We start from the raw sequence: 120652 nt of genomic DNA on the forward strand, positions 1-120652 counted from the left end.
ATATGTTCATCAGAGATTGGGGATTTGATTTTGTATTTTAATTTTATATTAATCGTTTGCTTAGCTTTTTCGGTTTTTATTTTTAAATACTGGGTTTTTGAATGCCATATTGGTTAGCAGCAAATGAAAAATTGAACCTTTGAAGAGGAAAATCGAAAATTCTTATCTGGGTTGTTTCCATTGTTTTTCTAGGAAAATTCTTATCTGGGTTTTTTTTGGGAAAATTCTTACCTTCGAAGAGGTGGGGTGGGATTTGTAAAATTTAAATTTAAAATTAAAATTATAAAATTAAAATAATGCAATAAAATAATAGTTCAATTTGATATATCGGGTGGAGACTAAAATTTTAAAAGATGTCAAATTGCCACATAAGCCTTCAAATTTAAATTTTATGTTTAAAATTTGGCATCTCCTTTGGAGATGATCTAACATGAGTAGTTCCAAGTTCCAACCAAAAAAATTAGGGAGTTTTAACGATACACTTTTAGTACTATTCATTTTTAACGAAAACTTCATGGCTTGCGATGCCATGGCGCTATTCTACGTAGCCATTCTCTACGCCCCGACTGTAATCCTCCGTCTTCCTCCTCCCTTCAAAAACTTCATGATCTGATGGCTCTTATGCGCTGCCATTTCATTCGTCGTCTCTGTCATTGTCTCCGCCCTCCTCCTCCCTGTAAGTCCGCTTTAACTTCCTAGTTTCGATTGACCTAATAAATATCTAATAAAAAATAATTTGACAGCAAAAGGGATACCTGCTATTCCATGTCATGCCACATCAGATTTGACTCATCGGTTGGAAAACATTGCAGCTATCTTTTTTTTACTATTATTGCTGATTTGGACATTTTGACATCTCATTTGGAGATGGTCTTAACTTTTTCCTACGTTTATTTACCTATAAAGAATTGGACAATATAAATTTTTTATTGAGATCCATAATCAAATATCCAAAAATTAAGAATAAACTCGAATAGAATGATAAATTGATCTTATTCTGTTTTCTTACTTGTATATTTTAAGCTATGGGAATTTTATAAGCTAATCCCATTCCGATACTTTCATTTTTCTCATTTATGTTAACTAAACATGCCCTTATTAGTAAAAGTTTTCAAAACCGGAAAAGTCTAGCACTAAGATTATCTCCAACCCTTGAAAATAAAGCTAAAAAATTTAAGCCATAATCCATAAACTGTTTTTCTCCTCTAATGGTTGTTGCTTAAAATTTTAGCCAAAAATTATTAAATAATGATTTTAGCCTAATTAAATTATGATAAATAATTAAAAATCATACAAATACATATGTATTTTTTTAAGTGAAATTTGATTTAAATAATTTTTTTAAATTATTTTAGGCGTGATTTAATTTTGAGCCGTCAAATCTTTTTTTTACCATTAGATTTAATCTCATAGGATCACAGCCTTTGGATTATACGAAAAAAAGTTTTGAAATATGACATTTTGGTAGGTCAAGAATAATTTAAGTCAAGCTTAATTTCCGGAGGGGGAGGGGGAAATCTAGCCTAAAAATATAGTTTTTTTTCCCATGCTTATTTTAGTCCACCAGTTGGAGATGGTTTGGAGGGCTTTAAAAGGGGTGTAGTCAATTTAGATTTAAGAGGATTTTAAAAAACTTTTTTGAAGTAACAGATTTCAAAGTATTTGAATAGATTCTACAATTCTGTATGAATTTTTGCATATTAGTATGAATTTTTATTATAAATTTGTTAGGATTTGTAAACATTACCAAACCAATATAAACATGATAATCAATCATTTGACTTATGCATCTGGCTGTTTGGTGCTAAAGAAAGGTGATTCGCGGGCTGGTGACTCTAGTGTTTCTCCTCTTAATAGTGAGGTGTTCCTTACTCCTTAGTCATAGGTGAGTTAATGACCTTCTTGTTACAGAGTGGCATAATCTCAGAGGTCATTTAAATTTCATCATCATCCGAAGCCATGCTGTTTAGTGGGAGCAATGTGTCAAATACTTGCTTTGGGAACAATGGTGCGAAAGTTGTTGGAGCAAAGGGGACTCATTAAGCAATGGTGTTGGCATTAATAAAGGGGTGCAATGTGATTTAAGATTGATAGACTTGTGTGGACTTTTTTAAAATCATAATCGACTACTCATGGATTTAGATGTATTATTTAGAATCTTCTTAAATCCTAATTTGATTACACAATGAATTCAAAGTCTTTTAAAATCCTAATTGACTATCCCCGAGATTTTAAAATATATTAAAATCACTATATCCCTAAAACTTATATTTTAAACTTTATTCCATGAATTAGAGATGATCTAAAAAAAGCAGAGGCAAAAGCCCATAACCAAACAAGGGACGAATAGGATCAACTAACCAACCAAACCAAGATCAAGACTCTCCCAAAGTTCATTTAATCTACCCAAATGAATAGTACTTGTCACAACCCGGCCCGAGACGGATCACTTTCCGGGCCCGCTCCACCACCATAGCACGATATTGTCTGCTTTGGGCTTACCATTCCCTCACGGTTTTGTTTTTGGGAACTCACGAGCAACTTCCCAGTGGGTCACCCATCATGGGATTGCTCTAGCCCCCTTCTCGCTTAACTTCGGAGTTCCTACGGAACCCGAAGCCAGTGAGCTCCCAAAAGGCCACGTGCTAGGTAGGGATGAGAATATATATTTAAGGATCACTCCCCTGGGCGATGTGGGATGTCATAGTACTTGACTGCAATGAACAGTTTTATAAAATAAAAAATAATAATTTTATTTTTAATTTCAGATAGAATTTTTAACCAATCTTATCACGCTACGTGTCATTTTTCGAAAGTACACTTTTTGTAGAAGATGGTTAGGTATTTATCAATATAAAAAAATCGTTTAATTTTGTTTTGTATTTTTAAACAATTTTTATAATTTTTTATTAAGTTAATTAATATGGACAGTTGAATTTCAAAAATGTTGAAATCCAACAGTCCAAAAGTGAACACGTGACCCACAGTGAGAGTTTGCCATTTTTTTATTAAAGGCTTGAACGCGCGCCCACGCACCAGCCGCAAAAAATGACTCAGCCTTGGCTGACGTCCAATAGACCGATTCCTCACTCATTCCATTATGAGCTGGCCTAGAGACTAGAATGGACTTTAGGCCGGTCTATTTAGAGGGATGGAGTGGGTTTTTAGGTGCCAACCTATTTTTTTAGACTTTGGATCAACCTAAAAGAGAGGGCTGGAGTTGCTCTAAGTTAACAAGAGCCCGCAGGCACCAGAGCAGATATAGAAAGAAAACCTAAGTAGAAAAGTCTGCTTCTTCTATCTACTGTCTACACTGAATACAAATTGTCAAACCGTTTTGCTTAATTTAATAATCCTTCTCCTAAATCCTAATCTAATTCATAATCCTCGCCCTTTAAACCTAAATCCGTCCTCACACACACCAAGGGCCTTTGTCATCTTCCTTCCTCCACGGACCACACCTAAAAACAAAGTTAGAAAAGGAAACGGAAAAAGAAAAGGAAACCATTTATCAAAATCAAACGAGAGAGAAGGAAAAAAAAGGAGTAAACGCAAAGTCACCACCCGCCCCATCTCATCTCATCCCAATTTCAATTTCCTGAGACTGAGGGCACTTTTTGGATTTGGATCCAGGCTCCAACATCATCGGCAACAGATATCTAATCAGATGAGATGGTGAAGTGGAGAATCCTCCTCCCCGAAAACAGGATGACCGTCTATTTCGCCAGATGGTTTTCCGATCTCGATTGGCGCCTGCTTCTCTTACTCATCCCTACCCTCTCTTTCATACTCTTCCTCTCACTCTCCTCTTTCTCTTCTTTTTTCTCTCCCACCAACATCCCTTTTGCTCCCATCCGATCCTTCTTTCGCGGCGGCCGCGCCTTCCAGTTCCTAGTGCCGCCCAACAACTTCAATTCAACTCCAATTGCTTCGCCTACTTCTTCACCAACGGCAACGGGGACCCCAAATCAAAATCGGACAGAGTCGTTGAACAAGAAGAAGGAGGATGATGAATTGGGTCGCTCCAGAATCGCCGTCTGCTTGGTTGGTGGGGCCCGGAAGTTCGAGCTCACGGGGCCGTCCATCCTCGACAAGATTCTCAACAAATATCCCAATTCGGATCTTTTCCTGCACAGTCCTGTTGACCCCAACGCCTTCAAGTTCTCGCTCCTCAAGTCGGCTCCAAGGATCGCCGCCGTCAAAATCTTCCACCCCAAAACGATGCCCGAGACCGAGTTCCAGCACCGAGTCCTAACCGCCCACGACTCGCCCAATGGCATCCAGGTTCCTCTTTCTTTCTGAACTCCTGATTCTGTTTTCATTTTTTGTTATTTTAATTTTTTAAATAAACATTATATTAATTATATTTCAGTTTTACGATATTATGGAATGGTCAGATTGAATTAATTTGGTTCGTTGACCATAAATAATGAAGATAAAGGGAACGTGGCTAATCGTTGTATCGTATCGTCTTGCTCCTTCTGTCAATGGCAAATCCTTGGGAAGAATAACGTGTTTACAACAATTAGTTCTTCCTGCTGCCGTTTTTGTTATATGTTTGCCATTCTCAATTAATTTGGTCTGAGCTACACCCGTTCACCTACTAATTAGTAATTAAATTGTTTTAGGAGAGAGAAAATAAAAATGCATTCGTAAAATACAAGGTAGGAGGACTAGGAGGCAATACAAATACAGCAGGCACGTGCCATGGACCTTTGGCCTCCTTTGTTGAGACGGTTTTTTTGTTATAGGTTACGTTTGCCTATGATTCTTTGATCCTTTTGAGATGGTAAGAAATATGGCCTTATACTGTTAAATAAAATATTAATTTTTTGAAAGACTATATGGCTAAAAGAAGCTCTCTGACTCTCCTTCAGTTAGAGATAGTCTTATTTGAGCCCTTTCAGCCAGCTGAGCTGATCCATCAGTATCCGAATAATAATAATAAATAATAAATCATTTGTAGAGTAATATTCTTGAATTAACTTTTTTATCTTTTTAACAAATGGTTTTATATACATTAATGGGGAGGGATAATGTCTCATAATAGACTAGCAATAATATAGTTCAAACTCACATTTGATGAGAATTCACTCCATGACCTCTCGCTTAGACGTGAACAAGAATATCACTACACCGTAATACTAAGAGTTTAAATTTTGGTGGATAAATAAAAACTTGTCATGTTGTTCTGGTATTGTATGTTGTTGGATAGATCCAACAATATAAAATGTGGAACTCAATGTTAATTTCATAAAATTTAAAATGAATCAAATGTAATATGCAGGGTCTATTGCAATATTTCAACCTGGTGGAAGGCTGCCTAACTATGATCCGAGCTTACCAAAAACAGAACAACTTCACCTACGATTGGATTGTCCGAACCCGCGTTGACGGTTACTGGAACGCCCCCCTCCACCCCAAGTACTTCGTGCCCGGTCAGTACCTGGTCCCACCAGGCTCCAGCTACGGCGGACTCAACGACCGCTTTGGAGTTGGCGACCTCAACACCTCCACTGTCGCCCTCTCGCGCCTCTCCCTCCTTCCCCAGCTCGACGCAGCCGGATTGCACCAACTGAACTCCGAAACCGCCTTCAAGGCCCAACTCACCACCCAAGGGGTACCTTACGTCACTAAACGACTCCCCTTTTGTATTGTAACAGACCGCAAGTACAAGTTCCCGCCACACCGCTTTGGAGTGCCGGTGGCGTCCTTGTCAAGTCCAGGGCTATTGAGCGGGGCCAAGTGCAGGCCTTGCACGCCTGTATGCCAAGGCCCATGCGTGGGCGACGTGATGCAGTCTCTCTACAAAGGTTGGAGCTGGACCCACTGGGCAAACGGCACCCTTGAGCTCTGCGATGCCCATGACGCTTGGGAAAAGGATTGGGAGATCAAATTTGACCGAGTTGCTGGGAAGAAACTGGCTGCCGAGAGAAAGCGAGTTGCAGGCATGACGACAGAGCAATGCATTCATGATTTCAACCAAATGAAGAAGCGAACTGCCAACTGGGACGCACCCCCGGCAGAACAGATTTGTAGCCACTGAACAACAACAAATACAGAGCGACAACGATATGGGAAAGAAATGATTTTGGATTCGTACATTCTCTTGATTTAATCATATAGAACGTCTTTCTATAAAGGAAATTAATCAACACAACGCACAGGCTTTACAGCTCTAACTATACTATAACAACAAGGTATGGATGACAGTCTTCACAATTGTGTATGAATGCCGTGTCCGGACTTCACGAGGACTTGCACCGTGGCCTTCCAAGACTCTCCATATCGCCTTGTCTAAGAGGCCTGGGATGCCATAAAGACGGTGGACCTGTTACAATTAAGGATTGAAAATTGCTTTTTTTCCAGTCCAAACCTGAGAGCATTAGGTCCTCAATCCTGTTTTTCAAATCTTAGGTCTAGCACAACGTATAACTAAAAAACAGGATTGAGGAAAGAAATAATGCAGCAATCTTAAAGTATATATGTTGTCATAAATAATTGGTAATGAATTTTTAATTGAGGGACAAATGGTAATAGATTTTTAATTGAATGACCGTTGCTCCAATTTAATTAAAGTTGATGAACCTTTGCTACTATTTTCTCAACTTATAGACGTTGGACCCGTGAGCCTGTGCCAAGCTTTGGGTACGCCCGAACCAAAACGAGCTACGGCAACCATGGAGGAGAGGACAAATCGTATTTCTTGGCTAAATGCGAGATCAAACTTATTCAAGAAAAGAAAATTGCTTCTTTGCGAACCAGTTGTTACAAACTTAATTTATCATACAAATTTCTTAATCAATACTCTTCACTTTCGCTTCTTTCTCCAAATTACTACCTTGGAGAGTATAACTTTTCATCAACTAGTTGTGATCAATATATTTTGGGTAGTGCTATCTACACATCAATTAACTTCTCACGCTCACATTGTTCATGTCAGTTGATATTTATTCAATTCATTCAATCAACAATAAAGAGGACGTAAAATTATAGAAAAACATCAACATTATTAACATGAATAAAGGGCATGAAGGCATATATATATAATACTTGATCAATGGATTCTTTGGTAGTGATATCTAGCTAGCTAGGGTTTTTATTTTAGACACCAAATTAGTATAACAAGTTCTCAATTAATATAAACAGAAATTGGATTGACATATTATATATATATATATATATATATATATAGTGGTATTGGTACAAGTTTACTACTACTGAATATAGGATTGACCAGTGATATCAAGGTCTCGGTCGCCGGTGTAAGGTGGGGGTGTGTGCTTGGGGGGTTGAGTGGTGGCTTCAGCTGGTCCGTCGGCACTCTGGCTCTCACTGGCCCGTGGTTTTGCTTTTTCTTTTGCAGGCTGATCTGGCTCTCTACCGTACATTCCACCGCCATAGGCTTCATATGTTAACGGCTTCATCCTTGATATTTCACTATGACCACCTCCATCCCCCTCCTTCTTCTGCTTAACCTCCTCCCGTCTCTGCTTCTCCCTTTCCCTTTCCATTTTCTGATGATCCATTGATTCCCTATTTAGTAATAGATAATCTATTCGTAGTCGTACTTTTACTAGCTAGTTATATATATATATATATATATATATATATATATATATATATAATTCCAACCGCCAACGATCAATATACGTATGACACGCGTCTTGTTTTATGGTGAAGTGGCGAAACCCCTAACTGCCTTCTGTCATCCATGCATGAGCAACTACATCCTCATGCATGTACAAGCACACCTCCAAGGTAGTCCATATCCACCTGACTTCGTACTTTACTCGAAATCAATCTCTCTCACTCTCTAACTAATTTTCTGGCGAAAAATTTGTATAACATGATTTACAGTGTCACAGTTATATATAATCCAGTACAAATAATGAAATTATGTGTTATGTGTTAAACTTCTTTACCTATATTTGTGTTATTCGCACAAAACAGTGCCGTATACATATAAATTACTCTTAATTTTGAACCATCACTTCAAAATGATCTAGTGTTGTGGTACCGCACATGCGTTTTATATGTGTTCATTACTTCGACATAACTTAGTATTGTGCTACTACGCATGCATTTTATATATGTTCTTTAACTTGTCCCACTTTATATGTGTTCATTACTTTGACATGACTTAGTGTTGTGCTACTACGCATGTATTTTATAATGAAATATATTGGGCTTGGTGCCGTGGGTTAAGTGGCATGGGTTTTGGGTGCCTTAAGTATAAGGCAAGGCCCAAAAGACCTCGGGGGTGGGCTGCAGGTCACATAGGTGAGGGAGAAGCCCCAGCTGCAGCTGGGTTTCAGTTTGGGCTGAAAGGGGGTGCACGGGACAAGGCCAGTAAGTGCTGGCCTTGTGGGTGATGCACGAGGGAACAAAACCCAGCCCCATGGGCTAGCGTGTGTGGGTTCGAATGGGAGCCCAGCCGCATAGGCTGGCTTCCTGTGCTGCAAGCCGCAAGGAAACAAGGCACCAAAGAGAGCAGGTATACGGGCCTAGATGCATGCAGGACAAGGACCCAGCAAGTAAGGCTTGCCGTGGGTTTAGTCTAGATCCATGAAGGCTGCGAGCCTCCTCAGTGATAGAACTAGGGTTGTAGGCCTATTCTAATCAATCAGGCCGAAGGCCTGGGGTCCAAGTAGGTGCAGCAAAGCCCAGAGGGCTGCTACCGATGTTGTGCTGCAGGGGTGGTGCCATCCAATGTCCAATTTCCCCTTTTTTCAAAAAAAAAAAAAAAAAAAAACCTAAATATGCTTCTAATTTATTTTATATAATTTGACTCACAAATTCCACATAACAATTTAATTGTGCGATGCATGAAACAAATATATATATTGACAAATATATGAACATATACAATATATATATCGGAAGGAAAATGTAAACATAGGGGGGTTCATGCATCATGGGGAATGTTTTCATGCTTCGTGGACGTTTCAAATATCTTCATTTATTTTAAGCGTACCTGATTAACAGAAAACGAATAAGCCTTTGAATGTGGTGGATGATAGCCTCCTCCTACGATGCATCAATTCGTCAACTTCTAGCAAGAGCGTGCTGATAATGTGTTATAGGCCTATTTGATTGAGCGCTCTAGGGTTTAGAGAGAGAAAGGGGTGCGGCAAGATTGAGGGAGAAGAGAGATTGATTTAATTGTGAGGTGTGTTTGATTCACCCCATTGTGCCTTTATTTATAGTAGTAGAAAGAGTAAAAACTTTTCCCTTTAGGATTACAACATTTAATAGGTAATCTAATCCTAATAGGAATATATAATACTTTTTCAGATTCCCTAGGATTTACACAATCACATTTCTATTCTAAATATGACTGCAACATATACTTGTTTTTTCCTCACCTCTACCATTTGATTATTTGTTTTTGCTCATCTTTTGTTCCCCCAAATAATTTTTCAAGAAAAGTTGGACACTCACTGATTAGTTTATAGACTGCACAATGATATTCAATGGTGGTAATGGTATATGTAATTATGTATCATTCTTCTCAATTAATTTGTGCCACTTGATTATTTGTTTTTGTTTATCTTTGATTCCCCCAATAATATAATAGATATAGTTATATACCTTGAAAAGTTGTTCACTAATCATAATAGATTGCAGAATGATAATAGTGGTAGTCCTGCATATATATTTTATGTCCACCGCACATAAATATTAATATATATATATATATATAGATAATATATATAATGTGTAAAAACCCATATCCAGCAACCACTATATTCCAACATAACTCAGTACTACTTTTGATTCTTGATCACGAGTCAAATGAACATTTTAAGTTTTTCATCTTACATACGATTTTATTAAAAACATGATATTTTTAGAGATTAAAATGAAATTTTTTAATAATCAATTATGTATTTTTTACGAAAATCTAGTACTACGAGTTAGTAATAGTATTGGAGTCGAGAGCTTGCGAAACTTGAGAAAGAAAGGAGATGAAGAAGTCAAAGTAACATTGAAGAAGATGCGGCGATTGGAGGCGTCCATCGCCGGGACTGAAACTTTCTCCGACAAAGTTTTAAGGAGTTTGATCAACGCTAGGGTTTCACTGCTCAACACTCTCACCCTAGTCTAAATTAATATTTGCCATGTGTACTTTTAGTTTTTAATTTCTATACAAATTAAGGAATGTTCTTGTTGATGGTTTTCTTCCCATTTATTAAATTTGTCTCCGTTGTCGAATTAATAGAAAAATTGTGTGCAATAGCATAAAGCTTTGGGGTTCGTATTGCAGCCGATGAATATTAACAAGGGACATTTTGAATTAGACGCCTCGTTTTTAAATATTATTGTCTAAACATCTATTCATTTTGCAAATTTGATTAAACATTTTCTTTACAATTTTGGTACTTTAATTTTATTTCATTAGAAGTCTATTCATGTTAGTATTCTTTTTTTCCTCCTATTTTTATGCAATTCTTATTATGATGATTTAAGATTTTTTTTTTATTAAAATATTTATTTTAGTAAATTAAATAGAATGTAACAAAACTTGTTGTTAGGTATGTTTGATTATAATGGTACATTTAGTTACTTGATACATTTGAATTTTTGGTCCATTTGGCTTTTTGGTACATTTGAATTTTTGGTACATTTAGATTTTTGGTATGTTTGTTTTCAAAACATAAGTTTTATTACCTTTTGTTCTAATGATGAGGAATTACTTTAATTAATTAATTTTTTTATAGAAATAGTTGTTAACAATGTAAAAGTTTAAATTACTTTAATTATTTTTTTTTTCTAGAAAGAGTTATTAATCAACGGATAATAACCTTTTTGTTAATTCAAAATTATATGATTTATTGTTATTATTTAGCATTATCTACAATAATAAAGATTTATCCCCGATCAACTAAAAGTTGTTCCAGAGACTTATCTACTGAAAAACAAGATTATCTAGAGCATTATGTATGAAACAAACATATTTTTAAACATTCCAAAAAGATGAATATTCATTTTAATATAGTTTATAATTGGTTACGTTTTTATTCGGGGTTGATACGTTTTCGTTTGACGTTGGTACATTTTCATTTAACATTGGTACATTTCCATTTGGCGTGGGTGTACATTTAGATTTGAAAAGTTTAAACTTTTAGACTTAAATATAGTTGAAATTATTTAAAATATATAGTAGATATTTAAATGTAATTTAATTTCAATTAATTTGAAGTAGTTCAAAGTTTGAGAGTATCTTAATCAAATGTTTCAAAAGTTTAATAAAACACTCAAAAAAACATAAATGTTTAATCCACAAAAGTTTAAAATGAAGCATCTAATTCTAATTTTCTCTATGAATAACAAGTAAATGTATTTGATTAAACTAACTATTACTGACTTTAACTGACAAAACCTCCACGCATATTAATAACAAGTAAATGTATTTGATTAAACGAACTATTACCGACTTTAACTGACAAAACCTCCACGCATATGCATGCATGATGAAAAAGGCAGCCACATACTAGCTAGCTGGCGAGGGTTTGGCATGGGCATCGACGTTGCACAGTTTTATTATCTTAACAATTCATAATTAATGTCGGATTCTTGCATCCGCCATCCGGCATTTCGATCTAATCAACTTTACTGATATCGATAAGATGAATTATTGATAATTAGTAATACCCTCAACTTGTTCTTGTTCTTCTAATTATACGTGCGTTGTATATATTTATGAATGGCATTAGTTTTTCTCCACTGTATTAACTGTAGTATGTAAGTCCAAAACTCCTCTAAAATCCTAAACTCTAATAGGATTAACATCACACCTTGACGGACATTTTAATCAGGTCATCTCCAACTGAAGAGTCAAGAAGGTAAAAAATAACCTGAAAATCGTCTTCAACCGAGGGTTAGGCCAGAGGGCTTGTGGGCTCCACGGAATCTAAAAGGGCCAAAGGGTTGGCTAGAAAATCATAGCAATCATGTCGGTTATAACCGACAAGAATGCTTAAAGCTAGCCGTTGTATTCAATATTTTTTTAATGAATTTAAACCTTTTTTTATCCTATAAATACCTAAGTCATTCCTACACCATTTCTCACATAATTTTCACCATTCCATACAATCTCACTTCATTCTATTTTTTTTCCTATAACTTCTATTTTACAAAATTTGTTTCATATTTTTTTGAAATTCCATTTTTTCAAAATTTGTTTCATATATATTTTTTTAAATTCTATTTTTTTCCTATAACTTCTATTTTACCAAATTTGTTTCATATTTTTTTGAAATTCCATTTTTTTCCTATAACTTATATTTTACAAAATTTGTTTCATATTTTTTTGAAATTTTATTTTTTTTCCTATAACTTCCTAAGCCATTATACAACATTAAATTAAATTAAGTAACATGAAACAACATTAAACAATATGAAAAAACATTAAATAACATTAACGAGCATAAAAATTATGTTTGGTCCTCAGTTGGAGACGGTTTTTTGTGACAAGGCTAAAATGAGCCATATGGCCCTCGGTTGGAGACGGAGGCAAATATGGCCCTGTAATGTTCATTAAAATATTATTTTCTTTGAGGACCAGAGGGTTAAAACGAGTCTTATGACCAGCTCTCTGTTGGAGATGGTCTCACCTAACCCTCAAGTGTACTCAAAACCCGACGGACCCTCTAAAATCTTAAAAGAAATAATAATCTCCTTACCTTTTAAGTAATAGATCCACCTTACAATAAAGTTTGTAGGTTATGCAAAAAAGTTGTCTTTAGTTTTCCTTAAACCTAGCTAAGTCCAACTTGATATTAATTGAATGTAAATTTACCTGTGATACTAATGTCGGTTTGTCCTGCATATATAGGAATATAAGGAAAATTAATGTTGGAATATTTACAAAAAGAATGACAGATGGGGCTAGTTTCTTTCAATCTCAATTCTCAACTGTAACAAGCTGAATTTTACGCAATCTCAATCCTAAAACGTTAGATCGAAACCCTTTGTAATAAAAATAAAAAGCTGGGTTGAGAGTTCGGACCGGCCTTCATTGGCCGCAGGCCAAATGATGACTCATTATCAAAAGCACCGGTGAGCAAAACAATACCAGCACCAACCTAATTTCTGTTGTCATATATATATATATTGACATAATGACCGTAAAAAGATAGATTAAAGTTAGGCTTTCCTAAATCCTAGGATATGGGGATGAGATTCAAATTTCAATACCCAAGACAGAGCCATAGGTACAGGGTTCAGGGGACCATGTCTTCCGGTCTCCTTCTCTCTCTCTCTCTCTCTCTCTCGGTCGTCTCCCTCCCACTTCAAAAGTAAATCACAAAAGTGATTCACATACAGAATACAGCCAAACTTGATTGAGTTGGAATTGCACTAGCTCATACAAAAGCTATATCCTGCATCTTGCGACAGCTCATCCTCCTCTTCCTCCTCCTCCTTTTGTGAAAGGTCCAATCCCTTATTAAAGACATGACTAACTTATAGACAGTACCAGCACTCTTTGCTAGTTAGCTTCAGTACTACTTCATACCTTCACAACGGAAATGATAAACACACATTTATTTTAGCTTCTCACACACCTATGTTTGATCTTGTCTTGTTGTTTTCATTTGATTTATTCAATCAAATAGCTAAAATTGAAGAGGATTGTGAAATAAGTTAAAAAAGATGTGTGAAAATCACATCTCCATAATTATGGCTGTTAATTTTTGGCACCATTATTTCAAAAATTATGATGCACTATTATTTCAAAAATTAAGATCTTTTTGAAAATTTTGCTTTGGAAATTTACCTCCACAGTTCCACTTCCACACGCATGAATATATGACATAACGGTTACTTGCCATATATAATTTTTGTCATTAATTGGACATCATAATTATTTATTTGACCTTTCAATTAGCCTTTTTCTTTCCTGTTAATTTGCACCATAGATGGAAGGGAAAATTACAAAACGCACGCATATCCATGGGGGTATGAATGAAGATAAGAAAATAAAAACGCGGTAAAGATGGAATAAACCCAAAAATACGGGCAACACTGAAATAATCTGAAAAATGAAAAAAGAGACGTTAGCCCTATCCCGCCAGGTTTTCCCCGTTTGAGCAATTAAGGAAGGAAGATAATTAAACAGTCCACGAGACACGCAAAGCAATAAATAGTAAATGCCAAATTACCAAATAAGCCATTCCATATCTATCTAAAACTGCACACTCAAAACCCAAATCAGAAAAATCAGAGAATGTTGGTGGTGCCTTGTAAGTTTTTTTGGTAATTAAGTAAAGCGATTGCGTGTGTGTCACATCCAGTTGAGAGATAGTGAGAGTTGTGATGGGTTGCGCCGCCTCAAAGGTAGAGAACCTTCCGGCGGTGGCATTGTGCCGAGACCGGTGCAAGTATCTGGAGGAAGCTCTCTGCCAGGCCCAAGCCCTGGCCGATTCCCACGTCGCTTACTTAGCCTCTCTCAGGACCCTTGGCCCCGTTCTCCACCGTTTCTTCCATGACATTCCTGCAGGTACTGGACCGCCGCCGGCGCCACCAGAATCAGACTCGCACCTCCAATTCCCTTCCGACTCTGAATCCGAATACAAAGAGGACCACACTGATAAACAGTTGGGAGAAACGCCGACACCAGTTTCTGTGCATGATCAATGTTTCAGGAAAAGGGAGGAGGAGGCCTTCAAAAATTTAGGCGGCAGACTGACTTCCAAACTCCCTCCTCCACCACCGCCTCCGGTCAGCTCCACTTGGGATTTTCTTAATCTCTTTGATGCCTACGAGAGGGAGAGTTACCTAGCACCCCTTTATACTTGCACTACTTTGGTTCCTGAAGAAGCTGCTCATACTTCTGCACTTGCTGCTGCCGCTGCTGACAAAATCAATAACGAGATCAATGTTAAACACAATACTAAAAATATTGACGATGATCAGGAAAGGGAGAGTAGGTCGCCGGAGAAGGGTAAGACGACTCACATGGCGACGTTGACCGCAACTCCTCCGTCTGTCTCTGTCTCTCCCACTGTCCCAGAAGCAGCAGAGGCGATGCGAGAGCTTCATCTTCTGTTTGACAAGGCGTCTGAGTCCGGTAATCAAGTTGTATTGTCGCTGCGGTCTCATCATCTCACAATTTCTCTTGATCAGGGTAATTTATCCATTTTAATTTTCTCAATCAATTTTTAATATTATTCCAGATTGTTAGATAAAGATAAATTTAATACATAATTAATTTGACGAATTGGCGTTGGAGAAGCAGAGTATGGATTTGATGACCAGGAAGGCTTGGTTATGAGTTCACAGAACCTTTCTTACACTCTGAAGACGCTCTTCCTGTGGGAAAAGAAACTTTACCATGAAGTCAAGGTATGTAATATGTATGTGCTGCTTTTCCTTCACTAGCTTTGCTGATTAATCACCTTTTTAAGCATAATCTTGACTATTTAATCATGCTATATATATAATTAGGCTGAGGAAAGATTGCGCGTTACGCACGAGAAGAAGAGTAGAATGCTGAAACATTTGGAACATAGCAAGGGTACTACTACTAGTGCTGCTGAGTCTCCCAAACTCAACTCCCTTCGCAGTGCAGTCCGCGATCTTTTAACAAAAATGAAAATTGCAATTCAGATTGTTGACAGAATATCAATTACCATCAATAAGTTGAGGGACGAGGAGCTATGGCCGCAGATTATCGAATTCATCAACAGGTATCTCTACTCTATACCATCACCATTCAAGAGTGATTGATTCTATGAAATGTTAAAGTGATTAGTGGACTGGTTGATGTGCTTGTAGGTTACTCAACATGTGGAAAGCTATGGTAGAATGTCACAAGAGTCAGTACCAAGCAATGGTGGAAGCCAAGGGTTTAGATGGCGTTGCAATATCCAATTCAAAATTAAGCGGTGCACATAAGGTTGAAACTGCAATTCAACTCAAGTTAGAGCTTCAAAACTGGAATGTGTGCTTCTCCAAATGGATTGTCGCCCAAAAGGGGTATGTAAAAGCATTAAATGGATGGCTTCTGAGATGTCTTCTACACGAACCGAATGTGGGCGATCAAGAATTAACAGCCGACGAGGGTATTGGAGCACCGCCTGTTTTTGTGATGTGTAATGAGTGGTCACAAGCTATGGATAGACTCTCAGAGAAGGAAGTTGTTGAAGCCATCAGGGGATTCTGGACTAGTATACATACGCTCTTAATGGAAGACAACAATAATAATGTAGAAATGGTGCAGCAAAGGATGGTAGCTGAAAACAAAGATATAGCAAGGAAAGTAAAGTTTTTGGAGGAAGAGGAGGGGAAGGAGCAGAAGATATTGCATAAGCTGATGCGTGGTAGAGGAGGGAAAAAGAACGTTGGTTCGAGTAGTTTGCGAGCAGGAGAAGACGAGTCACACGGAGAGAGAGTGCAGCAACAGAGTAGTAGTGATCTAGTGTGGGATCTGAAGCAGACATTGATGGCGATGGAGAAATTCACTGCAAACTCATTGCAAGCATACAATGAGCTTCATGCACACATTGAACTAGAGCAAGTCAGCTGCAGGCAATCTGGAATATCTGGATGATGAATTAATGACAACCTTGGCTTAATTCTTCGGATACCAAATGATTAGTTTGTTGTTTTGTTGCCATGGGTGCTTAAGGTTTTGCTCGTCAAATTAGCAATAAGATCAGACACCTGGAAGTTATATAAATTGGCCTTGTCTTATTATGCAATTATATATGTTGATCACCTGTTACAAGAATTTTGGAGATGCAAATATTGCTTATTATAAGGCAAAACAAATGGGTTTATCCATTACTAATTCCATGCTTCCTCTGACCTAGTGACAACCTTTTGGGAGGGTCATCCCAACTCCGGTGCAAGAAGTCGGACAAATTTACATATACATGCACATAAGGTGTATGAAGCTCAGCTCTTTGTAGTACAAACTTGCACATGCAATAACAACATATCCGACCTACAACAGTTTTCGCAACAATAAATTTGTAAACGGGTGCGTGAGAATTCAGACTTGAGACTTCTTTCAAAAGCGGGCGGTGACGATGGTGATGGAATGCATATTTTAATACTATAGGAGCTGATTTTTGTGTACTTGTTCTTCGCTTTATGCACACACTCTTCATTTACATATATCTTTTGCCTTAATATATATATTTTTGTGAATTAGCCAATCCATAAGACGTCCCTCATTTCCCTCATTTCCCTAATAGGTGAGTCGCAAAACAAAACTTGGGTGATGGTTAGACTTCTTATTTAAATCATTAAAAATAATCTAAATAGATGATCTTTTTTTAACATTTTTTATATTTAACATAAAATATAAAAAATGTTAAAAGGAATTCAAAGGAATTCCAGGATTTCAAAGGAATTCAAGTTCCAGAATTTCAGTCGGTTCAGTCCCCTTATCGACCTTTCCTTCCAGACTTTCAGTAATCCAATTCCATTTGAAATTTTGAACACCCAACATTGTGACGGACGTTCAGTACCCCTTTTTTGGTTTTGCTCTCTCACACTATGTTTAGAAAATTTGTCTCCCTTAAACCCTAATCCATCCTTCCCATCTCCTTTCATTTAGAGAAAGCAAAATCATTCAAAGAAAGCAAAAAGAATGAACTTAGAAGATGATGTTTCTATGGAAGAAGTAGATGATTATGTTATAACTAGAGAGATCATGGAGCTTGACGAAAATTGAAGCTGGTAAGTAGCGCCACCATGCTCATCCGTCGGACAATTCCAGATTTTGTTCATAGTATTTTTTTTTCCAGTAAACTCCCGTTTTTCAATGTCTGATTTGTTCCTCAGGGAATATGAATTGGGATTTTTGCCTTGTTTTACTTTAGAATTTGTGCTCTTTTTTTAAATCCACGTCTACGGTTTAGTGTTTTTTTTTTTTGGAATAATTACTAAAATATTTTTATCCCTAGGATTTTGGTTGCTCAATCCAGATACTTTTTGCTTCTTAATGAGGAGATCCACAACATAAGAAAGTTATAGGGAATAGAGAATGAAATTATTCAAACTGTGATGCAACAATTAAATTTTATTTTACTCTAATTGCAACGGTGATGAACCAAGTGTTTCGAGTGGCTTGTTTTGGCCCAGAGAACGTTTTTTTGGAAGGGTTTTCTTACGAGCCCCAGGAGAGGTTCCAAATGTTATTTGAGGGCCTAGCTTGTAAGAATGCCAAGCAGAAAAGACATCAACCATTAGGCTATCTCTAACCGATGGTTGGCCAGAGGGCTCGTTTTAGCCCTTTGGCCCTCCAAGATTCTCCAAGATATTAATATTTTAATGAACAATACATGGCCATATTTGCCTCCGTCTCCAACCAAGGGCCATAGGACTCGTCTTAGCCCTGTCACGAAAAACCGTCTCCAACCGAGGGCCAAAGGGCCAAACATAATTTATTATTTAAATTTAAAAACTACAACAACTTAAATTCAAATTCAACAACTTAAATTTAAAAACTACAACGATAACTGGCCCAAAAAACCAAAAAAATTAGAACTTAAATTTAATGAATGGTTTAGGTATTTATAGGGGAAAAAAATTAGAATTTTTAAGAATTAAAAAAAAAGGCCCAAAAAACCAAAAAAAAAAAAAAATTTGAATACAACGGCTAGCTGACTAGCCGTTGTATTCAAAATTTTTTTAAGTTATATTCTTGTCGGTTATAACCGACAGGAATGCTATATTTTATGGCCAGCCCTCCAGCCCTCTAGCCCTCTCCGATTCTGTGGGGCCCTCTCAGATTCCACAGACCTCTGGCCTAGCCTTCGGTTGGAGACGGTTTTCGGGCTATTTTCGGTCATCTGGCCCTCTGGACCCTTCGATTAGAGATGGCCTTAATGAAGTGAAAAGATCATCCTGTTCATACCAAGTGCAAATTGACTTTTAAAGACAAACATATTGCAGGACAAAGTAAACTGCTGAAGGAAGTAAAAACATGGGTTCGGGCTTGAGAGATGATTTACTTGAGTAAGCACCTCCATTTTCAATCCTGATCAAACGTGTAGGCTGAAGATTAGAAGACCTCGGGGTTTTTTTGTTCCTTTTTTTTATGGCTTTTAGAAAAAAGTAATATTATTTGTTTATATTCTTTTTTTAAGAGAAATTTATCTCTAATTATATATAGGGTTATTTTAGGAATAATACTGAGTGAGAAAATAACATTTTAATTTTTTAACTTTTTATAATAGATGTAAATATAACGTAGGTGACAAAATAAGATAACTGAATGGGTGCAGTAGCTCTCAAGAAAATTAGAAAAAGGAAAAAAAAAAAGGCAGAGATTGGTCTCTGCTGGATGCGAAGCTATAATTACCATAATACCCTTGATGGTATGGAAAGGACAATTTTTTTTTTTAGAAACATATGGAAAGGAAATTCAACTGTTGGAGGAAACAGGGAGAGAGACAGAGGCTTTGCCAGTGCAGACAGAGAGAGAACACAGGCAGGCAAGCAAGCAAGCAATGCCATTGCCATTGCCAAGGAAAAGAAAGCGGCACTGAGTCAACTTGGCCGAGTTATGGGGTGCTGCGAGTCGTCTTTTATACATGCACGTCAACACCAGCACCACCCCTTGGACACCTTCAGCGCCTTCGCCGCCGCCAACCGCACTCCTCAACCGTCCAACGGTCGAGCCGATGCCGCCGGAGCCGGAGCAGTGCCTGGATTCTCGGAATTCTCGCTGGCCGACTTGAAAGGCGCCACAAATAACTTCAGCTCCAACTTCATCGTCTCCAAGAGCGGTGAGAAAGCCCCCAATGTCGTCTACAAGGGCCGCCTCCAGAACCAAGATAACCGTCGTTGGATTGCCGTCAAGAAATTTTCTAAATTGGCCTGGTCTGACCCCAAGCAATTCGCCGTATATAATCACACACACTCTCTCTCCTTCTTCTCCATTCATTATTTATTATTATCCCTCCATCTGGGAATTGTGATTAGGGTTTTCCATTTCCAATTGAATTGAGAAATTTGAACTTTGGGGAATAGGATGAAGCTTGGGGCGTTGGGAAGCTGAGGCACAAAAGGCTTGCCAATTTGATAGGGTATTGCTGCGACGGCGACGAGAGGCTGCTGGTGGCGGAGTACATGCCTAATGATACCCTTGCCAAACATCTCTTCCACTGTTTGTGCCTCCTATATTCTTCAATGACTTTGTTTCTTATACAATTCTTGGATTTTCATTTCTAGACAACAGGTTTGACACATTGCTTGAAATAAATGCATTTGTTCTGCTCGAGCCTCTAATATTGTAATCTCAAACCACTTCCACAAAGCTGATTCATTATCTACACGTATGCTATTTTCATTTCAAAATGTGACTGCTTTTTTGCTTTTCCCATTCTCATATTCTTGACAAGTGACGTTGGAAATTTATTGCCTATAACTTTTCAAAGTGCTCGAGATATAAATTCCTCTCAAACTTTCTTGACAGGGGAGAATCAGACCATTGAGTGGGCTCTGCGACTAAGAGTTGCTCTGAACATTGCCGAAGCGTTGGATTACTGCAATAGTGAAGGCCACCCGTTGTACCATGACTTAAATGCATATAGGGTTCTCTTTGATGAGGTGTTGTCTCGAATTTCCTTCCCCAAAATTTGAATATTTAGTTTTTCAGTTTTTACAAGCAGTGAGATAATATTAATCACAGATCACTGGCCCTTTTTTGATAAGTACACATATTTCTTCCTGTGTTAAGACTTTTTATCTGAAAACTGCATGGATTTATATGACATCAAAGTGGTCATTTTGTGGATGGTGTTGGCAGAACGGTGATCCTCGGCTTTCGTGTTTTGGATTGATGAAAAACAGCAAGGATGGAAAAAGTTACAGCACCAATCTTGCGTACACACCTCCTGAATATCTAAGAAATGGTAATTGTTTATTTTTTATACACCTTAGGGAGGGATAAACTGAACTCTAACCGAGGCAGTGAGTAAGATTATATGAAGCAGGAGTGATATTGTATAATCTGCTGGGCTTAATGAAGCCTTTGACAAGTTTCTTCCATACGTTGTGTGGATGCTGCAGGAAGGGTCACTCCAGAAACTGTTACATTCAGCTTTGGGACTGTCCTTTTGGATCTGCTCAGTGGAAAACACATCCCTCCCAGTCATGTAAGTATTTACTGTGCCATGCACTTGTTCTGCAGTCAGTCGGTTTGGAATGGACCCATAATCTAATAGTTAAAATGCAGTGCTTCTTCTATTTGAGTTGTGCAGAAGTCCAGATTCAGTATGATCACAGAGGAGTTGTTTGTTAAAATGCCTCTTGCTCATACGTGTTTAGTACTCGGCATTAGGGAACCCCTTGTTTTTAGCGTGTGGTGGTAAAATATAGTTGCATATACACAAAATAAGTTTTGCACACATGAGTTGACTTTCCTTGTAGCGGTTATTTATTTACTAATATTTATTTTTTTAACTGATATTGAATTTGTGATAGTTGAAGTAATAGGTTGAGATTGATCGCAAGACACTGATGTCGAAGAGCAGCTTGTAGCTTGGATCATAATTTTATTCCTCTATTCCTCTGATTTTGTCTGGATAATCTCGTAGTTTCTAGTACATAATTATGTAGGCTGGTTTTGATAAACAGAATCTCCTTAGAATCGATGTTTGTGTTGATGCAGGCTATTGATATGATTCGTGGAAAAAACATTCTTCTCTTAATGGATTCACATCTGGAGGGAAAATTTTCAACTGAAGAAGCAACTGTGGTCTTTGATCTTGCCTCACGATGTTTGCAATATGAACCCAGGGAGCGACCAAATATCAAGGACCTTGTTGTAACAGTTGCTCCATTGCAAAATAAATCTGATGCAAGTCTTCTTGTCTTTTCCCCACGTGAATGCAATGATTTGTTATCTTCTTTAAGTTTGTCTCGTAAATATTACCATCACAGCAATTTTAAATACCTTTACATAATCCCAAACATGCTTAGTCAGCGTTTTTTTTATGACGATGATGATGCTTTGTAGGTCCCTTCTTATGTGATGCTGGGAATTCCTAAGCACGAGGAAGCACCTCCGACTCCACAACATCCTCTTTCAGCCATGGGTGATGCCTGTTCAAGGATGGACCTTACGGCCATCCATCAGATTTTGTTAATGACACACTACAAAGATGATGAAGGAAGCAATGAGGTAATTGAATTGTGCAAAAGTAGGTTTAGATGGTTCTCTGGTTGCCCTTCTGAAAGTTTTTGTCTTTGGCATTAGTTGTCTTTCCAAGAATGGACTCAGCAAATGAAAGATATGTTGGAGGCAAGAAAACATGGGGACTTGGCGTTTCGTGACAAAGATTTTAGATCTGCAATAGACTGCTATTCCCAGGTATTTGTTCTGTAATATACAGAGAATGTGTTGTGCCCAAGGGGAAAGTATCAACAACTTTGAACCTGGTGAGTCTTTCAGGGATTAGGGTAGTTCAATTCTTCTCCCCTAGATAATGAGTGTTGAATTTATCACGATTTCATCGTACAAGGGACAGTGCTGCTGGAAGTTTGTTGATAAATGAAATCTCGATCGTGATGTTGAGAAAAACCATATTCATATGAGAGTCTAAGCAGTTTTTGTAATTGGCACATTGTCTTCTTGAACTGTGCAGAACTTCATACAGTACAGAGGATTTATAAGGGGCTGATGATTCATGTCATGATGTTTAGATTTACAGCCATAATTTTTCTGCAATGTTCCCTTTGTTATGATTCATTAATTTCATAGAACTGATATTACAGTTCAAAGATGTTGGGACTACGGTTTCCCCTACGGTGTGTGCAAGAAGAAGTCTATGTTATCTCCTTTGTGAACAGCCAGATGCTGCCCTCCGAGATGCAATGCAAGCACAATGTGTCTACCCTGACTGGTCCACTGCATTTTACATGCAGGGAGTTGCTCTTGCCAAGCTAGATATGCACAAGGATGCAGCCGACATGCTGAATGAGGCTGCTGGCCTTGAAGAAAAAAGACGTCGCGGAGGGAGATGATGGGAGAGAAGAGGATCCTGAAATGCTCTGTAATTATTTTTTGTTGCATTGAAGTTGCTTCAGCTGTTGTAACTTGTAACAGAAGTATAGGGTTATCGAGTACAATGGGGTAGGAGAAAGTTGTATCAGTCCAGACGTGTGCAATATATAGGTAGAGGGAGATGCTTGTATCTTGTGTATCAAGTACCGCGCCATTCTTTTCCTCTAATTTTTCATTGAATAACTAATTGGTTCTTAATGTGTACTTGTGTATATGAAACTTGTGATACATCATTTTTATGATGTCACGGAGCGATGGTTAATACGTGAATTTGCTCGAGTCTAGTGTCTATCCAGCTATCCAACGTATAGCTCGGCCTTTCCATCAATGAAGAGGCTCATGAATTCTTCACCATCAACAGTTTCCTTCTCTATGAGGAGCTGGGCAAGTTTGTGGAGGATATCGATGTGAGTTGTGATGATCTGTGTGGCCCTCGAATAAGCTGTCTCTACCAATTCCCTAACCTCTCCATCCACAATATCAGCAGTTGCCATGGAGTAGTCCTTTTGGGACGACATCTGCAAATTCAAACATACATTTTCCATCAGTTCTCTTGTATCTCATAGGCATATGATGAAACAGTGAATAAACTACGGTAAGTAATCGTTTATAGTACCATTTGCCCTAAGAAGGGATTGCCACCAGAGGCACCCACCGCAATTTGTCCAATCTTTTTGCTGAATCCAAATCTCTCAACCATCTGCCTTGCCACCCTTGAAACTCGCATGAAGTCGCTTGATGCCCCTGTTGTCACATTCTCCTGACCAAAGCTAACTTCTTCCGCAACCCTGCAACAAAATGGAGACCGGGTTCAGAACATAAGTTCCCACACAATCTTCAATACAGCCCAAATGCAAAACGGAAGAATGAATAGACTGTTTGAAAGCAGTTTAAAACGAAGAGTTTGAATAACTGACCTTCCACCGAGGGCAACAACCATTTGATTCTCCAGGTAGCTTCTACTGTACAGTCCAGACTCAAGTCTCTCTTCACTTGGAGCGAAGAAGGTGAAACCGCCAGCTTGGCCACGAGGGATGATGGATATCTTAGCAACAGGATCATATTCAGGCATCAATGCACCAACAAGAGCATGCCCCGCCTCTGTAAAGAAGTCACGGAATAGATGAATAAACCATGGTTAACATCGGATGATAGCAAAATCACGAGTTAACATCGGATATGAGGGGAGAACTGATCTTGTTCTATGTATATACCATGGTAGGCGACTAATTTCTTCTTGTCTTCAGAGACAACAGCATTTTTCTTCTCTGGTCCAGCAATGATCCGCTCCAGAGCATCGGCGATCTCATCCTTACTTATTTCTTTGAGGTCACGTCTGGCTGCGAGAATGGCAGCCTCGTTCATCAGGTTCTGCAGATCGGCGCCAGTGAAACCGGGTGTTCTCCTCGCAATTTTGTCAAAGTCCACATCCTTAGCAAGCGCCTTCCCTCTAGAGTGCACCTGCCATTCAAAAATGCTTCAGCTGAGACTTGAGAGAATGTGGAATGTACAATTCTAGCATAACACCTTCAACCACACTTAAAACTCGAGCAAACGTGCAAACTAAAACGGTTTACAAGCATGCATAAAATACAATTTACAGAAAATAATTGCTTAAGCATATATGTATATGGATTTCATGCTAATTAAGAATGATAAGCTAGTAGCCTAGTCCTCATACCAGGCATTAGTTACTCACCTGCAGTATTTTAACTCTGCCAGCAACATCGGGCCTGTCGACGGTCACCTGTCGGTCAAACCTTCCGGGCCTCAACAACGCCGAGTCAAGAACATCCGGCCTGTTGGTTGCCGCCAAAACAATCACACCGGAATTACCAGAAAACCCATCCATCTCCGTCAGCAGCTGATTAATAGTCTGCTCCCTCTCATCATTCCCGCCGCCCATCCCCGCGCCTCTCTGCCTCCCCACCGCATCTATCTCATCGATGAACACAATGCACGGCGCTTTCGACTTGGCCTTCTCGAACAAGTCCCGCACTCTCGACGCCCCCACTCCCACAAACAACTCCACGAACTCGGAAGCCGCGCACGAGAAAAACGGGGTCCCAGCCTCTCCGGCCACGGCGCGAGCCAGAAGGGTCTTGCCGGTACCAGGTGGACCCACCAAAAGACATCCTTTTGGGATTTTGGCACCGAGGGCGGTGTACTTGTCTGGGTTCTTCAAGAAATCCACCACCTCCTGCAGCTCCAATTTTGCTTGGTCAGCTCCAGCTACATCGGAGAAAGTCACCCCCGTCTCTGGAACTTCTTGGAATTTGGACTTGGACCTTCCGAAATCCATGGGGCCGCCCAGCCCGCCTGGCCCTCCTGGGCCTCCACCAGCTCGCCGAAAAAGAAGGAACAATCCGGCAAAGGCCAAGATTGGGAACAACAAATTGCCGATGAAATTGAATAGGCCACCTCCCGAATCGCCTTCGGAGACGGAAATATCGACGCCGTTCATGGCCAAAATGTCGATGAGGTCAGGGTCGTTGGGGACAACGACGGAGGCGCGGCGGCCATCGACGGCAGTTAGCTGAAGGGCAGAACCGTCTTTGACGAACCTGACTCTCTCGACCTTGCCCTTCTTGACGGCGTTGAGGAACTCGCTGTAGCGCCATTGGCTGCCTTCGGGGAGGTCAGTGGTGACCTGGGATTGGGGCTTAGGGGCGTTGAGGAGGAGGTTTTGGGAGAAAGGAGAGGAGGCGTTAGGTTTGGAAGGCTGGGCTTGGAGCACAAGTGGCGGAGTGGGAGTGGGAGTGGGCGTGTTGTCTATGGCTAGGGCGCGTTGTGGCGTGAGAAAAGAGAAGAGCAAGGCGGCTAAAGTGGCTTGGGAAGTTGCTGATTTGAATGGCTGTGAATCGGGTTTAGAGTTGAAGATGTTTTTGGTGGCGAAAAGCTTTCGCTGGGAGAAGAAGGGCAGGGGAAGTGGGAGGGATGATTTGGATTTAGAGGTGGTTTTAGGGGTGGGAGGAGAGTGGAGGATTGTGGTGGTTCCGAAGAAATTGGAAGAGAGCAAGGCGTTGGTGGCGGAAGCCATGGCTTGGGTCGGTTTGGGTTGGCTGGTGTTTGATGTTGGGTCTCCCTCTCCCCTTCTCCTCCTCTCCCTCTTGTTTTCTGTTATCTGTTATCTGTTATCTGTTATCTGTTGGATAAAAATTCAGCTATTTCTTTCGAAATTAGGAATGTGTTGAAAATACTAGTGGGTAATGAATGCCCACAGTATTGAATACCTGCCACAACATTGAAAACGTTGCCAAAGGGTTGAAAACCTTGGCAAAATTTTGATATGTGGAGATCATTTGTCAAAGATGTGTGCTTGGAGTTGCTCTATAAATAGAGCACTCCGTATGCTTCGAAGATAGAGCAGAAAAAGAAAAAGAGGAAGATGAGAGGAGAGAATACATAGAGTTATCTTTGTACTCCTATTATTTCAAATTATAATGAAAGCATCATTGCTACCTGAGGACGTACTCCAGTCACACTGACTGTAGAGGAACCTCGTAAATTTTGTGTCTTGTTTTATTTATTCCATTGTACACACATCGTCGATTTTACAACACGTTATCAGCACGAAAAGCTCTTATGTCAGTGGAAAGCACAACGCCATAAATCCGATGAAGCACTATCCACCTCTCACCTCCGTCATCTAAAATCTCACAGAACAAAAGGTATGTCCATTTTTCGTCTCTCCCACTGCGCCAGAAGCGCCCCACCGAATTCCGGTGAGAATTGAAATTTACGACCTGAAGTCGTCACGAGATGAGAAAACTCGTACTTGACAACTGGTTTCCAGAGATCCAGAAGAATCTCATCAGACTTGGAAACCCAGATCACGTTGTTTTCAACGAATCTTGAGAACTCCCATGAATACTTGGTTGTTTGAGATGGTGATGGCAAGAATGAATCCACACAGGCCTCCCTCTCTTGTGCCTCTGTCAACCCCACTGTCATCTATGTCTCTGTAAGGAAGTTCTTGCTTAACGATGACATGTTCCCTGGGTCATGCAAGAACAACGCCAGTCTCTTGTAGCCTTTTGGATTGAATTGAATTTGGGCAACTTCCATAACTACCCAGCTGGCCCTGCGTTTTGAGACTGGTAGAGACAGAGAAAGAAGAAAAAAAGGGATGTTGACTGCAACATAAGAAAAATATATATATAAAAAATGATTTGAATAGTGCATGACACCATTTAGTCAAAATCATTTAAATGGTTTCTGTTGGTGCATGGCACCATGTTGCAGAAATCAGAAAAGTAACAATAGTAAACTTTGAATAAGTACTGACAAAAGAAAGAAAAATAATAAATAAAAGGAGATATGATACTTCTTGTTATTTATGTGAATTTGTGTTGGTTTAAAACCCTTTCACAAGTTCTATTTACTTTAAAGTAATTTATTTATCATGGACGGTTTTACCGCCTACTGCTTTAAGTTTTGATTTATGTGAATGGTGCTGAATTAAAGCCCTTGTCACAAGCTTTATTTACTTAAATGCAATTTATTCATTATGGCTGAAATTACCGCCTATTGCTTTAATTTATTTATTGTACTTCTTTTGTTACGATGAGTACATACTGGACCCGAAGTTCCTTGATCAGATCAGAACCTGCAGTTTCTTGATCCTCATCAAATAAAAATGATTGGACCTGAAGTTCCATCAAACAAAAAGATCGGATATAAAGTCCCTTGATCCTCAAGATTAGGACATAAAGTTCCTTGATAAGTATCTTAAGTTTGAAGTGCCGCAGTGCCTCAACTTAATTGCAATAAAAAAAGCCATAAGAGTCTCGGTCTGTAAGACTATTAAATAAGGACCAGAAGTTCCTTATGTCCATACTCAAAAATGGTTTAGCAGAAGTATTTATTAAGCGGATGAAATTAATTACCCGCGTTCTGCTGATGAAAATAAAATTGCCAGTTTTTACATGGGTACATGTCATTTTACATGATGCATTATTGATTTGGTTGAGACCTGTTGACAACCATCAATACTTCTCAGTACAACTCGTGTTTGGGAACCAGCCAAACATTATATATTTACGAGTTTTTGGTTGTGTTATCTATGTGCCTATTGCACTGCCACAACATACTGAAATGAAGCATCATTACGGATTAGGCATTGATGTTAAACATCATCTATCATTCAATATTTAAAACCCTTGACTGGGGATATATTTACCGCGTGGTTTGCGGACTGTCATTTTGATAAGACAGTTTTCCTGCCGTTAGGGGGAGAAAATAACTTTGTTTCAGAAGAACGATGAGCAAATATCATTCCAGAAGAATGATGAGAAAAAACCGTTCCAGAAGAACGAAGAGAATTTGTCGTATTTTGATTCATGAAGCAATCAATATACAAAACAAAGTGAGAATAATTGAATGATGCAACGATATGCAAATCAAATGCCAAATGCATTTAATGATGCAACGAAAATGATAAAATCACATATACTTGCTGCAAGTGTGCCTACAAGAATTAATGTCCCTATTGAACAAAATAATATGGCAGCAAATGATTTATCTGTTGCACGCCTGAAGCGTGGCAGATCCTCAGACTCAAAAGGTTCAGTCCTTCGAAAGAAGAAGAATATGGCACTACTGAACTATTGCATAACTGTCACATGCCAAACGCATAACAGTTGCCGCAAGGATACTTGTCCCGAAAAGGTTAATCCGCGGATATGGGAATATTGATGTCTCATGCATGAAGCATGACAAACGTATAAGTTCCAATGACTTAACTCCCGAAGTGGAGATTAAAAATCCAAGCTCTATAACGCTCAAGAGGAGGTTATGATCTGTATTCTCTAAACTATAACTATCCTGGAAGAGATAGTGTAATGCCCTTGAAGAGGCAATGGATATCCCAAAAGAAATGAAAAGTTTTTATGCATGCGCATGCACATGAGAATATGGGATCAAAAATTGATGATAACCAATGGTAATTTTGGTTCTTACAAGTAGCTACTAAATTCATCAATGAGCTGTGGTGATATTGAGTCCCGTTCTTTTTCCATCAATGAAATTATGGGCCAAAAATGGAAATAGGCAATTCCATTACAATTTTGTAAGAACGTGGAAAAATAGACTTATATACTTGGATACAATACAAATAGCCAAAAGATGTTGAACCTAGAAGGTTACATATGGGCATTTGTAATACTGTGAAATACACTCACATGATATGACACAAGGTTGTAAAGGAGTTCATATGAATGGAGAATTATATACAAAGGGTTATGAGTCGCCCACATCATATCTCCATGAGTAAATCCCTCAAATATACATGGAAGCGAATTGCTCTGTATAAATTCTAAAGGAAAATGTGTCATGAAATGTAGAAAATCCCTGAAGGATTCAAATTGCTTGAAGAAAACCCCATAAGGGTAAAGCATAAAATATGTACTCAATACCAATGGATGGTATAAATTGCCTTAGTGAGTATTTTCATTATGGTATTGTTGCAACATACTAAAATCTCTTGCAAGAGTTGATGATATTAAATTGGGACTCCTGAAGAGTCAAGAAAGATTATAAAGTGTTGAGAGAAATATTGTCTCGAACTGCAGAATCGAACAATATGCCAACACGAATCTTATCCATGATATTTATGACATTAAAGAATCGTATGGATTGAAGATTATGAGTTGAATACTCAAATGATTTAGACACTAAGAATGATCATTTATCTTCGCGAGGGTAAAGATAAATTGATATTTGGTCCAGAAGTACCACATCTTAGTGAAATATATGCTTTATTGTATTTAACACAATACACTGAATGAAATAAAGCTTATATATTAATATCTCCGAGAAATTACATACACATGAGTTAAAACAAACAAACAGAAGGGAACCTTCACAAAGGTTACTCATGTGAAGCCTCAGTACTCGGAAGTACCCTAGAAGGGGAAAACACCAGAAGTTGATTATTTGGAGTCTCAATACTTGGTGGAACTCCAGACAGCTAAGACAATGGATGTCTTTGGAATAAAGACTCGAACCCCCGATTGTCATTTTGAGTCCGACCTTCGGATTCCAGTAGCTGGTCGAGCTTTCTTTTCATGCTCGTAGAGTAATTATTTGCAAGCATGTGTAACACTCTATTCTCATGCTTGAGCCCTCTAATCTCTTGTTTAAGACTTGCCACCTCAGCCATTAATGATTCAACTTGGTGAGTTCGAGCAAGTAGGCGCTGTCCCATATTGGATACAGAACCCGCACATTGAACACTGAGAGCCAATGAGTCTTGAACGGCCGCCTCATCAGACCGGTTTGAAAGGATTCTGTTGTCCTTTGGAGTGAGAAGATTTCTGGCTACCACTGTAGCAGTTATGTTATTCTTCATCACAGAGTCCCCAACCGTAAGAGGACCATTAGAAGTTGAGAAGGACGGGCGCCATATGTTATCCTGATGCTGCTCGTCTGTATCAATCCTGAGACTCAAATCTAAACAAATGTTAGATGGGCAAGCCATTTTCAGAAATGATGAAGGAAGTCAAATAAAATCTCAGAAATGCAAGAAAGGGAAATTTCTGCAGGCAACAATTTTTTGAGTGTTACTGAACAAAATTGATATCTCTATAAAAGGAGGGACAACAGGACCACTTATTCAAAAATTGAAGAGACACCGATTTTCGAATCTCAAAAGCTGGATTTCCCTGTATGACGTCTGTCAACATTTCTCAGACGCAATCTCAGCTCTTGGATATCACGTGCAACTTTGTCAAAGATTTCTGATAAAGTTGAAAACACGTGAATCTTACTGTTCTAATTACACCACAGTTGCTGACAAGAGTAAAGGCACAGCTTTACTACCTGCTATTGGAAAATCAATATATATGTCAACCTTTGTCCTCCACGGCAAGGCAGAACTGAAAAATATCTAACTCTTCCTCATCTCCGAGAATGCATCTTTCACAAAGTATGTCGAAATACTCAGTTTCCCCCCTCTCTGAGAATACCTCTACAAACAAGTCACACCAGAGTAAGAGTATCTCATATCATCAGGGACGAGAGCAAGAGTATCTCATATCATGCAATCTCCCTGTCCTTTCCTTTGTCCTTGTTCTTACCTGCCAAGACAAGGATAAAGAAAGCAATATGTCGGAACCTCCACTCAAACTTGCGCTGCCACCAAGAAGTGATGGTCCATTCAAATACAAGGTTTGCATTCCACTCCTGTATCAGATGACAAATACTACAAGAGAAGATGCCAAACCTGCATAAGGAAAATATCACTTCTGCAAGGAGAGAAAGTAAGGCAAGTGAAAATGATATATTGAAGCATGTGGAGACAACCACAACAAACACATGTCAGTTCATCCTCGACAAAGCCTAAGATCACTTGTCACATGAAGCTCCTCATGATCCAATTTCATTCAAGATCAAGCCTGGACGGCCTTTGAAGAAATCACAAGTCCGATTCAAGATCAAGTGTCCACCACCCTTGAATCAAATTCAGGTCCAGATAAAATAGGTAAATTCAGATCTTTGGAGGAAGTCTAGCAGAAAGGCCCTCCAACCCAGTTCAAGAACAAGTCTGTGGAAAGTTAACAACAAGTGAAACACCTCTTTCGGCAACTATCACCGCTAAAAGACTAAAGCAGCAGGATCAATGATCAGCTTAAATAATTTGAAATCAGGGGGAGATACTCATCAAGGGGGAGCATCCAAAAATAGATCAAGGTCTTAACGAGGCAACTCATGTTGATATGTGGGCATCCAAGGGGGAGTGTTGAAAATACTAGTGGGTAATGAATGCCCACAGTATTGAATACCTGCCACAACATTGAAAACGTTGCCAAAGGGTTGAAAACCTTGGCAAAATTTTGATATGTGGAGATCATTTGTCAAAGATGTGTGCTTGGAGTTGCTCTATAAATAGAGCACTCCGTATGCTTCGAAGATAGAGCAGAAAAAGAAAAAGAGGAAGATGAGAGGAGAGAATACATAGAGTTATCTTTGTACTCCTATTATTTCAAATTATAATGAAAGCATCATTGCTACCTGAGGACGTACTCCAGTCACACTGACTGTAGAGGAACCTCGTAAATTTTGTATCTTGTTTTATTTATTCCATTGTACACACATCGTCGATTTTACAACAGAATGTTTATTTTTGTTTATTTTTCTGCAGATACTAGATTAGAGGGGAAATGAATGTTAAAGAAAGTTGACTCAATTTTATAGGAAAATAAATAAATAAAGAGTCTAAATTATGAATCGTGGCTACCTGAGAACTGTGAATTGTTTATATTTTATTTGGGTGTTTGTTCTCTAGATATTTTTACTGGAAGACCCGTTTTTCACTAGGATTTTTTATTGAACAAGTTTTCTGGTTCTGCTATCTCTGCTTCAAAGTTTCGAAGAAACGGCACCATAAAATGATAAATTATTGGAATTGGATTGTTGTTGCTTGGGTTGCGCCTACGCGTTCGATATGCCATCCATCCATCCATCCGTTCATTCATTATTTGTCGTTTTTTGTTAATCCCTTTTCTCAAGGATTTTGGAAGAGGATATACATGGGTGAGGATTCAGGATCCCATCCCTTCCCCTTTTCTTTTTCCTTTCCCCCTTCAGGAGAGTAGGAGATGAGGTTTTAAGTTTGTTTTGAATTGGATATTAAGGTGAGGTTAGGCTTCCATTGGTGTGCTTATGGCCTTTCTGGACTACCATAACTGTATACCATTATCATATGTAAATGACGAAAGCACGCATGTTGTATTGTATGTAAAGTTGTGTATTCATGCAGCTCCATCATGCACACGTCCGTGTTATTGTGTTACGGCATCCTCCTAATTAGCATGTGTGTGTGTGTGTGTGTGTAAATTAATCTTCTATCATACATGGTTTTTCAATGTTTCATATTTTATATGTGGTACAGATGCACGATCGGATTGGAGGAGTAGCATGTATGTATCTGAGTATCCGTGAAGTTTCACTTGAACTTCTTAGAAGCTCTCTTGTTTTAACTTGCCCAACTGTGGAATGATTTGGTCTCATGTTCAAACATATCTACCCACATAAATATATCAGTAGTTGTGTTGAGTACCATGTCGTATACATGGAGACACGAAAAAGCATATGCACACTTGTAATATATAAACAACTAGTGATGAGATCATTTAAGCCAGTCTAACAACATTAAGAAACAAATATTTGTTTAATTAATTGATTTAATTAAGCCCATTAGTGCCTAATATCTTTGTGTATTAATATTCATGTCTGCTTTCCCCCAATCAGAACCAGGCTGGCACCCTCTCCTCATCCTCTGCTTGTATCGTGTGTCATGTATCATGTATCCTCCATCCTGTATGTATGGTATGATCAGCCTTATCGGTGGTCTAATCACCAACACCAATATATATCTTTAACATATTTGTTGCCTTACCTACCTGTAACATATCCACACTTTGTATTAATTAATGTTAAATGGAATATGCATGGAAGGAAGCTTCGTCCTGTCAAATTACTCCTACCAATTGCTCTGCTCTTGTTGTTCTTGCTCTCCCTTAATCAAATAGAGCCTTAGCTGTCTGTGTATGTTGCCAATTAAACTAAACAATTCCACAAGTCCGTACCTACTGATCGTCAAACCGATTCTTCCTGCTATACTTCCTCAAGTTAGATCCAAATATTCTGGCTAATGAAGGTCCCCAGCTATATATACAAGACCGTATCACCAAGTTTGCATATATCTGTCTATCTAAATCTCCACTCCACAAACTCTTCAACAATTGACATATCCTTGATCTGGCCGCTCATATTTGTCCATCACCTCATTCAATTACATATAAAATCCAATTAATTTCAGAAGGAATTAATGGCCATGGCATGCCCAAATTTTGACACTCTCAGAGACCTACACAACTCCGCCAATAACCTTCTCCACTCCCCGGTGATCCAACAAGCTCTCATCAACGACGTCGGACAGGAGAAATGGGTTCATCAAGTGTCAGAAGCGTCTCTAAGAATGCTGGATGTGTGCGGCATTTCCAAAGACATTCTTTCGGTCGTGAAAGAACATCTCCAAGACCTTCAAACCATGTTGCACCGAGGAAGCAGCAGCGGAGAAGCGGACAAATGTAACAAGATTGCAGCCTACAACTGCTACAGGACGAAGCTAAAGAAGGAGACGCTCAAGTGCTTGAAATATCTCAAAGGAATAAGGAACAGGTCCAATTCTAATTCTTCACAAGTATATATGGACTACAACCTTATGGTAGTTGTAGACGTGCTCAGTCAAGTGAGGGTGACTGCCGTTTCAATTGTGGAGACTCTTTTGTCCCTGATTTCCGTACCATGGCTGGAGCAGAAATCATCGGCTTACTTCCAGTTCATGTCCAAGTTTATGCGTGTGAGTGGCCGCCAACGAGTGTACGTACGATGCATGCGATGCGACGGCGCTTCAAAGTGCGAACAAAAGATTGGACGCTGTCGAGATTGCCGTTCAAGACCTTGAAGCTGAGCTAGACTGCATGTTTAGACGTTTGATTGACACCAGAGTCGCCCTTCTCAATATACTTACCAATTAACTACCTCAATTAACCCATTCATTAATTCAGTTGATCATCGGTTGGAACTTCATACCCTCCTCCTCGGCAATTGCAAACCACGATGTCACGATTCGTTCATTTTTCGTTAGGCTGCCCTACCGTGATCGAGTAACTGTGGTGTTACCAATTCTTTGATTATGTACAATAAACTCTCTTTTCCCGCTTCAGGGATCCAATAAGTAGTGTAATTGTAGTTCTACATTCCATGCAACTTATTTACGTACAAGTATATGATTTATTTTTCCACCTCCAGGGGGATTTCAAGATGAGTTGCAGAAAAATTAAAACAATTAAAGCGAAAGAAAAATGGAACGAAAAAGGGAAGTAGTTTCAACTTCACAAGGTGTGTAAAAAATACAAGCATCATAAATATAACTTTCTGAAACGGAGTTTGATGTCATCAACATCATTCATATCACAATATTTTTCTTCACAATCACTTTATTATACCGAAATCAAGAAAGATGCTCCACATGACGCTTTCACTAGTATCCCGCCTAATAAGCCGTTTATGATATCGACTCTTGGCTCTTCCACAGGAACCTGCAACAATACAGTAAAGCCTCGTTTCAATTATTTCTTTCTACCGACATTTCCTTCTATGCGAAAAATTAGTTACTGAAACGATAAAGTCTGTTTGAGAACACCCAAAAAATAAAAAATTGAAGGCCTTAAACAAAAGCAAACAAGGATAACAGGCACTGGTCCACAAACTCATGGACTTACTCAATTACTGGCCCCTTTCTTCAAATGAAAACCATGGAGGAAGCAGAGTTTCAACAAGCATAAATCAAACCAAGCCAAACTCGGCATCATGATCCTTGTGTTTAGAATTTACTTCATTCAAATATATATTAAATACTAAGTCTACGCCATAATTCTAAAATGAAAGGCATATAATCATCGATCAACAGTGTGTAAGCATAGTTACAACTGATCAGACCCAGTTGGTAGCCACTAGCCAGAGCTCTACTCTAAATAGGAGTTCATAAGTTCAAACCCAACTCCCCAAACGTCACAACTGATCAAAGAATGAAAAGTATCACATAAAGCAAACAAAATACAGTGGATCATATGAGTATATATGATAACTTAGCCAAGTATCTTTAGCTAAGACAAAGAAGGATAAACGGTACCTAATGATGATCCTCGTGGCCCTCCCAGGGGTGTCTCCAACCCTAAAAAACATATTAAGAAAGAGAGTAACTTGAGTTTATCAAATTGCAGAGAAAGGTGAAACAAGAGAAGCACATACCAAAACTACAGGACCATCCTTCTTGGCCCTGTACAGCACCCAAAACCTGATGCATCAAAATTTTGAGGAAAAAAAAAACAGTAAGCTTCACGGAAATGCACCAAGGAAAAAAAATACACAAAGCAATATTTCAATAGAAAAATAAGTCAAAGTTAGTAGTAAACTTAGAAAGTGAATAATACATTCAATCTGCAATATATCAATGCAGGGACTGAGGTTTACACCAATAGTAAACCTCTCCAAGGTTCAAACTTGAACTTTATCCCAAATTGCATGATTCCAACGATACACATTCAGTTACCATTGTCCTCTATGCTCAAGAGTTAACGCCTAGCACCAAAGCAACCTTAAACCGGTCACGGATTGAAAGAAAGAAAAAAAACGAAGTAATGTGTGATACTATAGCTTTATATACGCCAGTCAACAACCAAATATTGGCCATTATAGGAAATCCCATAATTCAATCTCGAGCAAGACGAACTTGTTGATATTTCAGCTCCATTATATTAAACAGCCACAATCCCCAACTCGAATCCCAACATTAAAGTGAATTCTAATTTCTTCCTGTTAGTATTTTCATGTCTAAGTTCCTAACCAATCGATCCCCACTTGTATTTGAAAGAACCCCAACATTCAAGTGAATGAATTGCAATTTCTTCCTATTAGCATTTTCAGGTCTAAGTTCCTAACAATCGGTGCCTTAACATGAAATTCCGAAAACATTAGAAAGTGTACCCAGAAAAAAGATTAAAACAAAAAGGCACGCAGATCCAACATAGCAGAAATTTGACCAAAGCTAATGTACGAAATCGGCAGAGTAGACGGAGTTTACCACATCACAGCACACATGCCTTTGCCGGTGAGGGTGTGCCACCGCTTAGGCTGATGCACCGTGATTCCCTTATACGTTATGCCCTCGCCGTGTCCTCCTCCCATCTTCGCCGATCACTCTCTCTTTCTCTTTCTCTTTCTCTTTCTGAGCTAGCCCTAGACTCCAAAATGAAATCTGTCTCAATTAAGAAATGCTCCAGACCCGATGACAACTCTACCATTCCCGACCCACTTTTGCTTCTCATGACGACAAAAGTTATTTCCCATCGTGGGCTTCGCTTGACTAGTTTTTCTGCAAGCCCAACTTAGTTTTTGAAACAGAATTTTTAAGTTAATGAAATTGAAATATGGATGGAATATAATAAAATAAAGCCGTTTTGAGGTTTTCTATGAAATGAAGCATGCAGCGGAGCTACTACGAAGAAAACCCAGGACAGGCCCATAGGAAAACCAAAGTTTTATTTTGCTTGCATCTTTAAAAGAGTTTATTTCTTTTATCAAATTAAATTTATTTTCAGGGATTTTTATCATACTTTTCAAATATAGTTGATGGTGCTTTTTTTTTTTTTTTTTTTTTTTTTAGAGAAATACGATAATTCATTGCAAGCAAATTTAGAATACAAACAAACTGAGAATAGTGTGCATACTTGGTCTCAATAAAATCTTGCTGAGAATTTCACTCCGATCGAAGGAAAAAAAGTGTCCCGCACAACATAAAGTACCTATCCTCAAATGTCAATACATAAACAAATTCCGAACTATCTTCGAACAAAATATGCAACTCAGGGGGTCTTCAACCAACTAAACTGATTGATTACAAAGCTTTCAACCATTTCATGCAGTGAGCGTCAACAGTGTGGCAAAGCTTTCGACCATTTCTTCCATAGTCTTTTCCACACGCTGCAACTCAGTCTCAACCACCGGTAGAGAATGTCTCCAATTAGTTGGACCAACATCCACATAGTATCAGTATGAGACCTATGCCCACAAAACTACGAACACGAAATCAAGGTAACTCGACGCCATCCCTATAGACGAAGCAGTCGTTTCTTTTAGTGAAACCTAAGAAGACCTAGAAACCCTAGACATCAATTTTACAAGAAGACCAAGACTAAACTAAAATAATTAAAACCAATCCATTGACCCATCATCACCTGCAACTAGAGCAAGTCCGTTGCACCCAAGAGCCAAGGCCGCCAAGGGAAGGCGGAGCCACCACTAAACAGTTGAGAAAGACCACATAACACAGAAAATCAAGCCATATAGTAATATGAAATTGAATGAATTAATCAATGATATGAGTGACCACATACATTTCATCACCCATAACTAAGGTGACAAATTAATCTATTAGATTGTTAATAAATATGATATTGGTAGTGGTGGTGATGATAATGTAAAGTCAAATTAAATGGGTATCCATTAACAACTCAATCGATTGATTTGCCACCTCTACCCATAACAATGGATAATATAAAAAGAAAGTGGAAGAGACTTTTTAGAAAGTACTCACACAACGATTAACCCAAGAGTTTTTTTTTTTTTTTGTATTATATTAACATTTAATGTGTAATTTATGTTATTCTTTTTAATATTTATATGAAATCATTATTGACACTCGAAAAATCTTATTTCACTCCAAACTTTGTTTAATTATAAGAAATATACACGTGAATAGTGTAAAATGAGGTTTTTAGGGAACGTTTGTTTGCCCTCACTAAACTTCCTTGGATTGGACCGGCTTAGCCAAGATTGCTAGCCAGTGTTTGGTGCGAACAAGGATTATCATTAATGAGACTAAGTCAGACTTGCACCGACTAAGTCTTTCGTTAGGTAGTCTTAGCGAGGACCCCCAATATGTATGAGATTGCTAGTCTCATTCCCAAACCTGCTTCGTTTGCCTATTGCATCGTCTACACGTTGCGTCATTTGCAAGAGTTCCTTTGCAACACCGTTTGCCCACTGCTCATGTCTGAAACAAAGCCCACCCACTGCCTAAACCTCAAAATCCAACAACCAAAATAAAAAATAAAAAAAAACGTAAAACAATAACAACGACAAAATCCAACCCTAAAATTCAAAATCCACCCACTGCCAGAAAATTTCGAGATGGCTTTGCAGGCGGAGAAGCCAACGAATGTATCAGAGGGAGGAAAGAGATCCGAAATTTTTTGGGAGAAAAAAGGATGAAGAAGGTGGAGATGCTTAACAGCGGTAAGAGGGAGGGTGGAGATGCATGTATTATTATATATGCATTAAATATTATTATATATACATTAAAATAATATAAAATATTACTATATATGAATTAAATAATTTAATAATTAGTTCGTTAATTATCCTGCTTTTTTACTTTGACATTGCATCAAACGTTTAACTAAGTTAATTCAGCTTAGTCTATTCTAAACCAGTCCAACTTAGTCCTTAAAGTTAGTCCGGTCCGAATGTTCGTGATGTCTCATAGTAGTGCTTATTTGCCAAAGGGTCGTCGTCTTTTGCAAGTTCACCAGAAAGTGATGCAAGGTTTTGTCCTTGTGATCGTTATCTTTATATTTGGTTGGATTTTGTTTTGTAAGGTAAGTAATCATATTGTATTCCAGATTAATGATGTTTTTTGCTTTATTTGATAAATGAAATACTTATCTTAAAATAAAGGGAATTTTAATGAAAAATCATAATTTTACACTAAAAAGTCAATCATGGTACTATTCACTTTATCTTTTATTTTGTCTTTATCAGTTAAAACTCAAAGTTTTCAAATCCTTTTGCATTAGTTTTCCTTAAAATATAGAACTTTAAAGATAGTGCAATTTTGACCATTGTATTTTTTTTTTTTTTTTATGGCATGATAAAACAGATTCTAAATAAAATATAAAACTCCTTAATTAATAGATAGAATCAGAATCTCTATAAAACCAGCCAAATGTATTGTGTGGCTCTAAGGAATCAGCACTTTACCCAAACGAAAAACTCAGCTTATGTAATGAAGATCCCAGTCACATTAAAAAATGAACAAGTGTGGAACACGTGTGCCCAAAATACCCCCATGAGACATGTCTGATTTTGACCAAACTCTTTATAGGGGCTAAGCAATCAGTCAAAGGCCATATATCAGACCGTCAAAGGTCATATATTGGACCGACGGAGGAGCTCCACTGAATATAAAAAGCCACCCTCGCATGAGTCCTTGGAGCCAAAAACCAAACCAAAACAATCTCATCCATTCGCCAGTCAAATTCAACGGCACGATGGCCAGCACTCCGACGGTCGACGCCAGAAGCGGCTTCTGCAGTTCCAATTCGGTATTCTACAGCAAGCGCAGGCCCATACCACTCCCGCCCAACGACTCCCTCGACATCACAACCTTCATTTCCTCTCAGGCCCACCGTGGCAACGTGGCCTTCATCGACGGCTCCACCGGCCAACAACTCACCTACGTTCAATTATGGGATGCCGTCCGTTCAGTTGCCTCTTCGCTCTCCGACATGGGCATCCGAAAGGGCCACGTCGTCCTCCTCCTGTCCCCGAACTCCATCTTCTTCCCGGTCGTCTGCCTGGCCGTGATGTCGCTGGGCGCGATCATAACAACCACAAACCCCCTCAACACTTCTCGAGAAATCGCCAAGCAAATCGCCGATTCCAAACCGGTGCTCGCCTTCACCACTCGCCAGCTCATCCCCAAACTCGCCGGTCCAAATCCTCTCCCCATCGTCCTCATCGATGACGAAATTGAAGCGCCTATTGATAATAAAAGTATTGTGAATACCTTGGGAAAGATGATGTCGAATAAAAAACATGATGGGTTGAAATCGAGGGAAGCGATCACCCAGGACAACACGGCGACGCTGCTTTACTCGTCGGGAACGACGGGGGCGAGTAAAGGCGTGGTGTCGTCTCACAGGAATCTGATAGCGATGGTCCAGACCGTTATCGGCCGGTTCTATTCGGACGATAACCACCACCAAACGTTCCTCTGCACGGTTCCCATGTTCCACATCTATGGTTTGGTGGCGTTCGCGACGGGCCTACTTGCCTCCGGATCGACGATTGTCGTACTTCCTAAGTTCGAGATGCATGACATGCTTTTGTCCATCCAGATGAACCGCGTCAGCTATCTGCCGCTGGTGCCTCCCATACTGGTGGCGCTGATTAACGCCGCCGACCAGCTGAAGGCCAAGTACGATCTGAGTTCGTTGAGGTGGGTGCTATCGGGTGGGGCCCCGCTGAGCAAGGAAGTGATCGAGGGGTTCTTGGAGAAGTATCCGATGGTGACGATTCTTCAGGGTTACGGATTGACGGAATCGACAGGAATCGGAGCGTCAACGGATTCGCTGGAGGAGAGTCGCAAGTACGGTACGGCGGGGATGTTGTCGGCGAGCATGGAAGCTATGATTGTGGATCCGGACAGCGGTCATCCACTAGCGGCGAATAAGACGGGAGAGCTCTGGCTCAAAGGTCCCACGATCATGAAAGGTTTGTCTACGCGTTCAATCCAATTAGCTTACTAATTTTTCCGATGAAAGAAAATTCTTTACTGGTTTTTTGTTTACGTCCGCTGGCTGATTGCCTTACATTTTTCTTTTTCTTTTGGTTTTTTTTGTCAATATTTTTCTTTTGTTGTTTATTTGAATGGTAACGTGACGAATGCTACTAAGAAATGAAAGACCCTCAATTTAAACTATATTTTGTAATTTTATGACATGGTTGTTGTGTTTATTTTTTTATTAATGATTCATCGCATAATTAACAAATATAGTAAAAAAATATAATTTTCTTAACATTACTTACTAATAATGCGAGCGGTTGATGATGATCCAGAAATGTTAATAGAATTGTAATTAAATAACTCCAGTAGTGGATGATGATGCTACAAAAATAATAGAATTGTATATTTGCATCATCTTTTGTAAATTGAATATTATTGTACGTGAATTTGGAAATGTCTGTTTTAACTTTTCAACAGGTTAATATTTGTTAATGAATTTGTGAATTAGTTTATAATATATTGTCGGGTACAACTGTATGTTCAGGATATTTTAGTAACGCAGAAGCGACTGCATCGACACTTGATTCAAAAGGGTGGTTGAGAACCGGAGACTTGTGCTACATCGATGAGGACGGATTTATTTTTGTAGTAGATAGGTTGAAGGAGCTCATTAAATATAAAGGATATCAGGTGAGTATCCCTCACACACGTGGCACAATGATAATATTCGTCAACTTGCTGCATATATTATTGGAAGAGAAACCAATAAAACCATTTATTTTGTTATTAGGTGCCCCCTGCGGAACTGGAGGCTTTGCTTCTCACGCACCCTGAAATTGCTGACGCTGCTGTTATACCGTAAGCCCATGCACCCCTTCATTAGCTCAATAGTTTATGACAAAGTAATCTGGATCAGCTGTTTTCTATCAAGTATTTAGTGATTAATGTGTACATGTATGTATGTATTATGGTTATCAGATTTCCAGATGAAAAGGTTGGACAGTATCCACTGGCATATGTGGTAAGAAATGCCGGAAGCAGTTTAACGGAGAGCGGAGTGATGGAGTTTGTGGCCAAGCAGGTGGCTCCGTACAAGAGAATTAGGAGGGTGGCATTTATAGATTCTGTGCCTAAGAATCCATCTGGCAAGATTCTCAGGAAGGATCTCATTCAGCTTGCAGCTTCTTCTTCTTCGTCTAAACTATGAGCACTTGTAGTACTAGTGCTACATTTATTAATAACTTGAGATTGAAATAGTGGTTGTACTTATAACAATATTAGTTCAGTCAAATTCTCGGCCTAGTTAGTAAGTTCGAGAGGTTACGTACTGAAAGACAATTGGAATTCCACTATAAAATCAATGGCAAAGTAGCCATACTTCTTATAAACACATGCAATGTTCCTCAATTTTCTTAAACTCGAGGATTCTCGAGAAGGTGTGTTGACAAAAATTCCATTTACTTTTCACTCTTTTTCAATGGAGATTATGAGCTTTTAAGGACTGAATTTGGTGGAATCATCTGAGTTTAAAAAGCTTGTGTCCATTTGAATTTGGTGAAACAGTCAAGGTGCAAGAGATTTTTGTTTTGCACCCTCTTCCTAGTCCCCATATAATTCAATCACTTGTAATATTTTCATGAAGCATTGAATCTAAATGATGTTGTAAAATCGACGATGTGTGTACAGTGGAATAAATAAAACAAGACACAAAATTTACAAGGTTCCTCTACAGTCAGTGTGACTAGAGTACGTCCTCGGGTAGCAGTGATGCTTTCATTATAATTTGAAATAATAGGAGTACAAAGATAACTCTATGTATTCTCTCTTCTCCTCTTCCTCTCTTTCTTTCTCTGCTCTCTCTTCAAAGCATACGGAGTGCTCTATTTATAGAGCAACTCCAAGCACACATCTTTGACAATAGAATCTCCACATATCAATATTCTGCCAAGGTTTTCAACACTTTGGCAATGTTTTCAATGTTGTGGCAGGTATTCAATACTGTGGGCATTCATTACCCACTAGTATTTTCAACACTCCCCCTTGGATGCCCACATATCAACATTAGTTGCCTCGTTAAAATCTTGATCTATTTTTGGATGCTCCCCCTTGATGAGTTTCTCCCCCTGATTTCAAATTATTTAGGCTGATCATTGATCCTGCTGCTTTAGTCTTTTAGCGGTGATAGTTGCCAAATGAGGTGTTTCACTTGTTGTTAACTTTCCACAGGCTTGTTCTTGAACTGGGTTAGAGGGTCTTCTACTAGACTTCCTCCAAAGGTCTGAATTTACCTATTTTATTTGGAGCTGAATTTGATTCAAGGGTGGTGGACACTTGATCTTGAATCGGACTTGTGATTTCTTCAAATGCCGTCTAGGCTTGATCTTGAATGAAATTAGACCATGAGGAGCTTCATGTGACAAGTGATCTTAGACTTTGTCGGGGATAAACTGACATGTGTTTGTTGTGCTTGTTTCCACATGCTTCAATGTATCATTTTCACTTGCCTTACTTGCTCCCCTTGCAGAAGTGGTATTTTCCTTATGCAGGTTTGGCATCTTCTCTTGTAGTATTTGTCCTCTGATACAGGAGTGGAATGCAAACCTTGCATTTGAATGGACCATCACTTCTTGGTGGCAGCGCAAGCTTGAGTGGAGGTTCCGACATATTGCTTTCTCTGTCCTTGTCTTGGCAGGTAAGAACAAGGACAAAGGAAAGAACAGGGAGATTACATGATATAAAATACTCTTGCTCTGGTGTGACTTGTTTGTAGAGGTATTCTCAGAGAGGAAGAAAACTGAGTATTTCGAGATACTTTGTGAAAGATGCATTCTCGGAAATGAGGAAGAGTTAGATATTTTTCAGTTCTGCCTTGCCGTGGAGGACAGAGGTTGACATATATATGGATTTCCCAATAGCAGGTAGTAGTGCTGTACCTTTACTCTTGTCAGCAACTGTGGTGTAATTAGAACAGTAAGATTCACGCGTTTTCAACTTTATCAGAGATCTTTGACAAAGTTGCACGTGATATCCAAGAGCTGAGATTGCGTCTAAGAAATGTTGACAGACGTCATGCAGGGAAATCCAACTTTTGAAATTCGAAAATCGGTGTCTCTTCGATTTTTGAATAAGTGGTCATGTTGCCCCTCATTTTATAGAGATATCAATTTTGTTCAGAAACACTCAGAAATTGTTGCCTGCAGAAATTTCCCTTTCTTGCACTTCTGAGATTTTATCTGACTTCCTTCATCATTTTTGAAAATGGCTTACCCATCTAACATTTGCTTAGATTTGAGTCTCAAGATTGATACAGACGAGCAACGTCAGGATAACATATGGCGCCCGTCCTTCTCATCTTCTAATGGTCCTCTTACGGTTGGGGACTCTGTGATGAAGAATAACATAACTGCTACAGTGGTAGCCAGAAATTTTCTCACTCCAAAGGACAACAGAATCCTTTCAAACCGGTCTAATGAGGCGGCTGTTCAAGACTCATTGGCTCTCAGTGTTCAATGTGCAGGCTCTGTATCCAATATGAGTCAGCGCCTGCTTGCTCAAACTCACCAAGTTGAATCATTAATGGCTGAGGTTGCAAGTCTTAAACAAGAAATTAAAGGCCTCAAGCATGAGAATAGAGTGTTACACATGCTTGCAAATAATTACTCTACGAGCATGAAAAGAAAGCTCGACCAGCTACTAGAATCCGAAGGTCGGACTCAAAATGACAATCGGGGGTTCGAGTCTTTATTCCAAAGACATCCATTGTCTTAGCTGTCTGGAGTTCCACCAAGTATTGAGACTTTAAATAATCAACTTCTGGTGTTTTCCTCTTCTGGGGTACTTCCGAGTACTGAGGCTTCACATGAGTAACCTTTGTGAAGGTTCCCTTCTGTTTGTTTGTTTTAACTCATGTGTATGTAATTTCTCGAAGATATTAATATATAAGCTTTATTTCATTCAGTGTATTGTGTTAAATACAATAAAGCATATATTTCACTAAGATGTGGTACTTCTAGACCAAATATCAATTTATCTTTACCCTCGCGAAGATAAATGATCATTCTTAATGTCTAAATCATTTGAGTATTCAACTCATAATCTTCAATCCATATGATTCTTTAATGTCATAAACATCATGGATAAGATTCGTGTTGGCATATTGTTCGATTCTGCAGTTCGGGACAATATTTCTCTCAACACTTTATAATCTTTCTTGACTCTTCAGGAGTCCCAATTTAATATTATCAACTCTTGCAAGAGATTTTAATATGTTGCAACAATACCATAATGAAAGTGCTCACTAAGGCAATTTATACCATCTATTGGTATTGAGTACATATTTTATGCTTTACCTTTCCGGGGCTTACTTCAAGCAATTTAAATCCTTCAGGGATTTACTACACTTCATGACACATTTTCCTTTAGAATTTATACAGAGCAATTCGCTTCCATGTATATTTGAGGGATTTACTCATGGAGATATGATGTGGGCGACTCATAACCCTTCGTATATAATTCTCCATTCATATGAACTCTTTTACAACTTTGTGTCATATCATGTGAGTGTATTTCATAGTATTACAAATACTCATATGTAACCTTCTAGGTTCAACATCTTTTGGCTATTTGTATTGTATCCAAGTATATAGGTCTATTTTTCCACGTTCTTACAAAATTGTAATGGAATTGCCTATTTTCATTTTGGCCCATAATTTCGTTGATGGAAAAAGAACGGGACTCAATATCACCACAGCTCATTGATGAATTTAGTAGCTACTTGTAAAAACCAAAATTACCATTGGTTATCATCAATCTGTGATCCCATATTCTCATGTGCATGCGCATGCATAAAAACTTTTCATTTCTTTTGCGATATCCATTGCCTCTTCAAGAGCATTACACTATCTCTTTCAGGATAGTTATAATTTAGAGAATGTGGATCATAACCTCCTCTTGAGCATTATAAAGCTTGGATTTTAATCTCCACTTCGGGAGTTGAGTCATTGGAACCTATACGTCTATCATGCTTCATGCATGAGACATCAATATTCCCATGTCCGCGGATTGACCATTTCGGGACAAGTATCCTTACGGCAACTGTCATGCGTCTGGCATGCGACAGTTACGCTTCGGGAATGCAATAGTTCAGTAGTGTCATATTCTTCTTCTTTTGAAGGACTAAACCTTTTGAGTCTGAGGATCTGCCACGCTTCAGGCATGCAACAGATAAATCATTTGTTGCCATATTATTTTGTCCAATAGGGACATTAATTCTTGTAGGCACATTTGCAGCAAGCATATGTGATTTTATCACTTTCGTTGCATCATTAAATGTATCTGGCATTTGATTTGCATATCGTTGCATCATTCAATTATTCTCACTTTGTTTGTATATTGATTGCTTCATGAATCAAAATACGACAAATTCTCTTCGTTCTTCTGGAACGGTTTTTTCTCATCATTCTTCTGGAATGATATTTGCTCATCGTTCTTCTGAAACAAAGTTATTTTCTCCCCCTAACGGCGGGAAAATTGTCTTATCAAAATGACAGTCCGCAAACCACGCGGTAAATATATCCCCAGTCAAGGGTTTTAAATATTGAATGATAGATGATGTTCAACATTAATGCCTAATCCACAATGATGCTTCATTTCAGTATGTTGTGGCAGTGTAATAGGCACATAGATAACACAACCAAAAACTCGTAAATGTATAATGTTTGGCTGGTTCCCAAACACGAATTGTACTGAGAAGTATTGATGGTTGTCAACAGGTCTCAACCAAATCAATAATGCATCATGCAAAATAGCATGTACCCATGTAAAAACTTGGCAATTTCATTTTCATTAGCAGAACGCGGGTAATCAATTTCATCCGCTTAATAAATGCTTCTGCTAAACCATTTTTGAGTATGGACATAAGGAACTTCTGGTCCTTATTTAATAGTCTGTAGACTAAGATTCTTATGACTTTTATTGCAATTAAGTTGAGGCACTGCGGCACTTCAAACTTAAGGTACTTATCAAAGAACTTCATGTCCTAATCTTGAGGATCAAGGGACTTCATGCCCGATCTTTTTGTTTGATGGAACTTCAGGTCCAATCATTTTTATATGATGAGGATCAAGAAATTGCAGGTTCTGATCTGATCAAGGAACTTCAGGTCCAGTATGTACTCATCGTAACAAAAAGAAGTACAATAAATTAAAGTAATAGACGGTAATTCCAGCTATAATGAATAAATTGCATTTAAGTAAATAAAGCTTGTGACAAGGGTTTTAATTCAGCACCATTCACATAAATCAAAACTTAAAGCAGTAGGCGGTAAAACCGTCCATGATAAATAAATTGCTTTAAAGTAAATAGAACTTGTGAAAGGATTTTAAACCAACACCAATTCACATAAATAACAAGAAGTATCATACCTCCTTTTATTTATTATTTTTCTTTCTTTTGTCAGCATTTATTCAAACTTTACTATTGTTACTTTTCTTATTTCTACAACATGGTGCCATGCACCAACAGAAACCATTTATATGATTTTGACCAAATGGTGTCATGCACCATTCAAATCCTTTATATATATATATATATTTTTTTCTTAGGTTGCAGTCAACATCTCCTTTTTTCTTCCTTCTCTATCTCTGCTAGTCTCGAAACGCAGGGCCAACTGGGTAGTTATGGAGGTTGCCCAAATTCAATTCAATCCAAAAGGCTACTAGAGACTGGCGTTGTTCTTGCATGACCCAGGGAACATGTCATCGTTAAGCAAGAACTTCCCTACAGAGACATAGATGACAGTGGGGTTGACGGAGGCACAAGAGAGGGAGGCCTGTGTGGATTCATTCTTGCCATCACCATCTCAAACAACCAAGTATTCATGGGAGTTCTCAAGATTCGTTGAAAACAACGTGATCTGGGTTTCCAAGTCTGATGAGATTCTTCTGGATCTCTGGAAACCAGTTGTCAAGTACGAGTTTTCTCATCTCGTGATGACTTCAGGTCGTAAATTTCAATTCTCACCGGAATTCGGTGGGGCGCTTCTGGCGCAATGGGAGAGACGAAAAATGGACATACCTTTTATTCTGTGAGATTTTAGATGACGGAGGTGAGAGGTGGATAGTGCTTCATCGGATTTATGGCGTTGTGCTTTCCACTGACATAAGAGCTTTTCGTGCTGATAATATGTTGTAAAATCGACGATGTGTGTACAGTGGAATAAATAAAACAAGACACAAAATTTACGAGGTTCCTCTACAGTCAGTGTGACTGGAGTACGTCCTCGGGTAGCAGTGATGCTTTCATTATAATTTGAAATAATAGGAGTACAAAGATAACTCTATGTATTATCTCCTCTCCTCTTCCTCTCTTTCTTTCTCTGCTCTCTCTTCAAAGCATACGGAGTGCTCTATTTATAGAGCAACTCCAAGCACACATCTTTGACAATATAATCTCCACATATCAATATTCTGCCAAGGTTTTCAACACTTTGGCAATGTTTTCAATGTTGTGGCAGGTATTCAATACTGTGGGCATTCATTACCCACTAGTATTTTCAACAAATGACAAATTATATGAGATTTTTAAATTTTTGCAAAAAATTATTCTTAACGTACGGTTCAATGGCAACCTGCAAAGTCCTTCCAATTCAAACTACCATCTCTCCTCATAATAGATGTTTTTATTCATCGTTACAGTCATAGCCTCCGAATGATCGTGCGTGGGTGTGGGGGAATTGTTGTAGGAGTTTGTATGTAAGTTTTCAGATTGGGCTTTGGGATGAGGGTTTGATTTTGTTTTGGTGCTTGCAAAATTAAGATTTGGGCTTTAGCATCTATTGTCTATATTCTCTCTGAAAATGGAAATGGATTCGGCCCGTTTGGGTCCCTAATTTCCGTCTCAACTCGGTCATGTTATAACTTTTGGCAATTTTTCAAAGAAAGTGATTTTCACGCTCTTTTAGCTTTTTGTACATCTTTTTTTTATTTAACCATGAGATCAAACAAAAACAGCAGAGATAAAATTCAAGAGACGTGTGCAGGAAGTTAAAAATAGCATATTTCTCTTTCCAGTCCTGTAAGAAAATAAAAAAGAGAAGTCCAAATTTGGTTTAGGCAGTTCCCTTTAGTATCAAGTGGTAGCCAATGATAGGGAAACAAGAAACAAGAGGAGGACTTCAAAGAAACATCACAAGGGAATGCATGACATCTCAAGGGTAAGGATTGCTCAGTTAACAATTTGAATACGTACCAACCTACGTGGTATAGTTAGGTATGGGCAACGGTTATGCCGGATGGGTAACCGTGGTTATTTACCTATAACCGTTTATGTTCATACCGCATAACCATTTACCCGTTGGGTAATTGCATAAACGGTTATATTCATACCCATAACCGTTTATAAACGGTTAACCATACCCATAACCATGTACCCATTTAACCATGACCGTTTACCATTTAACCATAATCATTTACTCATTTACCCGTTTTTAAACCCGTTTATTCTTTTTTTTACTCATTTACTTATTTTTTCATCTATCTACATGTTTTTTTTTAACTACTTGAAAATTACAAAAGAAAAATTTATCATAATTTTCATTTGTTGACAATTAAACACTGCTATAAATCCATTTTAGCATGCATTTCCCTATTTTAATCATTTAAGTCCTCATACAATTCCAATAATTGAAATAATAGTTTACGAACGATATTTTTCTACTACACCCAAGCAAATCTTTAATTATAATCCATATGATTACAAAGTAAAGCTTCTAAAAACAAAAAGTAGTCATTATTTTGAATACTAGATGATTCAAAGCTTCAAAATATTCCGAAACTAAACACTTGTGAACACTAATGCTTTAGCACGTTCAATCACAAAGTCTCATTGACTCGTTGTCACCAAAAGAGGCCTGCAAAATAAATGTATAAATTGAATTAATATCCTATTTAGGAACACCGACACCAATTAGCATGAATCCAACAGAGGTAAGTGATCACATAAAGTTTACATTGCACACTCAATTATCAGAAGAAAAAAAAAATGGCAAACAAAAGCGGAGTACCAAATCAATTGAGTTAGTATCACCATTCATCAATATGCATAAATAGAATCTTTACATTCCATGATTTTTCACATATCTATATGCATAAATTGAATTAGTATCACCAATAACTCCAAAGTAAAAACAAAAATAAATGGGTAAATGGATACTCGTTATAACTGCAGGTAATACTCATAACTAATAGATACTCGTTATAATCGCAAGTAATACCCATAACTGCCCATTTAAATTTCACGGATAAACGGTTATACCCATAACCGTTTGTTTGTCTAAACGGTTACCCATAACCGTAACTGTGAATTTTAAATGAGTGGGTAACCGCGGTTACCCAAACTCATAGGTATTTTGCCCATCCCTAGTTGTAGTTGCGTTAAGGTTGTAAGCAAAACGTACAAAACCCTAAATCGTATATTATTGTTCATTTATGTAGGATGATTAAATTAGGTTTTGCAAAATCTTTTTAGTTTTGTGGATTTAGGTTACCCCTCAGGTTTCCAGAATTGCACACCTCAGTGATAAAATTCAAAGTGCTATGCGCCTCGTCCTTCCAAACGCTGTGACAAACAATGATATACTTGTTCTTCAACTGCCTCAACAGCTTAACCTCAGAGTAAAGCCGATTTATGAGTGTTGGGCCGTTACTGTAATTGTAAAACTGGACCTGATTCCAGGCCACCCCTGTACCTTCCTCCTGATCAAAAGCCCTATAAACCTTTTTCACAGCACCATGACCAAGGAGGTCAGCATACCGCCCATACCGTCCAGTTGGATCAACCTCCACAAATGGTTCAGCATCTCGATCAGATGCATTCGAACTCTCAACTGGCATCTTCAAAGATCACTCTGACGAGGAATTAAACCAGTTCAAGCTATAAACATCTGCGCCATTCACAAGGGACTTCAAATCATGACTAACGAGCCAAACAGAATAGAACGCTACCTCTACTTCTCCGATGCAATAGTATTGAGTTACTCTATTTGTACATATATGAACAATAATATACAATTTAGGATTTTGTACGTTTTGCTTACGTAATGAAGATTCAATAGACTAATAGCATGATTTGTTGTAGAAGACATCAAAATTTCATATCAATCATATGAAAGTTGCAGGCCTCATCAGCAAAGAAGGAGATGGAGGTTACGGTACTTCGAATCAATGGAGTTCTACGTCCTTTCTTGTTTGCACGCTTAAAACTAGGGTTTCTTCTTTTAATTTTATTTTTAATTACCTTCCATATTTTATGCTTTTTGAATTTTATTTTTATGTTTAATATTAGTTAAAATCCACTTAAGTATCCATGTTATTTAATGAATGAATATGGGCCTTTGGATGTTTTGTAATCTAAAGGTTTAAAAGAAGTGTAAAAATATTTGTCAACATGTTTATCCCTTTATCATATCCCTATATATATATATATATATATTGTACCGTTTCTTTAAATGATGATACAAATAATGGTACACGTACCACATACGTTAGTAGATCCTATCTTTATTCTACATATGGTACAACTAGGTGGTACGTGCAACATGACTCTTAAATTTAGGGAAAATTCTCTTAATTTCATTAATTAGTATACTATATGTTACTCAGCAATATTAATTATATTAATTACAGAAACTGATGACTGATGATGATCTCCAATTCTCCATGCCATCTACATATATATATATATATATATATATATATATATTACAGTATATATATGGATCATGCTCATGCATGTTGGCACTTGGGCTGGGTACGGTACCAAACGGACAAGGCTCTAGCTATAAGAAATATGTTGGTCAACCATTAATGGATTCTCCTCTCCCACGTCTTCTTACACAAAAAATACATACATATAATTAACAAGCAAAGCAACGCAGTTACGCAGCCAACCCAACTCTAGTCAAAAGATTCTACTTTCAACTTTGAATTCATTAAACACCTTTCCCACCTTTGACCTTTGCCTAATTGGGTCCTCTATCTGTGAATCCTCGTCACTCACACGACTCACAAGCACATAAGTTTAGTTTCATGAGACTCAAAAAACACACAAACCTTATTAGTTTGAGGTCGTCTTTTTATATACTAATTTTGTACAATAAAATAATATCAAATTAATAAATATTACCGAGAATTTATCCTTAAATTATTTGTTAATCACCCATCATATATTCATGCATGGATCATGATGGCCCCACCCCGGAGAAAAATAAGAAACCACCTGCCACATCTAACTTAATTTTGTCGGTGTCTCAGTTCTCTAGCTATATATATATATATATATATATATATATATGGTGATTGGTGAGGAAGAAACGTTCGGAATCAGAACATGCAGAATCAGATGGATGAGGTGGAGGAAGTGAAGTCGAGCCCAATGAGTGCTACAAATATGACCCCAAAAAGTCCGCTCGTTTCTCGTTTTATGGCGACTCCTTTGGGCAGTCCGATGAAGGCGGCGATGACAAGCATGCGAGGCTACCTAGAAGAAGTTGGACACTTGACAAAGCTTGATCCTCAGGACTCTCAGTTCCGGAATCGGCATTCCAGCCCTCCTTCTTCCTTTATCTTTCGATGCTCTTGGCTCGTAACAGCTTTAATCAATTTTTTAATCAATTGGTTTTCTCTAAATTCTGATATTTATTTACGTATAATTAATTAGTATGCATGGTTCTTCATTTGCTTAATTAATTTAACTACATGTGTGTATATTCATGGGTTGCAGGGCATGGGGAATTATGTCTCCCAGTGGCTTTCATGTAGCAGCTCTATACTCTGTGGTTACTGTACAACTGCACGTATCCGAATCGGGAATGCGCTACAGAAGATACCTTCGACTTTCCATGGCAGCTTTTGGTAATTAACCATGCATAATATATATACATATATACACACACTTACATATATTGATATATTAATTGATCGAACGCTCAATAATACAAAATACTGGTTCGGCAATCTACGACAAATTGCAACGTCCTAAAAAAGTTGTCAATAATTGTTCGTCCAAAATCAGTATCCAATTTTAACAAAAAGAAGTGTAACTCTCAGGTGAGAAGCTAGGGAAATTTCTGGCATTGTTTCCAATCATGTACCTCTCAGGTGGTACGTGTGCAACCCTGATCAGGATCCGAGGTGGGACCATGAAAATGTTTTTCCAAATCGTGTGCAGTGAGACATGCCGCCACGTAAATCCACCGTCAACGATAGAGTGGTACTTGGTGTTCACCGGCACTGCCATTCTTCTCGCTCAGCTTCCTAACCTCAAATAAATATCCGGGATTTCCCTCATTGGGGCTATCACTGCCGTAAGCTGCTGCACGCTCATTTGGGTGGTTTCTGTCACCAAAGATAGACCCAACGGTGTTTCTTATAAGCCGCTGGAAACAAAATCTGATGCAGCCACCGTTTTCAGTGTCCTATATGCGCTTGGGATCACTACCTTCGCTTTCAGAGGCTACCTTGTGCTTGAGATACAGGTTACTAACTAAATGTGTGGACATCCTGTTGATATGGGTAAATATAACGTAGATGTTGTTGATATATTGTTGGTATGATTGTCGATATGTTGTAAATATTTTGTCTGCACGTGCGCTTAACCACAACCTAGCTCGTAAAAGTAATATATACATAAATTATTTGGAATATTTGCAGGGAACCATGCCTTGGAGCTCTAAACGGCCGTCGTGTTTGCCAATGTGGAAGGGAGTCATCCCATGCCTTAATATTCAAAAACGTCTTTTGCTTTTGACTAAACTGAAATTAGCAAATGTTTTTTTGACCTGGATTGCGTATTGTATCTATGGCAGATACCTTCAAGCGGGGGGATGTTAAATGCTTTGAACAAATACCACGGACATGACACATCAAAATTTGTCCTAGGATTGACAAGCATGCTCGACGTCGTCGTGGTTAACAGCCTCAGCTCCTTTCAAATATATGCAATGCTGGTTTTCGACAATCTCGAATTCAGATTTACTAGCAGCGTGAACAAAACCGTGTCCTTGGTGGCGACTCACCGGATTTAGGATTTTCTTCGGCTGCTTTGCATTTTTTATATCTGTTGCACTACCATTCTTGCCCAGCCTAGCAGGAATCATCGGAGGAGTTGCGGTACGAATCACATTGGCGTATCCATGTTTCATGTGGATACTGATTAAGAAACCTTGTAAATGTAGCACAATTTTTAACTGGGCACTCGGAGCCTTGGGGATAGTCCTAAGCATTTTAATCATCACCGGAGCAATTTGGAACATAGTCACTATGGGAATAGAAGTCCACTTCTTCAAGCCTCAATAAGCAACCGAGGCAATAAGATCCCGCTCTCGACCTTAACTATCAACCAACGCCTCCATTTTTTCCTGGTCATATAAGTATATACCATTGCCTTGTAAAGGAACATACCCAACGCTCATCCTAAAGAAGGAAGTGGCAATTTTAACAACGGTTCTGATATCTAAAGTAATTTTACTGCATGCTGCACATCCACACAGTAAAATAACACTTTGGGGTATATGCATCTGAAATGTCATAGACTTGTTTCTTATGTCATTGTATTGTTCATAAGTAAAGAAAACATCACTATATCATTAGTAATAGGCCGACAACAGAATAAACCGTATGGTCAACTAACCTTTCCTCCCCTCACTAACGAAATCTCACTATCTTGATCAATCAACTCGCCACTCTGATCAGCATCTTCCACAGTAATCACATCAATTTTTTACCTAACCTTCGAAGGCAATGATTACACATTCCACCCTGATCAACATGCCATACAGACCAAATGCAATGGCCAAGACTTTTCCAGATGTGCACAATAAGGTTGGGTAGCGCGTGCCCCTCATCTAGTATTACATAGATAATGGAAGAAGCATCCTCCGTTTCTTTTTCCTAGCCAATCTCACTTGCTTTGTAACTTTTATGCACAAAAGCAAGAGCATTGCAATGCATACTAAGATGAAAGCAAGTCGCATATGCCTAAAATATAAAGAAACTGCCGAAAAAACCAGGAAAGCTAGGATTACCAGTTCCCATATTACAAAGAGCACAACATCCACCCTGCATCCACAAGTTGGGGCAAAAAAATAAATATTAGCATCAATAGTAACATCTCAGATGTATCAGTATGAAAAATATGCACAAACACAATACTCCTACATTATCAAAAAGGGTCAGTTCTAACCAAGTTCATTAAGTGCAAAAGACTAGAGAACATCAAGAAAATTAAAGACAAACATAAAAGCAGCATGAGCCTAAATGCAATCATTATCCAAGAGAACCCTAATGACATATCATCATCTTCACAAACTGAATCTTCTAATGATCAGCAAACCAACAGTTGTTACCCGTTAGTTGATTCATTGTTATGTTTAGTTTCAGTCAATACAGTTAGATAGTTAGATACTGTTAGCTGAGTTCGACAAGTGTTAGCCTGTATGTTCAAACCTATTTAAACCTCTCTGTAATCATTATCAATCATATCGAGAAAATCATTTCATTTTTCATTCTCTCCCTTGTTTATCCTTAAAACCTGCTATTTATGGGAAGTTTATTCACTAGAATTCATTTCAATGTTCAGAAAGAATGCATAATGACAAGCTGTGTAAACGTTCCTCTCTGATGCAATAACCAAGTTCAGATGTTGATAAATGAGAGTCTTTCTAGTTTCTTGAGTTGAGCAATACATGAAGTTTAAACATGTGTCCACACGTTCACAGTCTTAGAGTCTCTCTATGTCACACTGTAAATGTTTAGGTGTAATAACACTCTTCTTGAGAATTCCTGGGTGTATTAATATGGATCTTTCCAAATCCATGTACCATTTATCCTATAAAAGGTGGTCTGTGATTTCCTTCTTCTGTGCAAAGCAAAGGTTCACATGGAGTGATTTGAATACACAATTGGGTGATGCATAGGCGGAAGACCAAAATGAGTCCGAATCTCTTCTTATTGTCCTACATCACTCCCTCAGATGAATCGACAATCTGGGCTCTGTCCTACATCTCCAGGAATCCTGAATTGCAGACAGCCACTCCCAAATTCGAAAAACAGGCATTATAATATACCAAACCAACATATCTTTTCATCATCATTTTGTTTTCCCCTATTTATTTAAAATTCTGTCATTCTACCCCTTCCTCCATTGAACTATTGATTAAATCGAGCTCAAACGACAGGAATTAGGCCTCCAATCGAAGCTAAAGCGTAAAGTTGTGATTAAAAACCTCAACTTAAATAATTAGCAATTATCAAATCCAAACTAGAGTAACACTTTAAGGTTTCTCCCAAATTGTTAAGCATATAAATCGCATAATCAGAAAGCAAGATAACAGAAATCAAAGATAATGGAGAAATTAAACAGAAATCGGGAAAGTTGAGGGGAGTGGGTTGAAACCTTGATAAAGTATGATTGAAGGAGGTGGAGGAGAAGAAGGAGACGGAAGCCCATTCATGCTTCGATCGAATCTGATACTCTCGCAACTGCTCCGCCAGATTCGATCGCGTTATCATCTCTTTGCCTTGCCTTTGCTTTTGCCTTGTATGAACCTCTCTTATTATCTTTACAGGAGCTCCTCCGAGGTTCTCTGCAACTGCAACAATGGATTCGAACGACGAAACGACGAGTATTCGCTGGTTTTCGTTGCGTCTTCCCAATCCGTGCCCTCGACGTTAAAATTGATCTTTGTGGACTCACTCGAATGGCTCGGTTTTTTAGTATAATTTGGTAAGCCGGGGTTTTCCTAACAAGAATAGCGGTTAAACCGGCTCAAATTAAACTGAGCTGTCCAGTTTATTCTATCTTTTTTCAATATTGCAATGGTAAACTAGAACGCAAGTGCCGCTCTATCAGTAATAGGGAAAAAGTGTTTTGTCTTTACATCACGTCATGAATTTGGATTTTGTTTATTTTCTAATTTAACAAATTTATTATTTGATAAAACATAAAATAAAAAAAGAATAAACTAGAATGAATTGGCAATAATTGATTTGGAGAAATCAAAAGATGAGTACTTATTAAAGACAGATAATTAAGTGTACGATTAACGTTAACAAAATTGCACTGTGAAAGATTAAAAAGAGTTAAACATAAGGTGGGCTTTTCACCCGGCTTATTTTTATTGTGTTTGGGGTAAAGATGGGCCTTCTTAAGTTCCAAAGGCACAACTCTTATTGATTGGAAGTTTTGAATTCGAAAAGCCCTAGAATTAGGCTTAAGACAGTCCACGCTTGCAGTGGAGCCGAAGGAACGACATACCCACATGGAAACAACGGACAAACCCCCAAACCCCTCCGAGAATCCCCCTAACGACGTCGTCTTCGACGACTCGTCGCCGGAAACCGACCTCACTCCCTCAAGCTCAACCCCTCACGAAAACCACTCGTCGGAAAACCCATCGGCACCTCCCCAAACGATCCTCGAAGCCCCCGTTTCGGACTCTCAAGATGACTCCTCCGAGCCCATTCCCGAAGGCGAAGACACCCTTCTCGAACAACAGCACCTCCAAAACCCTATCGAACCGGGCCCAGCTGAACCCGCTCTGCCAGCCAAGAGACGCCGTCGCAGGAAGAAGTTCTTCACGGAGCTGAATGGCTCTCCGTCGTTGGCCAAGAACCGCCGCACCGATCTCAACAAAGACGTCGACGTCGAAGCCCTAATCGCAATATCAGTGGGATTTCCGGTCGACTCGCTCACGGAGGAGGAAATCGAGGCCAACGTGGTCCCCACCATCGGCGGCGTTGAGCAAGCCAACTATATCGTCGTGAGGAACCACATTCTGGCTCGGTGGAGGTCAAATGTGTCTTTCTGGTTGACCCGGGAGCTGGCGCTGGAGTCAATTCGCTCGGAGCACAAAGGCCTGGTAGACTCAGCTTACGAGTTTCTGGTGGAGCACGGCTACATCAACTTCGGGCTTGCACCGGCAGTGAAAGAAGCAAAATTGAGGTCCTTTGTCGAGGCCGAGAGGGGCAATGTGGTCATTGTGGGGGCTGGCTTGGCAGGTTTGGTGGCTGCCAGACAATTGGTGTTTTTGGGCTTCAAAGTTGCGGTCTTGGAAGGTAAGAGCAGGCCGGGTGGTCGCGTGAAGACGAGGAAGATGGTAGGCGAGCGTGAGGGAGTGGAGGCTGCGGCGGATCTCGGCGGAAGTGTCCTCACTGGAATCAACGGCAACCCGCTCGGAGTTTTAGCTAGGCAACTGGGTTTGCCTCTTCACAAAGTGAGGGATATTTGCCCGCTTTATTTACCAGATGGGAAAGCTGTGAATTCTGAGATGGATTCTAGTATAGAGGCTTCTTTTAATAAGTTGTTAGATAGAGTTTGTAAGCTTAGGCACGCAATGATAGAGGAAGTTAAGTCCGTAGATGTTTCGTTAGGGACTGCATTGGAAGCGTTTCGACGCGTTTATAGTGTTGCCCAAGACGCACAAGAGCGGATGCTCTTGGACTGGCATCTTGCCAATTTGGAATATGCAAATGCTTCCTTGATGTCGAATTTGTCCATGGCCTATTGGGATCAGGATGATCCCTATGAGATGGGAGGTGACCATTGTTTTATCCCGGGAGGCAATGAGACTTTTGTGCGGTCCCTTGCAGAGGGCCTTCCAATCTTCTATGAAAGGACTGTGCAAAGTATTCGGTATGGTTCTGATGGGGTTTTGGTTTATGCAAACGGGCAGGAGTTTCGTGGGGACATGGTTCTTTGCACGGTCCCGTTAGGTGTGCTTAAGAAGGGTTCAATTGAATTTGTCCCTGAGCTTCCACAAAGGAAGAAGGATGCAATTCATAGTTTAGGATTTGGATTACTGAATAAGGTTGCCATATTGTTCCCTTATAACTTCTGGGGTGGAGATATTGATACTTTTGGGCACTTGACTGAGGAGCCGACTATGAGAGGCGAGTTCTTTCTGTTTTATAGCTACTCTTCTGTATCAGGAGGGCCTCTTCTAGTTGCTCTTGTGGCTGGAGATGCTGCAATTAAGTTTGAGTTGATGTCTCCTGTTGAGTCTGTGAATAGGGTGTTGGACATATTAAGGGGTATTTTCAACCCGAAAGGGATTGCTGTTCCGGAACCTATTCAGGCAGTGTGCACTCGGTGGGGGAAGGATGACTTTGCATACGGATCTTATTCATATGTTGCAGTAGGGTCTTCAGGAGATGATTATGATATTCTGGCAGAGAGTATTGGGGATGGGAGAGTGTTCTTTGCTGGAGAGGCCACTAACAAGCAATATCCGGCAACAATGCACGGAGCTTTTTTGAGTGGGATGAGAGAAGCGGCTAACATACTGAGAGTAGCCAAACTAAGGTCAATTATCCCATCAGAAAAATCAAGTAATGTTGGTGATGAAAAGGACGATTTGAATAATTTATTTGACACCCCTGACCTAAGATGTGGGAGCTTCTCTGTTTTGTATGATCCCCGGTCAAATGAGTTTGATTCTGCTAACTCGCTGTTGAGGGTGACATTTGGAGGGGGAAATATGTACATGGGATCATGTCTCTCTCTTTGCCTATATGGTTTGATTTCGAGGAATCAGGCGAAGAAGTTGAGTGAGGTAGAAGGGGATGGGAACAGGATGAGAATGATAAATGTGGAATTTGGGGTGAGGTTGGTTGGGAGGAGAGGTCTAAGTGGTGCCGGGGAATCTTTAATCAGCTACATTAGGACAGCAAAATCAAAACCCAACGTAGATGGAGGAGTTAAAGTATGAAGAATCCTGGGTATGTGTTGTGCATAATGGATTGCAGTTGATTGGATCATTGATTTGAGCAGCTGGATGGAATTCATGGGCAACTGAACTGAACTGATTTGGTTTGGTAGTGATTATTTCTGCCTTGGTTAAGTTGTTGCTTAATTCTGTCCTTGGAAGTGCAAAAGTGATTGTGAGTTATTTATTCTTCATCCTCTCTTACTCCCTCGTGAATTTAGTTGAAGAAGTATGATTTTTCTTCATTCAGTTTGCAGTATGCTTTTTGTGTGGCTGTTTATGTTTTGCTGCGTTGTTTGTTTCCAATCTCCATGGACCGTAGAGCATAGGCTACAAGGGACGGATGACGAAATTGATTGGTCTTAACCATGCCAAAACTTGGTGGCTAGGAATTGGATTGGATTGAATTAAAAATTACTAGATTCTAAATTTTGTCCAATCCTACCATTTTGTAAGGATTATGAGGTATAAATTTTCTTCATGATCGATTCATCTGAAGTCCTTGGACCTGGATAAAAGGCCATCGGATCGAATGTACGACGGAAATTCACATGGGCAATGGGCAATGGCTAAGGGGTAATGGGTAATGGGTTGGGAAGCCTGTTGGTTTGCTCAGACTGAAAAAGGCAAAAAAGCCCAAAATAAAAGTTTGATCCATGGGGCCGATGACTTTGCCATTCTTGTATACTTTTACCATTTTCTATCTTATGATATCCGAAAGCAGTCACATCAATTATCACTTTCATCCAGGTTTCATTTCATACTAAGTGCCACTCCCAACCGCCAAGTGGTGTGCTCTCTAATTTGGTCACTAATGCCATTTTGAATTTCGTAAATCAGATACTTTGAATTTCTTTAGGAAATAAAATATATATTTCTTTTAGTGGCGTCGTTGGCTAGGCCACCAAAGAAACGTTATTGTTCATCTTTATGTCAAACCATCAAATGGGACCCGCCCAATTAGTTGTATATAAAACGATGAGAAAAGTTTAGCAATGCTAATTGCCTTCCAAACTTTTCTCAATTATTTCGTTAATATTTTCAGTCTCTCGTACGACAAAAGCTTCTGAATTTGCTGTATATATTTGAAGTTGTGAATTGTAATTCATCCTTAAGTTTAACAAAGTTTTAGACAAAGACTACAAGTCACGTGCATGGGCACGTGCAGACCGGCCAAAATTGGTACGTACTTGTATTCTAATATTTCATAATTCATAGGGTAACTCGATTGATTGAATTTTGGGCTTAAACCAAAACTTAAACGGTACGGACGCCTAGCCGTGGTTCGAGAATCGCGGCATGCTGCCATCTGTACGCTGTACCCTCTCAAAGTGATGAACCCGACAAGTGGCAAGTCATAACCATTCATAAGGAAAGGGATCCGGAATCACCATGTCTAGAAATCCAAACGTTTGAAATTTGATTCATTGATTATATAATAAATCTTTATTTATATTTATTGTATCAAATTTCAACGAATTTTATAAATTAAAAAGAAGGATCAAGAGGATTCCTCTCTCTTTCGTAATCCTGATGAATAATAAAATGGCCCACCATAATAATTTACGGTGCACCCACCTCGCAAATCTCGAAAACCCCCTGCCTCCTTCCGACGATTGCCACGTGGTCCCCTCCATCAAACCGACCTTCACGCATTTATCCGAACAAGGCCGACACTGAGGGGTCCCACACTTGCACTCCTCCCACGTTCTTCTTACACGTTGCGGCCTCTTACTGGTACATGCTCTCAGCACCAGTACGTCTCACCTCTCTTCCTTGGCATTTGTCTACTTTCTTCTTTTGCCTTTAAGACTGTTTGATTTCCATTATTTGATTTGCCTACAAGGAAGGCACAACTCGCCGCTCCTAACGGGCACATTTGCCATCCTGACACGCGTCGGCTATCCATGGCGAGTGGAAATTTGCGTGGGTACCAATTCTCCTCTCGCCCTTTATGATTGAATTGAAGTCACCACGTCGGTCGGTTACAATAGGATATAAATCGCATATATAATTTGCTTTTAACTTAATGGCGTCATACGCGTGTGGGTGGATGCTATATAAAGCTCACTCTCTGCATAAGCAAAGAACATCAAAGCAACATTTCATTTGCTCTCTTCACAAAATCATTATTCTTTAAGTTGGTTGTGATTTGATATTAAGAAAGTATGGCGGAGGAGTACAACAAGAGCCAAGAACACGAGTACGAGAGGAAGACTGGGGATTACGAGGAGGGATCTGGTGCAGGCGAGACCAAGGATCGCGGGTTGTTTGATTTCTTGGGGAAGAAAGCGGAGGCGAAGCCAACTTCTTATCAGCATGAGGAGAAGCCAGCTTCTTATCAGGAGGAGGAGGTGATCGTCACTGAGTTTGATGAGAAAGCCAAGATCTCCGATCATCATAAGGCACCGGCTCCTGATCAGTACACATCATCATACAGCAAAGTAGAAGAGGAGGAGGACAAGGAAAAGAAGCACGAGAATCTCTTGCAGAAGCTTCACCGATCTAACAGCAGTTCTAGCTCTGTAAGTATTCGTATTTGGAAATTTTTTTTTTTATTACAAACGATTTGCTTTTAAGCTAATTAAAAGGAAATCATGTATTGTATCATACATATTTTTGGCAAGATTTCTTAACCCAAAAAAGAAAGGAATCTGGATCTCGCAGTATTTTAGGAATCCGTAAATTATGTTACTTCATCGGATCCGATTAGAAATTATTTTAAATATTTTTATTTAAAATTAAATATAGACAATACCGATCAAAATTTACATTCGTTCATCATACACATGATTAGAAATTATTTTAAATAATTTTTTTTAAATTAAATATAAACAATGCCGATCAAAATTGAACGTACGATAAACAGATACATTTCATGAATTTCTAAAATCTCACCAAAGGATTCTGAAACGATCCTGTTGGGATTTTATAGATCAGGGTTTTTCTGCATATTCCGCGTGTAATCACGTAGTGTTTACGTTGCTTATATATTTGACATGACATATAGAGTAATACTAAGAAAATTAATTAGTAGATTAAATTAACAGATTAAAAGTGTCACCAATATAAAAAATGAGGATAAATATTAACAATTTAATCATAAATTTTCATATGCTTACAAAATTTAGTCAAAACAATTTAATCGTCCAAGCATTCCTCTAACATTTGTCCTTGTTCTTAATTTCCATAACTTGAATGTCTAAACTGTATGAAATCTCTGAACATTCGCAGTCAAGCGATGAGGAGGAAGATGAAGAGAAGAAGAAGAAGAGGAAAGAAAAGAAGGGATTGAAGGATAAGATCGAGGAGAAGATCTCCGGTGATGATCACAAGGAAGAAGGCTATCGCAAAGAGGACACGAATGTCCCAGTGGAGAAAGTGTACGAGGAGGAACATCATCATCAAGCTCCAGCTCCGGTTGTCCATCACCACGAAGAGCCCACTGATTACCCAACTGAGGAAAAGAAGGGTTTCCTCGAGAAGATCAAGGAAAAGCTTCCTGGACACAAGAAGACTGAGGAGTTTCCAGTTGCTGCTGCTTCGTACGAACAGCAGAGTCACGACCATCATGCCGCGGAGCCACCGGTAGTAGCCTCTTATGAAGCTGGCGAAGAGCCCAAGGAAAAGAAGGGTATTATGGAGAAGATCAAGGAAAAGCTTCCTGGGTACCATTCCAAGACCGAGGAAGATCACAAGGACATCAAGGAGAAAGAGAAGGATACTCCTTCCTACTAATCAAGGGATTAAGAAAAAAACAACATATATAATCTTGTCTTGTGTTCGGAAAGAATGGTTATGGTGGTTTCATTTGTGGTTTGTTAATTTCCTCCTCCCTGTGATGGGTGGTTTATTTGCCATCTTCTATTGAGAGTATATTGGCTTATATGCAAGTTTGTTTAGGGTTTCCGTTGTAGGGTTCTCTTTGGTTTGGGAGGACCTTGAATTTCTTTTGTATGTTATTTAAACATTTTGTTGATTAATAAGATATTTGTTCTTCCTTTGTATTCCCTTCGTGTGGTCTCTGTGTGTGTGTGTGTGTGTTTATGTATAAGATGTATATATATATATATATATGTGATGCATATTTATGAACGGGATTATATGTTGAATGGTTCTTTGTAAATTTGTTTTATGGTCAAATTTTACAATGTTGATATTGTTTTGGAGTAACTTAATAAATTAACTATTGAAGAAGCAAATGAAGTAATGTAAGAAAATGCTCAAGGGATCCCCATTTCCTTAATTAATCCGGACGGTCACTTGGATCCATGTACTATATAGTGTTGTACATGCGTGAAAGTTAAGAGTAACATGGAGGTGGGAGTGATAAGTAGAGTAACATGATGTCAAAATGCGCAGAGGTGCAAAAGAAGTGGAGGCTTGATTGGTCACGATAGGAATATCAGTCATATCTCTTAATTTAGACTTTTAACTTGTGATATTATAAGTCTATATACATTATACTGCAACGAAAGTAGCATAAATTAATTTCTAATTTTTCCTCTCTATTCTTATCGTGAGTTTGTTCTAGTATGTAAAGACGCATGTTAACACAAAATGTGGAAGGGTTCTTTGAATCAATTAATTCAATAATATTGTTACAACATTTACATTGTCATCTTGTTGTATTTACTTGGATCTCACCTGCTTGCTTCTTTATACCTACATTATTTCAATTGGACCGAAATATCAAAGATGATGTCCGTTGGGAAAATGATGGATCGTGCTTGCACCACTCATCTTATTATCTCGATCGATCGTCCGTTTCTTACAACTCATGAGCTGATGCTTCATATTCCTACGAAGTAATTGTAAAATCCCACATCGACCAACGGAGAAGGGGTAATGTGTCTTATATGTACATACTCCCCTCTATATATAAAGAGGCATTTTGGGAACTCACTGGCTTCGGGTTCCATCAAAACTTCGAAGTTAAGTGAGTTCGGACGAAAGCATTCTTAGGACGCGTGATCCACTGGAAAATTCTCATATCAGTTCCTAGAAACAAAACCGTGAGGGCGTAGCTGGGGCCCAAAGTATACAATATTGTACTACGGCGGAGCCTGGACTAGGATGTCACTCTGCCATTCGGTGCGGATGTGCCGGCAAGGATGCCGGGTTCCCCTTAAGTGAGGTGGATTGTAAGATCCCACGTCAACCAACGGAGAATGGGTGATATGCCTTATGTGTACATGCTCCCCTCCATACAGCACGAGGCCTTTTGGGAACTCAATGGCTTCGGGTTCTATCGGAACTCCGAAGTTAAGAGAGTTCGGGCGAGAGCATTTCCAAGATGGATTACCCACTGGAAAGTTCACATGGCTTTGGGTTCCATTAGACCTCCGAAGTTAAGCGAGTTCGGACGAGAGCATTCCCAGGATGGGAAATCCACTGGGAAGTTCTCATGTGGGTTCCTAGAAGTTCACATGGCTTCGGGTTCCATCAGAATTTCGAAGTTAAGCGAGTTCGGGCGAGGGCATTCCCAGGATGGGTAATCCACTGGGAAGTTCTCATGTGAGTTCTCAGAAACAAAACCGTGAGGATGTGGTTAGGGTTCAAAGCGGACAATATTGTGCTACGATGGAACCGAAACTGGGATGTGACAGTAATAATATAACATATATTATTTACATTCAACATCCTTTCATATATGGAATCTTAATCCGTAATGAAAATTTAATCTCTAAGTCAGTTGATTGATCAACTAATTCTCTATTGTTTGATAGCGAGCCAATTTGCCTATACGAAGGGAGGGGGGTGAGGAAGGAACGAAAACAGCAAAAAGATAAAAAAGAAAATGAAGGAGTGATCGTGTGTGTCTGTCTCCCTGAAGCCGTAAATTGCGGCTCATTGACGTAAAAGGAGTTGTGACCGGAAAGCTCTCGCAGATGGACGGATGGGATGGTACTGGAGTTAACGGAGGAACCACCGCACATTCCTCGCGCTCTAGTCTTTAGTTTTTTGGTCATGATGAACATTGCTACATTTAGGCCCACATTCTGATGTCTCGACTTTACCTGTTTGTGGGTAATTTCACGACACAAATGATTCACGTTGATTATCAAACTCGGTACTGAATATCATGCATGTCTGGCGGTACTGAACTACTTATAGCACGCAGTTGAGAGAAATTTCTCTTAACTATTCTAACCTTAGGGATCAAATGCAGTCTGCAACCGTTGCTATTCAAATGTTCAGGTTGGGAAGCAGATCATGCTTTCTGTCCCTAGAGATTAGTCCTCTTTTACAATTCACAACTCATACCTATGTCCATCGCATGCGCACTGACAAATTCTTTACCAAAACACAAAGGCAGTACCATTCCAACATTACTGAGATTCGTTTACACCTTTCTGCATAAATCAATCTAAAAACTAAAACCCCTCACAAGTGACATGTACCATAAGAAAAACAGCCACCATGAGCACTCACCATAAGGCCTGCTCTTGACACCAGTACGAATGGATTTAACAATCTCTAAGCTACCGATTCTTGCAGAATTCCCCACAATGGCCAGTTGGCGGCTAAGGGAAGCAGTCAAGGAGACCCTTATAAGTAACAGCAATGGTGAATTTGATGAGGGTACTCACATTGTAATAGCAGGTCTTCCTAATACACACAACAAAGATATGAGGTACATACTCAACCCTTAAGGAAATTTATTGTTTAACACGTTTGGCATGAGACCTACCTAAATTGATTCCTAGGGAATCAATTTCTTAACTTCGCACTACTTAAATCTAGCTTCCACTCTCTATGGTCCTCACACGTCATCATCTTACATTCAAGAATTCGAGAAATTAGCCAAAGCGATGGCAAAGGGAGACAAAGGGCTTCCTTAAGGTCCCTTACCACCACATCTTTCCTATGTACAACTCAGGCTCATAGTTGATTGTTCTGGAGACTCTTTCCTTTGTACAACTCACGCTCTTAGTTGATTGCTCGTCTCCTGGCTCTGATATCATCTTAAATTTCAGGTAGACGGGTCATGGGCCCACTCCAACGGGTAGACGGGCCATAGGCCCACTCCAACAACATTAATACTGTCCCCACTTAGCCACCTACTCAATCCATCAAGTATGAGGTTTTATTACAAAAGGTCTCGGTGTTAGTTAGAGTGGGGTAATTCTGTTTAAAAGGTTTATTCTCAAGCCTTCTGGCCGATGTGGGATAGAGGATATCTAACAACTCACCTCCCCCAAGATACAAACTTTGGGGGTTATTAAAGAGGATATCAACTTACCCAAAAGTGGATCATTCAAAAAGGGAGATAGACCAACTGCCACGTTTTGGAGTGCTAACTTAAGATATGACTTATTGACGGAAGGGACATATGCAGTGGTAGAGATGCTTCAAGGAAAACACTGGTTTCCTGTTTACGACGATGATGATTTCTCCCTCTTTTTCAAGTGGAATGTAGATACCAGTAGCTTATATGGCACAGCAACCATAGAAGGGGAAAGACCGAGGGATGCAAATTCGGGGGTTTACAGGCTAAGGCATTTTGGTTCAGCAAAGTAAACCAAGGATTCCCCCAACACCTGCTTCACTGGCGCATCTAGTGGATTTGCAGTCTCTTAAATGTTTATTTAGTATTTTTCTTTCATGTGTATCCCTCTTAAAGAAAATAAGAAGATAAGGTAACAAGGGATGCAAATAAGTACTCATTTAGAAAATGAAACCTTTCATGCTTATTGATAGCTTAGAGTACATATAAATGTAAAGGCTGTTGCACACAGAAGTAATTTACTCATTGCTCATATAGATTACACATCGAAGGCATTGCCCTTCAATGAGCAAATCGAAAGCGCTGTTGATGTCTTCAAACCTCACCTCATGTGTCACAAACTCATCCAGTTGTAGTTCCTGATACCATGAAAATCAAAAAATTAAAAGGATATCCAGTTACAGTAAAGCGAAAAACAATCCAAGTAAACAGTTTACTCCTAAATCACCTTGTCCATGTAACGATTGATGAGAGCAGGGATATCCGATTTAGGTTTGAGTCCTCCGAATAAGGATCCCATGAGGGTTTTGCCGCTGTGAAGGATATCACTAGAGGGAAGGCTCACCTTTGACCCTGGTTTGTCCACGCCTAACACGATTGTTTTTCCCCAACCCTGCAGTTGAAAAGAAAGATATTAATACACTGTTCAGTGAAAACAAATTATAGCCGCCTAAATTCATCCTGACGACTGATGGAGGTTCACAAGCCTTCTGGGCATAGACTTACATAAAATATGATGCATGTTATAATCTAAAACAACTAGCTCCCACATGATCAGAATTATGCACTTTCTTGTTTTGATAACTAATTATCAGAAGGGGAAAGATGTTCAACAAAAGACAGCAAAAGACATGATAGTGATAATGTCTGTGTGTGTGAGAGATAGGAACGGTAAAAGGGGGGGGGGGGGGCGAGAGGGGGAGAGAGATAGAGCAAGAACCTTTCGGCTACAAGCATAAGCTTCTTGCACCAATGATGCCAGTCCAACACATTCAAAGCAATAGTCTGCACCCCCGCCAGTCATCTCAATGATCACCTGTTTTACATGAGAAAAAAGAACTGGAAATGCTTAGTAGGATAACCAAGTGAACCAGAGGTGAAAAATTAAATACTACAATCTCTGAATAGTCAGGCATAGTTTTAGAGAAAACCTGGCTCGCAGATTTATTCTCACAAGTTGCAGCATTCACAAAGTCGGTGAGGCCCAACTTCTTTCCTGTGGTGATAAGAAAAAGAACAATAAGTGGTGATAAGAAAAAGAACAATAAGTGGTGATAAGAAAATGAACAATAAGTGGTGATAAGAAAATGAACAATAAGGTCTATATTCTTTGCAGAAAGCACATTCACATGAATACAAAGCTTTTTGCTAACAAAAGTAAGATCAATTTCTTCTGATAGAATCCAAATACCAATTTCAAATTTGTCCGGATTCACATCCACTCCAATAATTCTAGTAGCTCCACAAAGTCTTGCTCCCTCTGCGACCTGGATAATTCAATCACGGACGTGATGCAATTAATCACATATCATAAAGAGGAAAAGTAGCAAAAAGATATGCAGACTACGTTCTGCAAGAACATACAGCTAATCCAATTGAACCTAGCCCAAATATAGCAACAGTTGATCCCTTCTCCACATTTGCTGTCTTCCAAGCAGCTCCAACTCCTAAAGCCAAATTTGTCAAAGATTGATATAGATGTTATCTAAATTTTTAGTGAGATGCGACTACACATGTACACAAAAAAATGGATTTTTTAGAACAACTCTAGATTTTTCAAACACCACACTATCTCAATAAGAATTATAAGGAATTTCTAGTGTACCTGTTGATACTCCACAGCCGAGAAGGCATGCCCTATTTGGAGGTACTGCAGGGTCAATTTTTGTGACATGGGCTACGTCAACCACTGTATACTCTGAAAAACTAGACACGGACAAAAAATGGTATAGAACCTCCCCATTGAGGTCTGTGAATCGGCTAGTCTCGTGTCTTGGCATAAAAGGTGAGAGCTTGAAGGGGAGTTTTGTACATAGGTGGCTCTTTGTGGATTTGCAATCTACGCATTCTCCACATTCTGGCATGAAAGTTGGGATGACAGTATCTCCTTCTGAGACCTCATTGACATCCTCCCCAACACTCTCCACAACCCTATGACAAATAAGCATTGATGGACAAGTATATCAGCAGTGATGATCAAACAAATGTGTCTGAAACATATGACAACCAAAGCTTCTAACTGCCCTTTGCAGCAAAAGTTAGATGTGGTTGGTGACCGATCCCCGATTATACTTGTGCTGATTAAGGAAATTAAAAAAAGTATACATACATCAATGGACATGGTAAAGATTAATAAAGTGATAGACTTGGCCTTTCTTTCTTCCCTTTAATTTTTGGCAGTTCCTAACTTGCTAGTTGCTACTTTATCATGTCTTGGAAAGCAAATGGCAATAAGACGTATAGGAAAGCGTTGGAGCTCACCCCACAGCTTCGTGACCAAGAATTCTGGGGAAAATTGCAGGAAAGTCCTAACAAACAAAAAGTTTTGGAAGTAGTAAGCACCAACTACTTGTTAATTAATTATATAGGAGGAAAGAAGAAGGAAAGAAAGAACCTTCATTTTCCAGAAAGTGATATCGCTGTGGCAGAGAGAGGTACAGATAATTCGGATGCGGACTTCATGAGGCATTGGCGGCGCCACCAGGATCTCTTCCAGAATTAGCGGCTCCCCTGCCTTCCGACTCACCGCAGCTATTAATTAACATGCAAATTCAAGTGCAACACATATCAGTCAGAGTCAGACTACTATTCATTTGAACTTAATCATGCATTCATTAGCAGCAAGAGCAAGAAAGTTAATCAATAATTAATAATCAAAGAAGAGAAAAAACCGAAAAGAAAAGAAAACCTCTGCATCGAATAGGCTTCCCTCTCCATCTGCTTCCACCCGACAATCTCTGATGCTCCATTGCTAAAGCGCTCGCTCTCTCTCTCTCTCTCTCTCTCTCTCTCTCTCTCTCTCTCTAAACTTGTGAGCCTGTCTGTCTGCTGTGACTTGTGAGTGCGTTTAAGGCATTAGGCATGGACCATTTTTGCAGGAGTAATTTTATTCTTACCATAATTTTATACTACATTTTTTTACTATTTTAGGTGGCAGATGAGTTGGACAAGTTACATAATTTAATTTCAATTTTTTTGTTAATTAAAACACTTAAATAATCTTATGGGAAGAAGGAGACTCCTCGTATAATACAATCATCATTTAATTAACAATTTTTTATTAATTATTAATTAACATTTTAAAATTAAATATTAATTAATTTAGATGATGTGATTGTCTACGTCAGATGTCATTAAAAATGAGATATAATTGTAATACAAAAAGATACTAAGAATAACATTGTTTTTTTAGAGGTTTCTGGTCAGAATTCAGAAAAAGGACGTGAATAAGGACCGTTACAAACGTAATCATTTGGAATTTTGGCTGGCCTTTGGACTTTGGACCTTGGAGTTGGGAGTGGCCAACCAGTAGTTTTTAGCAATAAAATATGTGATTAGAAAATATTATCAGTAGATTAGTAGGTTAATGAAATAAGACAGCCTGCCTACAATTAAATTAAACTATGAATTTTATTCTCAATTTACAATATATAATTTGCTGTAAAATTGACGGTATGTGCAGTGGAATAAATAAATAAGACACAAAATTTACGAGGTTCTTCTACCGTCAGTGTGATTGGAGTACGTCATCAGGGCAGTAGTGGTGCTTTCATTATAATCTGAACTAATAAAATTACAAATATAACCCTCTCTATTATCTCCTCTCTTTTTCCTCTCTTTGCCATGAGTCTTCTGGCTTCTCTCTTCCTTTTTTTTTTTTTTTTTTTTTTCTGTATCTTTATTCTCTTCGTATCTCCTTTGATTTGTAGGCAAAGTAGTGGCAACTTCTAGTGGAAGGACATGTAGAGTGGGATGAGTGGGATGTAGTGGGTTGACCATCCACATATTGAATGGCTCATAATATTATAACATAATTATATAATAAAACTAATTGATCAATGAATGATCGAGTTCGTCCAATGAAATCAAATAATAAATGACAAAGATGTAGGATATACATGTGACCAGAGAATCGGAATATGTCTGATCATGCGATTCATGCCCGTGTAGGCAGCCCCTCATCCCTCATTTATAACTAAAGGGACTAAGCAAATTAGTTTATGGATTACTAAAAACAAAATAGTTTCTAAATTACCGATTTATTGTTAACTCCCTCCCCACTCAAAGATTGTGTGTGCAGAATTGAAGGTGCTATTTTACCCAGCAAACCCCCAGATATTGTGCGACAGCCTCTCGAGTCAAAACAAAAGTTGGCGGCCCTTGGAATGACTGACTCAAGTGGCATCAATTTTGCTAGCTCAAACGTAATACAGTGGCCTTTACTGATATTGGTGTCAATGTCTAAGCTATTTTTTTTTTCATCATCCCATGACTTGAGGGTAGATTTGCAACTTTAACGTTTTTTCTTAAAAATAAAAATAAAAAACCCTCCTCATATGCACTATTCGTACACTAAACAAGAAAATAATAACATTATATTCATGCAAGTTTTGAAAATTACAACGTCATTGTTTAATGTTGATAGTATAAAACCATCAATAATATACAACTAATTATACTTTCATTCCTCCTCATATGCACTCTTCGTGCACTAAACAAGAAAATAATAACACTACATCCATGCAAGTTTTGAAAATTACAACATCATTGTTCAATGTTGATAGTATAAAACCATCAATAATATACAACTAATCATACTTTCATTCCTTCTCAAAATCTTATGGACAGTTTCTAAATTTTTTTTCTAATACAAGAAATTCTACGACGTGAAAATTAAATATCAAAGGATATGAGTAAATAAATGTAGACGCTTAAGTCACCTAGCCACAAACATCTATTTATCTTATTTTGGAATTAAGTCAAACGTCTAAGGTTTTTAAAATTTGTTCATTAAAGAATGAGTTATCCCAATTTTTTTTACTTTGAGTTATCCCAAATTTAGCTTGCACTTGGTATTTGCCATTTCCTAATTTAATCCCAAATGTGAGGAAGAAAGTTGAAGTCAACAAGAAAATTAGCTTTTAAATTTTTTTTTTTAAAAAAAAAAAAGAGAAGAATTGTTTTCTTCAAGTCATTTTAGGATTTTGCTTGCTATAAAAAAAATAGTCATTTTAAGTTCTAAATTCCAACAGATATCGTACACACCTCTCGTTTAATAGGAACCGGAACCGGAACTGGAACCTTCCGAAAATTCCCCAAGTTTGCAGTTAGGGCTTTTGTATTGTAATTGAAGACCACCGGAACCGGACTTTCCAACGTTGTTACTTTGCATCAGCCAGTTGAGGCCTGCGATCGCCGTAGGATTGAACGATTATCGGGTGTGTAGATTTGCTTTTTGAAGATCAAATGTTTTGTTTGTTTGTTTGTTGGAGTTTGGAATTTATATTCTCAGCATGACATATAGCCCGTGATATTCGGCAATTCGGCATTTGAAGGGTCCAATGCAATTCCCAAATCAATGAAATTTCCAGTCTTATAGGGTTTGACTGCAAAACCCTAAATATTTGTTTGCACGTTCAGATTCAGCTCTGTCGAGCAATAGCATCATCCGGGATTCTATTGCGTATTGCAAAATCAGACAATATCTGTTATATTGCTTGTCGATTCTGCGAATTATGTACTACTGTACTAGGAAGTTTGATCTTTGTTGTTGAAGGAAAAATGATGTTTGATTCTACAGGCAGATACTAAAGGTTGGAAACTTGAGGTTACTTTCTGAACCATTTCGACTAGCATGGAAGATCAGCACTCCAACGAAGGCGCCAGTTCCGGCAATGTTGTTGGGGCCACTTCTGATTCAAATCTTGAGATCAATATTAAGACTTTAGACTCACAGATGTACAGTTTTCAAGTTGATAAAAATGTGAGTTCTAGTCTTTGGTCATGTCTTTCGTAATGCTTACTTATATGGGTTTTAGTTTTGTTATTTGTCATATCTAAACCGTGAGCCAACTGCTAGGAACTACATGTTTGTCCCTGCCCTTATCAAGATATGATCCCTTCAAGATCTTATTTATTTTATATACTGAGATATTTGTACATATACATTTTTATTTCAGATGCGAGTTTCACTGTTCAAGGAAAAAATAGCTGATCAAACAGGTGTACCAGTCGGTCAGCAGCGGCTGATTTTCAGGGGAAGGGTGTTAAAAGATGACCATCCTCTTTCTGAGTATCGTATCCTACTATTCCGAACATGTATTGTTTACATTAGATTTATATAGGAATTCTGGTGCGTGTAGTATGTTCACCCAGGCAGAATGCTTGAAATTTGAGTAACTGAATTGGATCTCTACCTGTCATCTGTCAGCTGGGTTGGTTAGTTTATTGTGTCACCACAATACATATGTTGACACACAAACCTCTTGTATGACATTTCAATTTTTTTAAGCTTTCAAAATTTTAGGTATTACAATAGTTATTGTTGATCCCCCACTTAGTTTCTATTGCTAAACCTTTTGGGAGTGCCTCATGATCAAATCCTTGTTGTCCTGCAATGTGGTTGCTGTTGCACATCTTAGCCACTGTTGATCAGTTTCAGCATATGATCCCTTAACCTCTTGTAGATTTGGAAAATGGGCACACATTGCACTTAGTTATTAGGCAGCCATCCCAGCCACAACCTTCATCGGGTACAAGTTCTGGCGAGGCACATGTGAATAGTGGTAAATAAGTAATTTGATTTTAGTAGTGTTGGTACTTCTATTTCAGGTTTAGAGTAATTTGTTTTTTGAGCAATGTTGGTATATAAGCTTCTTGATGTAATTTGGCAGGAAATGATGCTAGTGGTGTTCCTCATGGTCGCATTGGCCAGATATCTCACAGTGTAGTTCTTGGGACATTTAATGTTGGAGATCAAGGTGAAGGCGCTGTTCCTGATCTTAGTCGGGTTCGTATTCGCTTCTTGTTGTGCTAAAGTAATGGATTTATATGTGTGTGTGTGTGTGTGTATTATATATAAATGGGTGAGGAGCCTTAAAGTTGTACTTCCGGAAGCACATTATACTTTATTCTTTCTTGGTAGCTTATTGGCGCGGTTCTGAATTCTATTGGAATTGGCACCCAGGCTACAACTAATGGCACAGGCAACCCACAGTTCACTACTTCGGTGAGCAATGAATGTTTCTTGAAATTACAACCAGATTTGTCTAATATCCTAAGTATTTTTCTCACTTGCAATTGTGGTCCAGATAAAATAAATTGATCAAATTACTAGTTTCTTGAAACTGCTGTAATCTTGTAAAACTAAAGAAAATGTCATAAGTGTTCATGGGCTAACGTTCCTTAGGAAAAAAGTATAAATTTATTGTGTGGTTTTCCTACAGTCAAACACTCCTGGTCCGCCTCGTAATGGAAATGAAACAGAAGGGTCTCATAATGTCAACGGAGGAAGACATCAAGCACAGTCTGGACAGGCATTTCCTACTCAACCATTCCGAACTTTTCCTCAAGCTGTGCAAACTCCTCTTGCAGCTGCAGCATTTCCTATGCCTTCATTAAATATGGTATTGTTATGATTTTTTGGGCATGTCTTATAAGTGAATTGGACATGTATGTGACTGCTTAATGTTTTTTATGTTTTCTGTTCAGCCAATTCCACACTCTTTGGATACACTCTCCGAGTTCATGAAGAGAATGGAGCAGGGATTATCGCAAAATGGTTAAAAACCAAAAAGTCTTTTACTATACAGTAAGACATAAGGAATAAGCTAAAATTTTCTGGTTTTATTTAGGTTATCAGCCAAATACATCTGCAACCAATACAGGAGACCCATCTAGGGTGAACTTACCTTCCACTGCACAGGGGATGCCCACACCTGAGGCATTGGGGATTGTTCTTCGTCATGTAGAGCGACTACTCAGCAATCATGCTGTTTCTGTGCTATCTGTAAGACTTCTAAATTTATCTTTCCCTATTGATTATGCTGTTTATGCTATTTTTTCCAGAGAAACTATGATGGCACCATACACATACAATGATCATTTTCCCTCGAATTAACTGTTAGTCTTGGACTTAAAAAGTTTTGTATTTTCTCATTTGGGTTGTAGAAGAAGGGTTCCTTTGCATGCTAGAGCATATCGTATCTAAGTTTCAATTGCATTGTATAACAATGCAGTTCAAAGATTTCATGTCTTCTATGATTAAAGGAATTAAAACTTGCCTTTTGATAAGGATACAAACTTTTTGAGACTTGGATTATTAAAGTGCTTGCTTACCACAGTCATTATTCAATCCGCCCAGCTGATCAGTTCAGTTTGGTGGATTGGATCAATTTCAATAGATTCACGTGTAATATGAAGATTGAAGCTATTGTAAAGTGTTTTGCTCATATCATGTACCAAAAATAATTCTCAAAGAGAGTTATTGTTTCCATACTTTCAAATGCTTACCAGCTCTCATTTATTAAAATGGAAAGCTTCATCCTGATAAAGATTCATGACCATTTCATCTTTATTTACTGCTTGTGTTAACTGATTCTGAGTTTAATTTTAATTTGCTGCAACTTTGTAGCACATTGCAGGACGCTTGGAACAAGATGGAGCGTCTCCTGATCCATCTGTGAGAGGTCAAATTCAGACAGAATCTATACAATTAGGACTTGCAATGCAACATTTAGGTTCTCTTCTTCTTGAGCTTGGCCGAACGATTTGGACCCTTCGTATGGGGCAGTCTCCAGTATGTTCTAGTTTGATCTCAATGTCCTGGTTTAAATCTGTGAATAATAGGCTATAGTTGTTTATAATTGTTGTGGCAAAAAAATCTACAGGGAGAAGCTGTTGTGAATGCTGGGCCAGCAGTTTATATATCCCCATCAGGGCCTAATCCTATAATGGTCCAGGTTTGTTGATGCATTTATTATGAATGTATACATACTATCACATATGGATTAAGCAAGACATGCAAATGAAAACATATAAATTATTTATAATGAATAAGTCGAGTGAAAATTATTATTATTGGGGACTAATTTTGATAGTATAGTGGAGAAGCAAAGTATGGCCATTAGTTCAGTAAGTGTGGTTGTTTAACTCGGCGTTTTATCTTTTTGTTGGTATATCCATTTTTTGAGCTTTGGTTAATTTTGGTTTAATTATATTGATTTTGTTTAGATGCCAACCAACCCCCGCGAATAATGTTTTGTTTGCAGCCTTTCCCTCTTCAAACAAGCTCACTCTTTGGTGGTTCTGTACCTCAATCAAACCCTGTGAGTTTTGGTCCTGTTGGGATTGGAAGTGCTCCAAGGAATGTAAACATCCATATACATGCTGGTTAGTAAAATTTATCGCTGACTTGAAGCTTTTACCTTTTATGTATCAATGCAAAACACTTTTTACCATCGAGTACCTCACTTGCACAAATTATTTCCGCAGTTGGTGCTAGGGGTAGTAATGGGGAGGGTATCCCATCTGGTTCTAGGGATTCAGGTGGCAGGGTGCTGCCAGTGAGAAATGCAGTTGGTGCCACTATTCCATCCTCCCAAATTGGTGTTTCAGTCTCCAATGCGTCACAACCCAGTTCTGGTGTTTCGGTTTCACAGCAGCCTTCTGGCTCCTCGGTTTCCTCCATTGTTGCTGAACTTAACTCACATTTTATAAATTTTGTTGGCGATACACAAGCTGAAGACACAGTTCAATCAGGTACCTTGCTGTATGTGCTTTGGCTTCTGTGGATATAGAATGTCATTCTAGTTTTCCTAAGCTATTTTGTTCTGTAATCAGGTCAGGATGTGTCCACTGTTCAGAATCCATCTGTTGAACCACGTAATTATGCAGGAAGCGAACCTCCAAGTACTGGCTATGTCGATGTAGCTGGTGTGTCACTACCTGGTTGCACATCTGAAAGTGACGGTCAGAAGGTATGTTTCACACATTCTTGGAATTCCCTTCATTTAGGTTGTTTTATATATTTATTTATTATTTCACTGATGTAATCCGATGCCCATCCGTAATGTGTCAAAGTTCGTAATTCTCAGGATTCAGGAAGTGTTAGTACCTTGAAAAACGATTCAATATTCCCGGTTGGAGGTTCTCTAAGCTCTTCAAGTGACCAAAACACCATGGTGAGAGAAGATGAGAGGGGAAATGCTCCACAATCCAGTGAGAAGCAAGCTGAGGATGCGAAATCTGTTCCACTTGGTTTAGGACTCGGAGTTTTGGAGCGTAAGGTATAATAATTTTGCATCTGTTTCATTGATTTCAGAAAAATCTGTTACAAACCAAATTTCCCCCACCCCCCCCCCCCCCCCCCCACTTTAGTCTTGATATATCAGCAGTTTAAAGTATAAATACTTGGCCACAATATGATGGATGTAGTGCTTGGGGAAGCAATTAAGAGTACATACTATTGGTTTGTTTTTTTTTCAGGCTCCTACATATTAAAATAAATAAATACTTTGCAGTCAATTTTCATTTAGGTTGTTACTGAAACTGTATCATTGATCCAATCAGAGACAAGCCAGGCAGCCAAAACTGCTGACCAAGAATGGAGATGGTGGAATAACTAGTTCTCCCATCAATCAGAATCAGCAAGTAATAGGTGGCCAGCAAGTTTCACAGTCCCTTGCATCTCGTAGTTCTGATGTAAGTAGGATGAATTCAAGTGATGTGCCAGCAAGACAAACAGTGCCTGCTGTTGGGCAGGTCAGAGATGGTAGAACATTGGGAGGGCAAGGTCTTGTTGGCCAAGTTGATATGGGAAGCATGATGTCTCAGGTTCTGCAGAGTCCAGCCCTGAATGGTCTGTTGGCAGGTGTTTCAGACCAAACAGGAGCGGGTTCTCCCGATATATTGAGGAATATGTTACAGAACTTTACACAGAATCCACAGATGAGGAATGCTGTCAATCAGATTGCTGAACAGGTTGACAGCCAAGATTTGGGAACCTTGTTTGGAGGAGGCCAAGGTGGTGGGATTGATATGTCCAGGATGTTCCAACAAATGATGCCCATTGTAACTCGCGCTCTTGGGGCTGGATTAAATCCCGTCCGGCCATCCTCTGCTTTGGTTCCTGAATCTCGTCCACCCCACAATGAGCGAGGTCTCAGTAGAGATGATAATGTCCCTAATTCTGAGGTGTGTATATGGACTTCAAAACTTGTCTATTCGTCAAAGTCTTGGATCAACATTTCACTTTTCTGGGACAGTGAGGGTTTTTGTATTTTTGGCCGTAAAGGGTTATGGTTTGTTTTTTAATTGAGCCATAAATTGCAACTTGTAATAGCTCTTTTTCTTTATGCTCTAGATTAATCTCCAAGAAGTGGTTCAGAGGATTGAAAACCTGAATGCACCGGGAGATGTTTTTCATGCTCTAGTTGAAAATTCAGTTCAGCTGTCTGGCGGAGGAAGTGGTCCTCAAGAACTTGTGGATGAGTTGTGCAGGGACGATCATCTCTCCAGTGTATGTGTTGTATGCTTGACGTTTGTGGGAGGTGCTAGTCTTGAGATTAATCCGTACTGTATTTAAACGGTTGTGCTTTTTCCACTTGTGCAGGAATATGTTCAAATATTACGCAGGGACATACGGCGACGGCTTGAGGGTGATTCAGGGAAGGACAAGTGCTAATACTGCCTTGCAGGCGGGCGGGTGGGTGTTGCTATGGATAGTATATGGCTTCCAACGGGGAGGATCGTGGGTTTACTTGTGTTTTAGAGTTGTCATTTGAAATTTGTTTTACAGATTGATCAGAATGTCGATGTCCAAATTGGGATTGGGGGTTTGGTTTGATCTGCCTGGGATGTACCATTTGGTTCGTTGTTGGAACCAACCAGTTTCATAAATTATTAATTGATTTCTATTGTAAACACAAAAATCAGTTGTGAATCTGAGTTAATAGATTAGCTGACGGCTTTTTTAGTTAATGTCAGTATTTGGTACGGGCTCCGCTAAACTTTTACGATTATTGAATTACGAATTTTAATTTTTCATGTGAATGTGACATTTGGTTGACGTATAAAAGTTGTTTATGTTTGATAGCGATCATATATATGTACTAAGGAATAGTAGCATGCCAAAGTGAAGGGCAGCTTCGTAAATATGTACAGACGCCAAAATTGTTCGTGTGTTTTCGAAAGTAAAGAAAGAGAGGCGAGCGGAACAAAACTACTCTCCTATTCAATATTTGAGTCGCAGTCGCAAACAATAACTGGGAACATTCCTCATCCGTTCGCAGCTCGTGAGCTTCCCACCAAGTGTCTTCACGTTCAATGGAGTCGTCAGCCGACGGCAAGCCGAAGAAGGCGGGGGGCCGCCAGTGCTGCATCTGTCATGAGAGACGGGCCGCCCTCAAGAGACCCAAAACCCTAGAGCAGGTAATTTCTCCTACTGGTTTGCAGGGAGTAAAACCCTAGAATTGAATTGAATCGGTTATTGTATGTGAAGATTTGCAGGGTGTGTTTCTACGAGGTGTTTGAGCAGGAGATTCATCAGGTCATCGTCGAAAACCAGTTATTTAAGCCTGGTGAGCGCATTGCCCTCGGTGCCTCCGGCGGTAAAGGTAAATTAATTAATCAAGCTGTGCTTCCAGTGCTGCTGAGTGGTGATAAATTATATGCCGTTTTGGATTGTAAAAGTTATGTTATGTGGACCTTAACTTCCTTCTGCTCATTTCCTTTCGTGTTATTTGCTGCCTTCAGATTCCACTGTCCTCGCTTATGTATTATCCGAATTGAATAGGCGGCGCAATTACGGTTTGGATCTCTTCCTCTTGTCAGTTGATGAGGGCATTACTGGCTACAGGGACGATTCTCTTGAAACCGTCAAAAGAAATGAAATCCAGGTCAAGTGAATTTCGACTATGAATTTTCGGTCATGTCTAATGCTTTGTGTTTCTCTCTTTTTAAAGCTTTAATTGACTCTCGTTTGTAATCTTTACTTTCAGTATGGATTGCCGCTGAAAATAGTCTCCTACAAGGATTTGTATGGGTGGACCATGGATGAAATAGTAAAGATGATAGGTCTCAAGAACAATTGCACCTTTTGTGGTGTTTTTCGTCGTCAGGTATTTGGCTGTCTTGGAAATTGGCTGTTTTTCATTTTCTAGGCATCTTGTATAGATGTGTTTAGACATGAGCACGGCATTTTGATTTTTTGACAATATATGATATTTCCACAGAAACTTATGCTGCTTGTTACTTAGTTATGAATGAGTAATTTAAGCACTAAAACTGGTCATTGAAACTTTCTGCATATAACACCTCCAAAACGCTGGCATTTGTGAGCTTTCTCTTTCTTTAAGGATGGAAGGCATGATCGAATTCTATTGGTTGCGAGAGATAACAAGGAACATTTCAACATAATGGATATATCTATTTACCTCCCAGGCCCTCGATCGTGGTGCTGCACTGTTGAAGGTAGACAAGCTAGCTACTGGACATAATGCAGATGATATTGCTGAAACAGTTCTTTTGAACATATTAAGAGGTGACATTGCAAGGTAATTCATTGTTCATATTCCATCAAGGGTTTTTTTTCGTCAGTTTGTTTGTATGTTGAACTGAATTTATGGTTTTGTTTTGCAGATTAAGTAGATGCACTTCAATTGTCACTGGTGAAGACGGGCCAATTCCAAGATGCAAACCTTTTAAATACACCTATGAGAAGGAGATTGTTATATATCCTGGCTGCTGAAATATTCAGTACTCTGATATTTTTTTTTTTCTCTTTTCTTTCATCTCTGTTATTCATCTTAATGTTGAGTTGGAATTCTTTGCAAAGCCTTGACTAATTTTGCACGTATGCATATTTCAAGAGGCTGGATTACTTCTCCACTGAATGTAATCTATCTTTCCTCTCAAGTCTTCCTCGGTTATTTTCCCTCCACTCAACCACCATTTGCACTATATTTCTATGTTTAATGCTTTTACCGTTAGATCTCAGAAGACATTTTTGTCAAATTGCAGGCATTTATTCACCCAATGCATATCGTGGTTTTGCTCGTGAATTCATCAAGGATTTAGAAAGAATCAGGTGAGTGCCTTGCTGAGAGAATGTTTCACTGGTTGGCGTTGTAGTTTTCAGTTTTCACAAAAAAAAATTGACTTATTATATTACATTTTCAGTATGCACATTCTGTACTCCTAGTTTGACATTTTACTGGACTTCTTTCAACTGAAGACCTAGGGCTATACTTGACATCATCAAATCAGGGGAGAATTTCAGAATTTCAACTTGTACAAAAATGCCAGAACAGGGGACATGTGAACGGTGCGGTTACATTTCCAGCCAGGTAAGTTTGTTACCCTAGCATACGTGACGTGATTGAGATATCTGATTAATGTTACGCATTCTCATTTGCTTTCGTTACTTGGGTAGAGTTTGGTTAGAGAATCTGAACATTTGTTGTTTTATTGTGCAGAAATGGTGCAAGGCTTGTGTTTTGCTAGAGGGGCTGAATAAGGGTTTGCCAAAGCTGGGAATTGGGCGGAGTCGAGGACTTAATAACGATGGGAAGAATGATACGAAGGAAAGAAATGGAACAAAAAGTATTGAAAGCAAGCAATGTGGGAGTTTGGATTACTGATTAAACGTGCAGGCTATATGGTATAAAATCATGATTGACAGTAATGGTAAAGCTAGGTTTGGATATTCGTTGCAACACTTGTAATGATTTGGTTTTAGCGGGCAATTACTTGTTTACGTTTCCTCATCTGTAGCTTAGTTGACATGTTTACCCTAAGGATACGATTAAATCGTGTAATTTCCAATTTTGTCACAAGATTTTCATCAATAAAACAAATTAGTTTTCTAGATCGAGTGGGCAATGGAGCATTACTTGTAAGAGAAGTTTTGTTATGATACGGAAAATTTTGAAAATATCAGCTGCCTCACCACACCAGGCTCACCTTCTGATCTCGTTCACAAAACTTCGTATAAATTTGAGTGACTTTTGGTTGAGAAAGCGTTGGTGCTGTCAGTGCTCACTGCTCAGCTTAAAGTAAAGATTTTAGGTCAGGTTCTGTACGAATTCAATTCAGGTAAACAAGATTTAGTGGTTTGCTTGGACTTGGAGCTTGGGATTGAAAACGTTCTATTGATTCTGATCCTGTGATGGATTTCGCATGTTATCTGTTTTCTACAAATTCTATGTAAAGTTAAGGGTTGTCTGTTTTAGTTATGAAACATCTTGGGCAGGCGAATCAAGTGCTTAAAGTCTTTCAGTTTCATGTTTCCTTATAATTCTCAAGTGGCTAGCGGATATTGTGTTATGTATTTGTGTCTGGATATTTGAGGGTTGATGTGTCGGACACCCTGCATCTAGTTCTGTAACACTACCTAGTACCTACACACTAAACTCTGAACATCTCCTCTAATTGAGTAAAACTTCTATATACCGGTTAGATAATCCCCCTCTACCAACACACTTTGAACATCTCCTCTGATTGAGTAAAGCTTCTACGTACTGGTTTCATACGCTTCTATGTTTCTCCTCTCGTGGCCAAACTTTTTCTGCTCCAATTCATGGAATTTCTATCATGCTAAAGCTTGTGTTGCCATATCATTGGTTCTTGTGCTTGCACACACATAGGCTTCTACACCGTTGAAGCCGGTACCGCATTCTTTAGTCTCATCCACGAACAAGGAGGATGGAAGACTGAATTATCCTAATGGGTTTAGGGCGTTTTGCATTAAACTTCTATGTGTTGCATGATTGGTTGGGCAAATGACTTGTTAGCCTATGTATTCAACTATTCGGGTTGGAAAACACTTGGTTCCTTGCATGTAAGGGGTCATTCCTCCTTGTAGACGATTCAGATATGTGGTAGAACTATTCCTTTTCTAGTTTCAATGAGATATTTTCTTACATGTTGAACTATAATTGACACTTAAAGAAGAATGACTGTTTATACGTAAGAAATCAAGCAGTGTTCGTTGTGCTTTTACTTTTATTTCCTTTGGTACATAATTGTAGAGGTCTTTTACCGTGTGACCCGAAATTACTTTCCCTTGCATGCATCTCACTGAACGAATTTCATGTGAGCCTTCAATAGTATGAAATGAATGCATTGAAGCAATTGGGAGGGTCAGTTTAAGGCCCTCTTAATTTTAAGAAAAAGAAAAGGAAAGTGTTATGTTAGTAGGATTTGGATCCCATCCTGATTCAAATTGTGGAGATTCTAGGGATCTTCACATCTTACTCATTCATCGTACATCATGCAGTTAAATTTTATTATTTAAAATTAAACATAAATAGTAACTAACTAAAAATAACCGCACGATGTACGATGAACGGTTAAGATATGAAAATTCTTAAGATCCTCTTCGAAGAAGATCAAGAGAGAATCCTCATCATATTAGTAATAGAGTGGTGTCATCATATTTGAATTTTTGAGAACTGGTCAGCTAAATTGTAGTGCAAGTAAGGAACTTTTGTAGCCTTCACACTTCCATTCCATTTTCCATGTGAGAGAGAGAGAGAGATTAGGGATTCGGTTGTGGGTTGATTGAGATTTGAGAGCAATGTTTGTTTACATATCGTATTACTTTTTGTGGGCCTCAGCCTGACTGACTACATGATTATGAGTCCAACAAAAGTTATAAATCCTTTTTGGAATAAATGTTTTTGTGAAACAGCTGTCTTGTGTTATATTGCGTTACTATACTACTAGTCTACTAGTATTGATTTGGTGTTTTTTTTGTGGTGGTATGGTTTGAGTTCAACATGCCCTGTTCATGGGACCCCCAGCAAAGCAAACAAACATATTTCAATTAAATTTTTGGGTTTTGGGCCGCATTTGAAAACGAATTTAGAAACTGCGTGCGCATGTTTTACGTCGGGGAGTTGCTATTTTATTTTGTTTTATCACTAAATTTACTACTTCAACTATTCTTCTTGTTTGCGGGAAACAAAGAACGAACGCGTGGGCGATCAAATCGCTTCCTATATGATAGGAATTCTGATTTTAGGTATTGAGTTATGAATTTTAATGTACAACTCGCACTTGTTATTTTATCTTTGGTCGGATTTTCTTGCATGTTTATTTATGCTACGACAATATAAATTAATAAACAGTAACTTAATTGGTAATTAGTTAGAAAATGGTTATTCAAATACAAAACTCATGTTACGTTACACAAGTGATAATATAGGAGAGATAATCAAATTTAAAACCTTGTATGTAGGAGCAAATGTTGTTATTTTTATTTTTATTTTTTTATAAAAGAGGAATAAGTGGTGGCAAGCCACGGTTATCCATTTCTTTCAAGGGCTGAAAAAACTCACAGAATCAAATATTGTTAACTTGAGCTACAACATTTTAGGACATTCTAGGAGCAAAAAGAGTGGGTAAAATGTGGTTGAAATAAAAGGCAGGTATAGTGTCATTAACAAAAAAAAGTCTGAATTCAGTTAACTTGAAAAATAAAGACTCGCCAACTTTCACATGCTTGCTTTTGTTCCACGGATATTGTATTACCGTACCCCATTTATGTCAAAATAACTAGAAAAGAAAGAAAGGGACGTGAACAAAGTGACTTTTTGGTGGACATTCAAATTATGTATAACAACTGTAATAACATACTAAAGTAATTTGGAATAAGAACAATTAATTGTCACATTATGTGGTTTGAAAAATACGATCTAAAAGAAGTAGACCATATTTTGATTTATAAAATTTAATTTAGAAATTAATTTGTCAAGCATTACTCATACAAAAGATGTGTGCAAATGTGTAAAATCACGACATGCAAAAGATGCCGCTATATCTGTTGAAAATTACAATTATAGAATGTAGAGGTAACGTCTAAGATTCACGAGAGCATTGACCGTAGGGATAACAACGGTTTGGTTTGGGGACATAAATGTTATATCTATCCCCATAACCACGAAAATTAACCATATACATAACCGTAAATTACCCATCAGTGATTATCCATAACCATATCCACTGGTTCAATCCGTTATCTGTTATATCCATCTTCATCAAAAAACAAAATATATATATATATATATTCATCTAATTGACGCATTATAAATTTTAGTAGATACTAATTCCGTCATTAAATAGCAACATCCAATTACAAAAAACATAACAATATATTTGAAGTTGTTCATGATAACATGAACCAATTTCTTGACAGTGAGACTCTTGAAGAGAGATGAATCTGATAAACTTGTAACATTTGATAATTGATATATAAAATGATTCAATGAATTAATTGGGTTGAGTATACAATAAGAGTACTGAATTGATGAAGTTGTTGGTATGGGCCATGCATGATGTTTGGTGTATAATAAAGATAACATAGGATTTGATGCATGCATAATGAATTAGTATAGAGAGGGTTTGGTAAATTGAATAAAATTATATTATATATCAAATATATATATATATATAATATTTGGGTCGGATATGGATTGAGGATCCCTATAATCATATCCAAAACCATAACCAAATAAAATTTACAGTTTTTCCCCATATCCATACCATACCCGAATTTTCATATTCAAATCCAATTCATTCGGACGGTTATCCATAATTATCCGGTTTAACGGTTAGAATTATCATCTCTAATTGACCGTGATATATGTAATTTTTATTTTTTTTTTTTTGAGTTAAGTTTTGGTTTGGATTAGGCATTATATATTAAATTAAAAGTATATGGCCAATGGCAAATCAGAGTTGGGTGGAAAATGGTTGAGTTGACTAATGAGTGATGAGGGATGGGTTGAGTGAGGGCAGAAGAGGGCCCCGCTTTGTTAAAAACTCCACATTCTCTCACATGCATTCTCTTGGTCCTGGGATGGCGCCAAAGCGAAACCCCCACCCATCCCAACCACCTCACCTCCAGACACACACAGTCGCAAGTACAAACACCAACCCAACCCAACCCATGTGGCAGACACACACTTCACACTCCCAATTTATTCACTTCATAATTCAAATTTAATTATGGATAACAGCCACACATTATGTGTGTACTTAAATATATAACATTTTTTTTTAAAATTATAATCTAAACGGAGTTTTAATTGAATGTAAATTAAGATATAAAAAAGGGAAAAAAAGGAGTGGGGAGAAGTTGGAGGAGTAAAATTATAGTTACATGAGATGCTGCAAGCAAATGTTTTATTTTTTTAATGTAAATATTTAAATGCTCATGTTAAGGAGATTAAATTTGTAAACAAAATTTTGAAAATTGAAAACATAGAAGTTGATGATTGATTTATCATTCAAGCATTGATAAACGTATTCATTCTTATTGGTGATACATCATTTAGTTTACAAATTTAGTCTCCAAATTTAGTTTCTCCAACATTATCCTGTTTCTTACGGTAATGCGAGAGAAGTTAAATTTGGAAACTAAATTTTGTAAGTTAAATGATATAGAAGTTAATAATTAAATTATCATTTAAATGTTGATTAGCATACTTATTTCTTATTGATGACATAGTATTTAATTTACAAATTTAGTATACAGATTTAATCATTTTAGCATTACTTTTTTTTTTTATAAATATTTTATTACAATTACGTACGAAGGACTATAATAATATTTTTATTGATTTTAGTAGATAAAGAGGATGTTATATTAATTAATTAATAGGTATGCAAATAGAAACCACCACCGACACCCACCGCTAGTTAATTTTCTTGCCACCTCTTTTAAATATAAATTATACTATATAATTTTCAGGAAAAAAAAAGGAGAAAAAGATTATGCTTTTATTAGCTTTCCCTCTCTGCGGTGGCGGCTATGCTCCATGTCACCCGTGGTTGTCTGTACCGCACTTAAATATATAGGTGTCATTCCTCCTCCTCCTCCTCCTCCTCCTCCAGTCCTCATCGATTATGTCATAATCCATTCACTCTTTCCCTTTCCCTCACTTCTCTTTTGAAAGTCACTCTCCACAGCTCTCCTTTTCCCTTATTATTCCAAAATCTCTCCGTCAGTCATTAGCTTAATCACATAGTCGTACGCATAACTAAATGCCGCTAAACGGAGCGGAAGGTGCCATCTGGGCACTGCTATGTCTCGCCGCTCTCTTCTCCATGGCCGTCGCTGAAGATCCCTACAGATTCTTCGAATGGAATGTCACTTACGGCGACATTTACCCTCTCGGTGTTCGCCAAAAGGTTTATCCTCCAAATCTAATTATCTTTTAATCAGTTTGTGGCATTGTTTAATACGTTGACTCAAATCAGTATCTGATTCCTCCGATCTGTTGAATTTAATCTCAGGGAATACTCATAAATGGACAGTTCCCGGGGCCAGACATCCACTCCGTCACCAATGATAATCTCATCATCAACGTCTTCAACAGCTTGGACGAGCCGTTCCTCCTCTCCTGGTAACACACAGCACACACTCTCTCTGGCTCTCTCTGCTCTGGCTCTCTGATTAGTTACCTAGTTAGTGCAAAGATTATATACCAAATCAATTTTTTATTAATGATTTGTAATACATATGAAGTAAAACCTAAGAGACAAGATTTCCCTCTTCATTTTTTAAGCCTTTGATTAGAGTGCGGGGTTAGTGCAACTGCGCACGTACACCTCCGGCTCAGACAGTCAGACTGACGCCTTTGTTGGTTTCCACATTATTATCTATCTTTCTTTTGTATTTATATTTTACTTTTGAGTTTAGATCTGGGGAATTGGGGAATGTTTTGTTAATTGTTGTTATTGGAGGGAAGGCATGGAAGGAACAATTCAATTAGATCCGGTTCGTTATCAATACAATAATGGTAGTAATCTGGTACTAGTGACTTCTCACCAGCTCAGCTTTCTATATCTAGAAACTAGAAAACGACTCGATTCCTCTGCGGCTGAGCTTAATCATTTGATTCTTGTTAATCAACCTCCTCTTATTTTGACTTCTCATGTTTAATTTTCCTACCATTAGTTATTAGTCATTAGTAGAATGAGTAATTACTAGATAAGAGCGCTATATGGTGGTGAATTCCTAACATATAAATTGCTCTTTATTTTATTTTTGAGTTTCTTAATAAAATATGCTACGATTTTATAAGTTTGTTGGCTTAATTGTTCTTGACACAAGGAACAAGAAAAAAATAAAATAAATCCAGTAAATTAATTAATTCCTGTGAAAGGATGCAGGAGGTTATTTAACTAATTAATTGTTTATTTAATTTGGGTAATTATCCTATTTGTAAAAACAGGAACGGAATCCAACAAAGAAGGAATTCATTTGAGGACGGAGTGTATGGAACAACCTGCCCAATTCCACCGGGGAAGAACTTCACCTACATTCTCCAAGTCAAGGACCAAATCGGAAGTTTCTACTACTTCCCATCTCTCGCCTTCCACAAGGCTGCCGGCGGCTTCGGAGGCATCCGAATTCTCAGCAGGCCCAGAATTCCCGTCCCTTTCCCTGATCCTGCCGGTGATTACACTGTTCTTATTGGTGATTGGTACAAGGCTAATCACACGGTAAATCCTATATTTCCACTTCTTTTTACTTCTCCAACTAAAATCAAACACATTAATTTATCCGTGTTCCTAGTTGCATACATTTTCCCGCGTGTTTTTTTTGTTTCATCCGAAATTTTCGCGCATTTTGGAAAGGAAGAAAACAAACAAAAACATAAAGCGCTTACGTCGGTAGGCATGTAACCGCTTACTTTTCAAGACAGCTGGACCTGTTTGAAATATGTGATCCTATGTCGGTAAAACCAGCCCTTATGCGTTTTTATTCCATTCGAAAGCAATTTTTTGTGAAAAGATAAAAATCAAAAGCAATTTGTAATCCAAATTTTCTCTAAAAGGAAAACTAGTAATGGTTTTTGAATTACAGGTGATTAAAGGTTTGGTTGTTGAACTAAGCATTGGTGAGTATTGATGTTCATGAAATTATCACAATATAGAGAACGATCATTTTTAACAATAACAATAAAATTTTCTTTCACAATATAAAATTTAGGCAGATAAGACATGAGAGCCGAGCTCTAAGTTATAACAGTGTTACTAAAAAAAACCAGCTCTCAACATAATGACGATTGGATTAGAGACCAAAATTGTAACTAGGACTAAATTTTACATCTAACGCACCAATTTTCTTTTTCATTTTTGTTATCGAAATTGCGGTAACCCTTATTGGTGTTGCGAGACTGGGGATAATTGTGTGTGTGTGTGTGGGACCACGAACGCAGTGTTCAGCACGTCACTGTCTTTATCTGCCCACTCCAAATGGCCCATTTGGTGACCCAGTTTTGTCTTAATGTTATATAACTTGTAGCCCATTGTTTTGTTCTTGTGGGTCACTCGCATTATCTCCCAGACCTGTGACGCAAGCTAATAATTCCGAACAGTAAATCTCTGAAACCATATCTCAGTAGCCAGAAGAATAATACTTCGCTGCTGTAAACACAGCAGGAAGTCCTGCACAAAAGTGACGCGGCACGTTCACAGAACAACACGTGTGGGCTTTCCTCCAAAATCTCTTTCAACTCTGGTTTAGTTATTTAACCCAAGTAAAACGGAGCACCTTCTTCTTTCTTCCTCTCCAGCTCCTTAGATTTCATTTGGGTTGCGAGGATCGTTAGGCTATGGTGGTGGGGGATGATGGTTGACAAGAGGCTACAATTTTGATGGTGGCATGAACAGATGGTGGGTTGAGCGGGGGTTGCCGACTGGAAGGGCCAGAAAGAGGGAAAGATAAAGCATGAAGCTTTGCAGTGGAGAAATTGGGAGAGAGAGAGAGAGAAACAGGGGCAGGGAGGAGAGACAAATGAAAATATGGAATTTCCAATTTTTTTATCTGTTCAAAATTAGTAGGATGCAAAAATATTTTAGGATTTGCAGCCATCATGAAGCCCTAGATCTTTCTTCAATAAATAGTGGGAGAATTGTTGGATAGAGAGAGGAGAAAAAAGAAGACGGTGAACAGGGAAGGAAAGATGCAGGGAAGGAAGCAGTCAAGAACCTGCCAAATATTTTTGTTTTGATACAACTGGAATAAGGAACACTTACTCCCTCAACGACCTCTTTGTTTTGATGCAAGCTAATATTTTACTTTATATTATTTAAATTGCAAAAAAATAGATTCGAGCTCATCAGCTCAGTTAATGTAACTACATTCACGTCTACCTCGACAACAACTTTGATTAGTTTTGATTGCTTTGTTAATTTATCAGTGTTGATTATTTTATTTGTCTTGTACAGACCTTGAAGGCTCATCTGGACCGTGGTAAGAAGCTACCCCTCCCTGATGGAATCCTTATCAACGGCCGCGGTCCTGGTGGATTCTCTCTTAATTTTGAGCAAGGTGTGCCTTCACAGTTAATGTCGATATCAACTTTTACAATCACAAGCATCCTACATTAATCTTCATTAGATTGTTAATGGTGCATATGTATTATGCATCTCATTGCAGGAAAAACATACAGGCTCAGAATTTCAAACATTGGGTTGCAAAATTCCCTCAACTTCCGCATTCAAAACCACAAAATGAAGCTGGTAGAAGTAGAGGGAACACACACCCTCCAAACCACCTACTCATCCCTTGATGTACACGTTGGCCAATCTTACTCCGTTCTTGTAACAGCTGATCAGCCCGGACAAGACTACTACCTTGTAGCTTCCTCTCGTTTCACCTCTCCAATCCTCACCACAACCGGCACTGTCCATTACGCCAACTCTGCTGGCAAAGTCTCTGGCCCACCCCCTGGTGGACCTACCATCCAAGTCGACTGGTCTTTGAACCAAGCCCGCTCTATCAGGTACTTTCTCGTTTCATACTATTTCTATCAAATTGGACTAATGTCCTGACCATTCTCCATTACGCATGCATGTTATTTCAGGACCAATCTTACAGCAAGTGGACCGCGGCCAAACCCACAGGGCTCATACCACTATGGACTGATCAATTTAACCAAAACTTATGTGCTACAAAATTCCGCTGGTCAAGTGAACGGTAAGCAAAGATATGGGGTGAACAGCGTGTCGTTTGTTCCAGCAGACACTCCCTTGAAGCTCGCGGACTACTTCAAAATTGGAGGAGTTTTCCGTGTTGGAAGCATCTCCGACAGGCCTACTGGTGGGGGATTGTACCTTGACACCTCGGTACTGGGTGCTGATTATAGAGCATTCGTCGAGATTGTGTTCCAAAACAACGAAGATATAATTCAGAGCTGGCATTTTGATGGTTACTCTTTCTTTGTTGTTGGGTAAGCATACCCAACCCTCTGTTCCATATGCTCAATTTAATCCAGTCTTTTCTTGATAAGTAATTCGAAATTGCTTGTCAAATATTTGCAGTATGGATGGAGGGCAGTGGACAACGGCTAGCAGGAGTGCGTATAATCTCAGAGATGCGGTTTCACGTTGCACCACTCAGGTACGTAATTACTCCTTGTGCATTTGATGCTCACATTCTAACTATGACAATGGGGAGAAGAACAAAAAAACAGAAAAACAGTAACATACGTGTATATATATGTGGTTGATTTTATAGATTACTTTGAATGCAGGTGTATCCCAAGTCGTGGACGGCTATATACATTCCGCTAGATAACGTGGGAATGTGGAACTTGAGGACAGAGTTTTGGGCACGACAGTACCTTGGACAACAGTTATATCTGCGTGTTTATACTTCATCCACTTCAATTAGGGATGAATACCCTATTCCAAGGAATGCGCGGCTATGTGGCAGAGCAAGCGGCCGGCGCACACGACCCCTGTAAACTCTAAACTAGGAGTGAGTGAAGGGCCTCTGCGATGGAGTTTTAGCTCTAGCTGATGAAGATAGAACAACAGTCCACTCGACATGTTGCTTCAAATTTGATTTTTCAGGGGTGCTGTTTGATTACGATATATAAATTTATGTCAAAGACCTCAGCTCGAGGTCACATTAATTCTTTACTATAACAGATTGATTGTATTCCTTTTGTTAGTGTACCAGGTTTTCGTATGCCTAATTAGTAATTATCATCAGGTTGGGTGACCCTCCTGTCCTCAAGTTCCCCCTTAAATTATAAATTTTGTCACAATTTTGAATTAATTTCATCACGACAATACTCATGACCAAATTTTAGAGGCATAATAATGTGCAAGATGGAATTCAAATGTATCAACTATTCAAAAATAGGTTAAAATATGATTCAATTTGAAAAACTAATGATACAAGTAACATCGCAGAGACAATCACACAAATTGAATACTTGTTTGGATGTAATATTATTTATACCAGGAAAGGAGAGGGGATAAGTTTACCCTCACAATGAGTTAGCAATAATGTGGTATCAAATTCACTTTTGGCGATAATCAAACCTAAGACTTTTTACTTACAAGTGGAGAGGAATATCACTAAACTATAATACTAAGGAGTTGTTTGGATGTGCTTTTAAAATAACTGAAAATATATTTAGAGAATGTTTTTGAGTTCTAAAAACACATGAAGTACTTTAAGTTTACAAGATTTACTTGTATTTTTATAAAGAATTGATTTCAAAAATATTTTCATTAAAAATATTTTCAACCATTTTAAAAATAAGCATCGAAAAAATCTATAAGTATGAATAAAACCTAATTAAAAGTTTTTGTATATCGTAAACCAAATAAAAATTAAAAAAATAAAAGTGAAACAAGAAAAAAGCAATAGGGCCTTCCTGGTTCCTGACTTTCGTTAAAATCATTTTCAACCATTTTAAAGAAAGTCAAGTACGAATAAAACCTAATTAAAAGTTTTTGTATATTGTAAACCAAATAAAAGTTAAAAAGATAAAAGCGAAACAAGAAAAAAGCAGTAGGGCCTTCCTGCGATTTCGCTAGGGCATCTGGTACTTGTCATTTCCAATCACCGGCTAGAAATCACGCTGGACCACCCTTCCCTTCCAATCCAACCGTTCGTTCCATAACCCTTGTTCTGATGCATCATATTTTGAAAAACCGAGCAACCTAGCGGAGGTATACACCCGGTTCTTCTCACTACACTCTCTTTCACTCCTGCGCTGCCGGTTCAACTTAGAAAGAGTGAAAAAACCCTCGACGCCGAAACCAGTTATTTTGGGCGGGATCTAGAGTCTTCAATTCTCCCTTCACTATCTCCGTCTTCGCTTTCTCTTCGGTAAGATCAGGTAGTTTCTTTTTCACGGTTTCCGTTTCCTAAGATTTTGCGTTTTAGGGTTTTACAGACTTCAGATTTTCTTTGCTTCAAGTTTCCTTGCTTCTCTCATTTTCCTTGTGATTTGCGTGCTCGGATTGTTTTTTGCCGTTTGATTTTACTCTGTTTTGTAAAATCTCACAGTTTTCTTTCGGCCGAAGTTTTTTGATATCTCTATTCCATGGCGGTAAGCAAATGTTTAGAGTTTAAACTTTGGCATTTTAATTTCAGGTTTCATTTTTTTGTTTGATTTGATTTTATTGGTAAATGCGATAGGTGGAGAGAATTTTCAAAGATGAAGCTAGTGAGGAGAAAGGAGAGCGCGCCAGACTGGTGAGTTTCCTGTACCGTGCTTTGAAAGTGCACAATGTTTTGTAGTAAACAAAATGTTATTTCTATGAATTTCATGGTTAATGATTGAAAGATTTTGTTTCCTGAAATTTTGTTGGATAATGTTCTTGACTAGAATCACAGCATTTGTTCGAACTTACTTTTGTGGGATTAGGGTGGATGTATGAGGTGTTCCATTGAATCTTTTGTTTGGCTTTAATTTGTTGTGTTCGTAAGGCCTTCTGCGATTCGCTACTGTCCTGGATTATACTGTTGTTCAGTATGTAATAGTTTAGGCAGATGTAGATTAGGAAATTTCAATTTTCATTTTGCTATTCGAATTCAAACGGATATGGCAAGATTCTGACTTATCCCCCCATGTACAACTTATCTTTAATTTGTATTGTTTTAGGCTTCATTTGTGGGCGCAATGGCAATTGCTGACTTGGTTAAGACAACATTAGGGCCGAAGGGAATGGTGAGTTTCTCTTACTTAATCTGTTGCCAAACTAATAGACACTAATGCTTATACAATGCTTTCCTACTTGTGTTAGTTACTTTCCTGTTAATATTTTTTGTACAGGATAAAATTTTGCAATCAACTGGAAGAGGACACGAGGTTACTGTTACGAATGATGGGGCCACCATCTTAAAGTCCCTGCATATTGACAATGCAGCTGCTAAAGTTCTTGTTGGTATCCTGACCATTTGATTTTAAATTTGTGACTGTTTATGCTGATTATTACAGGTTGTAGACATATTTTTCTATTTCAGTTATCTACTTATCACTTGACACATATCTATTTGGCCAAAACTGTTGTTGGCAAGTTATCTTTGATCTTGAAGTACTGAAAGTGTATGGGAGTGGTAGAGATAGATCTCGCTCACATTTGGTGATGATCCTTAATACAAGAGTCAGATATTTCAAAAGTTCAAGATGATGAAGTTGGTGATGGGACAACTTCCGTTGTTGTTTTGGCGGGTGAGCTCTTAAGGGAGGCTGAAAAGCTGGTTTCATCAAAGATTCACCCAATGACAATCATTTCAGGTTTGTCTTAGGTTTCTGCAAACACGTATCTCACTAGTTTTGTAGTTCTGTTCTGTTGTAGTTTTATGTGGTGCCATGTAACTTTAGTGCTTTAATGCTGTAAGTTTGATTTTTTAGGTTATCGGATGGCAGCTGAATGTGCTCGTAATGCTTTATTGCAGAAGGTTGTGGATAACAAGGCTGACTCTGGTATTCACTACTGATTTTTCCCTTCTTCTGTCCGATCCATTGAATATTTCACCTCATGGATCTACTTTCATTTAGTAGCTGTTGATATGAGTTATTCTAGTTAGTAGTTACATGATGTTCAATATTGAATTTGATGGGTTTGGTCTTTATGCATGCTGCCATCTGAGATTGGAGCTTTTGAATTGATTGACATTGTATTCATTATCTTTGCCTTGTAAAATTGTAACTAAGTGAAGCCATCACTGAATTGTGCAGAAAAATTTAAGTCGGACTTAATGAAGATCGCAATGACTACTTTGAGCTCCAAAATTCTTTCTCAGGACAAAGAACATTTTGCACAGCTAGCTGTGGATGCTGTGATGCGCCTAAAGGTGATTGTAAAATAACGTATAGTAGTTAAGGTTCAGTCTGAACGTTGAAAACATATCTTTTTCTTTAGTCTTCATTTACTTAACAAGCTGTTTCCATTGGCAGGGAAGCACCAACTTAGAGGCTATCCAAATTATAAAGAAGCCCGGTGGATCACTTGTAGATTCATTTTTAGATGAAGGGTAAGAAGGAAAATGAACTTTTGAGCTTATGTTATTTTAACTGCTAGTTTTGACAATTTTGGAAATTTTGGAATGTGAGTCTTGGATTCTTTTTGTTATTTCATGACTTCTTCTATACTTCTGTTTTTATTTTTCAGATTTATTCTTGACAAGAAAATAGGTCTTGGTCAGCCGAAGCGCATAGAGAATGCAAACATTTTGGTCGCAAACACAGCAATGGACACAGACAAAGTGAAGATTTATGGGGCACGTGTTCGTGTTGATTCAATGGCGAAGGTTGCTGAAATTGAAGGGGCTGAGAAAGATAAAATGAGAGAAAAAGTGCAGAAGATCATAGGTCATGGAATTAACTGTTTCGTTAACAGACAGTTGATCTACAATTTCCCAGAAGAACTCTTTGCAGATGCTGGAATACTTGCAATTGAGCATGCTGATTTTGATGGCATTGAGCGTTTGGCCTTAGTTACTGGTGGTGAAATTGCATCAACCTTTGATAACCCAGAGTCCGTGAAGCGTGGGCACTGCAAGCTCATTGAGGAAATTATGATTGGTGAGGACAAGTTGATCCACTTTTCTGGAGTTGAACTGGGTCAGGCTTGCACAATAGTGCTGAGAGGCGCGAGGTATTTTTTTCATTTACATTTTGTTCTCTTCTAATGTTCTGCACTGGCTAATATTATTGTGCCCACACAGATGTAATTTTAACCTCGTGTGTGTGTGTGAAAGATAGTATATGAAATGTGAGAGATAATACATGAAATGGAGTACTATACATCCGTAGCTTATATATGGTAGCAGGTATTACATTTGTGGCTTGCGTTACTGACGGTTTTGTTATTAGCTGACTGGAAACTGCTACTCTTGTCAGCTTGTATTTCCCTTTCTTTCCGCTTATGGATATTCCTTGTAGCACCTAGTAATTAGGATTTACATTTGAAGTATACTCCAAAAAGATGTAGGAAGCTTTTGTTTTGGCCCTGCAGTTAAAGAGTTAAAATTGGTTCTTTTTACTTTTAGTTGGATGATTGTATGATATGTTTGTACTTTGGCAGCCATCACGTTCTTGACGAGGCTGAAAGGTCTTTGCATGATGCCTTGTGTGTGCTGTCTCAGACGGTCAATGACAGCAGAGTTTTGCTTGGAGGTGGATGGCCTGAGATGATAATGGCAAAGGAAGTTGATGAGCTGGCCAGGAAAACGCCTGGAAAGAAATCCCATGCTATTGAAGCTTTCTCGCGGGCACTCTTGGCCATTCCTACCATCATTGCTGACAATGCCGGTTTGGACAGTGCTGAGTTGATTGCAAAGCTACGTGCAGAGCACCAGAAAGAAGGATGCACTTCTGGGATTGATGTCATCTCTGGAACAGTAAGTACCAGAATGAAAAGAAAAAAAAAAATGAACAAAACAGTAGATTTATGACATTTCTTTAATATATTGAGCATGATGTTTGACCTCAGCTTTGGAAGGCTGTACCCGTGATGTGATACTGTCATGCAAAGCGAAGCATATATGTTAATGGGGAGAAATTACTTGCGGGTTGTCTGGACTCTTATAATGATCTGATGCATGCATTTTTTTGATGCTGGCAGGTAGGAGACATGGCAGAACGAGGGATATCAGAAGCATTTAAAGTTAAGCAGGCCGTCCTGCTCTCTGCAACAGAGGCTGCAGAGATGATTCTTAGAGTCGACGAGATCATCACCTGTGCACCAAGGAAAAGAGAAGATAGAATGTGATTTGCCAGAAACGGATGTATTTTAATGTCTGCCCTTTGTCTTGGCAATATGTGGTTTTGTACGTTGATGTTATTGTTAGATGGATCAAAGTTTTGAAAAAATGAGTTTTCGATATGGCCGGGATTGTAACTGAGGACTTATTTTGAATTTATCTTTGAGTGGATGTTTCTTATTTGGTCGGTCATCTTGCTTGGACCACTGAATTTATGTTGTTGACTTGCTATCGTGGATATTGGCATGAGCTCGTGAAAGCACTCCTTCGGCTGATTTGGTTCGATGGAGAGTCGATCCTTCCATTAGTAGAACTTTTATATTAACCTTGAGATATATGTATCAACCTTGCCTCGCGTTTATACAAGCTGTATTTGAAAGTGCACCAGATTCTTTTTAATACAATGATGATGATACATGATATTCTGCTTTAACGAAGTAGGAATGTGCAAGTATGCATATAAATCATAATTAAGTATCAAACTTGTAATTTTTTTAATAATATCTAGCATTGAATGATTCAAAAAATAAATAGTTGAGATTGAAAATAAAAAGATATAAATAGTTATGAAAATTAAATTTAATGGTTAAAACACTCGATACATTCAAAAGATACGTAGTATTGAAAATAGGTGATGTATTTACAAGTGTCAAAACATGGTGTTTTAGCATTGTAGCGCAATGTTCTAAATTTGATTACTCATCAAGGTGGAGCAACTGAGAAAGAATCTGAAAGTATCATCGGGGTTGCTGCGTTTTTGGTGGTTTATGATCAATGAATGACAAAAACAATAATGGACATTATGGATTTTCACAATATTATCCGATTTGTAACACGTCATGCCAAACAGGTTAAAAGGGGTTGTCCTGAGAGCGGGAAGCAAACAAAGTCTCATACCAACATCGAAGGCTTCGCAGCTATCCAGAAGAGAGCCTTCTCGCTGACTGCACATGTTTCTAAAGTGTCAATTATGTATCTATATCTATACAACAATATGGTAAGATTAAGATCCACTTATAAATAAAGAAAATCATTAGACTGTAAGTTAGTGTCTGCCATTGTAACCAAAGAAGTAAAATGACTATTATGCCTGTTTGATTAATACGTAGAAAAACTTCAATAACGAAGGTGATAATAGTAATTTAAGCCTTGAGGAACATATTACAAGATCTTGGGATGCAGTCGTACAATTTATTGGATTTCGAAAGTATTTTTAATGACTTTTTAAAGTTGGAAGTAGAAAAACTAAAGAAAAATAATCAAGGGACTTAAAAGTTATTTTTAGGTGTCTAAAATCTTCGGAATGTCCTACATTAATATAAGAAAACATGTGGTGTGATGAGAATACCTAAAAATAAGATGTAATCGTGGAATTTATTGGGTCCAAATGTATTTTTTTTTATGGATTTTTTGTCACCTCCTGGCCCGAGCTCCACCACATCCCTGGCTCGAATCCGTGGTAGCACGATATTGTCTGCTTTCGGTCCCAACCACACCCTCACAGTTTTGTTTCTGGGAACTCACACGAGAACTTCCTAGTGGGTCACCCATCCTGGGAATGCTCTTGCCCGAACTTGCTTAACTTCGGAGTTCCGATGGAACCCGAAGCCAGTGAGCTCCCAAAAGACCTTGTGCTAGGTAGAGATGAGAACATACATATAAGGCTTACAGGATCCTCACTCCTGGGCAATGTGGGATGTTACAATCCACCTCCCTTAGGGACCCAACATCATCGTCATCACACTTCCGTCCAGGGATTGGCTTTGATACCAAATTGTTACATCCTGGGCTGAACTCTGCTGTAGCACGATATTGTCGGCTTTGGGCCCCGACCACGCCCTCACGGTTTTGTTTCTGGGAACTCACAGAAGAACTTCCCAGTGGGTCATCCATCATAGAATGCTCTAGCCCGAACTAGCTTAACTTCGGAGTTCCGATGGAACCTGCAGCAAGTGAGCTCCCAAAAAGCCTCGTGCTAGGTAGAGATGAGAATATACATATAAGGCTTACAAGATCCTCATCCCTGGACGATGTGGGATGTTACATTTTTAATGTTGAAAGTAGAAAAATTAAATAAAAATAATTTAGGGCTGAAAAGTTATTTTTAGGTGTCTAAAATCTTTAGAATGGCCGACATTAATATTATGAAACATGTGGTGCGACGAGAATGACTCGAAAGTAAACTTTTGATGAATTTTGCAAAAATTCGCAAAATCGATTGAAAACACGAGTTATAACTCACGGAGTCTATGAAAAAATTGAAATTTTGGGAAAATTCGTGAAACTGATTAAAAACGCGGGTTATACTCACGGGTTCTGTAACAAAAACTGAAATTTTTAGTTTTGAAAAATCTTTTGCGTGGGATATGTGGAACATATTACAAGATCTTGGGATGCAATCGTACAATTTATTAGGTTCCGAAAGTTTTTTTTTATGAATTTTTAAAGTTGGAAGTTGAAAAACTAAATAAAAATAATTAAGGGGCTCAAAAGTTATTTTTAGGTGTCTAAAATCTTCGGAATGTTCTAATTAATATAAGAAAACATGTGGTGCGATGGGGATAACTTGAAAATAGGCTTATGATGAATTTTACAAAATTTCATAAAACCAATTGAAAACATGGGTAACTCAGGAATTATGTGAAAAATTGAAATTTTTAGTTTTGGAAAATCTTTTGCATGGGAAATGAATAAAATATTACAAGATCTTTGGATGCAACCGTACCTTTTATTAGGTCCCGTAAGTATTTTTTATGGATTTTTAGTGTTGAAAGTAGAAAAATTAAATAAAAATAATTACAGCCCTCAAAAGTTATTTTTAGGTTTCTAAAATCTTAGGAATCTCCTAGACTACTATTAGGAAACACGTGGTGCGACAAGAATACCCGAAAATAAGCTTTTGATGAATTTTGCAAAAATTCGCGAAACTTATTGAAGACGTGGGTTACTCACAAATTATTTTAAAAAAAATTGAAATTTTTAGTTTTAAAAAATCTTTTGTGTGTAAAATGAGGAACATGTTACAAGATCTTCAGATGTAGTCGTGGAATTTATTGGGTCCAAAAGTATTTTTTATGATTTTTTACTGTTGAAAATAGAAAAATTAAATAAAAATAATTTAAGGGCTCAAAAGTTATTTTTAGGTGTCTAAAATCTTTGGGATGCCCTACATTAATATTATGAAACATGTGGTGCGACGAAAATGACTCAAAAATAAACTTTTGATGAATTTTGCAAAAATTCACAAAATCAATTGAAAATACAAGTTATAACTCACGTAGTTTGTGAAAAAATTGAAATTTTAGTTTTGGGAAATCTTTTTGGAAATGAGGAAAATGTCATAAGATCTTGGATAGTCATACCATTTATTGGGTCCCGAAAGTATTTTTAATGTTGAAAATAGAAAAGTTAAATAAAAAAAGTTACAATCCCAAAAGATGTAACGATCCGTCCCCAAAAATTATAGTTCTTCTAATTTTAAAACGTGAATTTATGAAAATGCCCTTCGAGGCAAATATGTTGACTTTTGTTGACCACCTTGTCGTGTCACATAAGATTCATTTTCTCGGTGTATCCTTATAGTACTTGTCGCTACAAACGTGTGGGCGCAAATGGATCGTAATTTGGAGTTATAACAAATGAGTTATTAACGAATGAAGTCGAAGGCAAAATGGTAATTTGACCATAAATCTGGAAGGCTCCGTATATTGTTGGAGCATTAATCTGATGGTGCCACATGTGTGGCTACAATGGAGTAATGAGAAGATAAAATAGGGAAATGAAAGAGATGGATGGAGGAGAAATAAGAGAAATGAGGGGAGTGTTGGGCAATCGGGAAGAATGAGAGGAGAAAAAGGAGGGGAAGGGAGAGAGGAGAGAATGATCACTTAGTCTGGTTTCATTCTTTGACTCGACCCGACCCGACAAAATTGATGAATTCCAACAGCCCTCTCGCCATTTCTCCGACGAAGCAAGGCAATCCACCACCTGGAAAACATTCCTCGACCCTCCCTATTCCATTTCCACCCAAAATCAAAAGAAATTTAGTTGTAGTTTGGTGAAAAACCCACCGTGGGTGCCGTGAAAAATCCTTGCCGAGATCCACCATTTTTGAAACGTCCTCTTCCAATTACCACCACCATTAAACTCCCCTTGAGGCCTGGAACAAAGCCCAAACAACTGTAAGGGCGGCGGACCACTGAAGGTGACATATCGAATCCACTTATTTCTAAGGTTCCGGCGGGATCGAGGGCGATTTGGGGTGTTTTCCGACCGAATTGGAACTCAGCCCAGGTATGAAAGTAGTTGTTCCTCTCATTGAGATCTTCATTCTTGTAAAATTTGAGAATTTTTAGAATGGTTGAACTTTCTGGCGAGTCGAGGTGGCCGACCGTCGAGTGCGGCTACTCGTGGCCATTTGGGCCGCTGCCTCTTGGCTGTTCGTGCGGTGGCATATAGGGGGAAACCCGAGGTCCTTTTTAGGTTTTTCAACATGTCGAATCCGAATCCGCAGTTCGTTTTTCCAAATTCTAATGTTTTAGTAGAGTTTTACTAAATGGTCCCTAATTGTGTTTAGGCATTGGCGGGAAGCGACGTCATCCTCGCTAATTCGAATGACTCTCGGGTGATAAAATAACTGTGAGTGGACCCCTTCTTAACTATTATGCTTTATAAAATATTAGCCTAGCATGCATTGCATATTCCATTATTTGAATATGTTTTATATTATGCATTATGAAGTTTTATAATCATGGTTTACAAAAAGTTTGATTTATCAAAATTACGTTTTATTAAAGGTTATGAAATATCGGATTTGCAATATGGATTTCTATGGATTTATTATGGTTATGAAGATGGTTTGAGCTAGAAAGTTATATGATTTTTTGAGATGATGCTTTGTGCATTTGAACTCTGAGATTTAATATGAGTTTTTGAGATATGTTTTTGGTACTTATCTAGTGGGTTATAATACGACACATCTGCACACCACTGGTATAGATGTCTATGGCCATATGACAGATGATGGAGGAGTGAGATATGATATATTATATACCCCCAGCTTCATTGCCAAAAGTAGTGTCGGACAGCTTCACTAGCTAAGGCTAGTGTCGGTGTGGATGTATGCTATTTTATACAGTTTCACCTTCGGTGTGATGGACATGTTATTCAGCTTCACCTTTGGGCGATGGACAGGTACTGCCTGCAGGCGATTATGATACCCCTAGTTGAGTACCTCATTGATGAGATTTACGGATTTGCCTTCGGCCGACGATTTCAACATTAATAAGCATGGTTTTACACGTTGGATGCAATTGTAACTTTTATTAGGTCCCATAAATATTTTTATGGATTTTTAGTGTTGAAAGTAGAAAAATTAAATAAAAATAATTACAGGCCTCAAAAGTTATTTTTAGGTTTCTAAAATTTTAGGAATCTCCTAGACTACTATTAGGAAACATGTGGTGCAACAAGAATATCTGAAAATAAGCTTTTGATGAATTTTGCGAAAATTCATGAAACTTATTGAAAATGTGGGTTACTCACGAATTATGTAAAAAAATTGAAATTTTTAGTTTTAGAAAATCTTTTGTGTGGAAAATGAGGAACATGTTACAAGGTCTTCAGATGTAGTCATGGAATTTATTGGGTCCAAAAGTATTTTTATTGTTGAAAGTAGAAAAATTAAATAAAAATAATTTAGGGGCTCGAAAGTTATTTTTAGGTGTCTAAAATATTTGGAATGCCATACATTAATATTATGAAACATGTGGTGTGATAAGAATGATTTGAAAATAAACTTTTGATGAATTTTGCAAAAAATCACAAAATCGATTGAAAACACGAGTTTTGAGAAAACATCAGTCTATGAAAAAATTGAAATTTTAGTTTTGGGAAATTTTTTGTAGGGGAACTAAGGAAATTGTCACAAGATCTTAGATATAGGCATACCATTTATTGGGTCCCGAAAGTATTTTTTTTTATGGATTTTTAATATTGAAAATAGAAAAGTTAAATAAAAAAAGTTACGGTCCCAAAAGTGATTTTGGTGTATAAAATCTTTGGAATGTCCTACATTAATATTAGAAAACATGTGGTGCTACAATGACTCAAAAATAGGCTTATGATGAATTTTTGAAAAATTCGTGAAACTGATTAAAAACGTGGGTAATTCACTGGTTATGTAACAAAAATTGAAATTTTTAGTTTTGGAAAATCTTCTACGTGGGAACTGAGGAACATATTACAAGATCTTCGGATGTAGTCATATAATTTATTGGGTTTTGAAAGTATTTTTTTGTCGCGTCTCGGCCCGAGCTCTCATCACGTCCCGGCTCGACTCCACCGTAACATGATATTATCCGCTTTGGGCCCCAACCACATCCTCAAAGTTTTGTTTCTAGGAACTCACACAAGAACTTCCCAGTGGGTCACCCATCTTGGGATTGCTCTAGTGCGAACTTGCTTAACTTTAGAGTTCCAATGGAACCCGAAGCCAGTGAGCTCCCAAAAGGCCTCGTACTAATTGGATGTGGGTATGTACATATAAGGCATAGAGGATCCACTCCCTTGGGCGATGTGGGATCTAACAATCCACCCTCCTTAGGGGCCCGACGTCCTCGTCAGCACACTTCATGCCAGGAATTGGCTCTGATACCAATCTGACACACCCCGACCTGGGAAGGTCGAAGCATGCTGGCCATCACAGTGAGGTGACGTAACCATAAGGGTAAGTGATGTGAAAAGTGAAATAAATTTAAAACTAATTAGAACTAATAATACTGAACAGTGAAAGAGTGCGCAGTCGTGGGAATAACCCACTACAATTTCTGAGCTTAAAAGACAGTACGATTACTAAAGAGTAGTCAAAGCAGCTAAAGTACACTTATTACACAACAGTGATAAGTTCGTACGTCTAAACCGAAGATAATGTCAGAACTGCCAAATGATCCTCAAGTACCACAAAGAGTACAACTATCTAGGTCCTGGAGGGGTGAAAAACAAATTTGAGTGGGTCAGCAAAACAATGCTTATAAGAACACCTTTATTTTCGAATATACTAACCCCTCGCCGTAAAACAAGTATAGTTTCCTTAAAACATACTACATAGGTATGTAAACAACAATAACAACAATGTAACCAGGAAATATGCCAAGTCATGAGATATCAAATGCCACAGTAATATAATCATGTGATAATCAAGTATAACTAAGTGCTCATCCATCTAAGCTGGCACACGAGTTCGAACAGATAATCTTTGACACGAACAGGATTGGGTGTAATCAATACGCTCTAGTACTTCGATCACGTGAAGGCTGGTGTAGAAGCACGATCACATACAAGTCGGATTGCCTAATGCAATCTACCCGACAGAACTGGCACCTAACTTGGATCCAAGGCGAGCGAATGGTGTGGATGTGAACATACACATAAAGGACTGGCCCTGGCCCTGGGGTGGGTACTAACACCGGGGTGCAGCAGATGAGCATGTACAAATATGTATGAATGTCATGATAATAATATCCCAACCATATAACAGCATTTATCACAATTTATATCATAATAACGAATACTTGGAAAATATAAGTGTAAAAATGAAGTAAATACGCATTTATGGAAACTATAACTATGTATAGGTATAAAAACAAACTGCCCACTCACAAGTACGTCGTCAGGTCGTAGCCCCCGAGCCTAGCTTGGCCTTATAAGTCATTGGGATATGTTTCCCTTATATGTGAAATAACTATAAAAGAATTAATTAAAGCACATATACGGAAACTTAAATAAAACCCTTATAGTTTGCTCAAACCTAGGGTCTAAATACATGAAATCGATCTACTCGACGTCACGAACATCCCCAAATTTTTAGAAATAATTTTGGACCTTGCATGCGTCCCCACGAGCAGGCCAACCCTAACAGAGGCCTAACGACCGTTAGGAATATTCCGTTAAGTCCTTAACAGAGTTTAACGGCGTTACTTGACGTCGTTAAAATATTCCGTCAACTTTGATGGAATATTCCGTCTCTTTCTCCATCAAGCTCCGACGTCCGCCGCCTCCTCCGCCGTCTGCAACTCAACTTCGCCAGATTCTGGAAAAATTTCAAATTGCATAACTTCTTCATTTCTTAACCATTTTCGACCTACATTATATGGATTTGAAGCTTATGAAGAGTAGAATCATGTTATACCTTTTTGGAGTCTAAAAGGTGGACGGAGGTGGTCGGAAAACACCTCGAAAGTTCCGACCAAAAGCAAACTCTTTGAAGCTCAGTTGTTTCACTTCCAAACTTCTTCCAAATTGTTGAATGAGCCTCAAGGAGTTGCATATGAGCTTCCCCAAGCTTCAAAACTTCCCAACTCACTCAAAAATACGTTGAACTCAAATCGTTCGAGTTCGGACCTTCGGAGTTAACGAGTCAAATCTCGTCTAAACTAAGTTCTAAGGGTATGGTTGTGCTCATGGAAGTCAGACGAGCACGAAAATGAGATTCTTGGGTTCGATCTGTGACCTTTGAAGCTCATATAGGGTTGCTGCAGAGGGAATGGTATACGAGAAAAAGAGAGAGAGAAGAAAAAGAAAGAGAGAGTTCCTTTTTCTGATTTATGATTGGGTGCAGTGTAGAGGGAAAAGATGGGATTGGTGAGAGATTTGAGGGAGTTGATTGGTGAGTGACACAAAGGGAAGGGCACGGGTAGGATAAATAAGAAACTAGGGATAAGTCTTCTGATTTTTCTACAGTAAGAGGAAATCGAAATCTATCTGTAACAATGTTTTCACACTGATAAAAATTCACATATGAGTGTAACAATGTGTACAAAATAATTACAGAAGCGAGAAAATAAATAAAGAGAGAAATTAACACTTCTGCGCCACTTACCTCTAAGGGCATAATAGACAATTCACAAGTCAAGGGAGAAATTACATAGGAAAATTAGGGACGGGTCGTCACACAGTCATTCCATTTATTGGGTCCTGAAAGTATGTTTTTTTTATGGACTTTTAATGTTGAAAATAGAAAGTTTAAATAGAAAAATTTACGGGTCCCAAAAGTGATTTTTAGGTGTATAAAATCTTTGGAATGTCCTACGTTAATATTAAAAAACATGTGATACCGCTACAATGACTCAAAAATAGGCTTATGACGAATTTTGAAAAAAATTCGTGAAATTGATTAAAAACGTGGGTTATATGGGTTCTGTAACAAAATTGAAATTTTTAGTTTTGGAAAATCTTTTGCCTGGGAACTGAGGAACAAGTTACAAGATCTTCGGATGCAGTTGTACAATTTATTGGGTTTCAAAAGTATTCTGTATGAATTTTTAAAGGTTGAAGTAGAAAAACTAAATAAAAATAATTAAGGGCTCAAAAGTTATTTTTAGGTGTCTAAAATCTTTGGAATGTCCTACATTAATATTAAAAAACATGTGGTGCGACAAAAAGGACTTGAAAATAGGCTTATGATGAATTTTGCAAAACCCATTGAAAACGTGGGCTTCACGAATTATGTGAAAAATTGAAATTTTTAGTTTTGGGAAATCTTTTACATGGGAACTGAGGAAAGTATTACAAGATCTTTGGATGCAGTCATACCATTTATTAGGTCCCAAAAGCATTTTTTATGTTGAAAGTAGAAAAACTAAATAAAAATAATTATGGGTCTCAAAAGTCATTTTTAGGTGTCTAAATCTTTGGAGTGTTCTATGCTAATATTAAAAAAAATGAGCAACAAGAATGAATCGAAAATAAGCTTTAATCGAAAAAGCCAATTGAAAATGTGGGTTACACGCAGATCCTGTGAAAAATAGAAATTCTTAGTTTTGGGAAATCTTTTGATTGGGAATTAAAGCTTCCGTTATTTCTTTGTTAATAGCATGCATGTGAATCTCTAATGTAAGGATAAGATGGTCATTTCATAGTGATTGGTAGGTGACTAAAATTTACAGCCCACTCTAGTTCATCAACAGAAAGAAAGGAAAAAAAAAAAAAGTATCGAACATAGGGCCCACCATAGTTCATAAAAAGTACATTTCAATTGTTTATTTTTTTTATTGTAAAAAAGGCCGAAGAGTACAGAAAGAGTAAGCAAACACAGGAGGCCCAAAAAATAAGGTTACAGACAGTCGAATACAAGAGGCATCCAAAAATCTTGGCCGTTTATAAAACCATCAGGCGTACATTTCATGTTTTTTCTCCAGCATCGATAAAATCTACTCTATCCATGACGCACCCAACACCTTAGCCATGAAACTATACCGGTCAGCAGCTTCGTCAATCTGTTCATACAAGGGGCAGATAAACAAATACAATGACTATGATACAACTAATAATCTAATAACGAAAACATCCAATACTCACCATTTTCTGGGTTGGACGTCCAGCTCCATGCCCCGCCTTGCATTCAATGCGACCAATAATCGGATTTGTCTGTGGGCTATTCTCCAAACTTGTGATCAGAACATATTGCAAGGTCTAACAACAAAGATGAGTACACATCAATAAAAGATTTTTGTTGATAATGAGTGATGACAGCAGTAACGGTGGGAATATAACATTAAGGCCACCAGGTTTAAATTCCCATTCATCAATGTCTTATGGATTCTATTCGCAAAAGAGACTAACCGCCAATAACTTCAACGAGTGTAGTGGTACAACTCGGTCATCATGATCCGCAGTCAATAACATGGTAGATGGGTATTGGTGAGGTTGGCTTGCATGTTGTTCCCATGGTCTCCTAACATTGTGTAAAGGCGAGTACCTGAAAGCAGAAGGTAGAATAGTGAGAGGATAAGCACAAGTTTATATTCGTAAGAAAACCCAGAAATCTGAGCTTGTCCCAGAAACATAATAAACATGATCGCAAACCGCCTACTAAGCAGATTGATGAAGAGAGGACTCATAATGCATAATCCCTCTTATTCTAATAGTTAATCTCATTCCAGAAACAAAAATTAGCAAGGTAGTGAAATACTACTACTACATTGCTTTAAAAAATTACCATATATAAAACCGCAAGTTGCAATAAAAAACATTAACACCACCAACAGTAGGACGTGGGAAAAAAGTAAAAAAAAAGACACATTACTCACTTAATTAACCAACGGAACTCTTCCTCCTTGTCAGAGCAGCCATAATCAGAAGTCCAGGCATGACCTGAAAACATCTCTTCAATCAGACATATGTTGACACATATACAGTAAAAGAAAGGAAAAAGAAAACACTCAGATCATCTCCAATGGTTCGGATAAAGCTTAAATAATTTAAGTCTTAAATCACCCCAAACAAATTCCAACCATAGGGCTAAAATAAGCCTTGAAGAGAAAATAAATCTTTGCTCTAGATTGCCCCCAAAAATTAAAAGCTTGGCTTAAATCATTCTGGACCCACCAAACTGTCTCCCATGAAGGTGGGCTCCACAACTGAAGCCCAAATTCCCAAACCAAGCACCACACGCCAACAAAGCACGGAGAGGCCCAGGCAACAGTCCTATTTCAACTGTGATCAAATGGTCCAAATAATATGACTGTTGGATCAACCAACGGTCTTATTTCAAACCTCTTTTTTTTTTCTTTTTTCTTTTTCTTTTTTTTACTTATAATCCAACCGCTGTGATCAAAATGATATCAATATCTAACGATTAAAAAAAAGATGCCAAAATTATATTAATGTCCTCAAATTAATTGAAATCAAATTTCACTCAAAAACTTTATAAACACGTCTTAATTTGTTCAACCATCCACAAAAATTTAAATCAAATTCCACTTCCAAAACTATTTCTTCCCTTTTCCAAATTTTTCAAGATGTTGCTTTGTGCTTGTAAAATGATGAAGGTGTTGCTTTGTGCTTGGCAAGGGTTTCTATTAGCAAAAAGATGGTGCAATCGGCATAAACTAAAATCCTTGACAAATTAATTCCATCTCCAACACCAATCGAACTAAGGTGTTTACAATCGATGGAAGAGTATCGGCAAAGCATGTAACTTGTGGAAGGGAAGCTTGGATAAAGCCATGGTTAATGCTAGTGGAAGGATTTTGGAAGAATAGGCGAGAGGAGACAAATGAATAATTCGTCCGAAGGCACTTACTCATGGAGAAGCAAATGGAAAACGAAGATGCAAGAGACCTTTTAGAGCAAGAAAGGTTCGAGTTTGAGGTAATGAAGGAGAACCTCAACAAATATACTCCAAGGGGGAAGAAGTTCTCCCATGATAAGCAACCAGAAATTTTAAGGCGCCAGCCATGCCACAAAGAATATGTTCGATTCATCTAATGATCCATCTAATGTCTATTGCCCAAGTCCACCACCAACTCAACCAACTCCCTACGAATACTAGTATTACTAATTGTTGTAATTTTTATTTGCTAAGGTATATTGTTTTAAATTTTATGTACAGTTTTAATTATAGTTTGTATTAGTAATTGTTATCGGAATTTAAATATTTTTAGGTTCAAATGTCCATAAAAATAAATTAGGACATAATTCACATAAATTTTAGTTTTACAAAAGTTACCGGAAAAAAAAAAAGGCTAAAATCATTATTTCATAATCTCGGGCTAAACTTTTAAGCCATAACCATTGGAGAAGGGCAATTTTTTGGGTTATGGCTTAAAATTTTAAGCTTCATCGCCAACCACTGGAGTTGGTCTTAGTGGAAAGGAAGCAAACTCACCTATGGTAAACTTGTGGAACCGTAGCATATCCATAACACCAACATGAGCCAGCGCACAACCAAAAAGATCAGGTCTCTGCAAGAAAGCAAATTTTTTTATTTTATTTTATTTCATTTTCTTTAATCACTCGCAACAGGTTAAATAGTAGACAAAACTCGCCTGATTTATGCAAGCTCCAACGAGCAGTCCACCATTACTTCCACCTTCAATACACAACTTGCTGGGTTGGGTATAACCGGCAGATACAAGGTATTCAGCTGCAGAAATGAAGTCATCAAAGCAATTTTGCTTTTTAGAGAGGGAGCCTGCTTTATGCCATTCCTCACCATACTCTCCACCCCCACGGATATTGGCTATGCAGTAAACAACACCTAAATGCCTTGTAAGTACACTACGACTAACACTGAATGAAGGCGTAATACTAATGTTAAATCCACCATATCCGTATAGCAAGCATGGATGTGATCCATCCAAACTAATGTTCTTTCTGGCCACAACAAACGTTGGTATCTTAGTGCCATCCTTACTGAGAACGAATACCTGGAGAAAGGAAAATCCAATGAATGAAACAGCACTTGAAGGTTCAAACACCAGAGAACTGAAGATATATTAGAACTGATCTAATCACAAAGTAGAATGAACTATTGTAAAATGTTATAACAAAATGAAGATAGATTAGAATGAGTCAGATCAAGTTAGTGACACTAAAATATCAGTGCAACAAGCTTCTACCTGATCAACATGGAACTCTGAGCGTTCAAACCCAGGAACCGTAATTTCGCGAAGTACCTTCAAGTCTGGAATTTCATTGTCTAGATTACACTGATAAATTATACCAGGGGTAAGAAAACTTGTAAACCCAAAAAAAACTGTACTGTCTTCACGTCTTGCCGAAATCTCATTAACCGATCCAATGTCAATCGGTAATTGATGCAGCAAGTTACCTGATTTCAAATCCCTTATCTGTACAACATACTTCACATCACTCAAGTAACTAACAATCATTTGGGTACCATTTACAGCAGAAGCTGATTCAAGCACATCTTTTTCAGATTCTGGGACAACGTCAGTCCAAACAGTTGGTTCCTTCAGATCAACTCGGACCAACTTATATTTTGGAGCATCCTTGTTTGTCAGAAGAGTAAACACAGTTTCATCATTTGCAATGACATGATACTGTGCATCAAATTTATCAATAACCTTGATAACTGGCAGTAAATCGTTTTTCCCCCTTAGACCTTCAAGACCATTAGGAAGTGCAGACATGTCACAGTAATAAAATTTGTTGACTGGGTCGCAACCCTCCTCAACATACAGAAGAATATACTGCAGATTACAAAAAAATAAAAGAAATGTTAGTTAAAAATAATATCACAAGAAATCTGCTCTTTCTAGGCTAGACAAAAATCTGATCTAAACAATTAGACAAACATAAGCAATGCCTTAGACAGCCAAAAGCCAATATTTGTGACTGACACTGCAATTTTGATACATGTTGAGCAGTTCCCCCTTAGGGCAGAGTATTTGATGTATCCTAAAATGTAAACTCCATTCTAATGTAGAATCACAAAAATATGGAGACAAAAATTGACATATCTTCATTTCAAAAACAACACATATTACGACTGCTTCAACAATAAGAAAATGACAGCCATAAAACCCAGCAAGATAATAAATCTACTTACTTTCCCATCATATGTAACATCAGCGTCAAACAAGTATTTAGGATTTTCAGAATCCCTCCAGCATAATATGTCTTCTGATTGATCAGTACCCACAAAATGATAGTATAACTCGTGATAAAGATTTGAGTTGGTCTCTGTCCCAGCATCAATATCTTCTCCTTCTCCTTCTCTTCAGAATAAATGAGCAGGCTAAGTATTTAATTTCACTAATTTACATAGCTTTTGCAATCGAGGAAATTTCAAAATAAATCTAAGATAGCTATCCACTGCCATAGTCTCTGTAACATCATATCTACATTGCTATACTCACATCCCAAACTTAAGCACAGCAGAGCCTTGCAATTGCCAAACCATCTATAGATCCTCACCAAATAAGTAAAGCAACAATTTATACACCACTTCTGTCCTTTTCTTTTAACTTTTAGTCATTAATTTTTTACAACTGAAGTTTCAAACTAACAACCATTCTGATTATATAACCGCATAAAAATCCACATGTCACACTTTAAAGTAAAGATACAGAATGCTTCTTACTTTGGAGCTGGATAGCGGCTGTAGAAAAACCCTTTATGATCATGTGTCCAGCGAATACCCGAAAACTTGACCTGGAAACCAACGTTGACAAAAAATCGTACACTCAGAACGACAAATAGTCTCACTGATAACACTCGTTTCTAATTACATCAAAACAAGGAAAACTCAGCACTTACCCATGATATAGTTTCAGGCTCGACCGCCTTATCCTCAACCCGCATCACTTTAATCGTTGCCCAGTCACTGCCACTTGAACTAAGGGCATAGGCCAAGTACTTGGCGTCCTCACTAATTGAATAAGTGTTCAAAGAAACAGTCCCATCTTCGCTAAGCGTATTTGGATCAAGCAACACCTCTGCTTTTCCATCCAAACTATCCTAAAACCACAAATTAGAGAAACAGGCAAATATATCGAATGGATGAAAGCATATGCAGTTGGTAATCAAATTCTGAGGCAAAGGGAATACCTGCACGTAGAGGACACTTTGGGCTTGAAGCCCAGTGTTGTGGGTGTAGAAGTACTTGTTCCCTCGCTTAAGAGGTGGATCATAACGCGGGTGATCGAAAAGCTGGGTGATCTTTTCCCCAAGCTGGCCTCTCGTATCGCATTCCTTCAGAACCGACTGCGTCAATTCTACTTGTTTCTGTACGAACTCTTTCGTCTCTTCGGAGTCAGGATCTTCAAGCCTAAACGATGAAAGAAAACCCCAAAATTCAATCAAATTCTTTGAAAACAAAAAATCGGCGATTAAAATCTTCAACCCTACTAAAGTGGAGTTGCTTGTATTACCATCTGTAAGGATCGGCGACCTTGACGCCGTTATAGTCGTCGACGACGGACTCGTCTCGGCGGGCGGTAGGGTAGTGCAAGGGGACGTCTAGGGCACGGAGGGAACCCATTGCGTTCGTGTTTCTAGGTTTTGGGAGAGAGGAGGAGGAGGAGGGGAGAGAGCAAATTGGAAATGGAATTGATTTGAGAACTGATGATGTGTGTATGAAAAGGGAAGGTGGGTAATGGGGATTGCGTACAAAGGCAGTGGCATGTCGAGCGTATGACAACATGGCTTGCGCCCAACGCTTTACGCTTTTGGTTTGTAGCCCAGAATATTTGGGCTAAAATAAAGCATCGAAGCTCTCCAGAAAAAAAATAAAGCATCGAATCTCATGACACTCATATTTGTGGTTCGATGGTTAATTCCAATTAAAAAATGTGAAAGATAATTAATACGATAACTTATTTTAAGTTGTATCATTTTATGAGAGCACACATGATAAAAGAAATTTCAACCCTAACACTTGTCTTAGTATTAGTTGCTCAGATTTTTATCCAAGAAATGAACCAGGGCCCAACAATTGTTATTTGTAAGGATGAGATGGCCATAGAATCATAATCATAACACACTGATTCCATGAACAAATCTTAATTAACATATGGTGATAGTAAGTGTGATGTTGCACAAGTACAAGATTATTAATTAAAGATAGTGTTATACGCATCTTATTTGGACTTTCCATACATTTTTTGTTAATTTATGTATAGATAACATCATCATTAATTAACCTCAACGTCAATAGTTTTCCTTAAACAACGGATGAAGCACGTCCACATCCACATTCATCTCATAATTCCCTAAACAAGATTTCCTTAAACAAAATCTGTACTTTCGTATCTATTCCTATGCATGACCAATTATGTGTAGATATTAGATGCGCACATAGAATATGCAGAGATCAACACATTCATTTATTTTTGCTTTTTTTCGAAACCAATATGGACTCTAGTTATTTTGAGGCTTGGTAAGTCAATTTTTCAACCATCGTTGTACTTTTCCAGATTGTCTAGATTTTATCCATGTTGAGTGCTGTCGTTTTTGAAGTTTAGATGCATCTGTGTTCGAATTGGCTATCCTTTCCAGTTAGGGGTCTAGGCATGAGATAGCTAAGTTATGCTTGATGTTCATTTCTCGATTTGATCTGATTTATTACCATATGTATGTTGACATCATTTTACTAGTCTCCTCAGAGTGGGAAATCTTGTTTAGGCAAAGTCATTTACCGTCTCATAGTTGCTGATCGGTTGTCCCCAGAACGCCTTCTTGATTACTTGGACCTCTCATCGGAATACACCACTCTTGAAATAGCAAACAGGATTGTGGCTGTCGTGCACATTTGGAAGCAAAAGCACGCAAAACCCTGCAAAGTCATCCTGGGGTGCAAAGTTCAAGGGCTTTGTCAATTACATAGAAAAGAGTAAGCTTCTCGCGTATAGGGCAGATACCCTCTTACAGAATCTGAAAATATGGTTCCCTGGCCTCCCACAGACCGCTCTGGACATGAACAAGATTCAGTACAACAAGGTATGCGCCTAACAAATTTTATCATCTTTGCTCGAATACAAGTGAGCACATTTTCTCGTCAGTCACAAGCATGAACAAAAATATTGAAACTGGAAGATTACTAATTCAATGTTATGCATGAGGAGTCTTAGTTTGAAAAAAAATGCATGTTGTTGTCTTGTATTGTTGTTCTCTAGTCGGAAAATTATGCTGTGAATTTTATGTTCTAATCGGAAGAACTTAATTTTCTGCGTGCTGCAGGATGTGGGGCAATCGATCCTTGAGAGCTACTCTAGGGTGATGGAAAGCATAGCCTTCAACATAATGGCAAGGATAGATGATCTACTATATGTAGATGGTAGCACCAAACAGCAGGCAGCTGCGGAGTCTACGTCTCTGTATGACCAGGGAAGGATTGGTGGCACATTGCCAAAACAGAAGCGGATATCACCCAGTCCCTTCCTCAATTCATCGTACCTCTTCCATTATATTATCAGCATTGGATCCTCTTGTGAATCAGATAGGTAGAAGCCCCGGTGGAATGACATATAATAAACCAACAAAGAAGAGTAATTTTAACGACACGCTGGATGACAAGTTACAAAAAGTAACCTTTTGATGAAGTTGAAATAGTAAGCTGACCAGCTTCTCTGTCATATGTAGCCAATAAGGTTAGTATATGATATGCCGTGTTTTATTACTCTATGATCCAGTAACATAGTCAGAGAATCCAATGCTTAACTAACTAATGCAATCACGATGACCGATAAATGCCATGTCCAAGTGATACCGTACAATCTGCTTCAAAACTTGTTTATACAAATGCACGGACAAACAAAACTTAATTATTTAGTCCAAAAAATAAAAAAAAATACACACACGCACACGTTGCCAAAGAGAGTCGATGTCTTCGAATGAAGAAACAACCTGTCAAAGAACCTGATTTTATTCTGCACAAATTATTATGCGTTCAAGGAGGTCCAAATCTATAATATGAAGCCCAAACAAGCCCATTTGCATTTTTTCTGTACTTGAGCTAATGGGCTCATTTGTATTCTTCATATGATGTTAGACTTTTTAATTTAAGATCCCTTGATAACTTATTTCTTTTTGGATAATGTTTGTGTCCATTGTCAAGGAGACATCATAATCGAAGCTGTTAATTCTCTTTATGATCAACTAAAAATTATATCTGTAAAAATCAATTAATTTGGAGATCGTTTAATCATCTATGCATGTTACATTAATCAACAGTTTTGTTAACAAATGACATCATCATGATGAATCTTCCGTTTGTTTTATGCATATAAACAGCTAAAAGATCTCCAAATTGAATATTGAATGATTCCGATTATGATGATTGGACAGTAAAGATTTGTTAGTTGTTTTTTAGTTTTCAAGAATAGAGATAGAGGTAAAGTTCATGAGAAAAATAAAGAATGGACAAGGATGAAGAGAGGGTTAGGACCGTAGGAGGAATGAGGATGAGGGGGAACTGGAGAAGTGAAGTATATAATATCAAAATAATTAAAACTTCAAATTTTTTTCATCTTTTGATTATGTTCATTTTGTGTCGATACATGTACATTCATTTTATATCCGTTCCACCGTTCTTCTTTGACCCTTTCATTTTCCTTTAAACCCGCATACTTTTTTATAGACTATAAATATGATACAAAAAATAAAATTTTAAAACTAAAATTGAATGGTTATCAAATTATTCCCCAATTAATATATACATTTTACACGATAATAAAATATACAATCTAAAAAGGAGAAATTAGGTTCTCATCCCTCTCTTTGCTACTCCATTGATTAAAACCCTATTCCTTTTCAATTTTTGATCAAGATCATTGAGTATTAATAACATCATTAGTTATTTCAATAATAAAATATTTTTTTATTTTTAAATATATTCCCTTAGTGTTAAAAATGTTACAATTAGTATATTCTATTGTAGGCATAATTTACTGAACAATTATGGAGGCCATAGAGAGAGAGAAAGGTGCAGCAATAGTAGAGAGAAAAGAGAGATGTGTAATTGTGGGTGTGTGTTATTCCACCCCATTGTGCCTTTATTTATAGTAGTAAGGAAGCTTAATTCCTTACCCTTTAGGATTACAACATTTAATAGGTAATCCACTCCTAATAGGAATATAAGATACATTCTCATATCTACTAGGATTTACACAATCACATTCCAATTCCAATAGGACTGCAACACTCCCCTTTGAGTGCGTAAATACTCAAGTAAATGGCGCATCAAGTATTCAGTGATGAAGCAAGTACAGTTGATGAAGTCGTCGACACAATGAACGAATGCGAGTCTCAAATCAACGGAAGAATTCATAAAAAGTAAAACTCACAAAACCTCACCATGGTAAAACCCAAGGTGAGATAAAACCCATAGACTAAGGAGAAAAGTGAGAAGTTGCATTAAGTCAAAACTATATGCCTTTTGGACGCAAGTAGAATATCTCACGAGGGTATGATCAGCCTAGGATGGGTGCCTTGTTAAAACCTAGTTAGGTAGCAAAAACCCAGTGGGAAAAATGCTCATAATCGTAGGGAAAAAAAGTACATTAAGATCAAGTGAGTATACTTCTGGATACTCCCCCTGAGTTTAACATAACTCCCAAATGAGAACTACAAGCATTGCATATGAATAGTTAGACATACCAATTCCTCGGACAAGCTTCTGGAAGGTTGACTTCGGCAATGACGTCGTGTAGAAGTCGGCAAGGTTGTCTGGGATCGGCTTGCATGACTTCAATCTCCTAATACTTTGCTGATGTAGATGTAGACGTAATATGTCTTGCCGTTGACTTCGTTGATGTATCATGTCTTGGTCGGGTTAATACATGCAGCATAGCCTTCATGGATCATCGTTGGGACTCAACGATGGATGAAAACACAGCAAGTACTTCAAATATGCTCAACAAGAACTTCTAACCATGTCTCACTTGTGGCGTAGTGAAGTGAGGTGAATCTTAGAACGATTCGAAGATTTTGCAACTAAGGTCATATCGTGGACCTCCAAGATATTGCGATATCCCTAACGGTAAAGACATAACCATTTGGAGATTTTGCCTTGTGCGGGTTTGATAAGTAACCAACGTTAACATAACAAACAAAGCAAGCATCTTTCTGAGGATCAGGGGGTTGGATCCGCTCGAGATGCATTGGGATTTGCCCTCGCAGTACCTTCAGGGTACGTCTTTAATACCAATTCAGTGGTTGCGTATAGGCGCGGTGCTGCATCTTTTACCAAGATCAACAGCGAAATAGATATCCTGTCTAAATACAATGAGCTAAGTACAACGAAGCACAAAGTTGAACTCAGATATGGAATTTCATATTCCATAACCTCTTCAAGGGTCTCATTTGCATATAACGTATAGACGATCAAATGTATACTTAAAGGTAACACATTCGGGATGTAGTTCGACTGGTAAACCAAAATACATTCAGAACAATGCTTCAACTTCAGGTTAAGGTATAAACGAGTTTTCCCAAGATCCTTCATCTCAAATTCCATCTTCAGGTGCATTGCAATTTTCTCAAACTCTTCTGGAGTCTTAGTGAGATTCGTGTCAACGACATAAACTATAACTCTAGCAATTTGGAATAAGACTTCATAGTTTAACACGTAAGGCCATAATTCATATATCTGACTGATCAAATAATCACTTAGACGGGTATACCACATCCGTCGAATTGTAAGTGAACGCCTCAAACAAGTTAAGAGGGTGTTCCGTGGTTTTGAAACTATTTGAAACAGTCTATGTAATTCCTCGAGAACTTACATGTAAATCTTCGTATTTATACCCCCATGGAGAAAACACTAACCACGTTTCATAATGCTGCTATCAATCACAGGACGTTTGAGAGAAACCTTGCGCAATAAGGAGTGCATCATATCGCACTATTTCATTCATCTCATAACGCTTACGTTCCCATTTGTAACTCAACAGGGTTATCTTGGACATTGTAGGAATGACAGGTCCAATATACACTTTGGTAAGGAATTTGACCTAGATTGTAACTTTAGTTGTCCAATCAGTTATAAGTTGTCACTTAATAAACGGAACACAGTTCGATATCGTCGTTTTTCATTTATGTTGGTAGCTACCATATAAGTGAAAACATCATCAATGATAATCTCATTTCAATTCCATTTAGCTCATCCAAACTAGTATACTGGACCAAGAACTTTAAGTCTTGGGAGAAATCCGGATTAATGTTATGAGATTGCAATGATTTAAGACAGCGATCGAGTTTAGATTCATTTTGTGCCATGCCTTCCTCTTCTAGGAAAGTGAATCCTACGAACCAAGTGATATGTTGTGCTCCAGGCCAAGACAGATTGATTGGCTATTCGCTGGTGTACCGAACCGTCCAATAGGGGAGTCCAAACCGTCCAACAAGGGCAGCACACCCTCTAGGGATGTTGACTTGCCAAAAAAATAGCATTGGGTCGAAAAGGAATGCAGCCCAACACACTTTGGTTGGCTGCAATACACGGCCCTGCAAAAATTACAGGCCTTGGGTTACATAACACGGCTGCACAACAGCCCAATTGGATTGCAGATCAGCAGGCCAGGAGACAGAGCCCATCAGTATAAGGGCTGTAGGAAGTGTGGCATAAGGCGTAAGCAAAAGCCCAGCCTGGGCTGGCTTTTGGGTCAGAGGTCGCGGGCCCGAAGCCCAACATAAAGGAACCGAGTAAGTCGGGCCTGGTCCAATACGCGAGTAGCAAGCCCAGTCAGCTTCTGGTTGATGGAATGTGGGGCGAGACAAAAGGTAAGGCTTATCAAGCATCAGGCTTACGATAGTGGGCCAGGCAGGCTCAAAACCCAGGTTAGAGGCATGGTCAACGCATGCAACAAAGCCCAAAGGGCTGTTACCTTATAGTTCCAGCGCCCAAGGCTCGAGCTGCAGGCTTGGCTTGGGGTGAGCTTGGTGTGACGGCACGCGGCCTGACCGTAAATTGTTTTTTTTTTTTTCTTTTTTTCTTTCGACATATTTAGGGTTTGACAAACCCTATATTGCTTCTAATTTATTCATATTCTTTGACTCACAAATTCCACATAGCATAATTATGTAATGCATGAAACAAATATATATACATATTGATAAATATATGAAACATATACAATATATATATCGGAAACTAAATATAAATGTAGGGGGTTTATGCATCATGGGGAATGTTTTCATGCTTCATGGTCGTTTCAAATATCTTACTTTATTTTAAGCGTACCTGATTGGCAGAAAACGATAAAAGCCTTTGAATTTGTTGAAGATCCTTCTTGAAAAGCCGGAATTGCTTCTCTAATGCGTTGTATCACGTTCAACAAAGAAAAATTAAATTGAATAAATAACATGTAGATCAATTCAAAATAATAAATTAATTAATCAGGAAAAGGATGATTAAAACATAATACTCCCCTGATTGAAGAATAAACTCTCTTTAGTGTAGTGTCAAGAGCATGCTGATAACGTCTTGTAGGCATAATTTACTGAACAATTATGGAGGCCATAGAGAGAGAGAAAGATGCGGCAATAATGGATAGAAGAGAGAGATGTGTAATTGTGGGTGTGTGTTATTTCATTCCATTGTGCCTTTATTTATAGTAGTAGAGAAGCTTAATTCCTTACCCTTTAGGATTACAACATTTAATAGGTAATCTACTACTAATAGGAATATAAGATACATTCCTATATCTACTAGAATTTACACAATCACATTTCTATTCCAATAGGATTGCAACATATTTATATTTATGGCTAAATTTTTTATCATATATTTTTATTTTTAGTTTGTATCCATTTTTAATTTGCAAACCTTTTTTAATTTGTGCCAATTTTCTTTTCAATTTTAATTTGTACCCTTATATTAATTTATTTTTGTGCCCACATTTTTTAAAGTTTTATTTGTATTTGTGCCCATGTGTTTATCGTCA

The 120652-nt window shown here is 38.2% G+C and overlaps 18 protein-coding genes and 1 pseudogene across 26 annotated transcripts; 13 read left to right on the forward strand and 6 right to left on the reverse strand.

The window, feature by feature from the left end:
• The first annotated feature begins 3247 nt into the window (after positions 1-3247).
• LOC103927092 lies at positions 3248-6182 on the forward strand. Its single transcript, XM_009335993.3, has 2 exons — positions 3248-4284; positions 5288-6182. The coding sequence occupies exons 1-2, from the start codon at positions 3673-3675 to the stop codon at positions 6044-6046; spliced, it is 1371 nt and encodes a 456-aa protein (XP_009334268.2). The 5' UTR covers positions 3248-3672; the 3' UTR covers positions 6047-6182.
• Positions 6183-7072: 890 nt separating this feature from the next.
• On the reverse strand, positions 7073-7526 carry LOC103929129. Its single transcript, XM_009338281.2, has one exon. It carries the CDS (start codon positions 7512-7514, stop codon positions 7218-7220), a length of 297 nt encoding a protein of 98 aa, XP_009336556.2. The 5' UTR covers positions 7515-7526; the 3' UTR covers positions 7073-7217.
• A 6573-nt stretch (positions 7527-14099) lies between these two features.
• On the forward strand, positions 14100-16959 carry LOC103929136 (nitrate regulatory gene2 protein-like). The gene is made up of 4 exons (XM_048583665.1): positions 14100-15133; positions 15245-15351; positions 15454-15695; positions 15784-16959. The coding sequence occupies exons 1-4, from the start codon at positions 14323-14325 to the stop codon at positions 16556-16558; spliced, it is 1935 nt and encodes a 644-aa protein (XP_048439622.1). The 5' UTR covers positions 14100-14322; the 3' UTR covers positions 16559-16959.
• A 2260-nt stretch (positions 16960-19219) lies between these two features.
• LOC103927119 (serine/threonine-protein kinase BSK1) lies at positions 19220-23227 on the forward strand. Of its 3 annotated transcripts, none has more exons than XM_009336013.3 (9): positions 19220-19864; positions 19993-20128; positions 20438-20571; positions 20771-20876; positions 21034-21119; positions 21635-21823; positions 21983-22147; positions 22223-22336; positions 22741-23227. In XM_009336013.3, exons 1-9 carry the CDS (start codon positions 19235-19237, stop codon positions 22987-22989), a joined length of 1809 nt encoding a protein of 602 aa, XP_009334288.2. In that variant the 5' UTR covers positions 19220-19234; the 3' UTR covers positions 22990-23227. The 3 variants fall into 3 exon arrangements, with proteins under 3 accessions (XP_009334288.2, XP_048431703.1, XP_048431743.1); XM_048575746.1 differs by having other exon boundaries at positions 22891-23227; XM_048575786.1 differs by having other exon boundaries at positions 19700-19842.
• On the reverse strand, positions 23127-26220 carry LOC125473180 (ATP-dependent zinc metalloprotease FTSH, chloroplastic-like). The gene is made up of 5 exons (XM_048575657.1): positions 24729-26220; positions 24244-24490; positions 23947-24130; positions 23646-23817; positions 23127-23547 (listed from the first exon to the last, which is right to left on the reverse strand). The coding sequence occupies exons 1-5, from the start codon at positions 26067-26069 to the stop codon at positions 23326-23328; spliced, it is 2166 nt and encodes a 721-aa protein (XP_048431614.1). The 5' UTR covers positions 26070-26220; the 3' UTR covers positions 23127-23325.
• Positions 26221-33866: 7646 nt separating this feature from the next.
• Positions 33867-34499, forward strand: LOC103929155. Its single transcript, XM_018642943.1, has one exon. It carries the CDS (start codon positions 33867-33869, stop codon positions 34497-34499), a length of 633 nt encoding a protein of 210 aa, XP_018498459.1.
• Positions 34500-39910: 5411 nt separating this feature from the next.
• LOC103927137 (4-coumarate--CoA ligase-like 5) lies at positions 39911-42572 on the forward strand. Its single transcript, XM_009336035.3, has 4 exons — positions 39911-41152; positions 41710-41855; positions 41956-42023; positions 42144-42572. Exons 1-4 carry the CDS (start codon positions 39928-39930, stop codon positions 42370-42372), a joined length of 1668 nt encoding a protein of 555 aa, XP_009334310.2. The 5' UTR covers positions 39911-39927; the 3' UTR covers positions 42373-42572.
• An 8114-nt stretch (positions 42573-50686) lies between these two features.
• On the reverse strand, positions 50687-51055 carry LOC103929166 (probable serine/threonine-protein kinase WNK11). The gene has a single exon (XM_009338313.2). It carries the CDS (start codon positions 51053-51055, stop codon positions 50687-50689), a length of 369 nt encoding a protein of 122 aa, XP_009336588.2.
• Positions 51056-52550: 1495 nt separating this feature from the next.
• LOC103929174 lies at positions 52551-54585 on the forward strand (annotated as a pseudogene).
• A 144-nt stretch (positions 54586-54729) lies between these two features.
• Positions 54730-56784, reverse strand: LOC103927147. Its single transcript, XM_009336044.3, has 2 exons — positions 56616-56784; positions 54730-55279 (listed from the first exon to the last, which is right to left on the reverse strand). The coding sequence occupies exons 1-2, from the start codon at positions 56729-56731 to the stop codon at positions 55072-55074; spliced, it is 324 nt and encodes a 107-aa protein (XP_009334319.1). The 5' UTR covers positions 56732-56784; the 3' UTR covers positions 54730-55071.
• Positions 56785-57346: 562 nt separating this feature from the next.
• LOC125473340 (lysine-specific histone demethylase 1 homolog 1-like) lies at positions 57347-60170 on the forward strand. The gene has a single exon (XM_048576035.1). The coding sequence runs from the start codon at positions 57481-57483 to the stop codon at positions 59926-59928; it is 2448 nt and encodes an 815-aa protein (XP_048431992.1). The 5' UTR covers positions 57347-57480; the 3' UTR covers positions 59929-60170.
• Positions 60171-62034: 1864 nt separating this feature from the next.
• LOC103927172 (dehydrin COR47) lies at positions 62035-63932 on the forward strand. Its single transcript, XM_009336070.2, has 2 exons — positions 62035-62450; positions 63160-63932. Exons 1-2 carry the CDS (start codon positions 62094-62096, stop codon positions 63661-63663), a joined length of 861 nt encoding a protein of 286 aa, XP_009334345.2. The 5' UTR covers positions 62035-62093; the 3' UTR covers positions 63664-63932.
• A 3663-nt stretch (positions 63933-67595) lies between these two features.
• Positions 67596-70508, reverse strand: LOC103927182 (alcohol dehydrogenase-like 7). The gene is made up of 10 exons (XM_009336080.3): positions 70344-70508; positions 70050-70186; positions 69917-69963; positions 69261-69586; positions 69020-69102; positions 68847-68922; positions 68587-68651; positions 68376-68471; positions 67884-68048; positions 67596-67794 (listed from the first exon to the last, which is right to left on the reverse strand). Exons 1-10 carry the CDS (start codon positions 70402-70404, stop codon positions 67675-67677), a joined length of 1176 nt encoding a protein of 391 aa, XP_009334355.1. The 5' UTR covers positions 70405-70508; the 3' UTR covers positions 67596-67674.
• A 2137-nt stretch (positions 70509-72645) lies between these two features.
• LOC103927188 (ubiquitin-like domain-containing protein CIP73) lies at positions 72646-79429 on the forward strand. Of its 2 annotated transcripts, none has more exons than XM_048576179.1 (18): positions 72646-72873; positions 73240-73418; positions 73615-73732; positions 74122-74220; positions 74329-74444; positions 74580-74663; positions 74881-75060; positions 75146-75215; positions 75289-75443; positions 76068-76232; positions 76324-76395; positions 76705-76825; positions 76928-77194; positions 77276-77412; positions 77530-77721; positions 78005-78628; positions 78798-78953; positions 79047-79429. In XM_048576179.1, exons 2-18 carry the CDS (start codon positions 73290-73292, stop codon positions 79116-79118), a joined length of 2757 nt encoding a protein of 918 aa, XP_048432136.1. In that variant the 5' UTR covers positions 72646-72873; positions 73240-73289; the 3' UTR covers positions 79119-79429. The 2 variants fall into 2 exon arrangements, with proteins under 2 accessions (XP_048432136.1, XP_009334368.2); XM_009336093.3 differs by having other exon boundaries at positions 72647-72873; positions 73236-73418.
• A 133-nt stretch (positions 79430-79562) lies between these two features.
• LOC125473452 (cytoplasmic tRNA 2-thiolation protein 1-like) lies at positions 79563-82301 on the forward strand. Of its 3 annotated transcripts, none has more exons than XM_048576284.1 (10): positions 79563-79864; positions 79935-80049; positions 80189-80331; positions 80434-80553; positions 80876-80988; positions 81074-81166; positions 81288-81328; positions 81455-81521; positions 81669-81780; positions 81910-82301. In XM_048576284.1, the coding sequence occupies exons 1-10, from the start codon at positions 79760-79762 to the stop codon at positions 82072-82074; spliced, it is 1074 nt and encodes a 357-aa protein (XP_048432241.1). In that variant the 5' UTR covers positions 79563-79759; the 3' UTR covers positions 82075-82301. The 3 variants fall into 3 exon arrangements, with proteins under 3 accessions (XP_048432241.1, XP_048432280.1, XP_048432311.1); XM_048576323.1 differs by having other exon boundaries at positions 79971-80049; XM_048576354.1 differs by lacking the exon at positions 79563-79864 and having other exon boundaries at positions 79939-80049; positions 80229-80331.
• A 4932-nt stretch (positions 82302-87233) lies between these two features.
• On the forward strand, positions 87234-92471 carry LOC103927212 (L-ascorbate oxidase homolog). Its single transcript, XM_009336113.2, has 8 exons — positions 87234-87628; positions 87734-87843; positions 88675-88945; positions 90677-90779; positions 90888-91233; positions 91315-91680; positions 91772-91850; positions 91984-92471. Exons 1-8 carry the CDS (start codon positions 87482-87484, stop codon positions 92194-92196), a joined length of 1635 nt encoding a protein of 544 aa, XP_009334388.2. The 5' UTR covers positions 87234-87481; the 3' UTR covers positions 92197-92471.
• An 811-nt stretch (positions 92472-93282) lies between these two features.
• Positions 93283-97655, forward strand: LOC125473511 (T-complex protein 1 subunit beta). 3 transcript variants are annotated; one of them, XM_048576434.1, is made up of 12 exons: positions 93283-93588; positions 93759-93801; positions 93891-93947; positions 94357-94422; positions 94528-94639; positions 94864-94992; positions 95110-95181; positions 95437-95552; positions 95656-95732; positions 95870-96355; positions 96785-97100; positions 97325-97655. In XM_048576434.1, the coding sequence occupies exons 2-12, from the start codon at positions 93796-93798 to the stop codon at positions 97469-97471; spliced, it is 1584 nt and encodes a 527-aa protein (XP_048432391.1). In that variant the 5' UTR covers positions 93283-93588; positions 93759-93795; the 3' UTR covers positions 97472-97655. The 3 variants fall into 3 exon arrangements, with proteins under 3 accessions (XP_048432391.1, XP_048432425.1, XP_048432453.1); XM_048576468.1 differs by having other exon boundaries at positions 93283-93578; XM_048576496.1 differs by lacking the exon at positions 93759-93801.
• Positions 97656-107475: 9820 nt separating this feature from the next.
• LOC103927233 (prolyl endopeptidase) lies at positions 107476-113385 on the reverse strand. 2 transcript variants are annotated; one of them, XM_009336137.3, is made up of 12 exons: positions 113141-113385; positions 112818-113037; positions 112527-112727; positions 112351-112421; positions 111817-111979; positions 110864-111457; positions 110291-110671; positions 110131-110206; positions 108551-108614; positions 108084-108219; positions 107820-107933; positions 107476-107737 (listed from the first exon to the last, which is right to left on the reverse strand). In XM_009336137.3, the coding sequence occupies exons 1-12, from the start codon at positions 113248-113250 to the stop codon at positions 107672-107674; spliced, it is 2196 nt and encodes a 731-aa protein (XP_009334412.3). In that variant the 5' UTR covers positions 113251-113385; the 3' UTR covers positions 107476-107671. The 2 variants fall into 2 exon arrangements, with proteins under 2 accessions (XP_009334412.3, XP_009334405.3); XM_009336130.3 differs by having other exon boundaries at positions 111817-111985.
• Positions 113386-114121: 736 nt separating this feature from the next.
• On the forward strand, positions 114122-115214 carry LOC103927249 (rop guanine nucleotide exchange factor 1-like). Its single transcript, XM_009336146.3, has 3 exons — positions 114122-114147; positions 114527-114707; positions 114948-115214. The coding sequence occupies exons 1-3, from the start codon at positions 114122-114124 to the stop codon at positions 115212-115214; spliced, it is 474 nt and encodes a 157-aa protein (XP_009334421.2).
• Positions 115215-120652: the final 5438 nt, after the last annotated feature.

The sequence above is a fragment of a genome, unplaced genomic scaffold (assembly GCF_019419815.1).
Source record: "Pyrus x bretschneideri cultivar Hongxiangsu unplaced genomic scaffold, Pyrus_bretschneideri_v1 Contig1, whole genome shotgun sequence".
Lineage (NCBI taxonomy): Eukaryota > Viridiplantae > Streptophyta > Magnoliopsida > Rosales > Rosaceae > Pyrus > Pyrus x bretschneideri.

What these genes read in the sequence shown, in the direction of transcription:
- LOC103927092 (XM_009335993.3), top strand. Translation starts at nt 3,673, where the DNA reads ATGGTGAAGTGGAGAATCCTCCTCCCCGAAAACAGGATGACCGTCTAT. An exon ending in ACTCGCCCAATGGCATCCAG is followed by an intron (nt 4,285 to 5,287) that starts GTTCCTCTTTCT and finishes TGTAATATGCAG; the next exon opens with GGTCTATTGCAATATTTCAA.
- LOC103929129 (XM_009338281.2), bottom strand. Translation starts at nt 7,514, where the DNA reads ATGGAAAGGGAAAGGGAGAAGCAGAGACGGGAGGAGGTTAAGCAGAAG.
- LOC103929136 (XM_048583665.1), top strand. Translation starts at nt 14,323, where the DNA reads ATGGGTTGCGCCGCCTCAAAGGTAGAGAACCTTCCGGCGGTGGCATTG. An exon ending in AACTTTACCATGAAGTCAAG is followed by an intron (nt 15,352 to 15,453) that starts GTATGTAATATG and finishes ATATATAATTAG; the next exon opens with GCTGAGGAAAGATTGCGCGT. An exon ending in ATTATCGAATTCATCAACAG is followed by an intron (nt 15,696 to 15,783) that starts GTATCTCTACTC and finishes ATGTGCTTGTAG; the next exon opens with GTTACTCAACATGTGGAAAG.
- LOC103927119 (XM_009336013.3), top strand. Translation starts at nt 19,235, where the DNA reads ATGGGTGCAGTAGCTCTCAAGAAAATTAGAAAAAGGAAAAAAAAAAAG. An exon ending in ATGATGAAGGAAGCAATGAG is followed by an intron (nt 22,148 to 22,222) that starts GTAATTGAATTG and finishes CTTTGGCATTAG; the next exon opens with TTGTCTTTCCAAGAATGGAC. An exon ending in CAATAGACTGCTATTCCCAG is followed by an intron (nt 22,337 to 22,740) that starts GTATTTGTTCTG and finishes CTGATATTACAG; the next exon opens with TTCAAAGATGTTGGGACTAC.
- LOC125473180 (XM_048575657.1), bottom strand. Translation starts at nt 26,069, where the DNA reads ATGGCTTCCGCCACCAACGCCTTGCTCTCTTCCAATTTCTTCGGAACC. An exon ending in GCAGAGTTAAAATACTGCAG is followed by an intron (nt 24,491 to 24,728) that starts GTGAGTAACTAA and finishes TTTGAATGGCAG; the next exon opens with GTGCACTCTAGAGGGAAGGC. An exon ending in GAAATTAGTCGCCTACCATG is followed by an intron (nt 24,131 to 24,243) that starts GTATATACATAG and finishes ACTTCTTTACAG; the next exon opens with AGGCGGGGCATGCTCTTGTT.
- LOC103929155 (XM_018642943.1), top strand. Translation starts at nt 33,867, where the DNA reads ATGGCATGCCCAAATTTTGACACTCTCAGAGACCTACACAACTCCGCC.
- LOC103927137 (XM_009336035.3), top strand. Translation starts at nt 39,928, where the DNA reads ATGGCCAGCACTCCGACGGTCGACGCCAGAAGCGGCTTCTGCAGTTCC. An exon ending in AGGTCCCACGATCATGAAAG is followed by an intron (nt 41,153 to 41,709) that starts GTTTGTCTACGC and finishes CTGTATGTTCAG; the next exon opens with GATATTTTAGTAACGCAGAA. An exon ending in TTAAATATAAAGGATATCAG is followed by an intron (nt 41,856 to 41,955) that starts GTGAGTATCCCT and finishes TTTTGTTATTAG; the next exon opens with GTGCCCCCTGCGGAACTGGA.
- LOC103929166 (XM_009338313.2), bottom strand. Translation starts at nt 51,055, where the DNA reads ATGCCAGTTGAGAGTTCGAATGCATCTGATCGAGATGCTGAACCATTT.
- LOC103927147 (XM_009336044.3), bottom strand. Translation starts at nt 56,731, where the DNA reads ATGATAACGCGATCGAATCTGGCGGAGCAGTTGCGAGAGTATCAGATT. An exon ending in TTCAATCATACTTTATCAAG is followed by an intron (nt 55,280 to 56,615) that starts GTTTCAACCCAC and finishes TTGTGGATGCAG; the next exon opens with GGTGGATGTTGTGCTCTTTG.
- LOC125473340 (XM_048576035.1), top strand. Translation starts at nt 57,481, where the DNA reads ATGGAAACAACGGACAAACCCCCAAACCCCTCCGAGAATCCCCCTAAC.
- LOC103927172 (XM_009336070.2), top strand. Translation starts at nt 62,094, where the DNA reads ATGGCGGAGGAGTACAACAAGAGCCAAGAACACGAGTACGAGAGGAAG. An exon ending in CTAACAGCAGTTCTAGCTCT is followed by an intron (nt 62,451 to 63,159) that starts GTAAGTATTCGT and finishes GAACATTCGCAG; the next exon opens with TCAAGCGATGAGGAGGAAGA.
- LOC103927182 (XM_009336080.3), bottom strand. Translation starts at nt 70,404, where the DNA reads ATGGAGCATCAGAGATTGTCGGGTGGAAGCAGATGGAGAGGGAAGCCT. An exon ending in CTTGGTCACGAAGCTGTGGG is followed by an intron (nt 69,587 to 69,916) that starts GTGAGCTCCAAC and finishes TATTTGTCATAG; the next exon opens with GGTTGTGGAGAGTGTTGGGG. An exon ending in CTTATGCTTGTAGCCGAAAG is followed by an intron (nt 68,049 to 68,375) that starts GTTCTTGCTCTA and finishes TTTCAACTGCAG; the next exon opens with GGTTGGGGAAAAACAATCGT.
- LOC103927188 (XM_048576179.1), top strand. Translation starts at nt 73,290, where the DNA reads ATGGAAGATCAGCACTCCAACGAAGGCGCCAGTTCCGGCAATGTTGTT. An exon ending in CTATGCCTTCATTAAATATG is followed by an intron (nt 75,061 to 75,145) that starts GTATTGTTATGA and finishes TTTTCTGTTCAG; the next exon opens with CCAATTCCACACTCTTTGGA. An exon ending in ATGCTGTTTCTGTGCTATCT is followed by an intron (nt 75,444 to 76,067) that starts GTAAGACTTCTA and finishes GCAACTTTGTAG; the next exon opens with CACATTGCAGGACGCTTGGA.
- LOC125473452 (XM_048576284.1), top strand. Translation starts at nt 79,760, where the DNA reads ATGGAGTCGTCAGCCGACGGCAAGCCGAAGAAGGCGGGGGGCCGCCAG. An exon ending in GACCCAAAACCCTAGAGCAG is followed by an intron (nt 79,865 to 79,934) that starts GTAATTTCTCCT and finishes TTGTATGTGAAG; the next exon opens with ATTTGCAGGGTGTGTTTCTA. An exon ending in AAGGATTTAGAAAGAATCAG is followed by an intron (nt 81,522 to 81,668) that starts GTGAGTGCCTTG and finishes TTTCAACTGAAG; the next exon opens with ACCTAGGGCTATACTTGACA.
- LOC103927212 (XM_009336113.2), top strand. Translation starts at nt 87,482, where the DNA reads ATGCCGCTAAACGGAGCGGAAGGTGCCATCTGGGCACTGCTATGTCTC. An exon ending in GAGCCGTTCCTCCTCTCCTG is followed by an intron (nt 87,844 to 88,674) that starts GTAACACACAGC and finishes TTGTAAAAACAG; the next exon opens with GAACGGAATCCAACAAAGAA. An exon ending in TTTCACGTTGCACCACTCAG is followed by an intron (nt 91,851 to 91,983) that starts GTACGTAATTAC and finishes CTTTGAATGCAG; the next exon opens with GTGTATCCCAAGTCGTGGAC.
- LOC125473511 (XM_048576434.1), top strand. An exon ending in AGCTGCTAAAGTTCTTGTTG is followed by an intron (nt 94,640 to 94,863) that starts GTATCCTGACCA and finishes TACAAGAGTCAG; the next exon opens with ATATTTCAAAAGTTCAAGAT. An exon ending in GGATAACAAGGCTGACTCTG is followed by an intron (nt 95,182 to 95,436) that starts GTATTCACTACT and finishes TGAATTGTGCAG; the next exon opens with AAAAATTTAAGTCGGACTTA.
- LOC103927233 (XM_009336130.3), bottom strand. Translation starts at nt 113,250, where the DNA reads ATGGGTTCCCTCCGTGCCCTAGACGTCCCCTTGCACTACCCTACCGCC. An exon ending in ATGTTACATATGATGGGAAA is followed by an intron (nt 111,458 to 111,816) that starts GTAAGTAGATTT and finishes TGTAATCTGCAG; the next exon opens with TATATTCTTCTGTATGTTGA. An exon ending in GAGTTCCGTTGGTTAATTAA is followed by an intron (nt 108,220 to 108,550) that starts GTGAGTAATGTG and finishes TTCTGCTTTCAG; the next exon opens with GTACTCGCCTTTACACAATG.
- LOC103927249 (XM_009336146.3), top strand. Translation starts at nt 114,122, where the DNA reads ATGGACTCTAGTTATTTTGAGGCTTG. An exon ending in TCTAGTTATTTTGAGGCTTG is followed by an intron (nt 114,148 to 114,526) that starts GTAAGTCAATTT and finishes CACATTTGGAAG; the next exon opens with CAAAAGCACGCAAAACCCTG. An exon ending in ACAAGATTCAGTACAACAAG is followed by an intron (nt 114,708 to 114,947) that starts GTATGCGCCTAA and finishes TGCGTGCTGCAG; the next exon opens with GATGTGGGGCAATCGATCCT.